Source organism: Salvia splendens, chromosome 12 (genome assembly GCF_004379255.2).
Source record: "Salvia splendens isolate huo1 chromosome 12, SspV2, whole genome shotgun sequence".
Classification (NCBI taxonomy): Eukaryota; Viridiplantae; Streptophyta; class Magnoliopsida; order Lamiales; family Lamiaceae; genus Salvia; species Salvia splendens.
In genome coordinates this window covers 15,230,817-15,374,995 of record NC_056043.1, presented here as the reverse complement: position 1 = coordinate 15,374,995, position 144,179 = coordinate 15,230,817, and the positions used below count along the sequence as shown (strand labels likewise).

The following is a 144,179-nucleotide window of genomic DNA, read 5'->3' as shown; positions in this document are numbered from 1 at the left end:
GGCAAGCAGTGTCAAAGCAAGGCATTTCTATGTTCTATGGTTTCCTCCGGCGGTTCGAGGGAGACATTGAATTGCTAAGGGCATTTGTAGGCGGTGTGGAAGACCTTGGTAATTCTTTACAAGCTGGGAATCCGACAACGTCAGCAACTGAAAAAGGCGAATGATTGAAGAGTTCTATGGCATGGTGCGGCCTGAAGTTGTTGAGGTTCATCCTCCAGATGTTGTCAAGACCAAGGGGCATGCTAGCAGCTCAAAGAGCCGACTGATTTCTAAAAGGGAAAAGGCTCTAAAGGATGCTAGTCGGCCTCTAAGACGGTGTAAGGCTTGCGATGAGATGGGCCACCATGACTCCAGAAATTGTCCTATGCTTAAAGAGATGGAGATGGAGAAAGAGTTGGGGAAGGGCAAGAGTACGTTGTGATGTATTCTATGGATTTATGTAGCCGGATTATTTATTTATATGCGTCTGTTTTCTTATTCTTTTGGTTTGTTACAGTTTTTTGTTTCATCAAAATTAACTAAACTCAGGAATTACAATTTTATTGAAAGACAATGTTGCACATTAGCCGTTTGCAATTTGATCTTAGGCCCATCACAAACATATGTAATTCTGGTTCCAAATAATGTTGTAATATTAAACACATGATGAACCAACATAACATAATAATGCATATGATAAGTACTTATATTCAGTACTGAGTACAGAATACCCGTTATGAAAAAAAAAACATAATGCATTTAAAAGTGCCTCTAATGTAAATATTAAACCAAATAATGCACACAAAATAATGCATGACAAATGGATAATAATGCACATAGTAAAACAAATCATGCACAACCGAATATTTCGTGAAGAATGCAGAATATTATTCATGATGTTTGGTTTTCATTGACGTCCATACATTGCGTATATGTGGAATGCTTGGTTGTTATTTACCAAGTAAATCATCTTATAACTTAGGTATATTATATTCCAATTATTGTTCATTTTAAAAAAAAATTGACGAATGTGAATGCATTAATATGTACTTATTTGATATTATTATGCAGTGATGTCTTGTTATTTTGTACAAGATTTAAAAAACACATAACACTGGCACAAGCCTTTTGGTCTCAAGATTCATACTAATAGATGTTCGAAGAACTGTACTTTATAAAAAAGAGGATAACCATAAAATTCAATAGTTTGCTTAAACGCTGCCATTACTTGTCTCATCACCAATTGTATAATGCATACCACACATCACTCAAGACCGTATAGGCCGACCCAATTCTCAAAGTTGAATTTTTCCGGTTTCTCTTTCCAAAAATGCGTCGCCTTCTTCTGGTTGTCACCACCTCTAGTGTTGTAAACACACGTTAGGAGGGTCCTTGCATATTTGATGCGGAACATCTCCACGCTTTTAGTTCCACTCGCATTGAGTCCACATTCCCAGTCCTTCTCCCTTTCACCAAAATAGGTTTCCATGTGCCGCATGACGTAGATCCCTCCCTCGTCAATGACGTTGTTGTTCCTCCAAGGCATGGTGACCACGTGTGTTCTGCACTTTCGCACCTGGGTTTCCATCTTAGGAACTTTGCACCTCGTGAGTGCTTCAGCAAAGAATTTTTTCTGGACCACCAAACAAAATTGTTACGTTCTTCATTCTACTATGAATTATTTCTACCATAAGGCAGCCTATTGTAGTAAACTTATTACTTACCAGAAGAGATGGTGTCATGCCGTACTTGGCTTCGAAGGAGGCGTGCGGTTCTGCCAAACTGTGGTCTATGATATTCATTTTCCCGTCGGGCAAATCAAAACATATCACATATTTCTGCGCTGCACCTTATATGGGGAAAAAGATCTGCACAACGACGGATTATTTTCATTACAAATGATTCTGAATGTGTCAGTTTGATTCAATCAATAATGAACCAATATTGATACCGTAATGTGTATATTCAGCCAAATAATGCACAGTTTCAGCCGAATAATGCACAAAGCAACACACACTTACCAAATCATATGTCTCCCATTGAATGTTTCTCATTCCTAGCGCTTCTCCAAAGAGTCTGGTCCAGAATGTATCAGTTTGTAGCTTCTCATTCCACTCCGTCGGAGCGTCGACAACGGTTTCCTTCTGGAAATTTTTTGGTAAACCAGTTACTTATTTAAAATTATTTCAATAGGTTGCACATGAGATTAAAACGTAGATCACTCACGCAAGGATTCGTGGAGAAGAATAGCCTAGACACTGTCTCTGGCGCTTTTAGCTGCTCCATGTTGTTCAAATAAGAAGCCCAGGTGTCTACAATTGCAGGGCTGATCCTCTTGAATGGAGCTAATGATTGGAACTCACCATGCAATGTTTCCCTGAAGTTGTCCTTGTAGACAACGTCGTCCCTGAGAGGCAACAAACAATTTAACAACAACTAATTATTTGTTAAACAGCAAGTGAGCAAAATTTCCAAACTTACTTATTTGTGGCTACCGTGCTTAGCACCCAGTAATACAACTCTCTGTCCACAATGTTGGCTTTGGCTGTAAGTCTAACAGCCCTCTCATTGAACGACGACCTTGCAGCCAGAGTTGGCTTTTTTATTCTAGCCACCGCCCCGGTCTCCTCCTATACATGAGAGTATGGATATGTAAAATACAGATGTAACACCCGTTGAGCATACGAGCAGTCACCTACCTCTTTGAATTAGGTATAACATCAGCATCATGATGCATGAAAGCATATTTTTAATGCATCTCAATAGATCAATAATGAACGGGTTATATGAAATGATGAACATACATGTATTACATTCACTCCTGACCAATTGCCTGTCACACTACCATAAATTCACAATACAATTTAAACAATGTACTCATTCGGTCAATTAATGCAGTCATTAATTTTGCAATCACATATTTACATGTTACAAACTATGTTTTCAAAAGGAAATTAACTTTTCCTTACCACATCTCCAGCATGTTGTTGTATCGCCTTTCCCTTTCCTTTATCTTGCGGAACCACAGTTGGCATGACCATTTCCATCAAAATAACACCCGTTCTAGAATCGTCAAGAATCGGTCCCTTACCCTTAGACTGGGGTGAAATCTTTTAATGAACAACGAAGTACAAAAAATGCATGTTAATAAGTTTATAATGTAAAATTAGCTGGATATAATTCCATTTTACACTTACAACTTATGTGCCAACGGCTCTTTCCCCTTCTTTCCCTTTGCTGCACCCCCCTTACTTTTTAGTTGTGTGTTGTTGCCCTTTACATAAAAATAAGAAGTTAGTGAGAACGTTATGCCAATGAAATTAAACACTACAATTTTTTTTTAAGAAGCACAAACCTTGGCACTGTCCATTACAGCTCCACCCTTCTAACCCAATGCTCATATCTTTAGACCCTTTGTTGATGTCTTGCCTTTTTTTTGTTTGGTCGCCAACGCCGGCGTCAACCCCTCCCTCAACTGCCTCGTGGACAGGTTCTCCTACGGAAGCATTCACCTGTGCCTATCAATCACACAATTAAAATGAGTTAATATCGGAAACCATTGACAGTGCTCAACGATATGTATCTGGATGCCTACCTCAGTGGTGCTCCTCAATCCCCCGCCAACCGCTAAGTCTGCTGGCTGGAGTTGTTGTTCGTTAACGCCTGCGCAAGTGTGCATGATATCCGGGATATCGTAAACAAACGGCTCGGGAATGCTGACATCTCCTTCGACATCTTCACCTCTCGGCTGCCCAATGATAGGGGCTTCCGGTGCAATGTCAACAGTTGGAGTCTGTTTGCCGGCAGTATCACTCCCCCCAGCCCCATCTGACGGTTGGGTTGCAAAAGGATCAGGGCAATCGAAGCCATCTAGGACGAAAGACGGCCTTGTTGTGCTCTTGTTCATTGTCTTTTTCTTATCATAAGCAGCCATCATTGTTTCTAATTCAGCGATCCACTCTGGACTGAATTCTTCCTCGTCAAAGCATGCCTGGGTGAGTCTGGTGACAATTTCCTCATCCGCCACCACATTCTGATCTTCCATTCCCAGCAACTTTTTCCCAATTTGGCTTCCAACACGGAAGCACTCATCATCCAGCAAATCCTCCGGGATTCGGTTGAAATCATCTACCCAAGCAGAAATAGCGCGTGCCATCTGTGCGCTTGAGCCAGCAAATTGTTTTCTTAAACTGTAAGCTCTGCGTCGGCCTGGTGCTGCAGGCTCTTCCCTGGTATTCATTTCAAGCTTTCTGACTTCTTCTTCTTCCAGCCACTTTTGCTTATCGATCCGGGCTTCCAGCCTCCCTGTTCCGTACTGGCCGTGCTCTACGTCATCCATCTGCTTCAAATCCTCGGCTGTCCAACCCTTGATCGTTGGCCATGAACGGATCACCCTCCTTCGGCAATGAACAACACGATCCACGTATGCGCCCTGAAAACAACAACAGCAAATTAAGCAGATCAGTAATGCAGATTACGGAGGAAATATAAAAATCAACAAGATTTGTAGAAGATAATAAGTGTAATGCAATACCTACACCTATATAATGTAATTTTAGTCCTGTATAATGTAGGAAAATGGCATCTAATGCATATTTAAAAATACATACCACCAAGAAGTAGATTGGACCGCTAAAATTGACACTCTGGCGATTTGCCCAGCTTGCGTACGTAGCCTCGAGTACAGAAAGGACGTAACCCCACCAGTTCAAGTGTCTAATTTCGTCGACATCATCGATGAAATTCAGAATCTTTGGTTTGCAGTGGCCATCAGCAGGGGTCTCTATTAACGCATTTTCCACCATGAACATAAATAGCTTCTTGAAGACTTCTCCGCCATTCACCTCCTGCATCATCAGGTGGGAGATGTCCTTTGGGGTCATTTTAAAACGACCCTTCCCACAACGAGCAGCAATCATATCATTGAAAGTGAAGTTGCTTTGATGTTCCATTGGCCTTGAAATAGCTCTTCGCCCTCGAGGAAATCCCAACGTCAAATGGGCGTCTTCCTCATCTAAATCAAGGTTTACCCCTCCCGACAAAGCAATCTGGCAGCGCGCAAGATTAAACGAGCTGAGCACCCAATGGGCCAGGTGACCTGGAATCTCCTTCGCCTCAAAGCACAAGACGGCCTCAAACCCAAGTTCGGCCACAGCTGCCTTTTGCTGCGGCGTTAGACTCTTCAAGCATGCCAAGAACTCGGCAGGTGTACGCCGGCAGTATAAATAGTCATCCTTTCTTCCTTTATTCTTTTTGTCGTCAAACTCGGTTTGCGCACTACTTGTTGATGCCTCCGTTAGTCGCTCCCAGAATTTTTGTGCAATTCTAACGGGGAGTAAATCATCTACCGCCTCCTCTATGTTCATTCTCAGTTGCTTAGTCCCTGTCAAGCAGCAGCAACATGCGTCATGAAATAGAAACATAATTCAAGGATATAGGAAAATAATGCATTGACATATCAACATAATGCAGAGATTATATGAATTAATGAACATACAAATATTACATTTGTTATCTGAAAATTTAAAACAGAAATGACCACAATGCATTAATATATTAAAATAATATAGACACATTGGCAAATAATGAAGAGATTTTAACAAGTAATGAACAAACAGATTTTCAATTTACTCTTTCACAATCTATAACCACACCAACAACATTCATAATGTACTCATATAGGTAAATAATGCAGTGATATACAGTTTTAATACAAAGAATGTAACAATACATACCTTTCCGCTTTTACTGTATAAAACAGAATTACACATAATTCAAGGATATAGGAAAATAATGCATTGACATATGAACATAATGCAAAGATTATATGAATAAATGAATATACAAATATTACATTTGTTATCTGAAAATTTAACACAGAAATGACCATAATGCATTAACATATTAAAATAATGTAGTCACATTGGCAAATAATGAAGCGATTATAACAAGTAATTAACAAACAGATTTTCAATTTACTCTTTCACAATCTAACACCACACCAACAACATTCACAGTGTACTCATATAGGTAAATAATGCAGTGATATACAGTTTTAATACAAAGAATGTAACAATAAATACCTTCCCACTTTGACTGTATAAAACAGAAATACACATAATTCAAGGATATAGAAAAATAATGCATTGACATATTAACATAATGCAGAGATTATATGAATTAATGAATATACAAATATTACATTTGTTATCTGGCAATTTAAATAAAAAATGATCATAATGTATTCACATATTGGAATAATGTAGTCACAGTGGCAAATAATGAAGAGCTTTTAACAATAATGAACAAACAAATTTATGATTCATATATTATAACAGGTAATGCACATACACATATTACATCTACTCTTCGACAATTACAAACTCCAGTTTTATGATGCATGATACATTATATATTGATGCATATCGAAATACACATATAATGTGCAGATCCATCACAGTAATGAACACACCAACATTGAAATATTTAATACAAATAAAATAAACCAGCATACGGATAATGGATACATTAGTTAAATTATTTCACACAATTATGAAAATAATGTACAAATTATGTTAAACCATGTGGGATTAAAATCCAAATATAAAAAGCAATTCGAATTGCAAATAAAAACAAAAGCTCACCCTCTTGCTGGGATTGTTGTGAATTTATTGGTCGTCCTCTTTTTGTCATTTTAAGAACTGCGAAGGAATCCAACCAGACAAAAGGGAGTTAGACTGTATTAACAAATACGGTCGGTTGGTGGTCATCGGGTGAATTGTGGTGTGGGTGGTGTGTTACTGGCGAAACTTGGAGAAAGTGTTGTTGAAACTCGAAAATTAAACTAGTACAATAACATTCGAAAAACCCTACCTCTTCTTAGAACTCGGTGGAGTATTGTTCAGAACAGAACGGATGACTGAAAATCGATTGTAACACCGGTTGAATTTCAGCATTATCGGCGAAAACGTTGGTGGTGGCGGCTAGGGTTGTGCTAATTGGCTGGAATTTGAGAAGACGAATATGAAGAGAGAAGCGGGAGAGAGAAGGGGGGGTAAATACGTCTGATGATGAATGAGGCGTTGAGTAGATGGAAAGTAGTGGGTGTATCCCGCTTAAATCTCGGCTCCTCGTTTTCTTCAGATTTGAGAACATATAATTACTAATTCACCCTCATAGTGCACGAAATAAACGAAATAATGAACTACGGAATGCTTATCTAAGATTTAAATCCGGATCGTTCATCCTCAAGATCCAACGATCCAAATCAAAAATGAACTTAAATCTAAGGGGAGAAAAGGAGTTTAACACTACCCTATATATATCCAACATTTGAAAGTTTAGCGGATAGATACAAGGGTAAAATATTTCTGTATTGCATTGGAAATAGACTCACTTGAGGGATTGAGGGAGTGAAGCGATTTGTAACACCCCGACCTTTTGAGATCTTAGCTATTCTCAAAAGGGCGTTGAATGGCTAGAAAAAAAATGTATCGAACAAACTTTAAAAATGATTAAAGAGACATTGAATGTTTACGTTCGATCAAGAAGATTTTCAAATTTCGTTTAGTACAAAAGAATTTAAGTCCAAATAAGCAATCAAGTTTATAATGGTAAAGTACAAGTGTTGGGCTATGTCTAATTTCTCTTGAGCCCAAATTCTTTATGCTCGGCCCAATAACTAGAAGATCAGCCACTTCGAAGCCCAAACTACGGCCCATGTCCGACCAGCCCGTCGAGCCCAAGGCAGCGAGCCCATGTCTCGGACAGCAACGTGGCAGCCAAGTCACCTTCCCCACCTGCAAGATAAATCCAAATTCAGTTAAGGAAAGCAAATAAGGAGTTATTGAAGATGAGTACACCTACAAAAAATGTCAAAAGTAATTAACAAAGAGCCAAGGAAGAGCTGGTTGTCCCTAATCAAAATCTTGACCAAATCCCAATAGGTTGCAGGAGCTGCAACAAGAAAACAATCTCCATTTAAGTCCTTGGAGTACAATCTGCAGCCAAAGTACTACACAACTTATTTCCATCAATTCACCAAGCAAATTCGAAACAGTATATATACTCATCTGTCTATCCCAACGTCCTCATCACACACAGTCTTGGACAATCAAATTCAGAGAGTTAGTAAGAAGAGAGAGAGAGCTAGAGGTGGGCAAGAATTTGGAGTTCGTATTCAATCCTTTCAAGAACATAACTGGAATATAAAGAACTTATCTTTCGGAAGTCGTTCGGTTGTAAACGGGGGCTGTTCGATTTCTGTTAGGGTGAATCGGGGTTGTTCGTGCTTAGTCGGGGATGCCGAGTGGTTGAACAGGGGCTTCCGAACAGCCGTTGACGGAGAACTGAGAGGATTGATGGACTGCTCCTCGAACTGGATAGTGCCGAAGACGGAGGTGAACGATGGTTGATGGAGTACGTATTAAACAAGCCCAACAGCAGTAAAGCCCATCAGCCTAAAACCCAAGAAAGAGTATCAGTTCGGCATGACTAAAGAGTATCAGTCCGGCATGACTAAAGAGTTCAGTTCGGCACAACCAAAGAGTTCGGCCCCAGCCTACAGCTCGGTAAAAGCCAACCAATCAAACTCTGCTCTCAGGTCGGCATCAAGCTCTACTCTCAGATCGGCAAAAGCTGCTCGGCAATAAATCAGCAGTTCGGTCTCAGTATTCGACCGAACTAGGAGATAGTGGACTCATGCAGGATTTCCACCTCCACTACACCCACGATCTATTTAGTGGTGTCAAGCAGTCATTAACTCATGCAGGATAGTGGACCCATGCAAGATCGCCACGATCTCCACGACATCCACTACCTAGTAAATGGCTGCATGCCACGATCTTGGTCCTTTGTATAAATAGAACCTAGATCAGATAGATAGGGTTAGACTCTCTCGCTTTCTAGAGATCAAATACAAAATAGCAAGTCTGTATTGTAAGCTGTAAGAAAACAGATCAAGCAATACAACTCTGCCCTCATTTCTTCCCATGGACGTAGATTTACCTCAGTAAATCGAACCACGTAAAATCTCTGTGTCGTGATCTGCATCTTCCTGCATTCATCACCATCGAAAATTCGCCGATTCATCACTGGCGCCGTCTGTGGGAAACAGAGAACCAAATTTGTGATAAAGCGAGTTTTTGATCCTCTTCTACCAAAAAAATGATTACCAGATCACATAACACCCGTACCTCCGTTCGTGATAACCATGAGGAAGCTAATCCAGCAGCCCATAGGCCTGGAAAGCAGCCTCGTGAAAAATCTACTTCCAGTTCTCACGGAGAAGGAACAAGCCGCTCAAAAGGTCCACACACCGAGTCTTCCCAGCAGCCTGATTTAAATGAAGCTGTCAAGCTGTTCTTGGCCGAGAAGCAGGAGGAGTTCTTAACCTTCCTGCAGAAGAGCCAACAGCCGGAGAAGACAACGGCGGATTCTCCCTCCTCATCCAGACATGAAAGTCACTACCGCAGTAGTGACGTGTCTTCCAGGAGAAAGAATCCTCAACCCCGACATGTTCCTGTTCCTCCTCGGTACCGGAACCACAGGAGAACTCCATCTCCTCCGTACCGAAGAGATGTCGGGTTCGCCATGTACGGAGCATTAAAGACTCCGTTCTCGGACGATATCACCCGAACTCCTTTGCCGCGGAACTACCGGACACCGTCAATGACTTATGACGGGCTAGTGGATCCTCATGACTTCTTGGGACGCTATCAATATAACATGGCGAACCAGGGTCTCAACGAGGTCCACATGTGCAAGCTGTTCCCCGAGCTGCTCATCGGGAACGCCAGAAGGTGGTTCGACAGCCTTCCTCAAGGCAGCATTAGATCCTACCGAGATCTAATGGATGCTTTCCACAGGAGGTTCTTTCAGAAAGCGGAAGCCCGAATTACTTCGGCTCAGCTGCTTTCCATTCGTCAAGGTCGCGACGAAAAAATCAGCGACTTTATGACAAGATTCCACAAGGAATGCCTGCAAGTAGACGATCTCAACGATCTGCTTGTCATCTCGGCATTCCAAAATGGAATCCTGCCCGGAGCTCTCTACAGGAAGCTCGTTGAGTGCGGTCCGCAGACAGCTCAGGAAATGTGGGACATTGTGGACCAGTACTCCCGGGCCGATGAGGCAGACCGTCGCAAACGGTCGTTAGACAGCTCATCGTCCCGAGAAGACAGAAGGAAGCCCGATCATAGCGATCGGGGGCATCCTCGCCGGACTCCATTTGAAAGAATTCAAAGGGCTCCGGTGCAAGACAGATTGGGACCCCGTCTCAATCCCGAGAAGCCGCCCGCTCAGTTCGTACCGCTGAACAAGTCAAGAGCGGAAATTTTCGAACTACATTCCGATATGTTCGAAAGACCAAAGCGGATGACGAAATCAGCCGCGCGGCGACCTCAGGATCAATATTGCTCCTTCCATCAAACCCACGGTCACGATACCGAGGAGTGCCGAGATTTGGCTGCAGGTATTGATGTTCTTGTGAAAACAGGAACGTTAAAAAAATACCAAAGCAAGCAGCCGAAAAAGAACAAAAGGCAGAGAGGTGCGAACTGCAATCCTCAGGATCCGAAAAGGCATGAGGATCCCGAAGACGACGACGAGCCGCAATATGATGGAGTAATCCAGACTATTGATGCTCTCCCTGCCGGGAAGACTAAGTCGTCCCTAAAAGCAGAACGCAGAGGTTCCAATCAAGAGGAGCCAACACATAAAAGGCTGAAGAAAGACGAAGTGATTACATTTTCAGATGCCGATCCCGTCCCAGCCATCTCTCCTCATCAAGACGCTATTGTCATTCAAGCCGGAGTGGCAAACAAACTGATCCACAGAGTATTTGTGGATACAGGAGCGTCAGTCAGCATTCTTTTTAAAGAATGTTTCGATAAAATGGAAGTGGATCCAGCTCGGCTCAGTCCGGCTCCACTTCCTCTGAAAAGTTTCGCCCAGGAGGACACCCGCCCTGAAGGTATTATCAGCCTTCCGATCACGGTGGGAAAAGCGCCTACAAGCTCCAATACGATGATCGAGTTCTTTGTGGTGAAAGCTCGGTCCCCGTACAACATCATCCTGGGGAGAGACTGGCTCAACACAGTTCGGGCCGTTTGCTCTACTTATCACCTCACCATCAAGATCCCCACTAAAGGTGGGATAGCGGTCATCCGAGGTGATCAAAAGAGAGCAAAAGAATGTCTGCAGATTGCGCTTAAAAGTGTCGAACAATCAGTTCGGCACCATCAAGCATAGCAATCACAGCAACCGGAGTCAGAGGCAAGCGAGATGACCGAAGTCACTTCAGAGCCGAACTCAATGACCGTTCAGTTATACGAAGATGATCCATCCAGAACGGTCAAGATCGGCTTCGCAGGAACGCCTCTACTCCGAGAAAAGACCATTCAGCTCCTCAAAGAGTACAAAGATGTCTTTGCATGGTCTCCGTTGGACATGACCGGAGTGCCCCCCGAGGTAATCACTCATCGGTTAAATATTGATCCTTCAATCCGGCCAGTAAAACAGAAGCAAAGACTCTTTGCGGCAGAAAGAAGCCAAGTCATCCATGACGAAGTCCGCCAATTGCTAAAAGCGGATGTACTATTCGAGGTGAAATATCCTTCTTGGGTGGCCAATCCTGTGATGATCAAGAAAAAAGAAGGAGGATGGCGGATGTGCATAGATTTTACCGATCTAAACAAGCACTGTCCTAAAGATTGCTATCCCCTTCCGAATATAGATAAAAAAGTAGAAGCTTTGATCGGCTTCGAAATTTTCTGTTTTCTTGATTTATACAAAGGATATCACCAAGTGTTGATGGATGAGAGTGACGCTCCGAAAACAGCTTTCATTACCGATTTCGGCATTTTCGCTTATAAAAAGATGCCATTCGGTTTAAAGAATGCCGGAGCCACTTATCAAAGGATGGTAGACAAGCTTTTTTGGCACCTAATCGGAAAACAGGTTGAAGTGTATGTCGACGACATAGTTGTCAAAAGCAAAAGCACTTCGGAGTACGAAGACAACCTCAAATCCACTCTCAACGTGCTCCGAAAAGCCAACCTCAAACTCAACCCCCAAAAATGTACCTTTTTGGTAGATTCGGGAAAGTTTCTGGGTTGTTTGGTTTCAAAGGACGGACTCAAGGCAAACCCCTCAAAAGTTCAAGTCGTTCAGAACATGGCGATGCCGAAGTCCATACATGACGTGCAAAGGCTAACCGGATGTCTAGCCGCACTGAATCGATTCCTTTCCCAAGCAGCCGAAAAGCAACTGCCGTTCTTCAAGGTGTTGAAAAAGGCACCAAAGTTCGAGTGGGGAGCCGAGCAGAAAAAGGCCTTTGACGAGCTCAAAAGTTATCTAGCCGAGCTTCCTATTCTCTCTGCTCCAACCGAAGCCGAAGTAATTTTCTTATACTTAGCGGCATCCGATCAAACCATTAGCGCGGTGCTTGTACGAGAAGAAGGCCTAAAGCAGTTTCCCATCTACTTTACAAGCCGAGCATTAAGAGGTCCAGAAACAAGGTATCAACCTCTGGAGAAAATTGCTCTGGCGTTAGTAAATGCAGCAAGGAGACTGCGGCCATACTTCTATGCTCACAAGGTATGCGTCTTAACCGATCTGCCTCTTCGGCAAGTTTTGACCAAGCCAGAAGCATCAGGCAGAATCGCCAAATGGGCCATAGAGCTGGGAGAACACTCAATCGAGTACCTACCTCGAAAAGCCATCAAGGGACAAGCCTTGGCAGATTTTCTTACAGAAGCAAAGTTCGATCAAGCAATTCCTGTTATTGCCGAACAGAAGAATTCTGCCAATGCCGAACTAGCACAGCCCTTGGAATCCGAAGTAGAGCCGCCGGACTGCTGGAGCGGATTCGTAGATGGAGCTTCAAACAAGATGGGAAGTGGAGCTGGTATTTTATTTGTCGCTCCCGACGGACACGAGGTAACCTACTCACTTCGGTTCCTATTCTCCACTACTAATAATGAAGCCGAGTACGAAGCCCTCCTGGCCGGACTCCAGTTAGCGCAAAGTCTGCTCATCAAATCTCTCAAAGTCCATTGTGATTCACAAGTCATAGTGAATCACATGTTGGGTACAAGTGAAGCTCGTGACGAGAGAATGAAGAAGTATTTGGACAAAGCGCAAAGCATCAGCCGAAGTTTCTCCTATTTTCGGATAATCCGCATTCCCAGAGCGGAAAATAGCCGAGCAGATACCTTAAGTAAGTTGGCCTCAGATCCGAGCTCAAAGGCGGAAGAATTAATGCATCGAAGCATTGATGAAGCCGAGGTACATTCAGTATCCAGCTCGCCGAACTGGATGACGCCGATCTTGCAGTATCTGGATCAAGGACAATTGCCCGAGGATAAGAGAGAAGCTCGGAAGATCACGTGCCGAGCACTTCGGTACGAACTTCATGAAGGAGTCCTCTTTAGAAAGTCTTACCTCCAGCCGTTATTGCGGTGCGTAGGACCAGAAGAGACGGACTACATCCTCAGAGAAGTTCATGAAGGATTGTGCGGCAGCCACATCGGAGCTAGAGCTTTAGCTAAAAAAGTTCTAAGATGGGGATATTATTGGCCAACATTGGTACAAGAAGCAGTGCAGCTCGTCAAGACCTGCCCGAAGTGCCAAATCCATGCAAATATCCCAAGGATGCCGCAGACCGATCTATCCACTATGCAGAGCCCTTGGCCTTTCATGCAATGGGGCATAGACATAGTGGGACCACTTCCTCAAGCTCCTCGGCAAATGAAATTCCTAATCGTTGCCGTGGATTACTTTACGAAGTGGGTGGAAGCTGAACCATTAGCTACGATAACGAGCTCGAAGGCATTGGATTTCGTCTGGAAGAACATAGTGTGCCGATTTGGCATACCCCACATCCTCATCTCGGATAACGGAACTCAGTTCACCGACAAGACGTTCAAGAATTGGTGCCAAGAGCTGAATATTCAACAGCGGTTCACTTCGGTCTCTCATCCACAAGCAAACGGACAAACGGAGGTAACAAATCGTATCCTGGTGAAAGGGTTAAAAGCTCGGTTAGAACAAGCCAAAGGACAATGGGTAGAGAATCTCCCTCAAGTCCTATGGTCCTACCGAACTACACCCACAACCTCCAACGGTGAAACTCCGTACAGTCTGGTGTACGGCACTGAAGCCGTAATTCCGGTGGAGATCGGCGTACCCAGTCCCCGAACTCTAAATTTCTCCTCAGAAATGAATAACGACGGACTGAGAGCCGAGCTAGATCTTGCCGAAGAAAGAAGAGAATTGGCATGCATAAAAGCAGCCAAGTACAAGGAGCAAGTAGCCCGGTATTACAACCAAAGGGTGAAGAAGCTGCAATTTCAAGTGGGAGATCTCGTCTTGAGAAACAACGAAGTAAGCCGAGCAGAAAAGCTGGGCAAGCTCGAACCCACATGGGAAGGTCCGTATCGGGTGTCAGAAGTCCTCGGCAAAGGGTCTTACAAATTGGCTCACATGTCAGGAGAACAGGTACCCCGAACATGGCACATTTCCAACCTCAAAAAGTTCCATTTGTAAGAGACAGTCCGGTCAGTCAGTCTTGAGTCCTGTTCGGTCAATGTGCTTTATTTGGTTTACTTGGTCTTTATTTGTCTCTGTGCGTTTTGTCTCTGTGTTTTGTCTGTCTCTGTGCGTGTCGTCTCTTACAAATGTTACTGAGGTATCTTGTTCTTCGAAGGCTGATCCCCTTCTTAGAACATATACAAGCCAACGATTGTGAGTCAAAGCTTCTACAGAAGATACAAGACCACAATTCAGCTTAAACAAGCAGTTCGTCTGAAACGAGCTGCAACAAGCCAACGATTGTGAGTCCAAGCTTCTAAAGAGGATACAAGACCACAATTCGGCTTAAAAATCAAGCACTTCGTCTGAAACGAACTGCAACAAAAGTCCGATTCACGCGATAAAACTTGCCTGAATTAGGACAAGGGAAAGTCCGATCCACGCGATAAAACTCGCCGAATTAGGACAAGGGAAAGTCCGATCCCCAAATTAGGACAACGGAAAGTTCGATCCGAGCGATAAAACTCGCCAAATTAGGACGCAAACCAAGTCCGGTTAAAGAAGAGTTCACTTCATCAGACCGAGGACAAACATCAACTTACCCCGTACCTTTATCCAGAATACCGAAGTGATTCACTTCACTTTTCGGGGGGGGTAGTGATGGAGTACGTATTAAACAAGCCCAACAGCAGTAAAGCCCATCAGCCTAAAACCCAAGAAAGAGTATCAGTTCGGCATGACTAAAGAGTATCAGTCCGGCATGACTAAAGAGTTCAGTTCGGCACAACCAAAGAGTTCGGCCCCAGCCTACAGCTCGGTAAAAGCCAACCAATCAAACTCTGCTCTCAGGTCGGCATCAAGCTCTACTCTCAGATCGGCAAAAGCTGCTCGGCAATAAATCAGCAGTTCGGTCTCAGTATTCGACCGAACTAGGAGATAGTGGACTCATGCAGGATTTCCACCTCCACTACACCCACGATCTATTTAGTGGTGTCAAGCAGTCATTAACTCATGCAGGATAGTGGACCCATGCAAGATCGCCACGATCTCCACGACATCCACTACCTAGTAAATGGCTGCATGCCACGATCTTGGTCCTTTGTATAAATAGAACCTAGATCAGATAGATAGGGTTAGACTCTCTCGCTTTCTAGAGATCAAATACAAAATAGCAAGTCTGTATTGTAAGCTGTAAGAAAACAGATCAAGCAATACAACTCTGCCCTCATTTCTTCCCGTGGACGTAGATTTACCTCAGTAAATCGAACCACGTAAAATCTCTGTGTCGTGATCTGCATCTTCCTGCATTCATCACCATCGAAAATTCGCCGATTCATCAATGGTGATAGTTGGATGTGCCGAGAGAGAAAGAGAGAGATGTAGGGTTTGGAATTGGGGGAATTCTTTTGAGAAGGAGGCCGACGGGGGAAGGGAGTATTTTCTTAAAATTTTGGGCCATGCCCATTTAATTTGGAGTGGGCCTGTTAAATAAAAAGAATTTGGGCCACTAGTGGCTTTTAATAAAATGTGGGCTTAGTATTATTCACCCATGGGCCATCAACAATAAATTCAGCTGGGCCGAAAATTTAAGGACCCCTAGATGAAATATTTGGGCCACCGCCCATAACAGAATTTAATCCATGGAATTTATTCCTTGAGCCACGGAAGAAAAGAAATAATTAAGCAGTATTGAAATAGTACTCAGTAAATGATTAGATGAGAATTTCATTGGTCACAGAAAGTATTTCAAATACTTAAGGAAAATAATCCGAGAATTTATTATACCCGAACAGATCGGCCAGATTCAGAATAAATTAGATTGTCGATTTAATTAAAGATTTAAGACTTCTAAATTTAGAAGGCAAGAAGTAAAATAATAAGAACACGCTTAGGCATGCATACATGCAAGATAAATAATTACTTAAAGCCTAATTTAAGTATATTATTTTGTAAAGGAAAGTCGTCGCTCGACGAGTAATCTCAAGTCAGGAAGTACCCGTTTGAAAGAGTTAAGAAAACGAGGTGGGCTTCTTTTCTTTCAGAATGTGTTTTATGTGAAAAACATGAATATTTTGAATGAGTTGTCATGCCCATTTTTAATTTATGATTGCCTATCTGTTTGGCTATGTGCCAAACCAGTTTAATCGAATTCGGGTCCCAGTAGGGCCGCAAACCCTACTCGGACTAGTGTACACACATGGACCGTGAGCTAGCATCAGCGTTGGCCGGTCTAGTGACCGTTGGAATGTGGCCACATTTCCGGCTCACCAGATTAGATATGGTATACCATGAGAAGTTTAAATGACTGCAGTCTATTTTTAGAAAGAAATAACAGTTTTCAATGACCGGGACTTGTTTTCAGAAAAACCCCGTGTTCACTCAGTTTGGTTGGCATGAGCCCACTGAGTGCACCAAGTACTCAGCCCTGCATATTATTTTCCTTAATGTGCAGGTTGATCGTTGTCGCGGCGGAGGAGGTGTTGGGAAGAAAGTAAACTAAGTTAGGCAAGAAGGAGATAGCTGATGTAGTATGTCTTCATACATATTGCACCGTCTTGGTACTCTTCCGCTGCGAGAATCTAGAATTTGTTTTTGTAAAGACAATGCCCAGAAAATATTCTGATTCAGTATGATTGTACTCTCTTTCACATTCAGACAATGTTTCTCTTGAATCGATTATCCTTTTGTGAAGAGTTGAGACCATTTAGTAAGTTTTAGTCGCGAAATAGCTACACTTTCTTTGACTAGGGAGTTGTGGTCGTGATATGATTCTACTACGTTTGCCTCTCAAATACAGAATACTGGTAGACGGTTCATATTCTTGTCGTTTGAAACTTTTAGTAAGCCCAATAATAAATGTCTCACTTATATCTTATACTAGTTGTTTTTGACCTTTCAGAGTACATTTTTTTGACATTTCAAATCATGGTACATTATAAAAACTTATTTAAATGACATCTTGTTTTCATGGGAAGTGCCCATTTCAGATTGAACTAACCACAAGTACTTGAGCTGCGATTGCTTAGACATTTGTATTGATGAATTTAGATAACAATGTCTCAACTCTGCTGTTACAGAAAATCTAATAAGCCTCGATTATTTGTTTTCTTAATGTATAGTTTATGATGAAAATTGTTGCTCTTAAACAACACTGTTGTCGGAAGTTGCCTTGGAGACATGTGTGTTGGAGGTTTGATTCTGCGGTGATTGGTGGACAAGTTCCGATTGAGGAAGCGTTGATACGCTGTGATCGCGAGTCTTTCCCCATATAACTAGGTAGAGCCCAATCACGATCACCGTGGCTCCTGCTACCCTGCAATTTGAGCACCCTGTGTTAACATCCGTCCCATTGATACAAACAAACACTAGGAAAATTGGAATACGTACTTGCCGACGTTGAGCTGCTCGGCCAGAATGAAAGAACTCATTCCAGCAACAATCACCATGTTTAGAGGATTGAAGGAAGTAACGAAAACCGGGCCTTTGTCCTTCATGATGACTCCTGATACATAGTAGGCCACTCCAGAACATATTAGTCCCTGCATTGTCAAAGTGTTAAATGAAGATATAATTTGAAGATATATATATATAGTCAGTCCATCACTTACACCATAAACAGAAGCTAAAAGTGAGGTGTCCCATCCAATTGACCAGATGTGAGCATTGCCCCTCTCAACCACGAGAGTGAGGACGGTCCCTTGCAATGCTCCGAGCATGCATATGAGGCCGGTGAGGGAAATCGCTGCTGGGTACGACTTCAATGTGATCGCCTATAATAGAAGAAATACTAACGGAGGTTGTTGATATAGTTGTCGGTTATCAATTTAAGAAAGTAGATACCTGTAGAATGTAGAAAAGGGAGCCACAAATACAACCAGCTCCAATCATAATAGCTCCCATGATAAATTGGTGAGGGTGTATGTCTTGAGCGAGAGAGTTGGAGTTGGCGTTTGGTTTGGTCCATGCCAATTCTATAACAGAGCCTTTTACAAGAGTCATTATCATTGCTCCACCTAGAGTTACTACAGTTCCCACAACCTTTGCTTGGCTGTGAAGTTTTCTTAAGTTGACGGTTTCGAGCCTGAAGAGCCAGGCAAATAGAAAGGTGAGGGCAGGAACAGTGTTCCACATCGCGGCCGCAAATGTAGCTGTTGTGCTCTTCAGCCCAATGTAGTACAAGTTTTGATCTATCACAGGCCTGCAATTTCAACAACAAGTTGGCTTGGCTTGGCTTGGCTTGGCTTGTAAAATTTAACACAAAAAGAGTAGTTAGTTCTACTTACTCCAATAGAGCAAGGAGGGATATTTTGATGAAAATGGAGAGCGTCATTCTTGGCCTGGTTTTCCTGTTTACAAACAACAAATTAACTCTCAACTTCACACAAACACAAACTTGGCAACAAATTCCAACCTTTCCAAGGCAAAGGCGAAAGGGGCTACGACGACAGCGGCCACCAGATTTCTGTAGACAGCAAATGTGTAATTGCTCATTCCCTTATTCAGAGCTAACTTTGCTATTATACCTAAGCCTGCATACCCAAACTGCAAAAATATTGCACCCAAATATGCTCTTAGCTCTCTCACTAATTTACTATCCATCTCAACTCTACTTATCTCGTAATACATGTGTGTCTCTACCTCACCTATATATATAATAGGAGTTTGTTTGTGTACATAGCATATGTCTTAGTTTGAATCCACTACAAGCATGTTACGTGAAATCAAAGCTTTAATTGTGTTGATTCTTGAATATATCTATCTCATTTCCACAATCTTATGAGTGCAATACACCTCTGTTATTCTGTTTTACTGCAAGATTAAAGTTATACATGAGAAAGAATAGAATCTCCATTTCAATGCCACATGACTCATTTCATCAAGTGATGGGATGGATATTACTATAGCATACATACTCCATTACTGTTGTTTTAAATTGAGTATTTAAATAGTACATATATAATTAAATTATTATATTAAAATTAAATTAAAAGGGGTGCAAAGTAATTACACATACTTACTCTGGTTTTTTTTTACATTCTTACTCTGGTTTGTGCCAACTTTGTTGAGCAAGTGCATGTGTTGATTAGTTATTACCACTTACTGATAAAAGTAGGTTTTTGGAATAGGTTTTTTCTCATTCACACCAATGAGTACATTCTACACGCCTCTTTATAGGCTAAAGATTACAAACCAGTGTAAGATCATTCTCCCAAATCTAATCTTCTATACAAGGTAAAAATCAATTAATTTAATTCCTAATCTCCTCATTTAATTGTGATTGCAGGGAATCGGGTCCTTGATTCTTGAGGATCTACTCTCCAACACTCCCCCTCAAGTTAAGTAATGGGATCCCCAATACTTAACTTGTCTAGTACACTTCGAAACGAGTGTGAACTCACTGCTTTTGTTAGGATGTCCGCTAGTTGATCCTCTGACTTGACGTATGGTAACTCCACCACTTTTGCATCAATTGTATCCTTTATAAAGTGTCGATCTACCTCAACATGTTTGGTTCGGTCGTGTTGCACTGGATTTTCGGATATGCTAATAGCAGCCTTGTTGTCACACAGTAGGCGACATGGTTGGACGGACTTGAGGTCGAGTTCGGTCATAAGTCTTCTGAGCCACAATACTTCAGTCAATCCACTCTTTATCCCCCGAAATTCTGCCTCGGCACTTGATAATGCCACCACCTTCTGCTTCTTACTCCTCCATGTCACCAAATTACCTCCCACAAAGGTAAAATAACCCGCAGTCGATTTTCTGTCATTTGGATTTCCTGCCCAATCTGCATCCGTGTAGCCATGGATCTCTAAGTGCCCGTGTTTCTTGAACAATACTCCATGTCCCGGTGTTCCTTTCAAGTACCGCACTATTCTTAACACTGCCTCCCAGTGTTCTTCTTGGGGGGCATGCATAAACTGACTTACAATCCCAACGGCGTAAGCAAGATCTGGTCTGGTATGTGATAGATAGATGAGTTTTCCGACCAATCGCTGATATCTCCCCCTGTCCGCCAATTTGGCTCCTTCCCGAATCTGAAGTCCATGATTTTGGACCATTGGAGTGTCTACTGGCTTGCAGTCCATCATCCCCGTCTCTGCTAGGATGTCAAGCACGTACTTCCTCTGATTGATAAAAATTCCTTGTTTTGATCTAAGTACCTCTATTCCTAAGAAGTACTTCAAGTGACCAAGATCCTTCATCTCGAATTCCTTGGACAGATTCTTCTTCAGCTGGCCTATCTCTTCCTCATCATCTCCTGTAATAATCATATCATCAACATAAATGATGAGACATGTAATCTTCCCATTCCTCTTTTTCAGGAACAGGGTGTGATCTGAGTTGCTTTGGTGGTAGTCATATTTCTTCATCACCTCAGTGAACCTCCCGAACCATGCTCTAGGAGATTGTTTGAGTCCATACAACGTTTTCTTGAGCTTGCAGACGTCTCCGCTTTGGAAGTCTCCGCTAAACCCAGGTGGGGGAACCATATAGACAGGTTTGGATAACTCTCCGTGTAGGAAAGCATTGGTGACGTCGAACTGATGCAGGGGCCAATCTCGATTAGCTGCTATCGAGAAAAGTACTCTTACTGTATTAATCTTGGCAACTGGTGAGAAGGTTTCTGCATAGTCGATGCCGTAAGTCTGCGTATATCCTTTTGCCACTAGCCTCGCCTTATATCGGTCAATAGAGCCATCGGGTCTCCTCTTGATTGTAAATACCCACCTACATCCCACAGTTGATGCTCCTTTTGGCAATTCACTGACTTCCCAGGTCTTGTTCTTTAATAGAGCATTCATTTCTACGGTCATTGCGTCTCTCCAATGTTTAACCTGCATTGCTTCTTCGGCTGTATAGGGAATCTCCTCTTCCTCGTAAAGGGCAGCCTCAAATGCCCTAGCCATCTTGGTTAGATTTCCCTTCACAAAGTTTGCCACCGCATACTGGCTTTTCCTCCCGATCTTTTCGGGTGAGAACCGCTTTGGTGGTACTCCACGAGTACTTCGTGGTGGAAGTATATATCGACCCGTGTTTTCATCCAAGGCTGAGTCTATAATCTCTGCATCAGTAGGATCAGTAATAGAGATACTTTCTTGAGGTGTATCAGGAATTACCTCAGGTGCCTCGGATATCGGTTGAGGAGAGACACTTGGAGGCGGTTGTTGATGAGACTCTGTTGTGGTTGAGATTTGCTCGGCGACAGTGCTAACCTTTTCTGTTGGGTCCTCCTTGGAGAGATTTGACTCAGGCACAAACCAACTTAGGTAGTCCACTGTGTTTCGTGACTCACTCTCCCCCTGACTACCAAGGTGGGTGTGGTAATAGAATTCTGTTTCCAAGAAGTTACAATTCATTGTGGTTACTACCCGTTTTGTAGTTGGATCAAAGCATCTATATCCCTTCTGGTTAATCCCATATCCCACAAAGACACACCTAGTCGCACACGGGGATAGTTTTGTTCTTTCATGTTTTGGAATAAGGACATAGACAGTACATCCGAAAACTTTGGGTTGAAGGTTGAGGTGTTCAGGTATTTTGGTGAGTTTGGAAAGGATATCAAGGGGAGTTTTTTTGTTTAGGATTTTAGTGGGAAGTCGGTTCATAAGGTAAATGGCGGTGGCAACAGCTTCGGGCCAGAAGTGGGTAGGTACTTTAGATTCAAGCATCAATGCTCTGGTAATTTCGAGGATGGTTCAGTTTTTTCTTTCTGCCACCTCATTCTGTTCTGGTGTATAAGGGCAAGAGGTTTGATGGATTAGGCCTTTTTGGGTAAAGAAGTTTGTCATTCTTTGGTTGACGAATTCACGCCCATTGTCGGATCGAAGGGTTTTAATTGTGGTTTGAAATTGGGTTTGGATGAGGTTAAAGAAAAGGATAAATTTATCAACTACCTCAGATTTGTGTTTTAGGAAATAGATCCATGTCATCCTAGTACAATCATCTACAAAAATCACAAAATATCGCAAACCATTCCCCCCGGCAATAGGTGCAGGCCCCCACGCATCAGCATGAACAAGGGAAAAAACAGAATTCATACGAGTATTTGTAGATTTAAATGATTGTCTGTGGCTCTTGGCCAAAACGCAAGTCTCACAAGAAAAGTCTGTTGGAATAGAAAGTTTAGGAAACAATAACTTAAAATAACCAGGAGATGGTTGTCCCAGTCGTTGGTGCCAAAGCCAAATTTCTCTGTAGTGGACCCGTGAGCCAGCATCGCACTGCCTTGTTGAGCTATCTCGTCCACATAGTAGAGTCCTTGACTTTCAGTGCCACGCCCAAGTATCCTCCTCGTCCGAATATCCTGCAAAATACAGAAGTCGGGGTGCATCAGTAAGGTGCAATTCAACTCTTTCGTTACATGGCTTATAGACATCAGTCTCTGAGACAAGGTCGGGACATAGAGACAGTTTGATAATTTCAAGGTGGGGGATATTTCAATGGTACCCGCCCCCGCCACAGTAATCAATTCACCACTTGCGGGTCTCGATATAAGATTTAGTAATACTACTAAAGTTAACAAAATCATCTTTATTAGGGGTCATAGTGTCTGTGGCTCCACAATCAAATATCCATCCTCTTTTGTCTCCCAAATTATCCCTTTTAACGGTAAATGCAGCGGAAATACGGTCCAAGGGCTTAAATTGATTTCTAAGTAATATAGGGCTTAATTGCTTAAATGGCCGAAAATCTGGGGTTTTTTCACAATAATTCATAATCTGGGGTTCATTATGTAATTTTCCAGGAGTGGGGTGGCTGGCATGCAATTTCCGGGGTGAGCATTCTAATTTCATAGAGTCCAGGGGGGGGGGGGTTTGTAATTTACTGAAACTTAATTCTATATTTGGGAAATTAGGGTTAGGGATTTCATCCCCTAACCCGTTACCTCCTTCGCCGCCTCCCCAATTTCGATTCTCTGTTCTTCCGGCAAAATTGCCGGCGCCGATCAGTCCACCTCCGTTCCCGCCTCCGCTGGGGGCCTCCGGTTCCTCCCTCTGCTTGCCTCGACCGGTTGCCGCCTCCCGATTTCCGATCGCCATTTTCTCCATCTCTCGGTTGACCGAGATTCCGGTCGCCATCTTGGCTTTCGCCGTTTGCCTTTCCTCCCACCATTCGGGATATCTGTGCAATTGAAAGCACGTTTCCCGTGTATGCTTTTGCATCCCACAGTGAGAGCACCAAAGCTTTGATTTATCCACCGGTTTGTTCCCCGGGCGATGAGCAGTGGTGGTGCTGTTCTGGCGTGGGGTTCCGCTTGGGTAGCCTTGTCGTTGCCCCTTCGCCGCTAACCCATGTCCGATTCCTTCTCCTCCGTGGCCGTGGGTGCTGGTTTTTTGGGATTCCGGTGGCCCTAACCGTCGTCGGGCCGCCTCCTTCTTAACCCACCCGTATGCGGTTTCCAGTGGGGGCGGTGACACCTCCTTGAGGATGTCGCGTCTGACTCCTTCGTGCTCCTCGTTAAGGCCGGCCAGAAAGCGGAGTAATCGCTTGGTGTTGGTGTAGACTCTGAATTGATTCACCCCTTTCTCACAGCAGTCGACCGGTTGCTTCTGGCACCGGTCGATGTTGATCCACATACCGTGGATTTTGCGGTAATACGTCTCGAGATCCATACTCCCCTGTCTAATTGTGTTTGCTTGATCTTCCAGGTCATACACGAGATAGAGGTCGGCCTCGCTCTCGAATGTGGTGGCTAGGCTATCCCATATAGCCTTAGCCGATTGGTGGTGGGCAAAATCTGCTATAATATCGTTCTCGATATTATCCACGATCCAAGAAAAAACGATTAGGTCTGTTTCTTCCCAATCGTCGTAGTCCTTGGTTCCCGGCAGTGGTGGATCCGGCTTTCCGGTTATGTGGGAGTAGCCTCCCCTGCTCCCAATCGCAACCTTCATTAGCCGCGACCATAACGGGTAATTCCCTCCATTGAGTTTGAACGCAACAGTTACGTTCTTACTCGCTCGAATCTTACTGCTTGATGACTCTGATTCTGATTCTGTCGGTTTCTTATCGTCTGACATTTTGATGTTTGTTGGGATACTGATTTGGGTTTGTTTGCTCTCTGATTTTGGTGAATTGGCCGAGTTTGGTATGGAACGGGCAGTGATGAAGCTATATTCTGAGCCCTAGTTCGAACCTGCTCTTGATGCCATGATAAAAGTAGGTTTTTGGAATAGGTTTTTTCTCATTCACACCAATGAGTACATTCTACACGCCTCTTTATAGGCTAAAGATTACAAACCAGTGTAAGATCATTCTCCCAAATCTAATCTTCTATACAAGGTAAAAATCAATTAATTTAATTCCTAATCTCCTCATTTAATTGTGATTGCAGGGAATCGGGTCCTTGATTCTTGAGGATCTTCTCTGATTGCAAGGAATCGGGTCCTTGATTCTTGAGGATCTTCTCTCCAACACTTACCATCAATCGCAACTTTAGTTTGTTATCCCCAATTAAAGATGCATATTTCTCTTTCATTTCATCATCCTATTTTTTCCTTGTCTTTAATTTCAATTTTGACCACCCACCATATGAACGGTTTTCACTAGTATTTCATTTATAATCGTTTCAACTATACATTTCTTGCTGTATTTTATTTTATTTTTATCTTTTTCCAATTAATAGATGATCAATTTCTTGACGCAAAAACGCGGGTGCCGCCGTTCCACACAATAAGTTGATTAGATTTTGAAGTGAGGTTTTATTTATAAGGATTTGTTGATTCTCAATTAAAATTTGTTAATTTTAATTACAATAGATGCAATGTTAATACTTAAGGATAATTACATCATACATACAAAATGTTTCACCAATATTTCAATTTAGTACATAAAGTTCTAAATTAGCATATATCGTACAAAAGTTTGATTAATATTTCAAATTGGTATATTCCATCTAAAATCACTAACATTTTTTTTGTCATCCTCTCCACTCTAAAATAATGTATGAAGGTTACTATAATTCTGGAACTTTTGAGCATTGAGTTTTGTCTTCCAAATTGTGAATAATGTATCGAGCTACGTGCAATAACAATCAGCGCTGACATATTGTTGAATAAATTCATATGTGTGATCGTGGTGATAAAGGTACCAAATGTGAGAGTTGCACCTGCATTTAACATTAGTATAAGGGTAAATATAATGTGTTCCAAAATATTTAATTTTAATCCCATTTTTCAGGTGTCATGTCAATTTTTATCATTTTAGCTCCAACACCTGCAATATAGTCAGTCTCTTTTTAGCCATTGAAGTAATTGAATTTTAATTCAAAATTACATTAATTGAAATTAAAAAAATAACTGAAAAATGCAATAGTATAAATATCAAAAAATTACAAAAATTAAATATAAAAAATACTACTAACAATTAAAACATCAAGTGTATGTGCCCAAATTTCTTTGAGAAATGAAGTCTTATACGTTTGAGTATTCTTGATGGAATTGGGGTATTTAAAATTAAAAAAAAAAATCAAGTGTGGAAACTGCGAGCTCCTCGTGTTTGCTGGGCCACCCTCTCTTTCTCTGCGTCGGGCGCTGGCGCAACTACAATCTGAATACAGTGTCCTAATATTGTCTATTTTGGATTAAATTCTTACAATTTTACTTTTAAGTTATTTCTCGAAAGGCCTTATATTAATGGAATTGGAACATAAGTTATACTCACTCCCGCCTTTGTTACCCGCACTTTTTATTTTAGGTCGTGAATTTGAGATTGTATTATCTGTGTAATTAAATTAGTAATTTATGTGTAATTAACAAGGGAAGAATTAATTAACTCTAATATAGGAGTATTAATTAAAATCCTAAATCTTACTTAAAACAAAAATAGTTTAAATAGTTTGGGACGAACCGAAATAGAAAAGTGCAAATAACATGAGAAAGAGAGAGTATATTATTCGCAAGTAAACTTATTGTTTGATGTATATATGATTTTCATTTTAACACTTGATAAGTCCAAATTTGATTAGCAAGAAGTGATACTCCCCCCATTGTGTAGTAGTAAAAGTATTTCTTTTTGTCACGGAGATTAAGAAAAAAGTGTGTAATTCATGAAATAAAAAAGGTACTCATAAAGTAAGAGAGAGGAAAAAGTAGAAGTAATAAAGTAAGAGAGAGGGAAAAGTAATTGAGGGAAAATGTGTTGTTTTTTACTTAAAAAAAGAAATGACTCTATTATTATTGAACGCCAAAAATAAAAACATGACTCTATTACTATGAAACGGAGGGAGTACTTGTGATCATCTATTCCATATTTTTGCCTATTTTATTATCTATAAATTTAACTGCAAATTTGTTATTTAGTGAATATAAGATGTATATTTGTGATACTTTATAAATATAAATTGTACTAATGGTCTTTGTACTAAGGTTTTAATTTATTAATTAAAGGTATTTTTTGCCTTTTGAACTTTCTTTCTTATTTTACCCTTTCAGTGCCAAAGAAAATTTTGATCATTTCTATTTATTCTTATTTCTCTTTTTTCTCTTCTTAATTTGTCATCCTCTCATTTCTCTTTATCTGGCATTTGTTTTAAAATAAAATTAATTTTAGATCATCTTTCGAAAATTTTTATAGTCTCCAAAATATTCTTTATATAAATTTGATATAATGGTAGATCATATAAATATATTCACTCCGTCTATCAATATTCGTTCCATTTTCATGAAGTACTACAAATATACATATCACATTCATTATATATTATATATCAAATTTGCAGTTCACTCTTATTTACATATTATTTAGTTTTAAATCATTTTTCCACAATTTCAAATTAATAATACGATTTACGAGTAGGATTTAATTTAATTTTATATTTTATTTAAAATTTTAAAATTAATAAATTTTTATTAAGGTTAATTAATTCATAATTGAGGTATATCATTTTAAATTTTCAATAAATATTAATTAAGGCCAACTGTATACTATAATCTTACTACTATTAAATAGTACTCTTATAATTAATGCTAAAACATGATGTGACCGAAATAACTATGAGATATATTGGGAATAAGCTAAGTAACAATTTAAGAACCTCAACAAGTTGTCTTAAAGTCATATGGAATATAACTGACTGTGATTGTGTTAACAGGTGCGAAGCATAATTGCCAAAAATTTTGGCACCTAAATAAAATATGGTAAAGTAACTTAATTTGGCACATATTTAAAAGGTAGTACTAATTCGGAAATGATGTGTTTTTTTGGTTTTCGACGGAACTTTGCTAGAATGGACAACTTTTTGTCGTGCTTTTCTCTTCTTGTTTAGAGACGTGTATAATATTGGAAGCGAAAATATGAGAAGCAAAATAAAATTGTTTGTTGCTCTTCTAAAAAATTTTTGTTGCTTAAATCATTAATTTCGGAACATTGGATGTTGCGTGTGAGTTAGTGCATTCAGCTGTACTATGAACTCGAACTCAATCTTTAAGAGCACTTACATTGGGGCACTTATCGGCCACTGTGCGATCGACGCCTATTGGGGAAGTAGAGCCGAGCGGCGGTCGCCGGAGGAGTGGGCACAGCCGGACTTTGATGTGCGCTCGATCGGCGCCAATCTCAATTTCATTTTTTTTAAATAATAATCATATTTTAATTTTTTTTCTCTTATTTATTTTCTTTTTGTTGTTTTCTCCAACAATTAAAATAAATTATATAGAGATAATGAGATACACTGGTAAGGCTGAAACGAGTGGTGAGATAGACTAATGATGTGACATGAGGAAATTAGAGATGGACTCTGAGGAGGGTTGTTCATATTGTGAATGCTAATTAAGGGTTAATTTTATAAATGATTACTATAGTAAATTAGAGTAATTCTATTAAATTGGTTTTAAAGTTTCATTTATTTCAAAATAGTCAGTAAACTAATTTAACAAATTAAATTAAACCATAACTAGTAACCAAAATTAACCCGATTAAAGTAACTATAAATAGTACTCCATTCGTCCCAAAGTAGTCGAGTTGTATTCCTTTTTTTTGTCCCAAGGTAGTTGAGTCATCTTCTTTTTTAATAAAAACTTTATTCTATCTTTTACTTTACTCTCTATATCTCTCTTACTTTATTCCAACTCTTACTTTCCTCTCTCCACTTTAACCTTTAACAAATTAATTTCTTAAATCTCGTGCCCCAATTATCTTGGGATGGAGGGAGTATAAAGTATGTATAAAGTTTAGTGTTGATTTTGAAACAAATTAAACTTTAGTAAACACTTATACATGCACATATTTTAGTAACCAAAATTAACCCGATTAATTGGATTAACTAGAACTATCAACTAAGTAATACTAATTAAAATTTTAATTACAATGATCCGCAATTATAATTTATTAATTTTTAATTGCGGTCAGCGCACAAGATTAACCTACGACTAAATGACTAATTCCACCCATAGTAACTATTTTCTCCGTCCGCAAATATGAGTATCATCTCTACAGACACGGGTTTTAAGAAATATTAAGAAAAGTTGATGGGAAAAAATTTATGGGATAGAAATCCCACTCGTATATATTAGTTTTAAATGACATGTAAGTGAAATGAGTTAGTGAAATGTGGACATCTTTACCATTTATAGTAATTATGAACCAAAACTCTTATTTATAGACGTACCAAAATGGAAAAATGAGACTCTATTCACGGACGAATGAAGTATTTTCTAAAATCAATATATCTATACTACTCACTTCGTCCCACAAGAATATGCACTTCCTAATTTTGGAACGTCTTTTATCTCCAGTGAGGTGAGACATATTCTCCACTAACAATACTTTAATTACTTTTTCTCTCCGCCTCTCTCTTATTTTACTAATTTATATTTAAACCCGTGCCGAACCCAAAGTGCATATTATTTGGGGACGGAGGGAGTATGTATGTACCCATTTATAATTTATGGAAATAGTGTCGGCAAGTGAAAAGTGTAAGTAATTTGATTTGCTATATGTTTGAGAAAGTTAAGAACATGGTGAGAAGTGAGAATAATGGAAGCAACAATGTCTGAGTCAATCGACATCCCCAGATAAAGATATTTAAGTTTCTAAAGTTTTCTTACTCTTCTCCTTCATGCGGCAAGTCGCGTATATTGTCGTACGATTGTTAAAAAAATTGATACAACTCAAAACAATTACTAATAGTAAACATTACAAAGTAAAAAAATTTGAAATTAAACAATATATAATGTAACTGAAACTACATAACCATTAATAAGCATGTCATCTTAAAAGATGAAAGTGTTAACAAGGAATGCATTTTCTGCAAGACAAGATGAAACGACTTCATTTCATTTGTAGCAACACCGCTAACAGACCAAGCTCCAACAAATTGGATGAAGTGGGGACAAAACTGTAGGGATCAGACTAGATCGGGTTCACTAATTACCAAGACCTCTTTATTCTTGAATAGGGAGCTCAGTCAAACTCCAACCAAGCGACTGATAATACATTCAAGATTACAACCAATCTCAAATACAGATTACAGAAAAGTAAGCTATCTATTACACACGTTCACGATAGCTTCCTATCTCCAGCTCCTTCAACCTGTACACTAAGTAAACGAGTCAGTAACACAAGAAAACAGATCTTCTCAGATCTGTCACAAATAGACAAGAGAACTTAAGTACACATGAAAGAAACAACAATCAACGGCTCAGACACCCGCCGATGATACAGCCTATTCTCCAGAACTCAGATCCAAAGGAGTACCGCCGAATCAACCGGTGAATCACCTCACACTCCCGATTCCAGGCCAACACAACCCCTAAACACCAGATCTAACCGTTCAAGAAACAAAACCTCACAGAACACGCTCCAAAACAAAACCCTAGTTCATCAACTACTCAGCAACCGAAGCAGTTGCCTCCCTAGTTACTGTAGCAAGCTCCTCTACACTTTCAACCGTGAGAGAGCATCAGAAATCCGGCGGAGAACCGTCGGAGAAGAAGAACAGAAGAGAGGGAGCGAGAGAACAGAGAGAGAGCGTCTGAGAGTAGAGAGAGAGTGAGAATATGAGAGTGAACCAGAAAGACCAAGGGTCTCACTCTCATAACAAACACAAACCTGGATCCAACGGCTGGAGACAAGGATCCGAGTGAGAGGGGCACGTGGCGGCATCCAGGAGTGAGAGGTGAGTGAATTGGGTCAGGCCCAATTAAGATACACATGGGCTACAAATAAACCAGGCCCAAATGAAGTCCACCAATATTCAACATACTCCACCTTGGACTTCCATTCTGTGAAACCAGCTAGTACCAACCGGCTAAGGTTAAATTCATCACAGCCTATATGGCAGCCCCCTCAGCCCCAAAGGACAAAGTCCACTGGCTTTTTGGGAACCACCAAACTGCCTCCAGACACCAGAGGGACTAAACCCATTAGTCTAGGAGGGCTTCTTGCCTCAGTCCTCATACCAGCTTTACCAAGGAAGGTAGGATGACTGAGGTCTTTTTATCCCCGGGGCATGCAACTATCCTAAATCAAAATGCAGGAATTTAATGCAGAAAATAAGTTTTTCAGTAGGCAAAGGTTTTGTACCCATATCAGCAGGGTTTTTATCAGTGTGCACCTTATGCAGAAAAACTTCACATTTTTCTACTATGTCCCTAATGTAATGGAACCTTACATCAATATGTTTAGTTCTATCATGAAAGACAGGGTTTTTGCATAACTGTATTGCAGACTGAGAATCAGAAAACACAGAGGGAGATAGCTTCAGAAATTTGAGCTCAGAGAGAACTCCCTTTAACCAAACTGCTTCTTTCATTGCTTCTGTGATAGCAATGTACTCTGACTCTGTAGTGGACAATGCCACTATATGCTGCAATTGAGACTTCCAACTGATACAAGAGCTGCAAACAGTAAACACATAGGAGGTAGTTGACTTCCTCTTATCCCTGTCATTAGCATAGTTAGAATCCACAAAACCAGTTAAAGAAACACCATCTTTACACTTAGAATAACACAATCCATATCTTGCAGTATGTTTGAGATATCTCAGTAGCCATTTCAGAGCTTCCCAATGCACAGATCCAGGATTTGACATATATCTACTAAGGCATGAAACTGCATAGGCAATATCAGGTCTAGTACTTACCATCAAATACATTACAGACCCAATTGCATTAGCATAAGGAATCTTCTTCATAGCATCAGTATCAGACTTGGTTTGAGGACACTGATCTTTACTCAACACAAAATGAGAAGCCAGAGGAACAGAGACAGGCTTTGAATCAAACATGTTAAATTTTTTAAGAATTTTGCACACATAAGGTTCCTGATGCAACACAAGGGTAGAAGCCTTCATATCTCTGAAAATATTTATCCCTAAGATCTTCTGAGCATCACCTAAATCCTTCATGTCAAAATTCTCACTCAAAGCAGACTGAACAGACTTTATAGTTTTCAGACAAGGTCCCATAATAAGCATGTCATCAACATACAGTAACAAGAACACAGGCTCAGGGGAATCAAGATCCTTAACATACAAGCATGCATCAAAAGTGCTTCTTACAAAACCCAATTTATGCATACAACTGTTAAACTTAATATTCCATTGCCTAGGAGATTGTTTCAAACCATACAAAGCCTTTTTTAGTAAACACACATGATTGGGAAACTTGGGATCAACAAAGCCTTCAGGCTGTTTCATGTAGATAGGTTTATCTAAATCACCATGCAAAAAGGCAGTTTTGACATCCATCTGTTTTAATTCCCAATTAAAGTGAGCACACAAAGCAAGCATCAATCTGACCGTAGTGAATTTAACAACAGGAGCAAAAATTTCAGTGTAGTCTACCCCCTCTTGTTGAGTAAACCCTTTTGCAACTAATCTGGCCTTGTACCTCAGACCCTCCACCTCATTTTTCAGTTTGTATAACCACCTGCAATCTACCACAGATGCTCCAGGAGGTAAAGAAACAAGTATCCAGGTAAGGTTAATCTTAAGAGAATGCATCTCTTCTAACATAGCCTTTTGCCATTGATTCCAAAACATAGATTTAGTTGCTTGCTTATAAGATTGGGGTTCATCCCCATCAGACTCATGCACATTAAAAGCCAAATTAATAAGAGCAATCAAGCCAACAAATCTGGTAGGTTTTGAAACATTCTGTCTTCTAGCTCTATCCCTAGCTAACACATAATTGCTCAAGTCAGTATCATCAATGGCATTTTGCACCCCAGAGGGACTTTGCATAATATTCTGGACAGGAGAATTATTCCTTATAGGACTAGCATGCATATCATTATTATCAGCCATGTTATCCACATTTTGAGGCACAATATCATTTAAATTTCCCTCATTGGGTGTCTCATCAGGTGTAAAGACTGGGTAAGTGTTCCAGAATGACTGTTCCACCTCACTTGGAGTATCATTCTGATTCTCCACACCAGTGAGTGGTTCTGTAGACTCCACCTCCATAAGAGGTTCATTGTCCACAGATTGTGGAGTTTGGTCAACTGTCAACCTTAGGCAAGGGAATTCAGCTTCATTGAAGACAACATCCCTGCTAATTATGACCTTAAACCCTGGTTCATCCCTTATCCAGATCCTATAACCCTTAACACCCTCAGGATATCCTAGGAAAATACCTTTCCTAGATCTAGGCTCAAGTTTATCAGTTTTGTTATGCACAAAAGCTGCACAGCCAAACACCCTGAGATGTAAAAGAGATATAGGTTTACCAGTAAACACAAATTCAGGACATTGTCCATTGAGAGGCACAGAGGGAGATCTATTTATCAAGTAAGCAGCAGTCAACAAAGCCTCACCCCAAAATTTCTTAGATAAACCAGATTTACTAAGCATGCATCTTACTTTATCAAGCAAAGTCCTATTCATCCTTTCAGCCACCCCATTTTGTTGAGGTGTATAAGGAACAGTTCTATGTCTTTTAATACCATATGCAGCACATAAGTCATCAATCTGTTTATTGCAGAATTCCAAGCCATTATCAGTTCTGATTGCTTTAATCTTCTTACTAGTTTGAGTTTCAATCAAAATCTTCCAGGTTTTTAGTTTCTCAAAGACATCATACTTATGTTTCATGAGAAAACACCACACCTTCCTAGAGAAATCATCAATAATGGATAGGAAGTACACTGAACCAGAGTGAGAAGACACAGAGGCAGGCCCCCAAACATCCATGTGCAAATATTCCAAAATACAGTTACTCACATTAGTAGGCACAGGAGAAGGGAAAGAGACCATGTGCTGTTTACCCAGCACACAAGTATCACAAAAAGGTAAACTGTCAACCACATCAGAATCAGATAAAATGGCATGCTTTTTCAGAATGTTTAAACCTTTTTGACTCATATGCCCTAGCCTCTCATGCCATAACATTGTTTTATTACTTTTAACCACATTAGCATAGGCATTTTCACATGACAGAGGCACTGCATTGCAGACATATAAACCACATTTCTTGCTGGCCTTAAAGAGACACATAGATCCTCTGCAAATTTTCATGCCACCATCCCCCCACTTTCCCCCCATCCCAGCAGCTTCAAGAGCAGTGCAAGACATCAAATTGTAGCAAAGATCAGGGACATATCTCACATTTTTCAGACAGAGCACAAAACCATTGTCAAACTTTAAACACACAGTGCCAATACCATGAATTTCACATTTCTTATCATCAGCCATAGACACATAAGTATTAGTAACAGGTTTTAGCTCAGAAAAGACCTCCTTGTAAGGACTAACATGATAAGTGCAACCTGAGTCACAGAGCCAGTCATTTGAGGTAAAGGGGCAATCAGGAGAGGCATTAATAAACATCAGATCATGCACCATGAAAACACATTCATTATCAGCATCATACTTAGCCACATTAGCAAGATTTTCAATTTGAGTGTCATTATTGGGGTTTTTCTTCCTTTTAGGCTTAGTGCACTCCTTTTTATAGTGTCCTACTTCCCCACAATTGAAACACTTCCTAAAAGATTTAGGATCCCTGCTATTGGATCTAGATCTATACATTTTTCTAGACTTAGAGTTGGAGCCTGATCCATTATTAGAGTCTTTACCCCCTCTAGTTTGAGATCTACCTCTAACATTTAGAGCCTTATTAAAAGCACTCTTATCTGCAGCTCTTTCCCTTAATTCCAATTCTTTAGATTTTAAGGAGCTTACAATTAAATCAAGGGGGGCAGAATCCCTGCCATACTTAATGGCAGCTTTAACATCACTATAGGAATCAGGTATGGCATTCATAAGAGCTATGCTTGTGTATTCATCTATAGTTTTATCACCAGACCTTTTAATGTCTTGCACAAGCTTCTGAAATTTATCAATATTATCATCAATGTCTTTAGACAAATCAAGCTTAAATTTGAACAATTTTTCCAGCAGATACATTCTAGAAGACATAGAAGTCTCAGTATACAGAGTATCAAGACTTTTCCACATTTCAGAAGCAGATTCAATATGATCAACCTTCCTAATCACAGAATCAGACAGATTTAACACAATAGTGGCTCTAGCCAACTCATTCATCTCATCAATTTTATCCTGATCAGTACCCTCAGGTAAGGAACCATCAACAACTTTAAACACTTTTTGTTGAATCAAAACACATTTCATTTTCTGTTTCCAGATCACAAAATCATTTTTACCATTGAAAGGGATCAAACCAACAGGTTGAGTCATTGTTGCAAAAATTTTCACAAGAGCACAAGAAGCAAGACAAACACAGAGAGCCTTACACACCTTAAAGCACAGAGACATTTAGCAAACACTTAGAACACACTTTCTCACAGACAACCAGCCTCAAAATCCCTGACTGTCACGAGCACACTGGCAAAGGCTATCCCAGTTCGCAATCACTCACTCTTGGAGGGCGCAGGGGGTCACTTTGGCAGTATCAGTGCTTGGTGGCCAAGTAAAAAAAAAAGGTCAGATGCACAGAGCACTACCAAACAACAGCAGAAGCAACAACAGAACACAAGAAAGCAATTAAAACCTAAGTTCTTGCCAAGAACCAACTACCAGCAACAATAACCCAAGCCTAAGGTTGGCAACTACAACAGAGAACAGTAAAACAAGAAGGTTACAGCCAATTTACCAGAGTGAACCCCCTCTCGAAGGAGGATTCCACTTGCCCACCTCCTTATGCGACTTGGCGTGCCGATCTAGTCCCCCCGTGGCTCTGATACCACTGTAGGGATCAGACTAGATCGGGTTCACTAATTACCAAGACCTCTTTATTCTTGAATAGGGAGCTCAGTCAAACTCCAACCAAGCGACTGATAATACATTCAAGATTACAACCAATCTCAAATACAGATTACAGAAAAGTAAGCTATCTATTACACACGTTCACGATAGCTTCCTATCTCCAGCTCCTTCAACCTGTACACTAAGTAAACGAGTCAGTAACACAAGAAAACAGATCTTCTCAGATCTGTCACAAATAGACAAGAGAACTTAAGTACACATGAAAGAAACAACAATCAACGGCTCAGACACCCGCCGATGATACAGCCTATTCTCCAGAACTCAGATCCAAAGGAGTACCGCCGAATCAACCGGTGAATCACCTCACACTCCCGATTCCAGGCCAACACAACCCCTAAACACCAGATCTAACCGTTCAAGAAACAAAACCTCACAGAACACGCTCCAAAACAAAACCCTAGTTCATCAACTACTCAGCAACCGAAGCAGTTGCCTCCCTAGTTACTGTAGCAAGCTCCTCTACACTTTCAACCGTGAGAGAGCATCAGAAATCCGGCGGAGAACCGTCGGAGAAGAAGAACAGAAGAGAGGGAGCGAGAGAACAGAGAGAGAGCGTCTGAGAGTAGAGAGAGAGTGAGAATATGAGAGTGAACCAGAAAGACCAAGGGTCTCACTCTCATAACAAACACAAACCTGGATCCAACGGCTGGAGACAAGGATCCGAGTGAGAGGGGCACGTGGCAGCATCCAGGAGTGAGAGGTGAGTGAATTGGGTCATGCCCAATTAAGATACACATGGGCTACAAATAAACCAGGCCCAAATGAAGTCCACCAATATTCAACAAAAACTTTCAACAATGAAAACATACAAAGCTTTAATTAGAATGTTATCCGATATTTTTATGTGCAGAATGAATGGAAAACTATTATATTTATATGCATAGTCCAGTGCAAGATAAGTACGTAGGAATTAATGTGCTGAATGTTATCATTTATGCAGATTCAAAAGCTGTAAAAGTTATAAGTTTGAATGTTTATTCCATTCATGTAACCTCATCACGACTGGTATAACAACCGGGAAGATGCATGAACTTATGCAGAAAATGGGTCATGTGACTCATGTCTAAATGATTTGTTATTGTGGTTCAAAAAGATTACGCTGGCCGAAACCAAGTCCAACGACCAAGCCTAAAGAACAACCCAAAGAAGCCGGACGACCGACATGAGGCCGGACGACGTCGGCGTGTGGATTTCATAGCCAGTTACTTGTGCACATAACTATTACATGTCTTGATGAATCACTTGTTAACACATTAATTAATCTCATAATTGCAAGTGACAAACTTTGATCCATTATTTTTTACTTATTCGAAATCGATCAAGAGAAAGCAATTGTACAACGATCATTCGTTTGGAATGTAAATGAATTCTATATCATTTCATTGAACAATGTTTAAACCTTTGTCTGATCCTGTAAAATAGTGTTGACCAATCACATCACAATTCCAACGAAAGTATATTTGGTCATTACTAGTGGATGTCAATCGGGTCGGCCCATTGGGTTTTGGGCCAATCCTACTCGGGTTGCGGGTCAATCGGATGCAGGCTAATCGGGATATGATTTCTTTCGTATTATAAAAGTTCAACTCTAACCCTAAAGCTCGGGTTTCGGGCTAGCCCAACGGGTTAATTGGGTTGCTATCCCGATAAAATTAACATGCGATTAATCTAATAAATAATGATGAAAATTAGTTATACTCATAAAATGCAAAACATTTAATTATGATGAATTTGAGATATATGCTTAAACTTAAACATAAGCATGATCAAATACTAATATTTACACGATCAAATACTAATACATATGAGATATTTTGTGAAATTTTAATGCATGTTTTAGAAATTTAAATATTTTCTTAGTGAATTTGAAGTTTAATTTATTTATCAATTATTATATTAATAAAAATTTAATGCTATATAATTTGTATATTTAATATAAAATTGAAAGTTATTTTTTTTGTTATATATATTATAAAACTAATCAATGAAATGTTAGATTAGGAGTAAAAAAATAGAATATTAGAAATTTATCGGCCTTTCGGGTCTGGCCTTAACGGGTTGCGGATTAATCGGGTTTTAATTTTATCGGGCTTGAAATTTCCAACCCTAAACCTATAAATTTGGCGGGCTATTCGGGCCAGCCTACGGGTTGCGGGATACACTGACATCCCTAATTACTAGGGGTCGGTCGGTACGGTATACTGTATCGAGAACGTCATACTGCATACCGTACCAAAACCTGCGGTACAAAAAAAATCATACGGATACCATACCAAATATTCGGTATACACGGTAACCCTAAATTGATACATGTACCGAAAAATGTGGTATACCGAAAAATAGTATATTCAGTATTTTTTCGGTATAGTATATTTTTCCTCACCCCTAGTTATTATGCAAAAATAGCGACTTTGTAACAGTTACTATGGAATTTGAACCTAAATACTTATTTAAAAATAAAATATATATATTTAAAAATATAATTCAAGAATAACAATCTACATGCAATGATGAAAGACCTCCGACGACCTTCAACAAACACAATAAGGCCATCCACAACGCTGTTCCTATACCGTTCCTATATCGTTCCTTAAACCACTATTTGAGGGCCTCACTGTACTTTTTTACTCCATTCCTTAATTAAGGAACGGAATCTGCAACCCTCCGTTCCTTAACCGTTCCTTAAATTACTATTCATTCAATTTCAATTTTTTTTATTTCCAACCCAATTCAATTTAAATAAACACACTTTAAAAAATAAACACACTTTATTAAAAAACACACAACATTAAAAAAAATTACAACTTAAACTTAAAAAAATAAAAAGCACACAATTAAAATCCTAAAAAAATAAAAGTACACAATTTTAATGATTTCATCCGCCAAAATTTGCCCAAATGTGCTCAATTAGATCATGTTGGAGTTGGGTGTGGGCACTAGAGTCGCGTGTCCTTGCACGAATAGATAACCGTTCTTGTATAGACGGATGCGCTCCACTTCAAGGCGGACTACTTGCGGTTGAGCTTCCGGGGGATTCGTCGTCGAACCAATTTCCCGCCTCGGGTCCTTCGTCTTGGACAATCATGTTGTGCAAGATTATGCACGTATACATGATATCGACCATGTTTTCCATGAACCACGTACGAGCCGGGGCTTTGATGATGTTGAAGCGTGCTTGGAGAACCCCGAACGCCCTCTCCACATCCTTGCGAGCAGCCTCCTGCTTCTGCGCAAAAAGAGCCTGCTTCGGGTTCGCAGACCCACTGCACGTCTTCACGAAGGTAGGCCACTTCGGGTAGATACCATCGGCGAGATAGTACCCCATTTTATAAAGCCGGTTGTTGGCGACGAAGTTGATGGCCGGCGCTTTACCATCCAAAACTTCGGTCAAGAGGTCGGACTGGTGGAGCACGTTTACGTCGTTGTTCGACCCGGGGACCCCGAAGTACGCGTGCCAGATCCAAAGGCGGTAGTCGGCAACGGCCTCAAGTATAACGGTTGGGTGGGTGCCTTTGTGGCCGCTCGTGTAGGACCCCTTCCACGCCACCGGGCAATTCTTCCATTGCCAGTGCATGCAATCGACGCTGCCGAGCATCCCGGGGAATCCGTGCACTGTTTCGTGAAGGTCGAGAAGGAACTGACAATCGGTCGTGCTTGGCCTCCGGAGAAATTCGTCAGTGAAGGCTGCCCGGATGCCTTTGCAGAATTTGAGCAAGCACATTCGCCCAGTGCTGTCTCCGATGTGGAGGTATTCGTCGAACATGTCGGCCGTTTGTCCAGTGGCAAGCTGGCGGATTGCTGCAGTACATTTCTGCAGCGTCGTGTGGCTGGGACGGCCGACCGCGTCGTACCCTTCCTGGAAGAACTCTTCCCGGGCTGCCAAAGTATTCGCGATGTGGAGAAATAAAGGTTTCCCCATGCGGAAACGGCGACGGAAGTACGTATCTCCCCAAACCGGGTTATCGCAGAAGTAGTCGCGTACTAACCTTACAGCGGTTTCCTCCCGGTTACGATGGATGTACGTACGGGAGCGTCGTTGGGGCGGCGCGGCTTCTTCGGCCTCCCGTCGTCGATCTTCTTCAAGTGATTGTTGCAATATTTGACGCATTTGTTCAAAAGGATCCATTAGTTTGATTAAATTTGGGAGAAGGAAACGAGAGTTGATTTGAGATGAAAATTGGGGTTGAAATAGAGAGGAATAGATGTGTGTTTGTGATTGAAATGAGTATGAAATAGGAGTATTTATAGAGTAAATAAATAAATAAAAAATAAAAAAATATAAAACGGATATAAAAAAACGGTCACATTACCGTTGCAAAAAAAAAAAAAAAAATTTTTTTTTATTAAATTCGTATTTAAAAAAAAAATTGAATTATTGCGTCACCGGGACGAAGCCCACTCGCGGGGCAGCGAGTGGGCTTCACGCGTCGAATGGGAGGCCGCCACGTCGCCTAGGCGCGTGGCAGAACGTTTCGTTCCGCGTTCCTCCGGAACGGAACGCGGCACGGCATAGGAACGGGGGCGGCACGGAATGGCGACGGAACGCACGCTGCAACGCGTGCCGCCGCGGAACCGTTCCGCCGGAACGGCATAGGAACGGGGGCGGCACAGCGTTGCGGGTGCCCTAAATGTCATGTCGTAAAATTTATCTCTAATCTCACCTATTATAGACAACCCAAAACTTGTCTCTCCCCTAAAATGTGAGTAAATATCACTTTACTCTCTATCATACATATTTATTAAAAAAGAGAAATTATTATAATTAAAGCTCAAACTAAAAATTTCATACATAAAAAATATCATGGATATTTTTTTTCCAATTCCGAAGATCCATTCATAGGCATCGTATTTTTTTAAAAATAAAGTTTGGTTTAAGATAAAATGAAGTGAGTGTAATTTCCTGTTTTAAATATCTAAAATATTTATTGAGTTTGGTTCCAAGACAGCACACAGATTTTGCATAAAACCCGAGTGACGAGAGTCGATGGATCACAGCCGTTGATTTAAGTCCGTCTCTGACCTCACCACCACCACGGCGCTTTCTTTCTCATTAAGCACCTCGCCTTTCCACACGCTTAATAGCGCGTGTTCAACACTATGATATATCAACCGCCTGATTTATCCCAACAAACCAAGATACGTGGCTGTCACGCGCAAAGCACTGTACTTAAATTACTTGGAAGGTACAACAATTTGAAGCGAGTGGTGCGCAGAGAAGAAGCGCAGCTCCAGTTTGGAAGAACCGTTTACTAAATTCGTAATTTCCGTTGATTCGAAGCCCAGAAAAGTAAAGATCTGAATTTTAACCTAAAACTACCTTCAACAAAGAAATCCATAACCAAATTTGCCCATTTCCTCGCTGGAAGAAGAAGATGGAGAGGCCTAAGGATTCTTTCGCGGGTATTCCATTTGCTTCAACTCTTGATCACTGTGATTAAAGTTTGAGTTTGCCATTTTTTATTGCATTTTAATTCGTGCAGATTTTGCTTTATTGCTTGTTTCTGTAGTTCAAATTATCTATTTTTGAACTGAGGTGAGAGTTGTGAAGAAATTATGGAAGGGAGGTTTAGGAAAGTGGAGATAGGGGTTCTAGGAGGAGGGGGTGGGGGTTTATTGAGTGGGAGTGACTGTGGGTCGTTAAATGTGCCGGCGGGTCCTGTGTTTTATCCGACCGAGGAGGAATTTAAGGACACTTTGAAGTATATATATAAGATCAGGCCGGAGGCTGAGCCATATGGAATTTGTAAGATTGTTCCACCTGCAAGTTGGAAACCCCCATTTGCATTGGACATGGACTCGTTCACGTTTGGGACTAAAACACAGTCCATTCACCAATTGCAGGCGCGGTGTGCTCCGTGTGATCCCAAGACTTTTAGGTTAGAGTACAATCAGTTCTTGGGGGAGCATTGTGGGAAGAAGGCAAAGAAACGGATTGTGTTTGAGGGGCAGGATTTGGATTTGTGTAAGTTGTTTAATGCCGCGAAAAGATTTGGAGGATATGACAATGTTGTGAAGATGAAGAAGTGGGGGGATGTTTTCAGGTTCATTCGGCCAGGAGTGAAGATTTCAGCTTGTTCGAAGCATGTCTTGGCTCAATTGTATTTGGAGCATTTGATTGACTATGAAGAGTACTATTGTCAGTTGAATAAAGGAAAAGGCAAGAGTGGAAAGTGCGGTTTGAATGGCTCGAAGAAATGTGAACTGTTGGTCGAGTCTTCAGGTTTCAAGAGAAGACGGAAGAACAATGAAGGCGATAGGGTTGAAATACAGAAAATAGAGGACAAAGAGCATGATCAGATATGTGAACAATGTAAAAGTGGATTTCATGGTGATGTCATGTTGTTGTGTGACAGATGTGATAAGGGTTGGCATACATATTGCTTATCTCCACCACTGAAGACAATTCCATCAGGAAATTGGTATTGTTTAGAGTGTTTAAATTCCGAGAAGGATAGTTTTGGTTTTGTTCCTGGTAAGCAATTTTCAATTGAAGCGTTCAGGCGTGTGGCTGAGCGTGTCAAGAAGAAGTGGTTTGGATCAACAGCTACTTCATGGGTGCAAGTGGAAAAGAAGTTCTGGGAAATTGTGGATGGTTCAGTTGGAGAGGTGGAAGTAATGTATGGTAGCGATTTGGATACTTCTGCATGTGGGAGTGGCTTTCCTCGCCAAATTGATCAAAGGCCTCCATCAGTGGACATTGATGTTTGGAATGAGTACTGTGATAGCCCGTGGAACCTTAATAACCTACCTAGATTACAAGGCTCAATGCTTCGGACTGTCCACCAGAACATTGCTGGGGTTATGGTGCCCTGGCTTTATCTTGGCATGATTTTCTCAGCATTTTGCTTGCACTTCGAGGATCATTGCTTTTACTCGATGAATTATCACCACTGGTATGTAAATAATATTACTATGTAGTTCTAATTTTCTTTTTTCGTCAGTTTCCACTGTTGACAAGAAAAGCTTTAATGCATGATTATAGAGTCATTAATATGCTGCACTGCAGAAGCTTATGCCACTAGCTTTCAAAGTTTTCAACTAAAAAGAAAGTTAATTCGAATGATCAAAAGAAGTTGCTTGATTGCATCACTATTTGCAGTATGAGCACAATCCTATGTCGTATATTGATTGATGATTTGAAGTGAGTTGCCTTATCTATCTATATTATCATCTGGCTCTGCAAAAATAGTATTATCACTGCAGGTCACATGCTTATAAGTGTCTATGGGAAAGAATATTTATGTGTTCTTTCTTAGGGTTAGAGGCAGTGTCTATATGCATGTGCCAAATTTGTTGCAATATCAATGTAAAAAATGGTTTAAATATTTTAAATTGGCGAGACTGTCAAGAATTTATACATTTGCTGTTGAGAATGCTTAGTGATCTGCTGATCATCTTGGTTGGTTTGGTAAATTTTATGTTTGTGCAAATTTTCCCCTACAAAGATGAAGAGACAAAACCCAATATCTTACTATTCTGCTTGGCAGCAATGTTGTCAAAGCAGTATAGTGGTTCATGGCGGTTCGCCCGAAAAATGCCACAGGGATATAGCGTATCGGTATGGCGGGATATAGCGGTCATTAATTACATATATAAAATAATATTTATATATTCATATATAATTCAAAAAATTAGAAAATAATAAAAATATAACATTAAAAACTCTAAAAACATGTAATAAAGCATAAAATAGAAAACAATTATATAAAAGTCTAGAAATTAAAGTCTTTAGCTCAAGTGTTCAACAAAACATAAAACCATGATAAGCTCAATAGACATCAATCATCAAGCTCAACATAGTCTTCTAGCTCATCATCATCACTATCATCGGCATCCATTTCATCTTCATCCTCCATTGCTTCATCCTCTTGATCTCCACTTACACTATCCTCAAATTCTTCCTCTTCCGATTCTTCATCTACAAGCGCAAGCCTTTTCCTTTTCCCTTTCCCTTTTCTAGGTATGATAGGTTCTTTTTTCTTAGAAACTCTAAGACAACTTGAACTAGATGTAGAAGATTCTTTCATCTTCTTTGACCTAGTATATGTCCTAGGCTCTCCAACACCCGAAGCCTTATACACCATGTTCCAATCAAGTGTATCATCGTCATCATGAACCAAATGGCTGGCGGCGGCGGCGCGAGGGCGGCGGCGGCGCGGGGGTGGCGGCGTCAAGTGGCTGGGCGGTGGCTGAGTCACTGAGTGGGGATGATTGTGAATAGGAGGGGCTGTAGGGTGCAGATTGTGAATAGGAGGGGCTGTATGGCTGGGCGGTGGCTGAGTCACTGAGTGGGGCTGGAGGGTGCTGGCAGGTGCTGGCTAGGCTGCAACAGGCGGCGGCGCGACGGTGGGTGGCAGATTGTGGAAGGACTGAAGGAGTAGAGATGAAAAGCGGCAGATTGGGGTTGTGGAATTAGGGTTTAGAATTATTGGGGTTAGAATTATTGGGGTTAGAATTATTGGGGTTAGAATTATTGGGCCTATGCAAAATTAAATTAAAAAATAAAAAGCCCAATAAAAGTCAAAATTAGCACCAAAAAGTCAAAATTGGGCTAAAATACCGCTATTGCGGGATATGGTAGCGCTATGGCGCCACGACCGCCATGGGTATGGCGGCCGCCACAGAAAAATGCTACGTATCGGTGTGGCGATAGCGTTTTCATTAAAAACTGATATGCTATAGCGCAATATCCCCGCTATAGCCGCTATTTGACAACATTGCTTGGCAGTCAACCTTCTCTTGATTGAAGGGTTTTTCACCAGAGGGTTTCTTTACTTAGACAGCAAATCACCCTCCCTCTACCCAAGAAAAGAAAAATAAATAGTGAAGGAAAGAGCTGTAATGGTTTCTGATTAAACTGAAAGTGCCAATAAATTTCCAGTTGGAGTTATTAACATTATCACTTCCAATGGGATTATTATGTGCCATTATCTTTCTATGGGTGCATCACATTGTCTTGATTGTGCTGTCCAATTCTCTAAAGCTAATTAAACATCAGAGAATGCATTATGAGATTCTGCTGGCAGTTTTTTTTTCAATGCTCTATCTGTTTGATAAATGATTGTGTGAGGTTGACTCTTTACTTGTATAGTTGATTAATTGGACTGGGCTGTATGCTGGGTTTGGTGTGCGTGTCTTCCTTGGCTGCTGTCATTTCTCTATGTGGATCTTATACTTTTCTGCTCTCACATTATTCATGCAGTGGGTTCAGTATTCTAGTATGTGTTTTTTTGTACTCTTGACTGACTGACCTATTTGCTCCCTCATTTCAGGGGAGAGCCTAAATGTTGGTACAGTGTCCCTGGTAATGAGGCCGATGCTTTTGAAAAGGTATTGTTGCTTCATTTATTACATACATTTTCCTGTCTTAGGAGGGACTTAGGCATGTGGCTAATTTCGGTGGTGATGTTTGAAACATACAGTATTAAAATTAAACTGTGATGAAGTTTTTTAGGCGTTACACAAAATCTTTCGCATATTTCTGGTCTACATTCTGTTATGGTCTCTTCAGCTGTGGGGCCAGGCCACTATGATATGGAGTTAAAGGCGGAAGTAAAACAAGAACTGGGATTCAATAAATATAAAAGAAGAACAATCCTCCAAAGAGGCCAAGATAATCCTCTGAAGAGGCTTACGGTTGATACCGTCCTAATACACTTTATTTTCCGAGAGATCTAGCTCTTCTAAAGAGGAGCTATTTATAAGGATCAACCTATAGATAAACAAAGAAACAAATCCTCAACATTTAAAGTAACCTTTCAACAATCTCCACAATAATGAAAATAATCTCAAGAGATAATGGAGATCATTAGCTTGATCTCTATCAATTGTAATCTTCAACAATCTCCATAATAATGAAAATAATCTCAAGAGATAATGGAGATCATTAGCTTGATCTCTATCAATTGCCTCGCTGTCAAAACAGCCTTGCCCACAAGGTTGGAGTTGAAACATAAACACATTGCTTTGATCGGTGGAGGCTCGTACTCGTGCTTTCGAAGAGAATCCAGATTGCCAAACAATAGAGAACGACCAACAACATTAATGCATTGCTTGGATATCCTTGTTGTTGGGCTTGCAAGTAGCCATTCATACTCAAGATGTTTGGTTGTCATACGCCTACAACTAGCTTCACTGAATGAACATGTGGAATTGGGAGAGGAAAACATGAGTGAAGAGAGATGGCCTGCCCCAACTGGACGTACAGTGAGGGGTGGAGAGAGTGCAAGCAGTTTTGATTGTGAAAGTGCAAAATTAGGTTGGGTGATGGGCAACTTATGGAGATGCTGATTTGCAGGGATGGATGGTGCATCCAAACGTGGGAGAGTCACGGGTTGCTGAACTGGTTGTATCTCCTGCACAAGGGGGCTGGTTGGGGGCGGATTAGGTGCAAGAGGAAGTAGGGGCGGCGCTGGCTCAGTGTTGAAGTTGTGGGACTTGGTATTGTTGGTGTGAGATAAAGGTTGATCATCTAAAGTGAATGCGATATGTTGCCTGCGCTCCCGAATGAAGCCACGAGACTGCAGATCCTGCAAGAATGGTGCCAAGGCATCATTGATACAGTTAGAGATCCGGGCTTCGAATGTGCTCATTTGCACTTTGATGTTCGCGACCGCCTTCTCCAATCTGTCAAGACGTTCTTCAGTGCTCTGAGTGTTCACCATGATGCGATCCACGTTCACCGCACCAAATTGTTATGGAGTGATAAGGTAGTAAGAACCAATGGATAAACAACTCAAAGATAAAGAATAGAAAATGACTCTCAAGCTTTTGTAAACAAGAACCAACAGAACTTCGAAATAAAATAGATAATAATCCTCTCATCGAGGCCTCGGTTTTCACCGCCTAATAGCTTTGATCTCTCTGGATACATTCTTCAAGCTCCCCTATGGAATATATAGGAGTGCAGTAGACAATAATCCCACCAAATTTGCTCTAATTAATTCAATTATTCAATCAATCCCTAATTTATTCAAATCCCATGAAATCCTAACTTTCTTAATTTAAAACTAAATCAAAGATAATGCAATAGGCCTAGAAATCAGCAATCACTTGGATCCAATCACCATCATTTCCATTCCTAGTAATCGATATCACACTATGTGGTAATTAAGACTCCTCTTTAGCTATCTTATAACCGTCATGGGATTTTGCCAACAATAGTCATGTTTGGAGATGCATCGCTTCTTCAAGGTGTTTTTTGAAACAAGGATGCTACACACTATAATTTCTCTCCGTGTATCCAGAAAGCCATTTTAATTTTATTTCCTCAAGCATCACAATGCGTCTTTCCCAGATGCTTGTCTTCAGTAGTTGTTAGTGTTTGTTACTCTTACGTGTTAAACAGGTGGTAGAACTGCAGAACTGATGAATGAGTAGCCTACTTGATTGCATATTTCCGATTCCTAGGTTGTTTTTGTGTTTGAGAATTGCTGTTGTGTAGGTAATGCGGGATAGTCTGCCCGATCTGTTTGAAGCACAACCAGACTTGTTGTTTCAGCTTGTAACTATGCTGAATCCTTCTGTTCTGATAGAAAAAGGAGTTCCAGTGTACAGTATAATTCAGGTATGTTAAAGTATTTCAAAACTCCGAAACTTGATGTTTATCTCATTGTGAGATTTTTTAAAACTAAATTTATTTTGTCTTTGCAGTAATTTTATCCACCTTAGGTTCTTGGTTTCTTTTAAAAGCTTTAAAGCGTGCAGAATACCTCTGTAATTTCATTTTATTTTTGGCAGGAGCCTGGGAACTTTGTCATCACTTTTCCCCGATCTTATCATGGAGGTTTCAACCTGGGTAAGCATGAAATACTCCCCGTTCTGGCACTTCTTTTTGGCACGGAGTTTAAGAAATGGATGTTTAGTGTGATAAGTTGATAGGTAATAAAGTAGATAATGTAAGAGAGTGAAAAAAGTAGAGAGAATAAAGTATGAGAGAAAATGAAGTAGGAAAGAAAAAGTGAGTTAATCATTACCATATATGGAAATGAATCAACTATAAAGGAACTTCCCGAAATGGAAAAATGATTCAACTATGAAGGAACAGAGGAGTAGTTAAATTGCATTCCCTAGTAAGCTTGAAACATGAAATCTTATCACTTGTATCTCTTTGTCTAATTAGTTCTTATATTTAGTTTAGTTCTAAGACATTGCTTTGGTGGCAGGCTTAAATTGTGCTGAGGCTGTCAATTTTGCCCCTGCTGATTGGTTACCTCATGGTGGTTTTGGAGCTGAGCTTTACCGGCTTTATCATAGAGTACCTGTTTTATCACATGAGGAACTCCTGTGTGTTGTGGCAAAGGTTTGGTATTCTTTTGCTGCTTAATTTTTGTGTTGGTTCCATTTGGCTTGTTTATGGGAGAAGATTGTTTTAGTAGATGCTGTCCTCCAATGTTTTACGAAATGATTTAAAATGGTTAAAAATTCATACTACATTCGTCCTTTAAAAATAACAACTATTTCCATTTTGGTATGACAATACACCTACTTTCAATTTGTTTGATTTTACCACGATGAAGTTTGCCAGCCACCTTTTAAGATTGACGTGTCACTTTAATGAGATGAAATGGTTTTGGCGTGCCAAAATTTGGGCTATGTGGTGTTTTTCAGAGTTTAACAATGACGTTTAGGTTGTTGTTTGTCTTTGTGTCCTGTTCTCATCCTTTTGTGTCTGTCCGTCTATCTCTACTGCCGGATTCTGGCAGCCTCAATCGTTCACATATTGGCCCCTCCTTGCAAACACATCTGGAAAATCTACAATCTGTTCTGGAATCTGATACCGTGCCAATCCGCACCGAGCCAACCTTTCCTGACACACAACCTCATCAACAACAACCTCAACCAAACACCAACACCAACACCAAATTGCCCAACCATCAACATCGTTCAGCCAAATCCATTTCGAAACGGAAAAAACCCCCAAATTTGGGCACTCCAAAGTTCAACAAAATGAAACAAAAAGGGAGGAATAAGGTGAAAGGGAGGATTAAAAGACAAAGACTCGAGATGCGACAAGTTGACAACCATTACCGTACCGCCGAAGATGAACTGATGAAGAAGAATCAGAACTTGAAATGGAGGAGGATGACTGAAACTTTGAATGTGAGATTGGAAGGAGACAAAATTTCTAATGAGGACAAGGAAAACCGACAGCAGAACAACCCAATAAGGGAACTCGGGCAGCGACGTCACGCCGCCACATCAATCGGAGAATGTCGGTCTTCAGCCTTTAGACATAGTCCCGTCGCCCAACTTGGTTTTAAACCCAACCCGAATAACCAGATTCAGTTGAACTACTCTTCCATTCCTCTGTCATCCACACCGCTACACAAGTTAGCATTGCCCTGAATTCTATCTCCTAGATGAAGAATCTGTAACCCTAATCCCTAAAAGAAATGAATCTGTAACTAAATCCTAATACACCATTATTTAAAGTGTGGAACGATGTATGCAATGTCGGACAGTGTGTCCACATAGGCAATTTCTTGACTCCACGCCATCTTAAAATTCGGGATTTTAATTTCGTGGTAAAATCAAAACAAACTGAAAGTTCGTGTATTCTCATACTAATTACCCAATTTATATGCAATTCATGAATTTTGTCGAAGATTTTGTATTTAGAGGCTAATATCCAAAGTTAAACCATGATTATAGAACATTACTTTCTAACTTTGACTATCGTTTTTTTTATTTCCTCTTTCTAGTTGTAATGATCTTCAAGTCATTATAATTTATAAGGTTGCTATATTTTTATCGCAGAGTGAATTCGATAATGGAGTGTCCCCTTACCTCAAAGAGGAGTTGCTTAGGATATACAACAATGAGAGAACTTGGAGGGAGCGGCTTTGGAAAAATGGCATAACTAGATCTTCTCGTATGACACCTCGAGTACAGCCTGATTATGTTGGTACAGAGGAGGTATGCAATGAGTTTTGTACTTCTGTTCAGTGTATGGGTAGGCGGTGATTACATCCCCTCCCCCCCTCTTCCCGCATAGATCTGCTTTTCATCTGATTAGTATCACTGATGTTTTTCAAGGATCCAATGTGCATCATTTGCCAGCAACTATTGTACCTCTCTGCTGTTTCTTGCAACTGTAGACCATCCACATTTGTTTGCCTAGAGGTGAGACAGCCCTAGCTGCTTAAATAATTTACTATTTCAATGTCATCTACTTCATCTTAATTGTTGAATGGCTTTGAAGTTCATCTTGATAAAGGTAGTTCTTGTTTACTTTGTTGTGTTTTATGAGTGGGTGTGAGGGTTGGGTTATGTTCCTGCCTCTTTCACTGATGCAAGTAGTGGTAGGGCTACAAGGTAAAAGATTTATGTGCAATTATGTTGCAGACTGATGTGGAGAAAAAATGGAAATGTAATCAGTACCCACAAAATGTTTGATCAAATGAATAACTTAGTGCACAAAGTGTTTGAATAGATAAGTGAATGAAAATGCATGTATCAAATAAATGACTCCTATTATGTACCTTGATGTGGAATAAAATTCTAAATGATTATTTTCAAATAAAAATGCATGTTAAATATAATACTCCCTCCGTCCTATAGAAATAGGCCATATTTTCTTTTTCGTCCGTCCCATAGTAATAGTCCATTTCCATTTATGACAATTTTTATCTCCTTCTCTTTTACTTTATCATTTATGGCCCCACCATCCATACACACAACTTTTTCTCCTTTTCTCTTACTTTGCCAAATTATGCATTAAAATTTGTGCCAACTGTAAAGGGCCTATTTCTATGGGACGGAGGGAGTAAGTAATTATAAATCCTAATTTGATTATTGAAGCCTAGTTAATAGTTGCAAAATTTAAAAATTAATCACAAATAGATTGAAAAAAATGAAAATATACTTAAAAAATAATAGTGGAATATCAAAATTGAGATTCCTCTTTGGAGGCCGTGGAATGCTTCTGTCCAACAATGATCTCTGAAAGATACCTCCCTCTATCTTCAGAATGATACTTAAACAGTTTACAAAAGACTCCTACACAACTGACTTCGGAAAAAAATAAATTCGCATCTACTTGACAAAAGATAGTAACAAATGAATTATAAAATCCCAAAGATATTGATAGACTCCCCCCATGCCAACATCTTTGATGGATGATAGACGTCCCTTCCACACACCTCTACGACCAATACGCCTCTCCACTTATTCCAGACATGGCATTGCGTGCTTACTGGGTTTCCGATTGTAGTCCATCACATCCGTTCTGCAACGCGTGTAGATGTGCCAAGGATGATTGCTATCACAGACGATGATTGATATATGCAACAAGTCACGGTTAATTTTTCTTATATGACCATATTGAGGGGGTTTTCCTGATAGTTGACCACTCTGTCCATTTATATTTTGCAACATCATCTTTTTATTCGCCTTGTGTGATACGTCTTCCAACTGCCAGTTTTTTGCTGAATGCTTGCCGATCTGGTGACTCTATGCAATTCAGTGTCTTTATGTTGTGCTTTCATTGATATGTATCTCAAGGGCCAAAAGACTGTATTGAAACATCTAGAAATTGAAATGATGTTCTTTTCTTGCAGCACTGGGAGCACCTCTGTGAGTGCAAGCCAATCAAACTTCGTCTTCAATACCGCCATACTCTGGCAGAACTGACTGGTTTGCTGCATGAAGCTGATAAGTTTTATTTGGTGGAAGCAGCTGAGGATTCACATTTGAAAAGAACTGCAAGCTCAGAAAAACAAGCAGTATTAACAAAAAAGGTTGAGATAATATTAATGATACATTGAAAGAGTAATTCTTCTATTCATTTTGTGCAAAGAGTTTCTTGTCTGAATTTCTACTAGTACAGTTACCATTTCTCAAGATGTGATCTGTCAATTTTTCTGCACAATTGCCATTGGTCATTAGTTTAAGATATAATTTGAAGACATTTCTTGCTTTGGTACCCGACCTTTTACATGTGCTCATAGTATCTATCCTTAAATGTTGTGATATGACTGCCTCCCTTCTTGCTATTATTTTAAAAGTTCATACCTTGGAGGTAGCAAGACAGTGTTCGTTGCTGCTAGCTTAATTTTATGAATAGAGCAGGTGGAATTAAATTGTCTGTCTGCAAAAAAATAGTTTCATTTTGCTATTTTGGGATGTCCACAAAAAATAGTCCCATTTCTTAAAATTGAAAGTTTCTCTCTCATACTTTACCCACACTCTCTCTCTCTCCCTCTCTCTCTCTCTCTCTCTCTCTCTCTCCCACTTAACCCACTTTTTGTCATTTTTCTTACTTTACCAATTTCTCATTAAAACCCGTGCCGAGTATCAAGTATCACATTGCACCAGCTTAGTGAAGAACCACTTTTATCTCAGTAAAGCAAACAATTTTTCGGAGATCTTCAGTTTGTGAAATGTAGATCTGAAAATCATAGAACGTCTTTGGGTTATAAGCTTCTAGGTGTTATTCACTGGTCACTGTTCAGCCACATATAGTTTCTACTATTGCATAGAACTCTGTATCCTGCTGGAAGAAACTTGTTTAACCAAGCATAGCACTCACTCCATTTGCATTAATCGAGGATTTTTTTTTTTGCTTTGTCAATGTGAGATGATAATTTACTCCATGACATTCTCCATTTATAGGTCAAGGGTGGCCATGTCACACATTTGCAACTCGCTGAAGAGTGGATTTTGAGATCATGTAAGATACTCGACCATCCGTACTCTAGCCAATCTTATGTCATTGCTATAGAAGAAGCTGAACAATTTCTTTGGGGGGGTTCTGAGATGGATCTTGTAAGCATTATTACTCTCCTCAGTGTCTCTGGCTTCAACTGAATTTTAGTTGTGCGTGCATCTGAAGATCCTCTAATTATCTGTCCACAGGTGCGAGAAATGCATACCAGCTTGGTTCAAGCACGAAAGTGGGCAAAATCTGTGAGAAATTGTGTTTCTAAGTTGAAGACGTGGTCCAAAAAGTCTGACTTAGAGAAGGTTCAGATGAATCATGTCAATGAGTTGCTCAAATTTAATACCCCACCTTGCAATGAACCTAGACATGTTCAGTTAAAGGTTGAACTGTTCATGTATGTTATTAGTTTTCAGTATTCTGTGCATTGGGTGCTGAGCTTAATGGTTAATGTCAATATCTATGCAGGAATACAAAGAAGAAGCTGATATGCTAATTCAGGAAATTAATTCTGCCCTCGCATTATGGTCACAATTTTCTGTAAGATAGCTTCTAGACCCTCCTTTCAGTAGCTGTTGTTCTGCTTAACACAGATACTGCTGGATTTATTGTACAAGAGTTGAGCTTACACCTGTCTTTGTATTTTTACCTTGTGAACTTGTCCAGTTAGATGATTTGGAGATCTTATATATGAAGGCTGTTGACCTACCAATCCACACAATGGAAACTGAGCAACTAAATCTCAAGCTTTCTGCTGTGAAGGTATTTGTGATTTTGGGTATATTTGGTTTCTATGCCAGGGTTTATTTCAGTAAACTAGTCTGATTAAAATTACTTCAATGTACTACTCCCTTCCACCAAGAGTGTGCAACATTGAGGAAGACACAAGTTTTAATAAATTGTTAGGTAGTTATTTGGTTAGTGGAGAAAGTGTCCCATCATGGGAAAATAGTGGGTTAAGATAGTGGTGACCATGGGTATTTTTTAATTTTTTTTGTAAATAATGAGTATTGTCCAGAAAATAGAAGTTGTACATTCTCTGTGGACACCTTAGAGGCAGTTGTTGCACTCTTGGTGAAGGGAGGGAGGGTGTATCATTATTTTCAAGGACTTCCATGTTTTCTCAGTTTGAAAAGGTTCTTTCAGTTCTCTAATTTAGATTGTTGTCTAATATCTCTACTTGCTTAAGATGGTTTGGCGTAGATGCATGGTTTACTAATAATGGTGAATGAAACAGTGAACAATTTTATCATCACTTAATGATAGTGTTAGGAACTTTTTTGTTTTGTTTTTAAATATAATACATGTGTAACAACTTTGTGGTCATTGCATGTGTTAGGTTTGGGTGGACAATGTTAGAAATTGTTTCTGTCAGAAAGTTCATTCCTCAGTTCAGATGGATATGCTCTACAAGCTTCAGGCAGAGGTATACTAAAGTTTTTCCCCTCTTGCTCTCCATCCCCACCTTCCCCTATCCCCTCGTGTCTTTTTTTCCTGCACGGCCGACAATTGTTTTATGTTTTTCTTTCATATAGTTGGCTGTTTATAATTTTCAGATATCAGGGAAACAACTTCAGCTTCCTGAACCAGATAGGCTTAACGATTTGATAAGGCAAGTCGAATCTTGTCGGTCTCGGTGCATTCAGATTTTGAAAGATTTGGATTCGCTAAAGGTTGTGGTTGCAGTTTTTTTATATATTGGCCATTTATGTGGAGCTCTTCGTTAAATCTACTACCTTTTCGACAGGAAATCGAACAGTTTCTTGGTGAATGGGATGATTTTACTGTTAACGTTCCAGAGCTAGAACTTTTGAGAAATTATTACAGTGATACCATATCCTGGATGTCGCGTTTTGATCATGTTCTTATGAATGTTCAAGAACGGGAGGATCAAAGAAATTTAGTTGATGAGTTGACAAGCATCCAGAAGGATGGACTGTTGCTTAAAATCCGAGGTATATCGCACTGTGACTTCCGTGATTGTGTCTGCTGATTAATATTGTTTGTTCTATTCAAATTATGGGTATGTTATATATAAATCTCTTCTTTCTTCTGATATAGTGGATGAGTTGCCTCGTGTTGAACTTGAACTTAACAAAGCACGGTGCCGTGTAAAAGCATTGGAGGTAACTTGATCCCTGTTTTGGTTAAAGATGTGTATTCGCCATCCTGCTCCTGGCCTGTTACTGTTTTAAGTCTTGTTTTTTTTGGTAAATGTGTGCTTCTTCGGTAATATGGAGCACATGTCCACTTTGATTTCTAAATGATGTTGCTAGGTATTAATTGGTAACATCACCAGTTAAGCCACTGTGCTCTCTTTGTCTTGGATTTTGGGTGTGAAGATATTGTGTGTACTCTAAGTCGCTTATATACAATTGATAGATAGCATATCTAAAAGCATCATCAACTTCAATACAGGCACTTCATGGTGAAATGTCCATGGATTTTGTTCAGCAACTGATGTCGGAAGCAACAATGTATGCTACTTTTTGTAATTTGTTTGTTTTAATTTCTTATTAGCTTATATATAATTAATTTATAATTGAAGTCTGAACTGCATATCTTGTCAGACTGCAGATTGAGAAAGAGAAGATCTTTGTTGATATGTCACAAAGACTTGCTGGTGCTGTTTGCTGGGAAGCAAAAGCACAAGAGCTTTTTGCAACCAAGGCACCTATGTCTGAGTTTGAGGATATTTTGAGGTTGTACTATAAATGTTATTTTGAACTCCTAGCTGTTGAACTGATGTGATCATGTTAGTGCCCCTTGTTAATGAAATATTTAAATACAATATTTTCAGGGCTTCTGAGGAGATTGGCATCATCCCACCATCTCTTCCTGAAGTCAAACTTGCATTGTCAACAGCTAAGCAGTGGTTATCGAAGTGCAAACCATTCCTACTTCAGGGCTCATCCAGTTTCCCCGTCTCAGATTCTTGTTTCCAAGTTGGTGTATTGAAGGTTAGTCCCCTTGATGTTGATATTAAGTTTGCAGTTATTGTTCTCTACTGATGAATCTCACTGATGGTTTATAATTATGTAGGAGTTGGTGTTGGAATCAGAAGACTTGAAGGTATACCTTGAAGAATGTTCACTGCTTGAAAAAGTTTTGAAGAAGGTTAGTGAGTGGGAACATGAGGCCAGCTCTTTACTACAAGATGCAGAGAACTTGTGGCTTGTCCACATTGTTGGTGAAGGCACTGCCAGCTCTCTTAAACCAAGACTTGAACATCATGTTCATTCAATTGAGAATGCTGTTGCAGCTGGTGTTTCCCTTGATCTTAAGCTTAACATGGTTCCTAAACTGCAAGATGCTTGTTCTATGCTCAAGTGGTGCATTCGTATCATCTGTTTTTCTTCTGTTGTTTCTACCCACAAGGTTATCCTATTTCTTCGTCATAGTTTTCAAGATCCAAACTACACTTGGATTCTGATTAGATGTCGTTTATTTCTTGCAATCTTTTATTGAGCTTCTATCCAACTTGCCTGCTTCAAAAATGTTAATTTGCTTTCTTTCAATTCAAGACAATAAGCAGCCAGTGTAATTTCAAAGCTGTCTGTCTCTATTGTTCATTACAATTATTAACACCAAATATTTGCATTTAGAACTGGGTTATGATATTCTTCTGTCTTCTAACTGGGGAGATTTCTGTTAATTCTATTTTTATTTCCTATCTCTACATCTTTGCATTAATATTTCTTTTGGTTTCTGAGGTCAAATTTCTTTTGTCATTGTCTTAATTACTATGGTGTTTAACATTTACCCGCTTCGAAGAAATTGTGTCCCTCCTGCGTCTATCATAAGCATCCTTAAGTGGGAAATTTTCTTTTTATCCATGATTCACTTCCTTTCTAATCATGTGTGATGCATCTAGAAGGCATGCTACTTTTATAGTGACATGTCCTATGCCTTGGATTATTTGTTTCATGAAATGTCTGAATACCTTAAGTTGATTTTAAACATTTTTTCTTTGTTTTGTGGTTTGTCATTTTAATCCAACCAAAGTAATGCATGAGGGGAAATAAAGTGCACTCATATTAATTTATTGTTAGTCATACCTATCTTTTAGAAGATTGGAAATATTTTCGTATTGTTGGATATCTATTAATTTTTCTGTTTAATAGCTTTATGGTTTGCAGATCGTCTAATGGTCCAATTCTTTTGTTTTAGGAAGTCGAGATGATGTTGGATGATGCTGACAATCTTCCTGGAACATATAAATCCAGTGCTTTGTGGATTTCATTGTTTGATGGCTTACAATGGCTGAGGAAGTCCATTCACATTCTTGACCCTAACAATCACTGGCAGTTTGAAGTCAGCGACGTTAAAAAACATATTCTTCTATCAGAGGTCTCTATGATTGTATATTCTACCATTCATTCATGGAAAGTAGATAACGCCAGATCTGCTCTTTTATTCATCTAACTTTTTTTAAGTTGCAGGATTTGCACATTTCGTTTCCATTGATTGTTGGTTGTCTACGGGATGCAGTTCAGAATCACAAGTAAGTTATTTCTATTACAGCATTATATAAGGTGTCTTAGTTCCATCTGCTGCAGTTTTTGGCTGTAAAATACTCCCTCCGTCCCTTTGTAGCTGAGTCGTATTCCTTTTTGGGTTGTCCCACTGTAGCTGTCATTTCCTTTTTTGACAAAAAGTACTTTACTCTCTCTTACTTTACACTCTCGTCATCTCTCTACCTTTTTCCTTTCTACTTTATTCTCCTTTTACTTAACTCATTTAAAACAATTTTTCTTAAATCCCGTGCCGAAAAGAAATGCCTCTACTATAGAGGGACGGAAAGTATTATTTTAAGGTCCACTAATATACTGAGCAAATTTATATATTTGAGTCATACTTTTAATGCTATGTAATAGTTTCTATATTTGTATAGTTTGTGGTTGAAGCAAGTTCTCCTCTTTCTTGGACTCAGTCTTGGAGACCGCTCATGGGATTCATTGCTGCAGCTCAAAGTAAGAAAGTCAATTTACATTTTGGTCTAGATTTTTGGCAGTATATTTGAGGATAATTAGCATCTATCATGGAATTTACCTTACAGCCATTTCATGCTGTATGTTGTTTAAGCCATATCTGTGAATTGACCTTGTTGAGTGTCTCTCTCACTTGAAGTGTTGGGCCACATACCAGTTTGACTAGAACGTGTTTCTTGGATTGTGTACTTAACGAGAATGACCTACAAGAAGGTTGTTCTTAGAAATACTATGAAATTACCTTAAAGAAATGGCTACTGAGTCAGATATTTAAAATAATTAAGTAAAATAATGTGAGATTAATCTTAACGGGGCTTCAGTAGAATGAAGGGGAGGATGCTTTAAATTGGTATTTATTTGTCTCCGCATGTTTGTTGCACTTTTAAATTGGTATTTATTTGTCTCCGCATGTTTGTTGCACCATTTATTCTTGACATAATGAACAATAATGTTCGTAAAAATGGTTTGGAAAGTAGATATTGTTAATTTTATTTACGTTAAGCACTCATTCTGATAAATCTTGCACAAAGAGAAGACCCAACACAAGAGATCTTGCCACTATAATGTTAAGTTTGTTGCTCGAGTTAGTCTTTTTACATAAACTTTAATATGTATGCATATCAGTTCGTATCCTTTCCAGTGATGGGTATAATTGTAGCTTTTTTTGTTATAGAAAGGAAGCATAATAAAAAGTTGATGTATTCATGGATCATGAATGGTTGTTGTTAAGCCTTTTCCTTTGTCTAATTCAAATGGTACCTAAAATGTTAAGTATGTTGTTGAAATTAGGCTCTTGATGTGCTTAGAATTCCTTGGAACTGCGTCCATGTCTTAATGGAAGTTGCTAGCCTAGTTTAAAGGGCATGCTTATTATGGTTCTTGTTTGATATCATAGTTCTTGTTTATTGCACTTGTCGCCTGCAATCAAGACATTGAATATCTGTGACTGCATAAATTATTAAGAAAAGTAGATCTGTTGCTTTGCTCTAAAGATTATGTCGTTGGTGTAGGAAGAATAATGCTATATAAGAGTTAGTTCTTTGAATGACTGATTATGGAAACATCGACTCTTTTGTATACAAGTTCCATTCCTTGATGGGTCCTTGCACAGTTACACCTTTCTTTCATTCATTCTCTGTACCTTTGAAACTGTGGTCTTAGTGGTTGTGTTGTTCACTTGTTCTTACCATCTGTACTGCATTACCTAATGACCAAATGGTCAATGTACATTGTTTCATGGAAAGAGAACATAAAATTGTTCTTATTTTGCATTTAGAAGTCAAATTGTGTTTACTGGATTTTATGGTTATTGAAATTGCAATTTTAACATCTAGGAACATGGAACTCTCAACGCATTCAATTGTGTTGAACTACAGAAAGTTCTGCTTGAGTTTGAAAAAGCTCAGAAGTGGAAAGAGCGTTGTGTCGAGCTAGTTAAGCCTTCAATTGGGGAGGAAAATCCACCACTTAATACTCTCACACAGGTTATTGAGACTGGTCCTATTATGAATCCAGTTAAATGATGTGTGGTGGTTATCGTCTAATTCTGAAGCAATTACTATTTTTGTTTCAGTTAAAGAATGTTCTTGAGAGATCTCTTGGAATATTTAACTATCACGAGACCGGAGAATCAATAAATTTATGCTTATGCTGCATCAAAGCTACTGAGGATCTTGACCTTTTGACTTGTTCTATTTGCAAGGACTGGTCAGTTTTCTAGGCACATCATTGTCATGTCCACCTGTGCTAAAATTTTCAAATAGATGCATAGCTTTTTGGCAGGCAGCAATGATCCATTATATTACTCTCTCTCTTCAACTTATATTATACTTCCCATGGAAACTACTCTCTTCAACTTTCTTAATCAGCAATTACTACCTGCTTATTTAATATCTATTTTGCAGTTTCCACGTGCAATGTACAAAGACATTGTTGGAGGATGCTGCTTCATTTGTTTGCCAATACTGCGACTTTGTGAATAGTGCTAAAATTCCTCATGGTGGATGTAGCATGCTGGTAGTGGTTTGTGATTGACTGATAATTTACTTCTCGCTGGAGTTAATGCATGGAAATTTAATGTTATAATTTCATCTCTCCTTGTGTAGAGATCTGGAAAGAAGCATATTGCATTGAATGAGCTTAAAGTTCTTCTATGTGATGCCAACGATCTTTGTCTGCGGTAATCCACCTTATTTCTTGCAATTTTTGGATTTGTTTGCTATTGATATTTGTGCACTTTTGTTGGTCGGCAGATTTTCCATTGCTCAAGATTTATAAGCTTAGAAACTAGAGAAAATAACATGATTGCCTCGAGATGATATTAGCCGTGGGGTGTATACTGTTTATGTGCATATGTTCATATATCTCGAATTGATTGAATCAGTCTCCACTTTGGTTTTTGTACATGCTACATATGCTTCTTCCTGCCATCAGCTATAGGTATCGTTGATGTTGAAAAATGTATCTGTGTATGAGATTGTGTGTCCTCACATGAAGTTAAATCATTTAGTTCAGTGAATACTAGCATTATTATTCCATAATGAATCTGATATGTGTTATTTTGCACAGGACGGAAGAATGGGAGATATTGGACCAAATTGTTGCGAAAGCGTATGATTCCAATGCACGCGCTATGGAAATCGTAAATTCCGCATTATCCTACACCAGCCAAGATCTTGACGTTGTCAAACAAAAGTTGTGTATTGCTTTGAAGGTATGAGGGGATGTAATCTGGTATATTGGCACCGCCATCTTTTGAGTCTTCATTTAGTTTACTAAAAAAGATACGATTTTTTTTCAGGCAACAAATGTTTCAGGCATTTCCGATGATGAGGCAGATCTCAAATTTGAGTTGGCATTGGCTAGAAATTCATGGAAAATCAGAGCAGATAAATTTTTACGAAGCTCAGAAAAGCCCACTCTTCAACAGATCGAGCATCATCTGCATGAAGTACTGTGTTTTTCATCCAGTATAATATTTTGGTTTGAGTTTATTCATATAATGAAATCATTTCGTTCCTATGATTATATTCTGTTGCTGTAATGTTTCAGGGACTGGTTATGAAGATCCCTCCAGAAGATTACTTCACTGAAAAATTAACAGAAATCAGGGACTTGGGCTCGCGATGGGCAGATACAGCCAAGCAGGTCATAACTTCATACATCATACATAGAGACAGTGCTTCTATCCTGCCACATATGATCATCCTTCTAATTCTCTATCCCTTAAGATACAAACAGGTCTCAGCGGATGGTGGGATACTTGGATTGGATCGAGTGTTTGCTCTTATTTACGAGGGTGAGAGTTTGCCGGTATCCTGTGAAAAGGAACTAAAGGTAAATGACCGAGAAATTCTCATGGCCAATTGCCCTTTACAGTACTGTTATCCTGAGCTTGTTGCTGCTGCAGTTGCTGAAGGATCGGAGCATGCTTTACTGCATTTGTCGGAGACCATACGGCCAGAGAGCTATGATCGCTTGTGACAAATGTGACGAGTGGTATCACTTTGACTGCGTAAAAATCTCGTCAGCCCCAAAGTTTTACATATGTCGAGCATGCAATCCTTGTCCGGGTGAAGATACGCCTCCATCAGTGGCAGCTGCACAGGACAACAGGCAAGTAGTTATTGTGCTTTACAATGGATTTTCCTATCGTTTCTAGAAAATATGCGTGGTGAAGGGTGATTTATGAGAACAATGTACACAGTAGGAATTCATAGCATACTAATATGCATCATGCTTTATCAAAATCTATATTAAGTAGTCATTTGATGAACACGAATGTGGATGAGAGTTGAAGCTGAGTTCGAGCTCTCGATCAATTTACTTGATAAATGATGGATGGGATTTCATATTTTGTGGTTGCTATATTTGATTTGCAGGTGTAGTGCTGAAGAGCCTCATACACCGTTGAGGAGGTCCGAAATGAGGAGGAACTCATCGAAGAAGATAGGTGCGGAGATGGAGATGGATTATAGCAAATTTGAGAGATTATTATGGAAACAGAGGAAGCCTTTTAGAAGGGCAGCTCGAAAACGTTCTCAACTTGAGACTTTATCTCCCTTCTTCTACGTACAACATAAGTGATTAATATTGTAGTTGTAGAGACATGTATTATTCATCAATCTATTCAATTGATTCCCCCCCACCCCTACTTTCTGTGTTCTCATATTTAAATCCTATGCTTTTACTTAAGTTCCACTTACCATCCCAGTTCATGAAAAAGGTTTTAAAAAATTGTTTAATTTAAATTTTCGTTTTTTTTAATAATCCATAAAATTGGTGTATAAATACATATCTTTATTTTGGAATATCTCATTTATTCAAACTATTAGTTGATTTTTTATTATAAATTTTAATAATAAAAACAGTCGCTTTATTTTGGACTCAATAACTAAAAGAATGTCACATTACTAATTTTTGGTGTCAACGATATATCAGATAAGAGCATTCCCATCCGTGCTCTTGCCAACGAGCACAGATGTGGGTCCGGATTCACTTTACTCCCTGCTCTTAGGCAAGAGCACAACATTTACATTCGTGCTCTTCTGCAAGGACAAGCTAAAGGGTCTCACCATTCTATTATTCAATTTAAATAAAAACATTTCCACAAAATTAAAATGCATTAAAAATATCCAGAATACTATTACAAATTACAAAAAAATTAAAAATTACATAATTAAAATCCAAAAAATTAAAAAGTACATAATTAAATTCATAAAATTAAAAAAATCCACTACTCGTGGTCGAATTTCGCCCAAATGTGTTTCATTAGGTCTTCTTGTAGCTCAATGTGGGCTCGGGTATCGCCCATTGTGTTCCTTGTTTCGATTCTCTCGCCCACCGCCGTATGCACACCTCGGCGTGGGGGAGACCTCGCGGTTGAGCTTGCGGCTTCATCCTCGTCGTAAAAGCTAGCCGCCATCTATCATTCGTTAGCTATAATCATGTTGTGCAAGATAATATACGTGTATATGATGTCGGCAATATTTTTCACGTACCACAGCAGAGACGGAGCCTTCACAATGTTGAATCGGGCTTGAAGGACCCCAAAAGCTCTTTCGACGTCTTTCTCTTGACACTGCGCAAAAAGAACCCGTCTTGCGCAAAAAGAACCCGTCTCTGGTCTTGCGGGTTGCTGAATATCTTCACGAAAGTCGACCACCTTGGGTAGATACCATCGGCGAGATAGTAACCCATGTGGTATGCATTTCCGTTGACGGTGAAGTCGATCGCCGGTGCTACACCATTCAAAACATCATTGAAGAGTGGTGAAGAATAGAGCACGTTCAAGTCGTTGTTGGATCCGGCAATACCAAAATATGCAGGCCAAATCCATAGGCGGTAGTCGGCGACCGCTTCAAGGATAAGTATTGGGCCACCGCCTTTGTGGCCGCTTAAGTGTTGCCCCCTCCAAGCAGTCGGACAATTCTTCCACCTCTAATGCATGCAGTCAATGCTGTCAAGCATACCGAGAAAACCATGGACTGTTTCATGAAGACAAAGCAACCGTTGGCAATCATCGGTAGTGGGTGCCCGAAGGAATTCCTCACCGAAAGCTGAACGAACGCCGTCGCAAAAAATTTGAAGGCAAAGGATTCCAGTTGACTCACCGACATGTAAATACTCGTCGAAGAGGTCAGCCTTTTGCCCAGTAGCAAGTTGTCGGATGGCACAGGTACACTTCTGCAACGCCGAGAGACTTTGTCGACCGGTTGCGTCTGTACTTGTTTGAAAGTATTCAACACGGACGGATAATGTGTTGACAATACGCATAAACAAGCGTTTTGACATGCGAAAACGGCGCCGAAAGTAATCTTTCGGAAACAACGGCTGGTCGGAAAAATAGTCGGCAACGAGTCTTTCGTTGGCTCCCTCCCGGTCACGATGGATGTAGCGGCGAGTTGATCTAGTTGGTCGAGGAGGAGGGGCAGGGTATTCGCGGTGACATAGGCTTTATAGGCGTAACGATATTGTTCATAGTATTCTTGTTCTTCGCGCTCCGATTCCGCAATGAGATTGGTGAAATCCATTTGAGAGGGTTTGAGTGTGAGAGGAAGATGTAGATAAGTTGTATCAAAAAATATGAATGAGAGATGGTTTGATGTGAAAAATGGATGATAAATGTGTGTATTTATAGATGATTTTGGGAATAAAAAAATTTAAAAAAATCAAAAAAAATTCCAGAAAAACGGTAAAAAAACGGTCATAATTTCGGGAATATGAAAATATATATTTTTTAATTTTTGGTATTATTTTCGATTTAAAATAAAAGAATTTCCAACGGAAATGCCGTTGGCCAATCAAAACGTGCCACGTCAGCTACTCGCTGGCACGGACGTGCTCGATGCATCGAGCAGGGCCGCGCCAACGGCAAGAGCGCAGCGGCGAGCAGGCGGTCCGTGCCGCAAGCACGGACGGACGGACGCGTGCCCACTCACCGCTGCGGATGCTCTTACGTTTCATCTGTATTCTGTTGATAATGTTGCAGTGTTCTTGAATTGCATTCCATGCATGATACCCTGCTTTAGTTATACTAAAAATGCTACTCATATCAACCTCGATTGTACTATATATTTAATGTAAATATAGTTTGTGGGTCGTGTTAAAAATGAATTCGCTCCTTAAATGTTTAATCAAGACTGCATATTATTGTTAAATCTGAATTTTTGATGGCCCAAATTAAAAATACACGGGATCTGTATATTGTTCAAAATGAATTTGAATATGATTGCAGATACATGATAAACGTATATAGATTCATGTTGAATTGCATACGGTTCCTTCGTTATGAATAATACTCTCTCCATCTTTTAAAAATAGACAACATTTGAAACAACACAAGTTTTAATTTACAATTGATAAAAATGAGAGAGATAGAAAGAAAAAGTGATTAAAGTATTATTAGTGAAAAATGAGACTCACCTCATTAGAGAGAAAAAAATTTCATTAAATAGAATTGGTCTATTTTTCAAGTACATCCCAAAATAACAAATGTAGTTTATTTTTAAGGGACGAAGGGCGTATACTGTATTAAATATCCACGAAAATAATTATTGTGATATCTATAAAAAATAGTCTTAGTGGAATTTTCTAATTGTTAGGGGCTGGTAGGAGTTTAAGTTTATTTACTTTAATATGTTAATTTAAAGGGTTAATTGCCAAAATTAGACTATTAAAGGCTATTATTGAGGACTGTAATTTTATGGATATGGCAAAATGAGAATATTTTTTCTGGACGGGTAGAGTATAAATTAAAAGTTAGGTGTATTTTTTTTGCCACATTCAAATTTCGAGGTAAAAAATCTGAAATGACCAAAAGTTGGTGTGTGTTTTCGCTGATAGTCCTAATTTAGAAAAATTTGTGTTCCATTTAATTGTTCGGTGGAATAAAATTATTTTAAATTTTAAATTTCAAAATAAAGTCTACTAAAATTTAATACTCTCCCCGATCAAATGTTCTCCACATTTGACATTTTAATACTTTTACATTCCACTTATAATTATCCAATTTTGTCATTTTTGTCCGTCCACAATTAGATGTTCAATTTGTGTTATTACTACTTTTGTGACAATCTACTAAATTTGTTCATTCACATTTTATTATAAAACCAATATAGTATAAAAATATGACTCATCTTCCACTATCTATTTTAGTTCACCTTCCATTTACATTTCTTAAAATTCATGCCCGGTCAAACTTGACCTTATAATGGTGGACGGAGAGAGCATAATATTAATTAAAATAAATATCACAAAATTATACTCCATCATTTCTACAGTAGTGGAGGAAATTCTTTCTCGCACGAAGATTAAGAAAAAAAGTGTGTAATGTATTAAATAAAAAATATAAAGTAGGAGATACGAAGAAGTAAAGATAATAAAGTAAGAGAAAGAGAAAAGTAAAAGTGAAAAAATGTGTTACTTTCTACTCCATCCGTCTCTACTAAGTTGAGATATAACTTTTGGGCACGAAGATTAAGAAATGGTATTGAAAAATAGGAGAGAGGAATAAAATAGGAAAGATAAAAAAATAGTAAAGTAGGTGATGAAATAAATTAAGAGTGATTAGATGTTTTATTTTTTGTCAAAACTCAAAAGAGAAATGACTAACTTAATTGGGACATTCCAGAAAAGAATGTGACTTAACTTAGTTGGGACGGAGGGAGTACTAAAAAGGAAAATGACTCTACTACTATGAAACGTTGGCACTATATATAATATTGAAACAAAACTACGTCCTTTTAGACAGTACTCCCTCCGTCTCACACAAGTTGTCAACATTTCCTTTATAGTTTGTTCCACTCAAGATCAAGATCCATTTTCTATATTTGAAAATTCCTTTCTCCTCTCTCCTCATTAATAATATCCAATCCAACTATCTTTTACTTTCGACTTACTTCATCTAACAACTCCTCATAAAATTCTCTGTCACTCAAGAATGTTGATATCTTAAGTAGGATAGAGGGAGTACATTTGTAAATTTTAATTAATATTTAAAATATAATGATAAAATTTTATTAAAAATTGAAATTAATTGTATCAAAATTATAGTATTATATCAACAACTTCTGATAAAGTTAGAAAAATTTCCACATTTTTAATTTGTAGTGAAAAAAAAACTATCCCTTCGTTCTGCGTATTAGAGTCATAATGATTTTGTGTGTGTGAGTTGGCTAAAAGCGTAAGATAGGTTAATACTTGAGGCCTAATGTCTTAGGTTCGAGTCATCCGTAAATTTAAATTCATTTATCCATTAAAAAAAATACTCCCTCCGTTCCGACTAAGATGATACGTTATTTAGTCACACAAGATTTAGGAGTTCTTGGTTAATGTGTTTGGGTGTAAGTATTAAATAGAGAGAGAAAGAATTGAATATTTTAATTAGAGAGAGAAGATTACCAAAAATATAAATGTGTCATCTTATTTGGGATAAACTAGAAATGAAAGTGTCATCTTAGTTGTGACTTGAATGGAGTAATTCTTTTAGGTATGTTGCAATATACTCCCTCCGTCCCCGATTAAGAGTCACTCTTTTCCATTTCGGTCCGTCCCCGATTAAGAGTCACTTTTCCTACTTACTATATTTGGACATCAAAAATACTCTAAAAGTCAAAGAGGTCTCACATTCCACTACCTAACTCCATTTATTACACTACACATTCAAACACTTCCTTAAAACCCGTGCCCGGTCAAAGAGTGACTCCTAATTGGGGACGGATGGAGTAATATAATCATTTTTGACAAAAAATTAAATATTACTCCCTTCGTCCCTGTAAAATATGAACATTTTGTTCGGCATAAGTTTTACCCTAAACTCTAATGTATAATTGGTAAAGTAAAAGAGAGATAAATGGTAGTGTTAAGGGAGATTGGCTCACACAGTAGTACTATAGTATTATAATGGTATAACTTGTAAATTAAAAGATGTGTAGTGGTAATGTATTATTTAATTATTCCAAAATTAGAAAGTTCATAATTTTTAGTGACATACTAATATGAAAATAGTTTATATTCCTTCCGTTTCATGTTAATAGAGTCATTTTACTATATTGAGAAGTTGCAAGTTAATTGAGTCATTTATATTATTAGCAAAAATTAATCATCTCTCTTACTTTATTATCTCTTCATCTCTCTTACTTTATTCACTATCCACTTAACACACTATTATTAAACTTCGTGCCAAAAAGAAGCATCTCTATTAACAAGGAACGGAGGAAGTACTTTTTAAGGGTGGAGGGAGGGTATGTCTTTCATATTTTATTTTCTTTTTTATTCTATTTTAGTACTCCCTCCGATCCCAACTAAGTTGAGTTGTATTCTTACTAGTGATAACTCACGTGCGATGCACGATGGAATATTTTTTCCGTTACGTAGTTTTGAATTGTTAATTGATTAATTAAAATTATAAACAATATAACTATACAAGATTTAAAAATAGTAAAATGTACTAATGTAGTAATAACAATTCAATAAAACTATACTCCTCAATTCATTTCACACCTAAAGACATGAAATTAAACATATTTAAAATGGAATAAAGACAAAACACAATTATTTAGGGAGAGAAGAGAGAATATCACACTTTTGAAAAATATGTTTAAAACAATCCTTCATATCTCTTTACTAAAAATAATGAATCACACTTTTAACAAAATAACTATATTCAAGAATTAGGAACTGCATGTTTCGAGTTAAGTATGTTACTACAATTTTTCCTTCTCTAAGAATAGTTAGAAATATTGGAATAAAATTCTCGAACCATAACACGCGGTACTCTAACCATTGTAATCAAAGAAAAAAATCAACGATAAATGAAATGGAGATTATAATGAAAATTATAAAATAAACCGAACTATAAAGTCTTCCAGAGAAAAATCATCTTTCCGCAAGACAAATTACATCATGGTTAATGCTCATGGATTGACGTATTATCCTTAGAGATGAAACAACTTCCTCCTGACGTATATAACATCTCAAACCCGCTAGACACCGATGAACTTGATGGGACTCCAAAAATCACGCAATACAATTTTACTAAAATATACAATAAAATGCTGAGAGCTTGAGAGTGAATGAAGAGTGTTTTTGTTGGTTTGTAATTCATCCACAACTCTATGCATTTGTCTTTTATAGGCACAAAATTGGGACATAAGAGATCATGGAATTAAAAATCATAAATTATAAAATTAAGACAATAGAGGTTACAAATTTTGTTTGATGCCCATTATCCTATTTAAGATTTGTAATCGCTAATTATTGATTGCTTGATAGTTATTTATAAATATTTAAATTTATTCCCAAATCTCTTAAATATTCAAAATAAGGCCAAAACTCATCTTTTATATATTGATAGATATTATTAAAAATGTGTGGTACCGTCCTTTTGATAAGTCTATATATATTTGATCACTTGATGGAGAAAATAAATAAAAAAATTATTATAAACATGGATATACATCTAAACCTTTCGGTTCCAAAAGTTAATTTTTGTAGTTAATGCAAACAATTGATCTCATCATAAATTTATAACGGTTAATCATTCATATTATAATAATTTCACTTATTCTAATTAATGGATAATGGTTTCAATAATTATTGAGAAAAATTAGTTACATTATGAATTGTATAATTGTATCACAAATTCATTCCATAACTTACACATATTTTAAATTAAGGACAAAATTTATAAATATTTTAAAATAAAGCCAAAACTCGCCTTTTATATATGTATAGATAGATTTGGGATGTCCTAACTAAGTTGAGTCATTTTTTTTTGACAAAAAATAAAATATTCAATCACTGTTACTTTATTTTATCACATAGCTATTACACTCTTTTTATATTTCTTACTTTATTTTCTCTTTTACTTTTCAACACAATTTTTCTTAATCTCAGTATCCAAAAATTTTGACTAAAGAGAGTATTATTTTCTTATTATATTTTCTTCATTTAATATAGCAGTATTAAACATATACTGTATTGAAAAAATCTCCGAAAACGAAGAGAGGATATTAAAATTTATACTGTGAGATTTTGAGGCACTGTATATTCAAATCTCCCGATCCATTTGGCTGGCTGACTAATTGACTTTGATTGTGAAGGAAAGGCAAGAAGGAAGAGCAAGAAAATGACGCTGACAGTATTTGTCACAACCATCCCGCGCAATTATCATTTTCTGCAACTAAATTCTCCTTCTACTTTACTCACCTTCTTTAAAAATTCAATCTTGTTCTTTTTTATTTAGTTCTATTGATAAAAGAACTGATAAGTTGATAAACTGTTTGTTGAAGAGTAAATGGCATAGATTTTGATGAGGTTAGAATCGACCTCTCCAAACGCCAGCAGTTAACTCCTCAATTTCAAGGTCAAATCATATCCCCCAACTCAATTTCATCTGCGATAGATTTTTTGCTGACTTTTTTCAATTTTATATTTATGTTTTCTGTTGAAGAAATAAATCCCATGAAAAAAGTCCCTGCTATAGTGGATGGAAGATTCTAGCTTTTTGAGAGGTGATTCTTTCTTTTTTTCATTTATAAGAATGGTCTATCTGTGGGAGGAAATCGGGTTTATAGGCTACTTTGCCTTTAAAATAACGTAAATGTACCCATTTTGTTATCTATTCCATAAATGGGAAAAACGCCACTCTCGTTGGCGTGTTTTAAGTGAAAACGCCACCCGTATTGGCGTTTTACAACGTATGTGTCGTCGTATTGCATGTACATTGAAAGACGCCGACGCGGTTGGCGTTTGTACGAAAAACGCCAATCCCACTGGCGTGTTTCAAAAAACGCCAATTCGGGTGGCGTTTTTCATGCCTTCCGCCGTGAAAAAAAGGCCAAAAATTATCCCAAGTTATACACGCCAATGAGATTGGCGTGTTTCAACCTTTCAAGGCAAACTTCCGTTCAGGCATTTCATCAAACACTTGGAGAGCAGGTATGTGTAAATTAGGTAGTGATCATCTTTCTCTGTGTTTGGTGGCAGTTTTTGCTTTTTGAAAGTGATCTCTGTACTAGATATAGTGTAGAGCAGGTATGCATAGTGATGATGCTCATGTTTCCGAACTGGAGCTCCCCCAAGCTGCCTGATGAGTAGCTGTGCGCTACGTGTGATCTGGTGAACTTGTCGCCACCATCATCGTGGCCACGACGCTGAGTACCTGGAACTGGACTCATCGGATCCTTAGCCCTTCCATCTACTGTAAAACAACAACAAAGTGGAGAGATTATGTGAATCAATCGCATTTAGGTTGCGAAAGTAAAGAGGAAGTTTACCTATGTGGACTGGACTACTCCAGTTTTTGATTTGCCAACACATGACGAGAAACAGACCAAGAAAAACAGCACAGCTAAAGAGAAAGCTAAAACAAACACATGAGTTTGATCATGCGGAGCAAGGAGATGCATTATTTGGTAATGCTTCTTTCCTGATTATGATGCTATATTTTGAGTCTAATGTGCTGTTTATTTTTGGTGTGGGTGATTAATTAGGAAATGTTGGCAGCCTCTGTATTTGAAGGCATTCACATACTAATATTCTGTTTTATGGCATGCTTTTGTGAGGTTCGCTCAATATAACGTGAGTCATACAGTTAACTATAACTAATACCCTTATATCGAAGTAATTATTTCTTCAAATATCAAAGTAATGAGTCTTGATCCATATCCACAATCCAACCATCAAAATACAATTCAAGCATTAACCTCATTACCTAAACATAGTGGTTTGACAACCAGATAAGAATGTAACGCAAACATATCGTCCAACTAGATTAACCTATATCTTCTTTGGTAACAGTTTCTTAACCAAATCAAATAAAACACTATCTTTTCCTTCCCTTCGTAGAGGTTCAATCAGCATCGTAAAAGTGGTAGCGCCAAGTGTGCATCCCCCTCTTGCAGTCATCTCTTTCAAGACAAGAATCACATCGTCCATCTTGCTCCTTTTGAGAAGAGCTTGAACATAAATATTGTAAGTCACACTATCGGGCAAGCACCCCTTTATTTCCACCAAACCTTCATGTAAACCAACCATATATTCAATCTTCGTAACTGGAGCAAGTCTAGAAGGCGAACCTGCTACGGAAGAATCAGCATGTTGCGCTGCATCTGAGCTATTATTTTGAACCAACTGTTTGATGAAATGCCTGAACGAAAGTTTGCCCTCCAAGTGTTTGATGAAATGCCTGAACGAAAGTTTGCCTTGAAAGGTTGAAACACGCCAATCCCATTGGCGTGTATAACTTGGGATAATTTTTGGCCTTTTTTTCACGGCGGAAGGCATGAAAAACGCCACCCGAATTGGCGTTTTTTGAAACACGCCAGTGGGATTGGCGTTTTTGGTTCAAACGCCAACCGCGTCGGCGTCTTTCAACGTACATGCAATACGACGACACATACGTTGTAAAACGCCAATACGGGTGGCGTTTTCACTTAAAACACGCCAACGAGAGTGGCGTTTTTCCCATTTATGGAATAGATAACAAAATGGGTACATTTACGTTATTTTAAAGGCAAAGTAGCCTATAAACCCGATTTCCTCCTATCTGTGGTTTGTGTTTTTGATCTATTTGTTACTGCAACATTTTGCTTTTGTGTGTAAATTTAATGTTTATGCAATTTTGTAAGCATCAAGAACTCATTAACAAACTGCAACTGTGTTAAAAAAAATGTGGGGAGATATCAAGTATTCTGGACTATTCACACACATTTTTTGTTGTGTTTTGCAGTCATGCGATTCTGATATATTTGGCTTGTTCGTTTCCTGGAATCGCTGATCATTGGTACTTCCGATTCCCATGATTTTTACATATTTCTGGTACATGAATAAGATTGTGTCTGGAGATCCTATCTCGGTTATTGTTGAGTTATATATGTTGTCACTTCTTTGTGAAGTTTCATGTTCTGTAACATAACTCTTGGTCATTATAGGTATCCTGCCGACCTGTTCTTAAGAGCTAAAATTCACTCTGTGCTGGATTGGCATCACTCGAATTTGCATAGTGGTGTAGGTGTTTATTCTGATCTCTGTTATCTGTCTATGTTTTACCATTTTTTGTTGCCATCGTTTTATGTAGAAGCATCAAGAAACGATTTCTTGTTGTATCATTCTAATACTTTACCAATCAAGGAACTTGGACTTGCATACTAAGTGGCTAAGTGGTTTTCGGTTGTCATGTCTAGGCTCGTCAAATTGTTAAACCATAACCAAGAAAGAATTTGTATTAGCATCAATCCTGAATAGCCCTTCAATAAGTATTAAAGAGCTCTAAACTAAGTAGTTGACCCAACCGTTGATGCTATGCTGGTTGATTCCTATCAGGGCCGGCTAACTTGTTGAAATGCTTGTGTTTCCACTTTCAGCTGGATATGTACTCAATTCGACACTTGGACCTGCACTCGGGCTGCCTCTGAATCCTGAAGCAGCAGCTAAAAGTGAGAAACTCCTTTCAGCATCTCTTGGAAAGATCGAATCTTTCTGGCTTAAAGGAAGAGGGCGTTTCTTACTTGGAAGCACCCAACCTTCTATTGCAGATCTCAGTTTAGTATGCGAGATCATGCAGCTTGAGGTAATGATATTATGTTTTTCTACGTGTTCAAGTTCTCAGAGAGACTAGAGTATAGATTGCAGTTTTGTGTTCGACATGGTAATATCATGTTGTGTTACTGCTATTTATAATAATACAGCTTGTGGATGAAAAAGATCGAGAACGAATCTTGGGTCCCCACAAAAGAGTCATGAAGTGGGTTACTGATACGAAGAATGCAACGAGTCCTCATTTTGACCAAGTTCATTCAGTCCTCCTCAAAGTTAAAGGGAAGCTGCAATCTAAGAAAGCAGTAGGCGAGACGAACCAAAATGTGCTGCCCTCTAAGTTGTAAAACCACCATGAAGAAGTGGACTCGAAGATGAGGGGTGAGCTGCGTCCGGGAAGCCATGTGACACCACTCAAGTTGAAAAAGAAGAGAAATTACCCATATAAGGAAGAGGATGTTTTGTATTGTAATTGACTCCAAAGTTGTTTTTGTTATATCAGGAATTTCCCAATGTGTGACATGAGATCCTTGCTGTGTTGGTATATATGTGGCTTCCCTTTGTAAAAGAAATACTACTTGTATATAAGTTTTTAGCCAACTGAAGCACAAACATGAACAATAACATAACTTCATGAGCTTTATAACATAACTTTATGAGCTTCCAGCAAAACTCTTTCAAACCTAAAAGAATAAAAACACAAAACTCCATTGCTCATAATTTCAAATCATGATCATTCAGAGGGAGGAGGAGGCTTTGCTTCAACACCAAGAAACATAAAAAGGAGTCCACAATGAACCAAAACTTCAGTTATCTCCAAATAAAAATAATAATATATGAAGCATTTACAAGAACTCAGGCACCTCAATGAGATATGCTGCTGCAACTCGAAAAATACAGTAATTTGTATTTACACTATCAACCAAGACTCACTACGAAGAAAGTGCAAGCTCAGCCCAAGCCAGAGAAGACGCCAGATGTGTCGATGCCACTCTCCAACATCATACACAGCTCCACCATGGACGTCCTCGTGCTCGTGCTGGGACCGATGCATAGGTTCACAACGTCACACACCACTTTCAGATCCTCGTTTCTGAAATGCTTTTCAGCTCAGGATCCACTACTTGCGAAATCACTTCAGGCGAATACAGATACTCCTTAGCCTGCATATACAAGGCAAAGGTGCTTCCTTTAGAAAACTGAGACAACGAATTTCAAGTGAGATGAGCCAAAGAGGAGTGTACCCATTCCACCAAGCATCCTTTATCTTCGCAATATGGAGGCCTCCCACTGACAATTTCAAGTAACAGAATACAAACTATTTGGGAGAATACAAACTGCAGCCTCGTTGCTAATGGTGCCCGAGCTTTTCTCTGATCTGGAAAGGACTGTCTTCCAGCACTCAAAATCAACCAGCTGCAGAAGGAGATGAGACTATCTACTAAGAACTTTGTATCTTTTTATGCGATTGATTGACAATTTATCTAGCCTTACCTTGGGAGAAAATTCATCAGTCAGATAGATGGAACTGGAATTCATATTAGATATTGTAAATGGCAGGTCGAGTTCAGCGTGAAGATACTTTAAACCACGGGCAATCCCGATAAGAATCCTCATGCGCCGAGTCCACGAGAATTGGCAGGCTTCTCCATCTACAATTAATCAGAAAGTATCTGATTTCAGCTGTTATAACTAAACAACGACGAACTTCCAAATCGAGAAAAGACAAAAAGAAAGATTACATACAATGAAGGTGCTCATAAAGTGTTCCATTTGATGCATAATAAAAAACCAGCATCCTTGTAAACGGCTTGCTTTCCATGCAATAGCCAAGCAATTTACCCACATTCTCGTGATTCAATCTTGCCAACCCGGCCACCTGAATCATGTAATATTAGTCTTTAAGCATATTTGCAGAAAGAAAATCTCATAGATTTGACAAAGAGCCCTAAGCAAATTTACTTATGATAAAACAGAACCTCTTTCTGAAAAGAAAGCTCGAGGTCGCCTGACCACTGATCTTCTTTAATGCAAAGGGATATCACAGCAATCTCTGGCCCACCTTTCATGGTGCCTTTATATACTAAGCTATCCGGAGACGAGCCGATGATGTTGCTGAAATCTTCACAGGCTATTTCAAGTTCCTGTCAGTTGTACCTTACTACATCCTTCAGTTCCTCAGAATCTGCATAAGCCTTTCATTGTAGGAGTTTGACAGTTGATAAATAAAATTTCTCCTAACCTAAAACTGACCTATATAGTTCACTTATTGGTCACTGAGGGAATAAAATTTCAACCGCTGCAAGTCAGATTCGCAGAAAACTAACCTATATAAATTGAAATGTTGTCCTTAGCATTCTTCCACGGGATCATGACAGAGTGTCTCTTCTTCCACCTCTGCTGTAGGCAGGTGCTTTGGGTTACCTGAATGGTCTTTTGCAGGTTGCGCACCAGAAAATTTTCCATTATTAGCGTCAGTACTCCTTGCATGATTTAACCAAGTTAAACAACATACGTAACATAAGCTTTTAACAATTGACGAAAATTAAGATAGTACTATGATTTATGTTTTACAACTATGAGACAAGCATGTGCTTAGAAACGGCATAAAGCTGGGTTACCTACCACAGTGTGCAGGAGATCGGTGCTTCACGTCTTTGTCTTGAAGGCAAACTTGTCCTATGATAAATATATTAGATTCTTAAGTACATTGAACAAAAAGTAAATAAATAATACTCCTTCCAATCCTAACGAAGATGACCCACTTTATTTTTTTTGGTTTCTCCCAAGTCCCAACAAAGATGACTCATTTCTAAAAATGAAATCAATATTATCTCTACTTTATTCTTTCTCCATCTAACACAAAAAAAAAACACTGCATAAAATCTATGTAGGGCCGTCCAAGAAAGGGGTCACCATCGTTGAGATAGAGAGAGTAAAATAGATGAAAACTGAAGAGAAAGGCAATAAAGTTGCTAACATACCTAGGAAGATATCCCAAGCATTTAGGTATGATTCCAACCAAAAAATTGAATGAGAAGTCGGCTGGCTACTATTAGTTTGGAGGATCGACAAAATCCAGTGAGCCGGCTGTTTGATGCAGGCCTAATATAGTTATAGGTTAGGTGAATTGTTGTCTGAGTTAGTAGTATTTGTGTGTAACGACACAACAAATTATCTATTGAAAGTAAATAAAGTGAACCAACTAACAAATTGAGACATAAGTTACTGGTCAGGCATCATTCTCCCAACCTCAGAAATGAGTTGCTCGAGTTTAGTTTAAAGACAATTTTGGTGAACCATATGAACATATATAAATGGACTATGTCTATACCTAAGAAGTTGCATTTTCAATTTTCATCTCTCAGAGAAATAATATTGCCATCGTATTAGATAACATATGCATACATGCCCTAATTAGCACGAGCACATCTTAAAAGTAGAGAATCTGCCAATTCATGCGAGCACTTTAACTAGGTATTGCAAGACAGATTAGTAAAGAGAATCACAGGCACATAAAGGGGCTTTATTCTTACATTCCACGTGTATCCAAGATAGAATCTGAACTAGTAGCAGGCAGAATTCCTCCAAGCTTATTCCTATCCAGTCTAAGCTCCTCAACATATTCCAAGTTCCCAAGTTCAGGAGGCAACTTCCCCACCAATCCATTAGATTGAAGATTTCTGTATAAATGGAAGATGGTCAATGCTATGAGAAAATAAAGGCCAGGAAACAGAGGAAGAACACCACAGATACACTGATGTCAGCAGCCATATTTCACTAACATTTTCACGATGCTGCTTATGTTCCCAATCTCAGGCGGAATTGCTCCTGTTAGCTGATTCGAACCCAAGTCAAAAACCTTGAGGTTTTTCAGCATGCCTATTTCCTTAGGAATTGCACCAATCAACAAATTTCCATGCAAAATTCTGCCCATGAGTGAGATACACACAATCAGCCTCATATATTAGCCACAATAGCTAATCTTCTACATTTCGAGAAAACAAGAGCTTACAATTCTTGCAAACCCGAGAGCTGGTACAAGCCAGCTGTAATAAACCCCTTCAAAGACTTTCCCGAAACATTACTACAAACCCGAGTAGCACCATAAATGACAAGTTACGCTGTGCACTACAATTACTTATCAGGTTTCCTATAATTATTTACTCCAACATTATAAACCGATCTTTTGGGCAGAAAATCTTACAGCTTTATCACATGATCTCCACCAACGGAGCAAGCAATGAAAGGCCAACCACAAGGATCAGAGTCGAGAAAGTTCCAATTCGACAACACATGTGAAGGATCCTCCAAAATCTCTCTCTTGAAGGAATTCAAAGCTTCAACTGAACATTCCCACAATTCTAACGTAAGACATAAAATCTTCACTGCAGTATTCAGCTCAGCTGCTACCTGATGCATGAAATAGAAGAATTAAATAAATACTGAGGTGGCTCCATGAAATAAACGTGTGCATGGTTGCATGCACACGCGAGTTGTGTGATGCGAAGCTAAATTTACACATAACATGAGTTAATTAGATCCTTGGGAGTTTGTGAGTTGTTTTGTTAGTTACATTGTTGCTATATAAGCTGTTTTCCAATTCATTTTGTAACCATCCTTATGAATTAATGCAAAACTCCCCTTCTTCCTCTCGATCTTCTCCCTTGCGTAGTTCAATTCGTGTAGGTGTAATTCCGGTCACCGTTCATAGTTCCGGTGGCCACAATTCTGTACCAAGTGGTATCAGCTTTCTCGATCCTGCTCCTGTGATGGTGGAGACTCGCTCCGGCGACATGCGTCGCCTAGAAGAGATGCTCGCAACCGCCATGGCTGATCTCTCTACTCGTGTTGCCGAATCTGATTGGAAACGAGAAGAGCTTGAGAAGCTCAGAGATACATCCGATGGATCTCGTGATTTGGCGATGAAGGAACTCCGCGACGGCCTCCTTGCTCTGCAACTCCAACAGAACGAGATCCTGACTCATTTTGCTCCGCCGACTAATGGCATGCACCCTGGGCAATTCGTTGGTTGTGCTCCACAAAGCCAACAATACTTTGCTACGTGTCAATCGAAAGTCGGTTTTCCGATCTTCTTCGGCGAGGACTTAGCCGGCTGGATCCTACGTTGCGATCATTTCTTCACGGTGGATCTGAAACCTGAAGACTCTAAAGTGCGTTTAGCTGTGATCAATTTCGAAGGCCGTGCTCTTCAGTGGTTTCAAAATTGGTCTAAGTACCAGGATCGTGCTATGTCTACTCCGTGGCCGTTGTTTTTGCAAGCTCTCGAAGCTCGATTTGGAGATCAATTACTGGGGGATCCGATGACCGAGCTCCTTGCGCTCAAACAAACAGGTTCATTTGCTGAATATCATGATCGTTTTGAATTATTGTTAGGCCGTGTATCTCTCTCTGAATCGTATGCGATTAGCCATTTCATTAATGGTTTAAAACCGTTCATTCAAAAGGTTGTGCGTATGTTTATGCCTCAAACTTTGGTTCATGCCTCAAACTTTGGTTCATGCTTATGCTTTGGCTTGATTACAAGACATGTCTGTACCAGTGAAGGATACTACTCCTCACAATAACCGCCGTTTTATCACTAATGATGCTAGACCTGTGCATACCTCTGCTCCACTCCTTCCCACCCCTATCACCCCGGCCTTTAAATCTAGACGTCTATTAACTGAGGAGGAGATGGCTGATAAGAGAGCTAAGGGTATTTGTTATGGCTGTGATGAAAAATTTGAAAGAGGACATCGTTGTGCTAGGAAGCAACTCTACTTATTGGAGATAGATGAAGGTTTAATACCAGTAGATATGGCCTCTGATCAAGTGAGTGAGGAAGGTGCTGAAGAGGACAACCTCTGATATCAATTCATGCTATTAATGGCTCTTCTTCTAGGAGCTTTAGAACGATGAGAGTCACTGGCAGACTTGGGAAGAAGGCTCTCCATATCCTTATTGACTCGGGCAGCACTCATAATTTTTTGGATCTACGAGTTGCTAAGAAATTGGGCCTTTTCCTCACTAGTGTGACTCCAGTTTATGTAGATATGGCTGATGGAAATAGATTGGAGTGTAATTCTATGTGTAAAGGCTTGAAATGGTCTTTAAGAGGCACCTCATTCATCACGGATGTGCTTCTTCTACCTCTTAGAAGTTGTGATATGGTGCTTGGAATTCAATGGCTGGAGACCTTAGGTGATATTCAGTGGAATTTAAGAACTTAACCATGGATTTCACCTTGAAAGGGAAGAGGCATTTGTTGAGAGGGGGCTATAATGACCAGGTTGTCCAGGCTGTGTCAGGAAAAGAGATGAATAAGCTTCTTGCTCTTAATGAGGGAATTCAATTGTGTTGTATTCAAGTGAATGCTGAGGGCCGTTCTGACCTCCTTACTATACAGGACTCTACTGTGACAGAGCAGCCTATTCCTTCTCATATTCAAGTATTTCTGGAGGAGCATAGTTCTGTTTTTGCTAAACCTACAACCCTTCCCCCCATGCGCTCTCATAACCATAAAATTTCTCTTGTTCCTGATGCCACTCCAGTGAACTCGAGGCCTTATAGGCATTCAGCTTTACTGAAGAATATTATTGAGAAACAGGTCTCTGAACTCTTACAGCAAGGGTTTATTCAACCCAGCTCTAGTCTTTTTTCTTCCCCGGTTGTGCTAGTTAAGAAAAAGGATGGAACATGGCGCATTTGTGTTGATTATAGAAGGCTGAATAAGATTACTATCAAGGTAAATATCCAATTCCTCTCATTGATGAACTATTGGAAGAGCTTAGAGGAGCCACGGTTTTTTCTAAGAATGACTTGAGGTCCGGCTATCATCAGATCAGAATGGAGGTGCAAGACATTCCAAAAACTGCTTTTAAAACTCATGATGGCCATTATGAGTTTGCGGTGATGCCCTTTGGCCTCACCAATGCACCGGCTACATTCCAAAGCTTGATGAATGATGTGTTTCGGCCCTACTGAAGGAAATTTGTGCTGGTTTTTTTTATGATATTCTGGTTTATAGCAAGAATATGGAGGTTCATGATCATCTCAACTTGGTTTTCCAGAAACTACAAGAGCACTCCTTATTTGCCAAAGCTAGCAAGTGTGAATTTGCTAGACACCAGATTGAGTATCTTGGCCATATTATCTCTGTCAAGGGTGTCTCCCTATAAAGGTGCAAGCTATGCAAGATTAGCCTACTCCCTCTGATGTTCCCAAGTTAAGAGGATTTCTTGGCCTCACTGGCTATTATAGAAAATTCATCAGGAACTATGGCATCATCTGTAAGCCTCTCACTGATCTTTTGAAGAAGGATGCTTTTCTTTGGACTGCTGAATCTAATAAAGCTTTCTTAGCTCTGAAGCAAGCTATGATTTGTCCCCTGTGCTGGCCCTGCCTGACTTCACTATACCTTTTGTGGTAGAAATGAATGCTTGTAGCTATGGCATTGGAGCTGTTCTAATGCAGCATAATCACCCCATTGCTTTTATAAGCAAGGCTCTTTCTCCAAAAAATAAAGGGCTTTCTGTTTATGACAAGGAGCTGCTGGCCATTGTCTTTGCTGTCACTTATAGGAGCCATTACTTGAGTGCTATGCCTTTTGAAGTTCGCACTGATCACAAAACCCTCAGCCATTTGATGAAGCAGAAGCTAACTACACCGGGGCAACTTAATTGGCTCTCTAAACTGATGGCCTTTGATTTTGTTATCACATATAAACAGGGTTTTGAGAATGTAGTTGCTGATGCAGTGCACTCTTCTGAGGTGTTCTGTATGGCCATTGCCACTGTTGCTACGGATCTTTACCCCTCCATTCAGGCTACATGGGATTCTGATCCCTCTCTTAAGTTACTGATTACTGAACTAAAGCAGCATCCTACTGCAGCCTCCAAATTTCCATGGCTGGGTGATCAGTTGAGAAGGAAAGGGCGGTTGGTTGTTGGGAATGATGAGGCCTTGCGTCTAAAAATCATCCAACTATTCCACAACTCTAGTTCTGGGGGACACTCGAGTGTTTTGGCCACATACAAGAGGTTATCTTCTCTTTTCTACTGGGCGAACATGGAAAAACAGATCAGACAATTCATTCGAGAGTGTGATACTTGTAAACGATTTAAGTATGACAATAGTGCTTCTCCTGGCTTACTTCAACCCTTGCCTATTCCTGAGGCTGCTTGGTCTCAAGTTATTCTTGATTTCATCGAAGGACTTCCCCTGTCCCATGGGAAATCCACCATCCTAGTGGTAGTTGATAGGTTAACAAAGTATGCTCATTTTATGTGTCTCACTCATCCCTACTCAGCTTTATCTGTTGCCCAGTCCTTCCTTGATCATGTCTTTAAGCTTCATGGGCTTCCTACTATCCTCATCAGTGATCGGGACAAAGTTTTCCTCAGCCAATTCTGGTCGGACTTCTTCAAGCTCCAGGGGGTCGAACTACTCATGTCCACTGCCTATCACCCTCAGTCCGATGGCCAAACTGAGGTTGTAAATCGATGTTTGGAGACTTATCTCCGTTGTATGTGTGGAGACCAACTAGCTAACTGGAGTATATGGTTGAGTCTTGCGGAATTTTGGTACAATACTTCCTTCCACACTGCTATTGAGACCACACCCTTCGAGGCTTTATACGGATACCCTCCTCCTATTCATATTCCTTATTTTCGGGGTGATTCTACGGTGCATGACGTTAATGAGAGTCTCTTGGCTCGGGAGGCTATGTTGGACGTGCTTAAGTTCAGCGCCGCATGAAGCAACAACACGACAAGCATCGCTCTGACCGACATTTTTCTATTGGCGAGTGGGTTTACTTGAAGCTGCAACCTTATCGTCAAAATACACTTCGTGATCGCCAATTTCATAAGCTCAGTCCTCGGTACTTTGGGCGGTTCAAAGTGCTCGATAAATATGGGGAAGTCGCGTATAAGCTGGCTCTATTGGCCGATGCAAAAATCCATCCGGTTTTCCATGTGTCACAATTGAAGAAGCTTGGTCCTCTCTCTCAACTCCACGGTACTCTGCCTGTTGTTGGGAACTCCACCTTCTTGGAACCCGTTCAGATTCTGGATAGGAAATTGGTGAAGCGAGGCAATCAACCCGCGACAAAGGTCTTGATCCATTGGGCGAACTCATTTCCAGAGGACGCGACGTGGGAATTTCTCCATGATATTAAGGAAAGGTTCCCTCATTTTCAACCTTGAGGGCAAGGTTACTTGAGGGGGGGACGTTTGATGCATGAAATAGAAGAATTAAATAAATGTTGAGGTGGCTCCATGAAATAAACGTGTGCATGGTTGCATGCACACGCGAGTTGTGTGATGCGAAGCTAAATTTACACATAGCATGAGTTAGTAAGATCCTTGGGAGTTTGTGAGTTGTTTTGTTAGTTACATTGTTGCTATATAAGCTGTTTTCCAATTCATTTTGTAACCATCCTTATGAATTAATGCAAAACTCCCCTTCTTCCTCTCGATCTTCGCCCTTGCGTAGTTCAATTCGTGTAGGTGCAATTCCGGTCACCGTTCATAGTTCCGGTGGCCCCAATTCTGCACCACTACCACACTCTAACAAACTCATTATATTATCTAAGAACAACTACTACAACCCAAGATCTATCAATACAAATCAAATAATAACCCACATTTCTTCAAGAAAATCAAACAATATCCCAATTTTATTTCTTTCCAGAAGTCAAACAGAAATTGAATAAATGGTGTACTATATGATGGGGTACGAACTAAACAACTAAACCCTAATGGCGAGCCCAATAGCAGTGACGGCCCATTAGCCCAAAACCCAAGAAAGAGTATCAGTTCGGCACGACCAAAGAGTTCAGTTCGGTTCGGCACAACCAAAGAGTTCGGTCGCAGCCTACAGCTCGGTAAAAGCCAACCAATCAAGCTCTACTCTCAGATCGGCAAAAGAACCAATCAAGCTCTACTCTCAGATCGGCAAAAGCTGATCGGCAAAGTTCAGCAGTTCGGTCTCAGTATTCGACCGAACAAGGAGATAGTGGACCCATGCAGGACCTCCACGACCTCCACTACACCCACGATCTATTTAGTGGTATGAAGCAGTTGTCAACCTGCAAGCCACGATCTTGGTTCAAATGTATAAATAGAACTTAGATCAGATAGACAAGGGTGAAGCTCTCTAGATATCGAATCTCATATAGCAAGTCAGTATTGTAAGCTGTAATCCAGATCAAGCAATACAAATTTGCCCTCCTTTCTTCCCGTGGACGTAGATTTACCTCAGTAAATCGAACCACGTAACTTTCTGTGTCGTGATCTATATTTATTACCCGCATTTATTACCATCAAAAATTCGCCCAATCATCACTGGCGCCGTTTGTGGGAATCGAACCCACGAGCCAAGAGTTCGTCATGCTTCATCTGGTCCTCTATGGCTTTTTTCTCAGCTTCGTTTAAAGCCGAAGAGTATAGCCGCTTCCAGTGAAGTACCTCCAGCTCCTTAGAGTTAAAGAATACAAAGCAGCTAGGTCAGTTCGGCATTTCAGCTTACCGAGCAGGCAGTAAACCACAACGGGAGTAAAAGAGATCAAGAAAAGCTATACGAAGACACGAGTGTAGAAAGAAAATTTTTTCATTCATAAGAAAAAAATTTTTTTACACAAGGAGGGCTTCAAGGCCATTTTACAAGAAGGAAGAAAGAAACTAAACTAAGAGAAGGGAGATGAAATCATACTCCGCCAGTTTCATCTCCGGCTCCCCTCCGGGTTTCAGCTTCTCCCTCCTTGTCCACCTCGGCTTCAGCCTCAGCCTCCCTACTCCCCCCAGCCTGCTCGGCGCCCCCATAGCCGATCTGCTGCACCTCCTGCTCGGCCTGCCCGTCGCCGGTCTGCCGATCCGGCTGCTCGGTCTCCTTGCCGGCCTCGTTTTCCTGCTCACCCTCTCCTGGGAAAATTGGAGCGGGTGAAACAGGTCCCAAGGAGGCAAAGATGGCCTCCATGTTCTCGTCCCGGTCAGCTCGGCAATTACGGACTCGGTCAGCAGAAAGCAGGACCGAGGAAGACGCGAGCTCGTCAAGGAGCGGCAGACTCTGGAGACGAGCTGCAATTTCTCGGCCATACAGCGGCAGGACGACTTCGGGTCCCTGCTCAGCATTATCGGTCATCAGTTTCAGCAGATCACCGACAAAGGCCGAAAATTGATTGCTCAAAAAGAGTTTCTCCGCGAAAGCACGGAGAGCCTCCCCTTGGGCAACCACGGCAGCAGCCTCCCTTTGTTTCGACTGCTCTCTCTGGATAATGAGCTCGTTTTTTGCCCGCTGTGCCTCATCCTGAGCCGAGATCCTAGCAGCCCTTGCCTTCTCAAAGTCTGCCCTAGCCTGTTCGGCCTGGTGACGAGCAGCAGTCAACTTCCTCTGCATCTCAGCATAGTCGCTGGACGCTTTAGAGAGTTCAACTGCGACGAGCTTGCTGAGCATATCGTTCCTCTGAAAATGGAAAAAGGAAAAAGTCAACCGAGGGGCCACAAAAAATACAGGAAAAAAGCAAGGCCAGAAAATCAAGAAGAGAATTCACCTCGGCGAAGTCCGTGGGCCATAAAAAGGGCTCACAGATATGTTCCGAAGGAGGCGCCAAGACCACGTCTTTCTCTGGCGCTCTTGGGGGCTTCTGAAGCTTCGCCTTCCCCTTTGCCGAAGTCGACTCCAGCTTCTTTGGATCCGAAGAGGTCTTTTGCCTCTTCGGATTCTTCTCGGCATCAGACGCCGAGCTGGTGGTTTTCGGCCTCTCCGGTTCCTTAGATTCGGAGGATTTGCGACCGAGCTTGTTTAGCAAGTTCACTGCCAAAAAGCAAGAAAACAAGGTTAGTTTTCGTCGTCAAGGCAGTAATGCATAAAAAAGAAATCCTCACCCTCAGTCTCGTCGTCCGAAGACGAGGAGTCGAACACGAAGTCGCCCTTGACGAGCTCAGACTCCAAGTACTGCTTCCTAATCATGGGAATCTTATTGAGCTCGGCCTCGAGCTCGTCCAACGGTTCTACCCGAGGATGAGGAATAACGGACTTCGGCCCTCTCCAGGAAAAATCCGAAGCCGAAGTCCTATTATAAAAAAAGAAACGATTTTGCCATTTCGGCCATTTGGTTTTACAAAAGGCTCTAAAGGGCTGTAAGGGGATCAAGTAAAACCAAGATCCCTTCCTCTTAAACTGGAAGAAATTAAGGATTGCCCTCAGAGACAGATCCTTATCTAGCCTACGCAGTTCGGCAGCAAAGGCCGATAAGTGCCTCCAAGAATTCGGAGTCACCTGACCAAAAGGGAGTTGGAAAAAATCAAGAAGCTCTACAAAAGGTGGGGGAAGAGGGAAACGAAGCCCGCATTCTAAGCAGGCTTCGTAAACGGTGGCATAACCCTCCGGCGGCGAGTTAGCCCTATGATCGTCGTCGGGAATCACCACCTTCCCCCCGGGAAGAAGATATTTTCCGTGTAGGGATATCACAGTGTCCTTACTCAAGATGCTGTGAAAGTATTCTACGGTCTTCTCCCCGGACTCTTTCCGGCTAGAAGATCCCTTACCCCCTTTCCTACCGCTACCTGACTCAGAAGAAGAAGAAGAAGAAGACATGATTCTTACTCTTTGAAAGTCTGAAGAAGTTCTGAAGAAATTCTTGAAGGAGCGGAAGGAAATTTTGCGCAAAAGAGAGAGAATGCAGAAGAAACAATAGCAAAAGTGTTCCAATGATGGAAAATGGTAATATTTATCAGATTCACAGAGGCATTTCAAATCCGTAGCGCCGTTTCAAATCCCCCTTTTTCTGGATTCAACGGCCGGATTTGCTATCGCATTTAATGCAGACACGCGCATGGCACGTCCCCTGACGTCAGCCTCCCCCTTACACTCATCCAAAATGCCGAAGTGATTCACTTCGCTTTTCGGGGGGGTAGTGATGGGGTACGAACTAAACAACTAAACCCTAATGGCGAGCCCAATAGCAGTGACGGCCCATTAGCCCAAAACCCAAGAAAGAGTATCAGTTCGGCACGACCAAAGAGTTCAGTTCGGTTCGGCACAACCAAAGAGTTCGGTCGCAGCCTACAGCTCGGTAAAAGCCAACCAATCAAGCTCTACTCTCAGATCGGCAAAAGAACCAATCAAGCTCTACTCTCAGATCGGCAAAAGCTGATCGGCAAAGTTCAGCAGTTCGGTCTCAGTATTCGACCGAACAAGGAGATAGTGGACCCATGCAGGACCTCCACGACCTCCACTACACCCACGATCTATTTAGTGGTATGAAGCAGTTGTCAACCTGCAAGCCACGATCTTGGTTCAAATGTATAAATAGAACTTAGATCAGATAGACAAGGGTGAAGCTCTCTAGATATCGAATCTCATATAGCAAGTCAGTATTGTAAGCTGTAATCCAGATCAAGCAATACAAATTTGCCCTCCTTTCTTCCCGTGGACGTAGATTTACCTCAGTAAATCGAACCACGTAACTTTCTGTGTCGTGATCTATATTTATTACCCGCATTTATTACCATCAAAAATTCGCCCAATCATCACTATACATAGCAGTCAATCAAGAATCAAGATCTGTGGATCAAATTAAACCAAGAATTAACCTTCATTTTGGGGGAATGTGGCGCAGTCAGCGAGAAAGAGTCCAAAACATAAAAAAGAACTCCAACTCCACATGAAGTAGACCATCTCTCATCATTGAAGCTGATTATACACAACACAACACACACTTATGTTCGTGACAAAAACCAGTGTAGAAGAAGTGGGCTGGGCTGTTGAAGAACAGATAAAAGCCAGGCCTAATGTGCACAGAATTTAGAGAAATACTAAAAGAGAAGACAAGAAGAAACCAAGATTCAATCTTTATTCTACGCGGAGAAGAAAAGAAAGGGAGAAATCTGAAATCAAAATCAGCAACAACGGCGAATGAGAAAGTGAGGTTCGTATAGAATTAAAGATCGTGGGTTTAAAACACAGCCGCATTCAGCAAAGTGTTGAAGTTGGACAGTGAAATATGAATTGTCTTTTGCAATATTTTCTTAACCAAAATGCCTGCGGTTTGTTTTATTTGTGATTAAAGAAAAAGTGAAGATGATAATTACCAATTTACTACTCTATTCTCTTTATCCTATTAAATGTAAAACATTTATTTTATAGCATGAGATTTTTATCTATTAATATTATTTTATAAGTTAAGTCGAGTTGGAATAAAGCTAGTTAATGAAAAAAGTGATACTTCCTCTATACCTTAGTATTTGAATAGAATACTTTTTTGAATTGTCCTAAGGTAGTTGAATCATTTCTTTTTTTATTAAAAACTTTATCTTCTTTCATACTTTATCCTCTCTTCACTACTCTTACTTTATTAGTACTATCTTTTACTGTACTATCTCAACTTTAATATTTAAAACATCAAACTTTGAAATCACATGCCATAAAAAAATGTGTCAACTAACTTGAGACAGAGAAAGTATTATTTTCATTTTAGATATATAGTATTAGTAGTATTATTTTTAGTGGGACAAGAGGAGAGATACTATTCTCTCCGTCCCATTATAGCAATCTCATATTTCTATTTTAGTTTGTTCTATATTAGGAGTCTCAGTTGGAATCTTCTATAATTGATAATAAGTTATACATTCCACTTATATTTTATCATAAAACTAATAGAGTATATAAAAATGAGATTCACATTCCATGATCTTATCTTTTACACCAATTTTTCTTTACAATTTTTAAAACTTATGCACAACTAAACTAAGACTGGTAAAGTGGAACGAAGAGAGTAGTATTTAAGTTTTAAATACAAACGATTATAAAATCATCACTTAACAAGTATTTTGTGATTTATTTCGTCTAGAAGAATATAGATAGTGATTAATTATTAATTTTTGTAAACCAACTTTTGTATAGTACATAAATTGATAAAAGTATGCTATATTTAATCTGGAATGATATTAGTAAAGCGCCTTCATTAGTCATAGTGCATTGAATATGAGGATGGTATCTAATACGCTTATTTAATAGTAATATAATAATTCCAAGTGGGTGACATTCACAAAACAGATAACACATTAAATGCATCCTTTGGAAAATCTAGCAAAATACGATAGGAAATAGGAATGGTTATGCAACATAGAATTACCGTGGCACATGTATCATGTTTGTGTCACTATGTAACAACATTAAAATGACACTTTTACCGATCGATATAATTGGAAGTAGTATTAAATTTGTTGTGATTGTCTTAATTGCAATTATTTAAGAAAAAAATGTTTGAAATGGTACATTATTTGGAAATCACTACTATAACTATAGGTATTATTATTATTATTATTATTATTATTATTATTATTATTATTATTATTATTATTATTATTATTATTATTATTATTATTATTATTATTATTGTATTTAACCCGAATTTTTGAGCGATTTATAAAAATAACATAAATGCTAGTATGAACTTATGAGGTTAAAGTCTTAAACAATGACGCATGTATCTGATTCACATGAAATTTACAGTTTGACTTATTTAAGGGGGGCTGTATTTTAATATTGCCTACGCCTATAAAATATCATTATAAAGGAGTGCTATATTTTATTAGGAGTATTATTATTATTGTTGTTGTTTTATTTAATGCCCAGATTTTGGAGCGATTTATAAAAATAACATAAATGCTAGTACGAACTTATGAGATTAAAGTCTTAAACAATGACGCATGTATCTGATTTCACATGGAATTTACAGTTTGACTTATTTAAGGGATGCTGTATTTTAATATTGCCTACGCCTATGAAATATCATTATAAAGGAGTGCTATATTTTAAGTGTACGTATTTGTGAGTGTGTGGAGGGTTGGGGGGGAACTTACCTTTGGAGCATTTTAAGAACATGTTTATTAATTGAATATTCTCTCTGCTTTAAAAAAATTTATTAGATTTTCTTTTGATTTTGATATATTGAGTTTGGTAGTTTTATACAATTATGAATTTAGTATTCTTATAGTTAAAATGACATTATACGAATAAGGAGTAATAACCGCTAATATCATCGACAATTTCTGATTTTTTTTTGAAAGTCAACCACATCACAAATTTTTGGGTTTTATGTAATATTCCTTAGTATACTGAAAAAACATGTTTCGACCAGGAATTGAATCTTGCTTGTATACAAAAACTTTACGATCCACTTTTAACCCGATTCAGTATTATTCGAGCAGTTTCGCAGGAATAGAATCAATATTATTATTAAATTGTGTTTTCTTGTGTATTTATAAAATGTTTTACAAAAGAAGTATATATTTTATATACATATAAAATAACTTATATGAAATATAAAAAATCAAATTAAATGAGAAATAACAAAATTACAATAATTTAAATTAGTTTTAATTATAATACCTTTTTTCATAAATGTATTTTGATATATTTCCTCATTTAACTTAATATTTTTTTTCTCTACATGCTTGTTTTCAGATTTCAATCAATATTAATTTTTAAATTTGATATCATATTTTAATTTTTAGTTTTATTTAATTTTTAAAAATAGAAGGGAACAACGACTGAAATTAAATAAATTGGTTACACCTCTCTTTCTCTCTCTATATATTACTCCCTCCGTCCCGCACTACCTGCACTTATTTCCTTTCTGGGCGTCCCAAGTTATTTGCACTCTTTCCATTTTTAGTAACAATTTATACCTACAACCGTAATTGTTGACTTTGTCTATCACTCATTCCTTAATCTCTGTGCCCAAAAGGAAAGGTGCGAGTAATGCGGGACGGATGGAGTATAAATTACTTCTTCAATATTATTTTTTTATTATTATTATAAATATTTAAAATTATTATTATTATTTTATTAAATTTCAGTACCGGCTAATTTGTATTTCTGGTTCCGTCCCTGCTTCTTCTTCTCCACTGACATTGGTGACGCACGGCGGAGAGATCACACCTGGCGGGGACAGGTCATCTAACAACTCGCCCTTGATATCATGGCTACAAGGTGGAGCTAGTGGAGACTGATGCACTTTTTATTAGCACTAAATAAACCTGCAAGTATACAAAGTATATATAGTATAGCTAATGGTCAGTACCGGATATCAAACATAGAGAAAACGATGACAAACTGTTTATCTTCTACTAGGCTTCTTCTACTATTTGGGAAAACAAAGGTTATTTGGATTTTGAAAGTAAATTTGTAAAAACAACGAAAGCAAGTAAACAGATACAGATAAAAAAGCAGAGATAAATCAGATGAGATAAGGAAATTCTAGGGATGTGCTTTAACAGTTATGGTTTATACAAGTTCCAACTACAACATTTTAGCACAGTTCATACTTTACTAGAACGAGTCACATAATTATTGTCCATGCGACACAAAGTAGATTACATACACTAGGGGCGTTAATCCTAGATTTGTAACTCCTAAAAGCTCCTAAGACTCCTAATGTTCTCGCTCTCAATTAACAGTGCCGTTTTAAGGGAAGCTAATTGTAATGTCAACAAAGCTCTTCTAACTCGCAAACCTCCTCTCACGATTATGTTGCAAGTCAATAGATCATCATAGAATGTGTCACTCAAACATGAAGCAATTATCCAACACTTAGAATATAAGCAAAGTAATGAACAAAACAGATATTAAATAAATAAGAATTGTATAAACCAAAGTAGTTACTAACACATCCCCAAAATTCTATGAGTTTAGTTACACATGATTGAATAGGCTAAAAATATAGTTTGTAAAGAAAGCATAGAAAACATGAAAACTAAAGCAATATAACCCAAATGTTTAATCTTGTAGTCTTGATCTTCTCTTGAATACTGATACGCTCGGATTTTGCACTATTTTAAGGCCATTATTTGGTCTGTTTTGAGTGTCAAAGTTGCATTACATGTCCATAAATTGCATATTTTTATCTATTTTGGTATTTTGACGTGTTTTGTGAGAAATGTGCAAATTAGAGCCTAAAAAGATAGCTAAAAGTCGAAGTTCGAAATCTGGAGCATTCAAGAGGCCCAGCGGTCCGCTGCAACTCAGTCAGCGACCGCTGGCCGCCAACGACTGTTGAACAGATAGCGGTCCGCTTCGGAAAAGTTGAGCTGAAAAAGAAGAACACGCCCAGCGACCGCTCTGGAAGATCCAGTAGCTATGGGATGATTGCCAGCGACTGTTGAAACAAAGTGCAGTGACCGCTGATCAAGAGGCAGAAGCTACGAAACACATTGCAGCGATCGCCGAACAACGTGCAGCGGCCCGCTGGGAAGTGTGGCGCAAAAATTTGACCTACTTGAAGAGGTTGGCGGCGGAAGCGTGCATCAAAATAAATCACATAATAATCAGATCTATTTAGCAGATTATTTATACAAATTCTATTCGCGTAATTATCACATGTATCATGCTCATAACTTGAATTAAACATGCTTTAGGTATAATTGAAACCTAAAATATGTTTTTCTACGGAGTAGGAATAATACCTTGTTGATTCTCCAAAGAATCGACGATGGCTAGGGACTTCTCCACGTGAGGCGTTGAGTACTAGACCACGGATCTCTTGACTGGTTCCCGAACTGTATCTCGATTCAGTGTGGGCTGATCTTATCAAAATACTAGGACTTGAATAAATGGGACAGAAAAATCGATCTCTCGGAGGAGAGCTGGAGAGAAAAAAAATCGTCCCCTACTCTGTGTTAGAGTCGACGAAAATTTTGGAGTAAAATTAAAGTGTATTTTGGATCTATGGAAGGTTTTGGATATGAGCTCTTCCAATTTGCTTTTTACTAATTAAATTGAACCCACAATTTAATACCAGCTTTAATTGGAATATTACGAGCAGCCACTACAGAAGTAATATTGAACTCTCCCCATCCAAATCCTAAAGTACAAGTAATCCGGGTTTCCATTTTAACTTTCATTTCCCGCGCTTAAGATATAAATGTCCATTAATTAATTAATGTCTGCTATGGACTTAATTAATTAAATTCTTATTAATTCCAAGAGTGGACTTAGCATGAAACACTAATTTATTATTCATAGAGTAATCAAACTCCAACTAGCTAGGTTCCGAATTATAAAACCTTGTTTCGCGCTCCTCTTGAGGACATTATCAAACGAGACTCACCTCGCGCACGATTCAACATAATAGCAATCCTAGCATCGCAAGATATTAATCACCACTACCAAATATATCAGGATTATTGAGTTGCGAAAAACCCGCACCATTTGATAAGTCAAAGCAGTGCATAATCAATACCGTATGCTCAGTGCTAACATACATTAATTAAGAAATAAACATTTATCAAGACCTCATCTTTCAGTAGATAGCATAAAGACTCATTTTGCTGTTAGATCCGTTCAATACTTTACCACATCAATGTCATCTTATTTCAGTAAGGCTTAGAAATATGCGGACTAACATTGCAACCTTTCACGATGGGTAGTCTAATTCCATCTAGGTTGTGAAATTCTCCTTTTTCTTTGTTTAGAACTGACCGTGTTACCTTAAAGTGGACGTCGCCCACAACCGGTCTACTAAAACAAAGACTTAGACTTTGTTAAGTTACTTATACATTTAAACATGCAATAAACATCCATTAAATGTAAAACATAACAACATTATGACAAAAATAATCTATTTTATTCCTTGGAAAATAAAATAAGAGTTTTACAGTATTCAATCACTCGAATGGTGATTTCTAGTATACAAACTCTAACAATCTCCCACTTATACTCAAAACACTTTCGAGTATACAAAACAAATTGTGCTAACGTCTAATTCTCCCACTTATACTAAAAGCGGATTGATGTCTTGTATGAGTCGAACTTCCATTTCTTCAACATGGCTCTCAAACGGCTTGACCGCTAAAGCCTTCGTGAAAGGATCTGCCAGGTTGTTCTCTGACGCAATCTTGACCACTTGTATGTCTCCTCTCTGCACTATATCTCTAATGATATGATACTTCCTCTCTATGTGCTTGTTCGCTTTGTGAGCCCGTGGTTCTTTCGAGTTTGCCACAGCACTAGAATTGTCACAATTAATGGTGATGCTCTTGGGCAGATTCGTAACCACACCTAAGTCCAAAAAGAAGTTCTTAAGCCATACAACCTCCTTTGCAGCCTCCGAAGCGGCCACATATTCGGCTTCCATCGTAGAGTCCGCAATGTATTTTTGCTTTACACTCTTCCAAATTACGGCACCACCTCCTAAGGTAAACACATAACTAGAAGTAGATTTTCTCGAGTCCTGATCAGCTTGAAAATCTGAATCAGTATATCCCAAAGGACAGAGCTCGGCTGCATTGTAAACTAGAACATAGTCCTTAGTTCGATTAAGGTAATTGAGTATGTTCTTCACGGCAGTCCATTGTCTTTGGCCCGGATTCGACTGATATCTTGCCACCATGCCAACATCAAAGCAAATATCAGGTCTTGTACAAAGCATAGCATACATGAGACTACCAACTGCCGAAGCATATGGTATCCTTCTCATCTCTTCTATCTCAGATGGTGTCTTTGGACACATCTCTTGAGATAAATAGATGTCATGTTTAAAAGGTAAGAAACCTTTCTTGGCATCTTGCATGCTAAAGCGTCCAAGTACTGTATCGATGTAAGATTCTTGGGATAAGCACAATGTTCTCTTTGGACGGTTCCGAAGAACCTTGATACCGAGAATGTGTCCTGTATCTCCCATATCTTTCATTTCGAACTGGTTTGACAACCAATTTTGTACTGACGACAACATCTTTTTATTGTTTTCATCTACATATAAAACTAAGAACACAACATTTCCCTTTTTAACCTTCTTATACATGCAGCTTTCATTTGGGCACTTTTCGAATACAAACTTATGAACAGTTTGATCAAAACAATGGTTCCATGGTCTAGATGCTTGCTTGAGACCATAAATGGCCTTCTTAAGCTTCCAAACCATGTGTTCCTTGCCCTTTACGACGTATCCTTCGGATTGTTCCATGTAGATGGTCTCCTCAAGACTACCGTTCAAGAACGCAGTCTTAACGTCCATCTGCCATACATCCCAATCCATGTAAGTTGCAATAGACAAAAGTATACGGATCGATTTGAGCATGGCTACTAGGGAGAAAGTCTCATCGTAGTCGACTCCTTCCCTTTGGGTATACCCCTTAGCGACTAGTCTTGCCTTAAAGACTTTAACTCATCCATCGGGTCCACGTTTACGTTTGTATATCCATTTGCTCCAAATTAGCAGTACAAACTTTGGGTAGGAATAGACGTCTTTGTCTATCATTAATTGTAGTTCTGAATTTATTGCTTTCACCCATTCGCAATGATCGACATCCGCCTGCGCCTCTGCAAGATTCCAGGGATAAAGTACATTGCTGTCCGAGGAGTGATCCATAGATTCTACCAAACCAATGTATCGTTCGGGATCATGTGAGACCCTCCCACTGCGACGCGGCACTACAACACTACGAGTAGAAGTTGAAATTTCAGGAATTGTTTGTACACTAGGTACTTGTTCTTGGTTAATGGAACTTGTGACAAAAGTTAGCTCATCAAGAGCCACTTCACTGCTGAGTTTATGATTCATTACAAAGTCTTCCTCTAAGAATGTGTAATGAGTGCTCACAATGACTTTCTTATCTAGGAGACTATAGAATTCATAAGCTTTCGATCCTCTACGGTAACCTATAAACAAACATACCTCCGTCCTAGATTCCAGCTTAGTTGGATCATTTTCCAATACATGAGCCGGACACCCCCATACCTTGAGATGTTCTAGATTAGGCTTGCGCCTAGTCCACAGCTCATATGGGGTAGTAGGAACTGACTTTGAAGGTAAATTGTCTAATATATGACTCGCGGAAAGCAATGCATATCCTCAAAACCAAATTGGTAACCGTGCATAACTCATCATCGATCGGACCATGTTAAAAAAGGTACTATTCCTTCTTTCAGCTACGCCATTCTGCTGGGGCGTGCCCGGCGCAGTCAATTGAGATTAAATTCCCGACACTGATAAGTAGTCCAAAAACTCGGCACTAAGGTATTCGCCTCCGCGATCAGATCGCAGGCTCTTGATACTCTTACCATGATACGTTTCTACATAAGCCTTAAACTCATTGAAATTGTCAAAAGATTCAGACTTCTAGCGCATCAAATAGACGTATCCAATTTTCGAGAAGTCGTCAATAAAGGTGATGAAGTATCGAAAACCACCCCTTGCCTCGGTTGACATCGGTCCACACACATCAGTATGAACTAGCTCGAGTACTTCCTTAGCCCTATTACCTTTTGCCCTAAAAGGTCTCTTAGTCATCTTGCCTTCTAAACATGATTCGCACATTGTAAACGACTGTTTCTCTAGACCTTTAATAAGGTCTTGATCCACTAGAGAATGAATCCTCATTTCGTTGGCATGACCAAGTCTAAGGTGCCATAAATACTTTTCGTTCATTGAGCTTGAAGGTTCTTTTCTTTTCTTTGAAATTTTCAATGTTGTATTGAGTTCTGATTTACGTTTGTTAAACTGTGTAGAAGTGATTGTTTACAGATTGTTTTCCATGATACCAAGACAGATATAAGAACCATCTTTCTTGATAACGCAATTGTCATTAAAAGAAATCGAATATCCATCAAAAACCAATTTAGAAACTGAAATTAAATTTCTTCTAAAAGAAGGTATCAACAAAACATTATTCAAAATCAAAAATCTATCACTACTAAAATGTAAATAAACGTCTCCCACTGCAACTGCCACCACTTTGGTAGCGTCGCCCAGCTGGACCTTGATCTCACGATCATGTAACCGTCTTGTCACCTACATTAAGTCAGGATCAAAACAAATATGATCAGTAGCTCTAGTGTCAATAACCCAAGTATGAGTAGATGTCGAAGCCAAACATGACTCGACCACTAGAGCTTGGTGCATACCTGTAGCCTTGCCATTTTTAGGACAGTCTGGCTTCCAATGACCTTTCTCTCCACAGTTGAAGCACTTTCCAGTAGGCTTCTTCTTCTTCTTCTTCTTCTTCTTCTTCTTCTTCTTCTTCTTCTTCTTCTTCTTCTTCTTCTTCTTCTTCTTCTTCTTCTTCTTCTTCTTCGCTGCAACAGGGTTCGGTGCTTTCTTCTTTCCTACTCCAGGCTTAGAGCCAGAGGAATGAGGCGCCAAACTCAGCATAGCTACCTTAGCTTGAACCATGAGGTCCTCCGCCGACTGAAGTTCAGTCAACAACTCTGCCAAAGTGTAATTTCTTTTGTTCATCTCAAAGTTGAGTTTGAATTGCTAGAAGCTAGGGGGAAGACTCTGAAGGATTATAGTAACCTGGGACTCGGGATCGATCGTCCCTCCCAAAACCTCAATCTAGTTGAGGTGGCTCATCATCTCGAGGACCTGGTCCCGCACAGATGTGCCTTCCTTCATTGTCTTCGCCATGATACTCCGAAAGGCTTGAGACTTAGCCGCTCGATTCTGAGTACCAAAAAGATTTGTGAGATTTTGCATAATCTCAGCGGCAGTCGCCAAGGCAAAATGTTGATGCTTGAGTATTGAAGACATAGATGCCAACATATAGCACTTAGCCATTTCATTCACCTTATTCCACCGTCTATGCGCATCTCGAACGCCCGCTGTAGCATTTGCAGCCGGCATATGAGGCTGTGGAGTAGTGAGCATAAATCTGTACTCTTCAGCAGTGAGAACGATATCCAAATTTTATTTCCATTCTATGTAATTTTGGCCCTCGAGTTTGTTTTCTTTAAGAATTGCAGAAGGGGGATTGAATGACATCTTGACAGTTTTAGTAACACTTCAAAACCAGAATATTTATACCTTTTGTCATAAACTTATGTAAGAATATTGAGTAGATTAACCATAACACTTTTCAAAATCTTACAAGAGTAAAAGTAAAATTTTGTACCCTCCATAAAAGGTCAATACGCATTAAAATTTTAGCAATTTTACTGGTCACAACACCGACGAATAGTCCAGAGACCACATAATGACATGGTCGCCTAATGTTGCCTAAGCACGACCATCAGATTTAGCATAACAGAATTTTATTTCTACAACATACTCCCATAACAATGCTCATGTGCTGATAACAAAATCAAGCTATCTCATAAATTCTGATTGAACATCTGAAACTCGTAGTTCCTTAGGATTATTGTTCCCACATAATGGGTGGCGATAATATTAGGAACCACTTTCTAGTTCATTCTATTTATTATGTGAGAAGTCCACCCTTATAAACTTGCTGTTTCGTAGGATTATTGTCCTCACATAATGGGTAACGATAATATTAGAAACTAGCTTCACAAAATTTGGTAGACCAACCGATGGAGACCATATACAAACTTTGAGTTCATAATTATCGCTTAGATATTTGGGTTATGGTTTTTCATTGATTATCCTTAGCCTTAAGGCAGAATAAGACTTAATTAAATTCTGTTGGTATTTAATTCAATGGATAATTAAATCTTTTATCGTCTTTAATATCTTATTTAAGGAATTATATTAATAAGCTAAAATTAAATTCTCATTCATGTCTTCTATAAGATGTATCTAAAATAAAACAAATTATTTATATCTTGGACGGACATGAAAAATTAAATTTATATTAATTCCTTGTTCAAGATTAGTAAGAGAATAATTATATTATTTAATGTAATCTTACATATCTATCCTAATTAGGATTCTAGATATATAATATTTAGGAAACTATTAAATTATTCTTGTCCATATCATCTATGTTTAAATAGAATATATTTATTTCTATCGATATAGTCAATAATTAAAATATTCCTAAAATCTAGGAAAATCTTCCCAAAATATTTTATTACTATTAAATAATATTAGTTCAATGATATCTATTAAATAAGGAATTAAATAATCATTAAAATATTCCATCATCAATATCTCATCGTACGAGGTTTGCACGAACGATGAACGATGAACGATGAACAATCTGGCGAAATCATCGTCGGAAACCGACGAACCCAGCCGCACGCACGTCTCGGCCAGCAGCTCGCGCACAGGGTGCCGCTGCTCTCGGCCACGCACCGCACCAGCCGCTTGTCTTCACGGCACGTTGGGTGTCGCCTGCTCTCGGCCAGTAGCACTTTGACCTCTAATTTCGGCCTGTCTCGGCCCCAGCTGCTCCCACTACTTCGGCCAGCATCACGCACATGGTGCGTCACTCTCGGGCATCGCCGGGTGCAGCGATCGGGACGCCTCTCGCCTAGGGCTCGGGCCTTGGTGACGTGTCGGCATCTCGGTGACTCTCAGGCGAGCCACCGCACCACGTCTCCGCCCTCCGTCGATCTTGGTATAGGTTCCGACTCGGGTGTGCGGTTTCGGCTGGCGGCGTGCACGAGCCCACGCTCGCCTGCGCGTCACCCCTTGATCGCGAACCCTCGACTCCCACTCATTCCACTACCCTCCTCGAATACACGTGGTGTGATCCTTCTCGGCGCAAGCACCGAAGGATCGCACGTCTAGTGTTATCGAGCAATTCAAGTTCTTTGATTCGATAGTTCTTGAGTTCATTATGCATAAAATATAACAACTAAATACAAGAACATGCTTCGAAATCAAATAACACATGCATACATGAATTTCGCGAAATTTAAATCCAATTAATCATAGCCAAAGACTGGCTCTGATACCAATTGAAGGGGTTGGCAGCGGAAGCGTGCATCAAAATAAATTACATAATAATCAGATCTATTTAGCAGATTATTTAGACAAATTCTATTCGAGTAATTATCACATGTATCATGCTCATAACTTGAATTAAACATGCTTTAAGTATAATTGAAACCTAAAACATGCTTTTCTATGGAGTAGGAATAATACCTTATTGATTCTCCAAAGAATCGATGATGGCTAGCGACTTCTCCACGTGAAGCATTGAGTACTAGACCACGGATCTTCTGACTGGTTCCCGAGCTGTATCTCGAAATCAGTGTGGGCTGATCTTATCAAAATACTAGGACTTGAATAAACGGGACAGAAAAATCGATCTCGCAGAAGAGAGCTGGAGAGAAAAAAAAAAATCATCCCCTACTCTGTGTTGGAGTGGATGAAAATTTTGGAGTAAAATTAAAGTGTATTTTCTGTCTCATTTATTCTCCTATTTATATTAAGTTCATTTTGGGCCCAGACAGGGATCTATGGAAGGTTTTGGATATGGGCTCCTCCAATTTGCTTTTTACTAATTAAATTGAACCCACAATTTAATACATGCTTTAATTGGAATATTACGAGCAGCCACTACAGAAGTAATATTGAACTCTCCTTATCCAAATCCGAAAGTACATGTAATCCGAGTTTCCGTTTTAACTTTCATTTCCCGCGCTTAAGATATAAATGTCCATTAATGAATTAATGTCTGCTATGGACTTAATTAATTAAATTCTTATTAATTCCAAGAGTGGACTTAGCATGAAACACTTATTTATTATTCATAGAGTAATCAAACTCCAACTAGCTAGGTTACGAATAATAAAACATTGTTTCACGCTCCTCTTGAGGACATTATCAAACGAGACTCACCTCGCGCACGATTCAACATAATAGCAATCCTAGCACCGCTAGATATTAATCACCACTACCCAATATGTCAGGATTATTGTGTTGTGAAAACCCGCACCATTTGATAAGTCAAAGCAGTGCATAATCAATATCGTATGCTCAATTATAACATACATTGATTAAGAAATAAACCTTTATCAAGACCTCGTCTTTCAGTAGATAGCATAAAGACTCGTCTTGCTGTTAGATCCGTTCAATGCTTTACCACATCAATGTCATCTTATTTCAGTAAGGCTTAGAAATATGCGGACTGGCATTGCAACCTTTCACGATGGGTAATCTAATTCCATCTAGTTTGTGAAATTCTCGTTTTTATTTGTTTAGAACTGATCATGTTACCTTAAAGTGGACGTCGCCCACAACCGGTCTACTAAAACAAAGACTTAGACTTTGTTAAATTACTTATACATTTAAACATGCAATAAACATCCATTAAATGTAAAACATAACAACATTATGACAAAAATAATCTGTTTTATTCCTTGGAAAATAAAATAAGAGTTTTACAGTATTCAGTCACTCGAAAGGTGATTTCTAGTTTTTACAAGTTTTTATTCTTAAAAATCCAAAATTTCTTGTTTTTTCAAATAGTAGAAGACGCCAAGTAGAAGGTATCCAATTTGTGATAGTTTTCCATGTGTTCGATATCCGGTACTGACCATTTGCTATACTATATATACCCTGTATACTTGCAGGATTATTTAATGCTAATAAAAAGTGCATCAAATCCACACTTCAAACAAGTGGAAGGAACTCTCAAATATTCTACTCTGAAAATTATACAACAAAAAGTTCCTTTGATGAAGCTTGAGGAGGTATTTATAGCCTCCAAGTCGTGTGCCTTGATATGGTAAATCCTTCTTCTAGTATGGTCTTGGAGAGAAAATATGGCAATTTCTGTGCACAGCTTTTTCCCAGCGGGCAACTGCACTTTGTTCAGCGGTCGCTGCAAATAATCTCGTAGCTTCTGAATCTCGATTAGTGGTCGCTGCACTTGTTTCAGCGGCTGCTGGAAATCCCTCCGTTGCTACTTGATCTAAATCAGCAGTTGTTGCGCACTTCCTAGCGGTCACCGGGCGTGTTCTTCTTTTCAGCTCTTATTTTCCGAAGCGGACCGCTACAGAGGCAGCGATCGTTGGCGGTCATCGGTCGCTGGCTCGAATACTCCAGATTTTGCACATTTCTCACAAAACACGTTAAAATACCAAAATAGATAAAATATGCAAATAATGGACTTGTAATGCAACTTTGACACTATGCAAATAGATAAAATATCCAAATAATGGCCTTAAAACAGTGCAAAATCCGAGCGTATCAACTCCCTCAAACTTAACTCTATGTTTGTTCTCAAACAAAACATAAAAGAAACATAAGTAGACACAGGGATTGCATAAGGACTAGACGTCGTAATTGCCTAAAAATATGGAAGAAATAGATTAAACATGAAATAACGCATTCAAATCAAGTAAGACTTATTAATGCACTTTCATTACTAACTCGTACATCACCTTGAAATCATGCACTCACAATTGGGCAAACTTCTAAAGATGGGAAGTGCATATCTCTTACTCTCAAAGTGTATATGACAATGTGTATAAGCACTCAAATCATACATCATGTAAAGTTTACCATAGGCTTGCCCAAAGCCTAATCTCTCCTCTACTAGATGTGATTAAGCATCAAAAGTCCGCAAGGTCTTTATTTTTTTTGTAATGTAGGCTCTTTGGTAGGTGAGAAATATTTGGCTAAAAAGTAACTAAAAAATAAAAATTCTCAAGTAGAGTAAAATAGACTCCACTTTTCTTTCAAATCCAAGACACTTTTGACAATTATTCTAACTTCAACTCACTTTCCCAATCATTTGATTTTTCTTTCTTTTTCTACTCAACCTTTCTTTCTTTTGTTTTTCTTTTCCTTTTTATACTATTGGCATCTTTTCAAGATCAAGCACACTTTGAATTTTTTTATTCTACAACTTGCACTTTTTTTTATATATAAGCACACTACTTTTCCACTTTATTTCCTCCTTATCTCTCTAATTCCTTTATAAAGCAGAATACAAACTATACTAACCCAAGGAATTGTCACATTTAATTTGGTCTCCAAAAAATAGGCTTAAAAGCTCAAAATTGGCTCCAAAGGGTAAAAGAGATTTTTGAAAAGGGTAAAAAATTTGGATATAAAGGTAGGCTATGAAAAGATGCCCTAACATCTTCCCTTATCAACTTAAACACTATGTAAACTTAGGCAGACGAGGAGTAAGTTCTAGAAACATATACATGCATGCTGATAAATAACACAAGAATGAATTAAGACTCAAATCTCACAAGGTATAAGCATAATTCAAGGCGAACAAACAATTCACTAATTATGCACATTTTCACCAAACCGTCAAATCAACACGTCAAGCCATACTTAATCAAAGACGAAAAGAACTTAATATCATTGGCAACTCAGTCTAATATGTCCTTATACATGCGTGTTTCTACGTTCTCCATGTTATGTCCCATGACATATTTTTACCTTCGGGTTCTTTTAAAACAGAAAGAAAACAAAAATCCTAACTCATGGTCCATCACGTCATCCCCCCAAACTTAGTCAAAACTAAGTGTAGAATAAGTTTGTAGAGTCGGCAGGGACGTGAGTAATCTATAAAAGTAGTAAAGATACCTTGAAATTTTGCGCTGAGGATGGACAGGGCAAAAATTCAACAAAAGATGAAAAAATGCGGCTGGATTACGGTGAAAGGTCCAACGGGCCCTTGGGAGTGTTCTAGCGGTCACTGGAAGAGAGTTAGAACCATTCCAGGAGATGCCCAGTGGGCCGCTGAGCAAGTGCTAGCGGTCGCTGGGAGTGGTCTAGAAGCTGCGAAAATTTCAATCAACCCAAAAACAAAATTAAACACAAAAAAACTCAAACACATAAATTAAAATTGTTCAAAAATCAAAATAAACATTGTCTTCAAAAATAATTGCTCATTTAAAGTCATGAGCTTAACTCTTCAATCTTCATTCTTGAGGAGGAAGGAAACGAGTGCTAAGCTCGTCAAAGGCACCAATCAAATAGGCGATGTCGCCACTCATGGTTTGGCGCTCCTCTTGTGCTTCGGCGGTCATCCTTTGGAGCTCGGCTATTTGTTGACGTTGTTGCACATCTTGAAGCCTTTGAGTCTCCCAAAATTCTTGCTCCGCCGTCCGCCAATCCCCTTTTGCCGTTCAACCTTGACGGTTGAAACATTCTCTTGTTGTTGCTCCACCCAACAATTGTAGTATGAGACATATTTTGCATGTAGGAGAGTATTTCTCCTAAGCGGGCGGAGGTGTGGGCTTGGAACTCTTCATTGGAATTGGGCCTCCCGCGACGACGGTTGGCTCTATTGCGGCAGCAATGGCCCTCTACTTCCTCTTCCTCATGATAATTTTCAATAGCATCAAAGGTGGGTGCGTGGGTTTCGATGTGCCTTAAGCGTGCTGAAGAACTCGAGGGTGAGTCTCCTATACGAGGGCCATCGCCCTTTGAACATGTCAATGAGGACGTTTCTCTCTCTAATGTTTCCCAAACTCCAAAAATCCCCCAAGATGCCCAAAGTAGTTAAGGGCAACTTGTGTGGATACCGAGATGGCATTGTGTCCCTAGCAGAGACCCTCTTCCACATTGCCTTGTGGTCCTCAGTGACGACGGTAATGCCATAGCTCCTTACACTTTCCTCACGTTCTCTTGTTGTCATTTTCCTACAAGAAAATTATTTCTCTTAAAATAGGGTATATAGTATAAAACAACAAGGGCTCCCCCAAACTTGTATTCAACTATATAAAGCAAATAAGCACAAGAGTACAAGTTTGCATCAACAATATCCTAAATTGTTCTAACATAACATGTATGATCAACTTCAACAATTTAGGAAAAAAGATAAACCATCCCCCATCATGTATTTATCCCCTGTGTAGAGACGTATCAACATATTCAACAAAAATCAACAATCTCTAAAAACAATCAAAGTATCACAATTCATGGAAGTAATAATAGCCACACAATGTTAAGAACATGATTGTGACATCAAACAATGAAGAACAAAAAGGAGAAATCACCAACAATGAAGCATACTATTCACCAACCATGGAAAGCACATAAAATCATCATCAAACTCATCCTCCATACTAAAGAATGATCATCTGAACAATTCAACAATATAGAGCAAGTTCCATGAAAGAATTCAAACAAAAACTAAGAAATTTAAAAGATGAACATACCTTGAGTTGGAGAGAGTTGGACGTTGAAAGCTTTAAACAACGATGGGAATGGAAGAAAGAGAGTGTGGGTGTGTAAATTTGGAAGAGAAATGGTGATTTTATGGAGTGGGGGTCGTGTGCAAGGGAGGAATTGTGAGTGTGGTGGAGAGAAGGGAGAAAAACTCACCTTTTATAAACTGAATCGCGTCACTAACTCTTCGCTAGCGACCGTTGGACGGTACATTTGAAATGGGCGCACTCCACCGGGCCGCTGTGGCTCGCTCTAGGTCCAAACCTGTTCCTGCACACTGAAAATAAGAGCGACCGCTGTGGGAGTATGCACAGAAAAATATGCATGAAAAATTTTATGAAATAATAATAATAATAATAATAATAATAATAATAATAATAATAATAATAATAATAATAATAATCATAGGAAACAAAGCATAAATAAATAAAAGGGGAAAGAAATCGTTGGGTTGCCTACCAACAAGTGCTTTTGTTTTAAGTCATTAGCTCGGCATTGAGTGACCCTTCTAAGTGGGTGGACTGGCGACCCTCGTCATGTACATCGCAAATGGAATTATTTTGTTGCAAACTTTCTTCCACCACTTGATTTTTCCATTCGCGGTCTTGATGACATAGACCTCGGAGTCAATGAGATGCAAGGGCTTCTTCTTCCTAGTAGTCATTTCCTGCAAGGAAGTATGCAAAAGTTTAGGCTTTTCTTATTAACGACTTGAGGTTCAGGAGTGACTTTAAAAATTCAAGGTTTTGATGTATCTTCCCTTTCTAATGGTCTGAAAGGCTTTGATTTGTCACACATCATGACCATCCTGCATTCTTCTTGTTTCTTTGCCCGACGTGCCTCTTCATACTTGATCATCGCACTCTCGATGCGGTAAGTTGATTTGTTATGGTTGTCACTTATAGTGATCTCGCCTCTACCTAAATCAGTGAGAGCTTTGCAAGTGGCTAGAAACTTTCTTCCTGAGATTAGAGGTACTTGCTCATCTACTTTCATACCGAGAATAATGAAATCAGCTGGGAAAATAAAATCATCAACTTTTACCAATACATCATCAATTACTCCTACAGCCTTTATTGCAGTGTTATCGGACATCCTTATGATCACATTAGTTGTTTTGAGTGGCCCAATATTCAGCTTTTCAAAGTACTTCAAATGCATGATGTTTATGCTAGCTTCCAAGTCGCAGAGAGCTTTATCTACCTTGCCATCTTCGATGGAGCACCTAATGATGAATTGGTTGGGATCCCTCTGCTTCACGGCCATCTCCTTTTGTATGATCTCACTGCAATGAAGAGGTAGCTTAAGGTCGGTCTTTTTGAGCTTCCTTAACAATTACGTACCTAGGAATTTCCTGCAAAGCATCAACGAGAGGGAGGTTAGTATGGACCTTGCAAAACATATATAAGAAGTGTAAAAGTTGCTCTTCAAGCTTGATCTTCTTTTTGGGCTGAAAAGGAAAAACAATCCCATTGTGTTGCACAGGCTGTTTGGATTCGGCTGCTACTGCCTCTTTTCCAGCAGCCCGTTGCGGTGTGTCCAGAGGTCCACTGGGAATCGCACAGTCCCCAGATTTCGTCCCCTAGATGCTGGCTTCATCCTTTGGCTTCTTGGCAACTTACTTCTTGTTGATATCAGTGACCCGTGCTGCTACCTTGGCTCTTTCCTCCTCTGCCTTCTTATGGACTTGATCCATTTGAGTTTTTATTATCGAGACATTATAGGCGATGGTGTTCATCCCCGCGTCAAGGTTGTTCAACCTTGATTCAACGACCCCAATCTTGGGCTCGTTGGCTTTCCTATCTTCCATTAACACATCCAAGATCTTCAAGATCCTTTGCTCGCACTTCTCCTCTTTCTTGAGTGGCTCTACTACTCCTTTGCTCACATTGAATCCTGCAAGAGGTTGGAGAAAGTTGTTGTTAGAGTATGAGAGGTTAGGATGAGGGTTATTACCATTAAAATTATTAAAATTGCCACCCCCTGACTAGGGCGGTAATTGTTATTATATGGCCTGTTGGGACCACCCCCAATTTGGACATAGTTGACGTCCTTAGTAGAAGGAGGAATGTCATTCTAGGGAAGAGCAATGATAGATGTAGGTGGAACTGGCTCTTCCCTCTTTGATGTGTCCATCTTGTCGATCCTAACTCTCAACTCTACCAACTCCTTAGCAAAGGAGATGTCATCGACTTCATCAGTAGCAGCTACTCTCCTAAAGTTGTGTCTCTCCTTCGACCATCCCCTGCTATTTGCACCAAACTGACTCATGCTAATTTTGCAATCAAAATGACACCCGCAAGTGTACGGGGTTTTGTAGCACATGACAAGCTAAATTATCGAACCACAAAGACTAAAAGCCGGTTTGAGTATTATGATGCAACTTGTACACATGGCAAGTAAAGGTTTTTTTGGTTTTTCTTAACTAAGAACTAAGAGCAAGTAAGCAAATAGAGACAAATTAACTAAGTAAAGCAAGTAAAAGATGGTTTTCACACAAATTGGTAAAGGATAGGGAAATGGATCTGTTAGAATGGATCAAGTATGTCATCTAAGGGTCATGCTATGTCATCTAAGGGTCATGCTCATCTATTGGGCCTCAAGTATGGTTAGGAAAGTCGGGATGATTGGTTAGACCCTCTCTCGAGTGAATCTAACTCGTTGGTTGGCCTCTAATGTCGGAGTTTCCTCCCTACAAGTCAAGGCCGACTCCTAAGACCTACGGACTCAAGCCCTCTCTCTAGCACATGCATCTCTCAACCACATGGGTTGCACGGAATTGTTGATTACACATCTATCCTAATCATGCATTTCTCAATGACAACAATTAGGCAAAAAGGATGTATCAGATTGGTAGCTAAGAAATTAGACAGTGAAAGCTCAATAATCAACAAAACCAACAAAATGAGATAGATAAGCATTCAACCATAGAATCAATCCATACAATCCATTCAAACTTCACCAAATCCCTACTAGAAACTTAGCTACTCATGATCAAAGTTAAAATAAAAGGAAATACAAATAAAACAAAGGAAAACATAATGGAAATGAAAACTAGAACTCCCTATAGGTGGAATTGATGTCGGGGAGTCTTCTACTTCAATCTCTTGAAAGTGGAAACTCCTTGCCTTCAGATCCTCTTCAATCTCTAGATTTCTCTCTTGATTTGGTAGTGTAGGAGTTAGGGTTCGAAAATGTGTGAGTCGGAGTGAAAAATGAGCAAAAATGGGCATCCGTGACAAACGCCCGACTGCGCGATTTGTAAGAGGAAAAACGCCCGGTCGGGCATTCCGGAAGAATCGCGATGAACTCTCTGGAATCAACCCGTTTGCTCCGTTTTGCCCGTTTCAACCTGTTTTCACTTCAAAATTCCGACAAACTCATTACTTCAACTAATTGTTGACTAAATGGGTGAAAACCTATAATAAATATCTTAATTCAATAAGAACATGGGTTAAACACCTCTAAAATCATCCTAAACTATAAGTTTGTCACAAACTCTTCAATGACTGTCATGGCGTCTGGTCCACTCTTTCGTAGGAATCCTTCATTCACTCCTGAATCTAACATGGCAACAAAATTTTTCAGTAAATCCATTATATAAAATGCCTACTTGATGTTCCACTGAGAAACCATGGTTGGGGAATTTGCGGAGGAGACAATAACATACACTAGGGGCGTCAATCCAAGATTTGTAACTCCTAAAAGCTCTTCTAACTCGCAAACCTCCTCTCACGATTATGTTACAAGTCAATAGATCATCATTGAATGTATCACTCAAACATGAAGCAATTATCCAACACTTAGAATAGAAGCAAAGTAATGAACACAACATATATTAACTAAATAGGAACCGTATACCAAAGTAGTTACTAACACATCCCCAAAATTCTATGAGTTTAGTTACACATGATTGAATAAGCTAAAAACATAGTATTTTGTAGGAAAAAACATAGAAAACATGAAAACTAAAGCAATAGAACCCAAAGGTTGAATCTTGTAGTCTTGATCCTCTCTTTAATCCACACTTCAAACACCTTGGATCTTGATAAACAGTGGAAGGACAAACAAAAATGTAAGTTTGGGGAAGTTGATACGCTCGGATTTTGCACCGTTTTAAGGCCATTATTTGGTCCGTTTTGAATGTCAAAGTTGCATTACATGTCCATTATTTGTATATTTTATACATTTTGGTATTTTGACATGTTTTGTAAGAAATGTGCATATTTGAGCTTAAAAAGTGAGTCAAAACGCGAAGTAGGAAATTTGGAGTTTCAGGTAGTGTCCAGCGACCGCCGCAACTTTGCCGGCGACCGCTGGCGCTCAGTGGCTGCCACTTCTGTAGCAGTCTGTTTCGGGAAATCTGTGCATGGAATGAAGACACGCCCGGTGACCGCCGGGCAAGGCGTGACGACCGCCACCCCAGAGTCAGAAGCCTCGGATCAATACATAGCGACTGCCGGCCAAGGTGCGGCGGTCCGCCACAAAAGAGTAGCGAGCAGATTTGCCCTAATTTCTCTCCAAGATTTACCATATTTTTCAACCTTTTTCCTTATTTGAGAAGGGGTGATTTCTCCCCTATAAATAGCCCCTCAAGCTTCATCAAAAGGATCCTCTTTTTGCAACATATTTTTTAGAGATTAAAAGTAAGAGTGCTTCATTGTGCAAGGAGTTGAAGAAGGATTCAAGAACATCAAAGCTACAAGGATTCTACCTTTGAGTTTTATTTGTTTTAGTTTTATGTTCCAATTGTTTTCCCTTCAATCTATGTCTTTAGATTATTACATCATGTGTAACTAAATTCGTAGGATTCTAGTGATGTGTTAGTAATGACTTTGGTTATACAATTCTTTTTCTATTTAATACTCCATTTTGTTCTTACTAGGGACTTTGGTAACGACATAGGATTCTAGGGAGTATCCGTTTTATTCTTACTTTGTTTCTTCCTTAAGTTGTTGGATAATGCTTCACATTTGAGTGACACATTCTGTGATGAATTAATATAACTTACTACATAATCGTGAGAGAAGGTTGGCGAGTTAGATCCACTTAATAGACACTACAATTAGCTTTCTTTAAAATGGCACTGTTAATTGAGAGTGAGGACTTTTCAAGGGTCTTAGGAGCTTTTAGGAGTTACGAATTTAAGATTGACAACCCTAATGTTTGTAATCAACGTTTGCATCGTATGAGCATAAATTAGGTGACTTGTTCTATCAAAGTAAGAACTGTGCTAGGGTATTGTAGTTGGAACTTGTATAAACATAACTGGGAACGCACATCCCTGGAATTCCCTTATCTCTATACTTTTATCTCCTTTCAAAAGTTCTTTTGTTTTAAAAAATTCTCAAAATCTTTCGGTTCTCCAAATAGTAATTGAGTTTTAGTAGAGGATGGCCAGTTTGTGTCTGTTTTCCCCGTGATCGATATCTGATACTAACCTTTAGCTATACTATTCCTACTTTGTATACTTGCAGGTATTTATAGTGCTAATAAAAAGTGCATCAGTTGCGCACTTCCCAGCGGTCGCTGAGCGTATTCTTCTTTTCTGCTCTAATTTTCCGAAGCGGACCGCTATGGGGCAGCGGTCGTTGGTGGCTAGCGGTCATTTGATGAAATAACTAATTGCAGAAGAAGACTCCCCCTAGTAAAGTATCCTCATTTTTCTCTGGCACCCAAGAAAAATGTGCAACCTAGAAGACAGTCTATCCATTGGAAATGGTAACTTCTCTCATTTTTAATATTAGTATAGTTTGAGTGTCAATGTATTATTATGGAGTACTCTTTCTATCTTCCTATAAGTAATGAAATTCGGTTGTTTTTAATTTTAGTTTAATTTGGTTTTGTTTTTTTGTTTCTTTCAGGTTGTGTATGCGAACGCGTTTTGGGAAGGACAACTTAGAACTGCTCGATCTTGAACTTGAAAGGACCCGAAGGAAAATAAGAAGTGAGCAAGGATCAATGGCAGACAGAACGAAGCTCGAGAGGCTTCAAGCCATGGTTAAGATGTTGATGGATGAGAGAGACTCGGAAAAGGCTGCCCGCGAGGCAGAGGAAAATAAGGATAAGGAGATAGTGCCCGTGATGCACATGTTCAATCATGAGAATATGATTACTTTTTCCAAAGGTCCTCGTGTTGATGCTAACAATTTTGAGCTACGAATGACCCTTATACAAATGGTCGAGCAGTCTCCTTTTGCAGGTAGGGCCACGGAAGACGCCAACCGCCATCTCTCAAAGTTCGTGGATATTGCCAACACTGTAAAATTAAATGGTGTCGACGACGACGCCATAAGGGTAAGACTTTTTCCCTTTTGTTTGATTGATTCTGCTAAAGAGTGGTTTGAGTGTATGCCCACAGAATGAGTCTCCACATGGAAGGATATAGTGGCTGCTTTCCTCGACAAGTACTATCCATCGGGCACGATTTTAAAGCTTAAGAGTGAAATCATCAAATTCATGCAAGGCCATGACGAGTTGCTCTACGAGCCATTTGCTCGTTTCAAAGCCTTTCTCCGCAAGTGCCCTAACCACGGTTTCACCGTGGACCATCAGGTAGGAATCCTTTACAATGGATTTAATGAAACGATTTGTGCTATGTTGGATTCAAGGGCGAATGGAGGGTTCTTGCGGAAGACAGGACCGGATGCAATGGCGGTCATTGAGGAGTTCGCCACCAACAGCAGGGGGTAGTCGAACGAAAGGCACAACTCGAGGAGAGTAGCAGCCATAGAGGAGGCCGAGGAGAGCTCCTTTACAAAGGAATTGGCCGAACTCAAAGTGTGGGTCAATCAAATGGATACATCGAGAAAAGAGGATCCGTTCCCACCGACCTCCGTCATCGCAGTCGCCAAACCCGACACTCCTACCCCTTCTATGGAAGATGTCAACTACTTGCAACAAGGAGGCGGTCCCAGCAGACCTTATAACAACAATTATCATCCTAACTAGGGGGCGGTAATTTCAATAATTATAATGGGAACCATCCTCATCCTAACCTTTCGTACTCTAATAATAATTTCTTGCAATCCACCCGCAGGATTTAATGTTAGCAAAGGTGGAGTAGTTGAGCCTATCAAGAAGGAGGAAAAGTATGACCAATGCATCATGAAGATTTTGGAGGTGCTAGTGCAAGACAGAAAAGCCAACGATACCAAGATTGGGGTCATGGAAGCAAGGTTGAACAGCCTCGAGGCCGGAATAACCACAATTGTCACTGCCGTCTCAAACATTCAAACTCAAATGTACCAAGTACACAAGAAAATTGAAGATGACAAGGCAAAGGCAGCAGCACGAGTGGCGAACATAAACAAGAAGTGGGTCGCCAAGCAAAAGAAGGAGGAAGACAACGCCTCCAGCGCCAAATCTGGGCGCAGCCCACCGCCGGGCCATAGATTGGAATCTGCCCAACGCCTGGCGGACCGCCGCATACCATGTAGCGGCCCGCCACTGAAGAAGCAGAGGCGCCCGCCAAAAAGAAGCTCGTGTGGCACAACATGATTGTACTCCCCTTGCAGCCGAAGAAGAAGTTCAAACTTGAAGAACAATTCAAGCATTTCCTCAATATGTTTTATAAGGTTTATACTAATATCCCTCTCGTTGAATCGTTGCAGGAAATACCTAGGTACGCAAAGCTACTATAGGAGGCAGTGATGAAAAAGAAAAAGCCAACAAAAGCTGACCTTAAGTTGCCTCACCATTGCAGCGAGATCATCCAAAGGGAGAGGGCAGTGAAGCAAAGGGATCCCAGTCAGTTCATAATTAGGTGTTCGATTGGAGAAGGGAAGGTGGACAATGCCCTTTGCGATCTAGGGGCTAGCATGAATCTCATGCCGCTGAAATACTACAAGAAGCTCAACATCGGGCCTCTCAAGACGTTAGATGTAAGCATAAGGTTGGCCGACAACACGACCATTGACATACTTGGATTTTACATGGTTTTAGATGGTGGTTTTGTATGAATTAGATCATATATCTTCTTGTTGTAGAATTGAGATACAAGTCTTGCCGGGCGAAATTACAATTGAAAATAAAACAAGGAAAATTACACGGAAATAACTAAACAAATTACACGTAAAGGATTGTGGAAAGCGGTAAGCCGAGTCGAGGAGTCCTCTTTCCGCAAGACGAGATACGCCCCTGTAGTGCTCACGGTTTGGCGTGTCGTCCCCAAAGATAAAACGGCTTCGTCTCTGAAGTAGCAGCACCGCTAGCAGCAGAGCTCCGGCGAACAGGAGTGAGGCGGGGGCAGAGCTTCGACGGGAAGTTTATGCAGAGAGGGAGAGAGCGTGTATGCAAAATGCTTGAGTATGTTGTTTCCAGAATGCAATGGAGTCAACAGCCATTATGTGTGTCATGATGGATTGACTGTAACCGCCGGGGGTTATTGACTGGTGCACTAGCCAGTGGGAGCTGGAGAGACACGACGCACTTGGACATGCTACACGACGGGATACACCATGGACCGACGGGGTCCATCGGGGACCTTTTGTCTCCCGTTGTGAGTCGGGGTCCAGCGGGGACCTTTTGTCTCCCGTTGTGCGTCGGGGTCCAGCGGTAACCTTTTGTCTCCCGTTGTGCGTCGGGGTCCAGCGGGAACCTTTTGTCTCCCGTTGTGCGTCGGGTCCTGCGAGACCATGACGTGGACTAGGACCCGTCGGGGATAGCGTTGAGTTTGGGTTGGTCTAAAAAGAACAAGCGGGGCACGAACCACGCTCAACGACTAGCTCCAAAGAACAGCCCAAAGACCACCCAAAGACCAATTGCCAAGAACCAAGAACCAAGGTCCAAGGCACCAGACACCCGGTGCACGGGGCATGGGGCACGGGTCACGGTGCGCGGCTCGCAGGTCGCAGGCGGGCCGCGGCGCGCGCGTGTGGGCTCTGTCACCCGTCGTATTCCACGATAATTATTACACATAATAATTCATCTGATTAAATACTTCATCAAAGAAGTTTATCATCCCCGATGTGGGATAATTAACACTTAGTTAATTAATCCCTTAGTCTTTTCATATAGCTCATTTCTAGCTTTATTGTGACCAACTTTAATATATTATTCCTCACTCACCTGGAATCGAATTTGAGAAAATGAATATACTACGGTCATCTACTCGGAACGTAGATCGATGTTATTGCATTTAATTTCACAAAATTAAATGTCTTGTACCATTTATTATTAGTAAAAATCATTTGACCAAGCACGATTCCAACACTTCTATTATTAGGCATTTTTATATCTATTTCTCTATTATGTTGGTATGATGACCATTTTGTTAAGAATGTGTAGAAAAAGGTGCAAAATAGGTGGATGTGCAGCAGAATTGGTTTGAGATAATTTTAGTGGAGATTTTGAATTCCAATCAACCTTCAATGCATATCATTCTCTTCGTCTTCAAAAGAGCTTCGCGTGGGTATCTTAAACACCTCAATCGGAGCTCAGTAAAAGACGTTATGGCCGTTTTACAAGCACTGCGCTGTCTAGAAAATCTCACGCGACCGGGGGATTTTTACCCTTTATAATTCCAACCGGCCGGGTGTCGCAAATTGAGCGCTGGAAGGTCAGAAACTGGTCGAAATTATCACCCGGCCGGGTGATTTTTACCCTTTATAATTCCACCCGGCCGGGTACGCTATTTTGGCGTATTTTTATGCCAAAAAACGTGATTTTTGATGCGGATTAAAAGGAGAAATAGCCTAGGGTTCAATGCATTATCTCCCAGCCGCAAAAACACACACTCTCTCTAGGAAGCACTATTGGAAGAAGATTGGAGATTCAAGCTTCAATTCCTCCGCCAATTGTAATCCGTTTCATGAATTTCGTTGTTTCCCTTGGTTTTTGTTTGTTTTCTACTTTGAACTTGAGTAACTAAACCTTTCATGTAGAATTCTTGGTGAAGATGCATTGATTCATAGTTTTAATCCAAATTATTTCGTTTTATCTTGCTCTTGCAATTGTTTGAATTATTTTTGTGCTTTTTCCTACTAATTGCTTGATCACCAATTGGGAGTGTAGGGTTTCTTAGAGTAATCGGGAGATGAAATAATTAATCTTGAAAGAGGAATAATTCACACCTTTATTCAATAAAACTCGGGAGAGTTGAGATTCTGAGTGGGATCATTAATCTAATAAAACTGTTAGGAGTTAGGTCTAAGAATTAGAAGGGGACTTCAATTATTACACCTAATCTACGGATTTCTCACCTCGGGAGGGGGTTTAATCTACAAGTGTTATTGATTAAACAATTCTGGGAGACTTTAAATGGTAAATCGGTTTTTAGGCTATGAGTTGTGCATTGGATCCTTGAATTCTGCATATTTCTCCATCATCTTACACAACTTGCTTAATTGCTTTCTTGTTTAAGTGTTCTATTTTAATCTCTGCATTTACATTGTTTTCAGTAGTAGTTAGTTTTAAAACCAAAATTTCTGATCGTCTGGATAATAGTTCAAATTAGTTCGTAGTACTTAGGTTGACACTTAATTTTCTTTATGGGATACGATATACTCTTGCTTGCTATTTGCTACGATAACCCCGTACACTTGCGGGTATTATTTGGGTAAAATAAAGTTGAGTCAAGTTTTTGGCGTTGTTGCTGGGGACAATTTTATGTTATATAGCTTGATATCGTGATAATAATCAAGATTACTACTTCATATTTTACTGCTTTATTTTTCTTTTAATTTTAATTTTATTTTTTTTGAGTTCTCACATTTGTGTTTCTTGTTCAGGTGTATGCACACACGTTCTAAAGGCTTGCCTCTAGAACCTTTCGATCCGGAGATCGAAGCAACAAACCGGAAGAGGAACGCCTATAGGAGACTCACACAGAAAATTCAAGCTTCTTCGCCTAACCGCATAGAAGCATCCTCAGTTCAAAGGGACCTTTCACCCATCCGATCACCAGTTCAGGACCATATTCTGTTTGATCCTGTTTCTCCTAGTCTGATGGAGTACGAAGAGGTTAACAACGGTCCACCACCCCCTCCTCCCAATTATAATGAGCTTCTACGACAGCTGGAGGAGTTGCGTCAACAGGTCAACCGTGGACCACCTGTGCCTGTGCAGAATCAATATGTATACCAAGGCAAGGCAAATCCAACTGTCCATAGCAACATCGCGGCCAATACTTTTGAGCTAAAAAGAGGACTGATCCAGATGGCGGAGAACATTTCTTTTAGGGACAAATCCACAGATGACCCTAACAAGCATATCACTAGGTTCATTCAGATTTGCAACACAACAAAGTTGAATGGAGTGACAGATGAGCAGGTTCGACTAAGGTTGTTTCCTTTCTCTTTAGAGGATTCAGCAAAGGACTGGTTAGAGAGTTTGGAGCCAGGATCAATTAGAACATGGGATGCTATGGTGGAAAAATTCTTGGAGAAATTCTATCCCCCTAGTGAAGCTATAAAGAGGCAACACGAGATCATTGCCTTTCAGATAACTCATGCAGAGAATATCAGAGATGCATGGGGGAGGTTTAAATCTTTGATGAAACGGTGTCCCAACCATGGGTTAACCCCGACAGTTCAAGTCATTACATTTTTCAAGGGATGTGTGCCTGAAGCAAAAAGGGAGTTGAACTTGAGCTCAGACGATAATTTTCTCAAGAAATGAGTGAATGAAGCCATGGAAGTAATAGAGGAGCTTGCATCTAATGACGAAGGATGGAGCAATGTGAGGAGTAAGGTGCATAGGGTGGCTTCCACTACAGATCATGATCCAATAAGCACCTTATCGACAAGTTGGATGCTCTTACAATGAAATTTGACTGCATGGCGATGGGGCAGCCCTCTCAAGGACCCCAAAGAGGTGTAGAAGACGTGAACTACGTGCAACAAGGGGGAAACAACAAGTACTATAATAACCAACGCCCTAACTATCAGGGTGGAGGTTATAATCAGTACGGGAACATGGGGCATCACAACCTCTCTTATGGGAACCCCAATAATGCTCTGCAACCACCCCCGGAGTTCACAGTTACTGATGGAGTGGTTAATGATCCAAAGAAGATGACCACGGAAGACATACTCAAGTCTTTCATGCTACAGTCCAACAAGGTCATGGAGCAGAACAATCACAGGATGGAGAAGGTTGGGACAGATGTGCAAAGTATGGCCACTCATCTGAAGAACATCGACACACAAATCAGCCAGATTTCCCAGACTGTGAGTACTATTACTCAACCGGGAAAATTCCCTTCGAACACCATCATAAATCCCAAGGACTGCAAAGCTATACATCTGAGGAGTGGAAGAAGCTATGAGGGACCTCCAATGCCATCCGAAAATGAGGATAGAGTAGCAGAAAAGAGAGCTGAAGAGAAGGAATTGGTCGAAGAAAATGAGACTGTGCAGATTTCTACTCCACCTAAGGAGAACACGACTATACATTCACCTACACCACCTACAGCTCATAGTCCAGTTGAAGTGAGGATCCCTTATCCTCCACGTGTTCAGAAGAAGCAGATAAATGCTCAGTTTTCAAGGTTCTTAGACATCTTTAGGAAGGTTAACTTGAATATCCCATTGGTGGAGGCACTTCAAGAAATGCCTACATATGCAAAAATCCTAAAAGATATGCTCTCCAAGAAGAAGAGGTGGACTGACTATGAGACAGTGAACATATATGAAAACTGTAGTGCCATAATTCAGAAAAAGCTACCAACCAAGCTTAAAGATCCTGGCAGTTTCAACATCTCATGCGTCATTGGAAATGACCGACAGATAAAGGCACTTTGTGATCTAGGGGCGAGCATAAATTTGATGCCATTATCGTTTTTCAGAAAGATGAAGATCGGCACTCTCAAGCCGACAACAATCACACTGCAGATGGCAGATAGAACCATCACCTATCCTAAAGGAATTGTTTAGGACGTTCTTGTGATGGTACACGACTTCATATTTCCCGTCGATTTTGTAGTGTTGGATATGGAAGAAGACGTGAATGTACCGCTTATCCTGGGGCGTCCATTCCTTGCAACGGGAAAAGCATTGATAGATATAGCAAAGGGAGAGCTCACTCTTCATATGGGTAACAAACGCCACATCTTATCTATCTACAATGCTATGAAGAGTCGTGAGGAAGAGGAACTTGTTATGAAGAAGGAGTGCAAAGTTGTGCATGTTGTAGAGGTCCAAAAGGCATAAGAAATTGAGTCCACATTTGGGGATTTTTCTTTGCCGCAGTGGATGTTTGGTTCATGTGGTGGATCAAGTTCTAAAGAAGAGACTGCATTAAATCCTAAAGTGAAGGAGAAGAAAACAAAAGCTGAAAATTCACCCAAAGTGGAAACCAAAATTTCTGATGGAGCTCTGAAAAATACTTGGTGGAAGAAGAGATTGGCTAGATCATATGCTTCCAAGATTGACAGAAAGTCTAACACCTCCAGTTATGGCGTGACATGATGCAGCTCATGGAGGACGTCGAGTCAACGATGATAACCAAAGGCACTGTAGGGGAGGTAACCCCTAGTAGGTAACTTTTAATTTTATCGTTTCAGTTTGTTTTTGGTGTGTTTTGTGTTGCTTGCATACCATGTAAGTCTCCCTTCTCCACTAACTTTTCAAACTTATTCTTTGCATAGCTTTGAATAAGTTTGGGGGATGATATGGTGGATAGGGACACTAATGAGGTACTTATTTTATGGCTTTATTTTTGCTTTAGATTGATTAGTTGTCTTTTGTTGTTTTTTTAATTTATTTTGTTTTAGGATAGAATTGCTTTGTCTTGAATTGAAAGTTTTCTTGGTAGTAATTGGGGTGAAGACTAGTCCTCTATGATAAAAGAACCATCCATTTTGAGCCATCACTTGACCATTGACTTGAGAGTTTGAGTAATAGGGTGCATAAGAAACGAATTACTTGTTTGCCTTTATTCATGCTATTTACCCAAGTGAGATTTTTGAGCCTTCAATTTTTTCATGTGTGTTCTATCATCAATTGTGCATATGTTTCTAGAGCTTGCTCCTGGTCTTCTTGAGTCTACATAGTGACCTTAAAGATAGGGGAAGATGTTAGGCCATCGTTGTTAGCCTCATTTTTACCTAAACACTAACCTTAATATATAACATCCTTGATAGCCAAGTTTGAGCCTTAAGCCTTTTCTTTTGTCAAGTTAATCAAGTGAGTTGGGAATCCTAGACTCTAAATTTATTGAGATATGAAAAGAAGAGTTGGGAGAGTATAATTGAAAAAAAAGAGTTGGTTGAGTTTGTACTAAAAAAACGTGAACGGAAAAAAAAAGAAAAAAAAAAGAAAGAAAAAAAATTGTATATAGAGAATAATTTGAGGTCTTTGGAAGTTGGGAAGTAATTAGACAAAGTCTAGTTTTTATCGAGAAGTGTTTTGAGGATGGTTGAAGTTAAAAGTTGATTGTTGTGATTTCTTGGGATTTTACGTTTTAGGAATTTCAGTCACTTTAGCCAAATATTTTCTCACCTTACCAAAGAGCCTACATTATAACCTAAATAAAAGACCTTTCGGACTCTTGATTTATTGTCACACGAGGTAGAGGAGAGGTTAGACATTGAGCAAGCTTATGGTAAACCATGCATTTTTGTTTGATTTGAGTGACTACTTGATATCTTATACACTTTTTAGTGAGGTGAATATACACACATATATACATCCCGAGTGAAGCATGAATCCAAGGTGATATACGAGTTAGTAGTAAAAGTGCATTCGACAGCTTAACTTGATGGAATTTGTATTGTGATATGTTTTTTTTATTCCGTATTCTTTGAGACGATGATTGAAGGGAGGGAAGAGCTGAATCGGATCGTGTGTGTTTCGTGTGCTTACAGGGAACACTAATACAAGTGCTCAGTCAAGACACCGTGCTTCTTAAATCCACTGGATCACTAGGTCCAGGAACCCAAGGAACACAGAGTGTTGTTGTCGTTGGACACGCTCGACTCTCCTTCAAAAATTAATCCCTCAACCCAAATTACTATTAAATTAGTATAGGGAAGTGGGGTCGATCCCACGAAGATGGATTCGTGAGTAGTGTTTAGAGACTCTGGAAACAAGCGGCTGCTGCCACGCAAAGGGTTGAGGTTTATAACAACTACCACTAGACCTAGGCACAGAATTTAAATGCTAGACCTAAGAAACAGAATACTTGTAAAATCAGACATCAACACCGAAAGAAACAATAGCTCGCTAGACCGTGTAAATGATTAACTAAATATGACTAGGCAGGAAGAATTAAAAAGTGGGGACCAGGACATTCAAATAAGGTAAGTACGGTAAAAGCTGCAACTAACAAACTCATGCAATTTCCTATCCCACTCAGAAACGTAAATGAAGAAAACAGAGCATACTCCTAGATTCGAACAGAATATAGAAATCGAGACGCCGGAAACTCGCTACGAATCGGAAGTACATCAGATCTACATAAACGGAACGAAATGAAACGAAAACACGTAAGCTAGGCATAAAATTAAACCAACACGACTCAGATTCACGTCGAATGCTTAATCCACTCCGGATCCAAGACATCCGAACTCAACACCCAACACAATCAACTTCATAGCTCCGATACTCACAGATCTACTCAAATCAACTCCAGATCCCAACAATCACAGACAACCCTACGACATCAACAAGTTAAGAACCCGATTCATCCACAAACAAACTCCATTCTCCCAGATCCAACCACAAACCTGCGATAATCTAGAAAACAACCAACTCCAACAATCCAACTCAGAATTCAAGTAAACATAATCGACACACAAAGATCAACACAGTCGGCATAAACTAAAACGAAATTTGCATAAACACAGAGAATATCCAGAAAACAAAGAGGTCCGAGCCTCGAACAGCGAAGCTCGGCAAATTCAGCAGAAACGTAAACGGAAAATAAATTGTTTCTTCGCCCTCAAGTAGGACGGTGTTACCACCAGATCGAAAAGTGCGTAAGCTAGAAGTGAACCTCAAGTATGCCCTGAATTTCCCACGAAAGAACCCAAGTGTGTGAAGAAAAGTGAACTAAGCTACAAGCTGTTGGCGAGGTCTCCAACCGAGAAGATCCCTCCAGCGTGCATGCTTCTCTCTTTTATAGACGCAGACATAACCTTCTAGAGTCTTCCTAGAAATCTCTATTCTACCCTTCAACTCCGAGGCTTCCTCCGTCGAGCAATTTTCCGCATAATGTCCACTCTTTCGCCTTCTTCCTAGGTCCACGCAACTGTCTCCCTTCTTTGTTGGACCTGGCGAAAATCTTCACACACCTGGCTTAAAACGCGTGTTAGACCCAGAAATTTCACGAATTAAAGCCCTAGACCTATGCATGAAATTAGCCTTATCAAACTGCTCACACTTAAACCATGCTTGTCCTCAAGTATGAAAGACAAGAAAATGAAATAAGGCGAATTTCAATGCACGGTTCCCAAGAACGATCCTACAAACAAGAATTAACAAAAACAAAAACCTAGACCTAGAAAACTAACAGACTCAGAAAAGAAAATAACACACAAAGAACATAAAACACAACACATAATCATGCACTAGCTTCAACTTTTAGGCGACTGTCCCCACAAGCTTAAGTCTTCTCCGATCGTGTACAGTCTCCAAATCCTCCTTCTTCCTCCGTCAACCCAAACGGTTCGTCAGTTTGTCCTAGCGGTTAGGTTCGCTCGATCACTCATTCCTCACCAGGGATGTTAGGATCAGAAACGCTCCAAGGTTAAAGTTACACCACTGATGCGTTGGGTTATGAGAGTTTCCCCTTTTTATTATCTCCCCTCTTTTCTGGGTAAGACAAATATTTCCTAGGTCAGGTAATTTTTACTTCCTGCCCTTAGATAATTAAGCTCCTTTTTCTCTTCTTTTATTTTCCCCCTGGACTTCGTCCAGCTTATACCTCCTTCTTTTTTTTTCTTTTTTTTTTCCCTGGACTTCGTCCAGCTTATACCTCCTTTTTCCCTGGACTTCGTCCAGCTTATACCACCAGCTCTGGACTTTGTCCAGCTTATTCCTTCATAACCCATTTTTTTCTCCTTTATACTCTACTCCCTAAGCATCAAGTGGCTGCCCATTTTTTTACAAGTTAGCTCAAAGTGTTTAGGCTTAGAACTCACTTTATAGTAAGGCTGCACAGCTAGGTTATCTAAGGTATCCTCTATCGTCCTCACTTCATCCAAACCGCTTTTAGTTTATTAAGGAAGAGGGCATCAAAGTTGACGTATATCTTATCTTCAATCGCTCTCACTAAGGGAATATTTCTGCCTTATTGTATCCACTAGCTCATGCAACACGTAACCTAAAAAAAAACTATAAGACTTACAGTCACAGACTGCACCTATTCCCTCCCCCTCCCACTTCACTCAAGCTTGTCCCCAAGCCATCCTAGTGAAGGGGGGTAAATAGGGAAGTACAAACATGTAAAACAGAAAATCAAACAAACAAACAACGTGCCAAAACAAACAAACTTCTCACACTTAGACCGTACACCGGGCTAAGTGGGAGAAAGCACAACAACCAAAACCAAACATGCAAAACAGCTCAACCCCTTCTCACACTTAGACCAGAAATTGGGCTAAGTGTGGAAAGTAGCAACACATATGTACAGAGCAAGCATGCTGGCACAGAACATTAAAACAAACAAAAAGCAGAAACAGAAAGCAATAAAAGACGAAAAGTAAAAGTTACTTGGGTTGGGGGAAATTAATTCGGGGTCTGGCCCCCTCGGGAGCCAGACTTGGGCGGCACAGCCTGTTGGGTCACTTTAGCTTTCTTTCTTGCCGGTGATTCCGGCTTCTCTTTCCTCTCGTCAGTCTGTCCGGGTACGGTCTTCTTCAAGGTCATGGGTCTAGTAGAGGACGAAGTGATTAGAGGCTTGGTGACTTGTGGCTGCTTCCGGATAGATAGATCTCCTGGACTTGGCGCCCTGGGTCCGCCACTAGGTCCAGGAAGTAATATTGGTGCGTCCGGGAATTTCTCGCGCAACCACTTCATCATTGCCATCATTAACGTGACACCCTCCGTCATCTTCTCAGTGCATCGGGTCGACATTGCCACCAGATCAGAAACGCGCCCCTTGAGGGCCACCATTTACTCCCTGCCCTTCTGAACCTCCGATCTCATTTCTACCATTCTCGTTCGTACTCCGGCAACTTCCTTCCTTAGTCTCTCAGCTTCACCACTGTCTTTTCCTTTACCCCGCAGGGCCACAATCCTTTCCATCACTTTTTGAATCTCGGATCTCATCCAACTGACTTCCTTTCTCATGCATCCACCTCCACAAAATTGGCTTCTTGGCTTCACCTGCATCAGCAACGCCCTTCACACCCGCCACCTCTTGTTCCTGTTTGATCTGGGCCTCCGATTTACCAACCTCGTAAAAACAGACATCCCTCTTGTGCATGATTAGCAGCCCCTTGTTGAAGAAGTACTCCATATTGAAAACCTCGGGAGGTAGACACATCTTCACCTCCCGGCAAGCCTTGTGGATCTTCATAATCACATTGCGCTGCAGATAAGCTCCCAGAAGGTGGCATGTGTATAGATGCCGGGAGGGATTGGCAGTTACTTGGTGGCAGGCTTGAGCTAACCAGTAGCCTAAATGAACACGTACACCCGTGGCCATGCACCAGGTAAAGTATAGGTCGGCGGTTGTCAAGGCGGTGTTGGCTATGCCCATCAGGTTGTAGCTAATGAAGGTTTGGGCGAACCTCAGAACCCTGTCTTCGATGTGGTGAGCCTTCGAACAACTAGTTTTAAATTGACCACCCTCGGATGAGTCAAGAACTCCCATGCGCTCTGCGCTTTGAAACCTGGCGTGAGTTTTGGTGGACCAACCATTCTCTCATTCCATAAACCTTCGTCATCTTCCGTACGCGTTAGCAGACCCATCCGTAGAGTCCACTCCCTGATGCTCATCACATGCTCTTCATTGAAGAGCCTGAAGTTAATGGAATCGGCATCCAAGTCGGTGGTGGATTTAAACCGGAAGATCGAGAAAAATTCTCGTGTCACGTCTATCGGAACCTTAAGGGTGCTATGCTTTAGCAACCAGTCAAAGCTGATTGCCTCTATATACCCCTGAAACTCGTCATTGCTTGAGATCCCCTTAAGCTCTGCTGAATCGTACTTCTTTCCCGATTTGGTATGTTTCCCCACGGTACTCTTCTCTGCATATACCGCTGTACGTTTTGGGTCATCAAACTTCCCCGTCGCATTCAGCAGTTCCTTAGTTATCCAGATTTCTTTCGGCTCAAAATTGAGCTCCACTCCTTGATCTTCCTCGGAGTCACTGGACTCATTAGGGCTTTCCGACTCGGCATCGGATGATATTTTAGCAGGTGGAGAGGGAGAATAGTCGGCGGACTTCCCTCTCGCTTTCTTGGTCGAGGAAGGAGCGATCTGCTTCCCCTTCCTCTTCCTCTCGACCGCGCGTCTGCGCTCCTCCTCCTCGCTCTCCCCATCGTTAGGTCTGGGAGAATCTGCCTGCTCAGGTGCTGCGGCCCCTCGACCCAGCATGTCCTCCTCCGTCTGCTGGACGGTTTTGTCTATCTCATCAAGCAGACTCCGACGAGCCTGCCTCCTTGCTTCCCTTGCGTTTACCGGTGAATCGGTCCCATCAGGGACATCAGTCAGATCCACCATTAAAGTCATCCAGTCGTCGACGGGTTCCTGTGCCTCGCCAGACGCGAGGTCGTCTTCCTTCCCAATCAATGGGGTTGCCCCCTCGATGTAAACAGGGGTCTCTACCCCACCCGGACTTCACGTAACAAATTGGGCTTCGGTGCCCTCAACCACTTCTGGGGTTTCCCCCGCCGATTGTCTTTCAGAAGTTAGGGCTTCGCCGCCCGTTGGAACATCGCAACCAACAACAGGGGTTTCCCCCTCGACCAACTCCTCCAAAACAGGGGTTCCCCCCTCTGTAAATTCCTTCACAACAAGGGTTTCCCCCTCCTCAGTGACAGAACCTAACCTAGGCTCACTTACGGCCAACAACTCCAACCCCGCGGTCACATCTGCTTCTTCTTCGCGAGATTCTGCGGTGGTTGGTTCTTGAACAGTGACGGCTTCTTCTGGTACAGCGGTGGTGGGTTCTGCGGCAACCACCGGTTTGGGTGTTGAAACCCCTGAAGTTCCCGGTTGTGATACGGCAGATGTAGAAACGACTGGTGCAGATTTTCCCATTACCGCCGCGAACATGGCAAATGCCTCCATCGCCTTTTCTGGTCCCCCAAATTTTTGTAGTATATCCGCCATAAACGCCGCCGCACTTGAATCGGCGGATCCTGAAGTGTTTCCGGTACTCGGCTTGTTATCCATGAAGAATTCTGTAGAAAATCTTGACAAAAACTAGGACAGAAATTTCTTTGATTAGGGTTAAGAGATAGAAACCCTAGAGAGAAGTTTGGGGAATTCTGGAAGTAGAGAGATAGTGAATAAGGGAAAATGGAAAGAGAACACGGTTATTAACCGATAGGTATGGGAGAGGACGGTTTGCATGCGGTTGCAGGCATGACGCTAGCGACTGCACGCCTTCCCATAAAGGTGTCTTTTGAAATTCGAACCGGTGCCAACTCCCTCCAAAACTTTACTTCTCAACTCCTCGCCCTAGCAAATTCCTTCTGCAAAACCGTACTTAGGAAAAAACATTAAACAAAAACTTGAAACGCCAGACTCCTCAGTTTTAGGGTATGACAGTATCAAAAACATTCCCAAAGAGTCTGGTTTTGGAAGATTATTTTTTTGTTTTGTTTAGGTTTTTCTAGCTTTACGAAAAGCGATTAAATATTTACAAAATTTCTTACGAGTGTTCTCAAGATTCCCCGGGTCAGGGTATAAAAACTTTTCAGTAACTCGACCCAGGAAATCTTTAAGAACACTTCATTCCTAGACCCGTTTGCGGATATCAAGAAACGCGTGTAACGGCACTTCGTCCACTACACACATCTCCGAGGCATCCCTAAACACCTTCAGACGATGACCATTGACAAGGAAAGGAGTAGAGTTTGAAGAACTTCCCTGGATTTCTACTGCTCCATTTGCACGCAGACTCACAACAGTGTATGGCCCAATCCATTTGGACTTTAACTTGCCGGGCATTAACTTGAGCCGGGACTGGAACAGGAGAACCTTCTGCCCAACTTGCAGTTCCTTGGTCCGGAGATTTTTATCATGCCACAATTTGGTCTTTTCCTTGTACCACATTGCTGACTCGTAAGATTCAAGTCGCAATTCTTCCAACTCTTGGAGTTGCAGTTTCCTCTCTCCCTCACAAGCTCGAGGACTCATATTAATCTCCTTGACCGCCCAGTACGCCCTGTGCTCAATTTCCACCGGTAGGTGACACATCTTGCCAAATACTAACCTGTAAGGAGACATTCCAATGGGCGTTTTATATGCTGTTCTATATGCTCATAATGCATCATCAATTCTCTTGCTCCAGTCTTTCCTCGACGGATTCACCGTTTTTTCCAGGATCGCTTTGATTTCTCTATTTGATATTTTCGCTTGGCCGTTGGACTGAGGATGATATGGTGTGGAGAGGCGATGGTGAACTCCGTACTTTCTCATTAGAGCTTCAATAGTCCGGTTGCGGAAATGCGTCCCATTGTCAGATATTATAGCTCTGGGTACTCCGTACCTGTTGAAAATGTTAGCTCTAAGGAACTTCGCTACCTCTTTAGCTTCACACGATGTTGTTGCTTTTGCCTCTATCCACTTCGAAACATAATCTACTGCCACAAGTATGTAGGTGTTTCCGTATGAAGACGGAAATGGACCCATGAAGTCCATCCCCCAGACATCGAAGATCTCACATACAATTATTGGAACTTGTGGCATTTCGTCCCTCCTGGAGATTCCCCCGGTCTGTTGACACCTTACACAGTTCTGACAGAATTCAAAAGCATCCTTATTCAACGTGGGCCAGTACAACCCACTGTCCAACACCTTCCTTGCGGTCTTCCTAGGTCCAAAGTGACCTCCACACGCTAGGGCATGGCAATAGTTCAGCACATCCCTCTGTTCCCACTCTGGGATACACCTCCGGATAACTTGGTCGGCTCCCATTCGCCACAAATACGGGTCATCCCAGAAATAGTACTTGGCCTCACTGTTCAATTTCATCTTCTGGGCCCGGGAGATTTCTTGGGAACTGGGTACCTCTCCAGTGACTAAGTAATTTGCCAGGTCAGCGAACCATGGCTCAGTGTTTGTCTAACATTTCCCTTTCTCGGCATCCCCTGGACCTATTAATGCCATGAGCTTTTCCCAATTGATGGGTCTAGGGAGTTCTTCCAGATAATACAAATGCTCCTCGGGGAATGCATCTGGAATTGCTTCCTCGGTCTCTCCTTGAAAGATACGACTTAGGTGGTCAGCCACCTTGTTCTCAGTTCCTTTCTTATCCTTAACTTCCCAATCGAATTCTTGTAAAAGTAATACCCAACGGATTAATCTTGGTTTAGACTCCTTCTTTGCCAGCAAGTACTTAATAGCCGCATGGTCCGTTAAAACGATCACCTTCGACCCCAGCAAATACGGGCGAAACTTCTCAAATGAGTATACCACCGCCAGCATTTCTTTTTCGGTGGTGTCATAATTCTTCTGAGCTTGATTCAGTGTTTTGGGATGCATAAAAGATCACATAGCTTTTTCCATCAATTCTTTGACCTAGCACTGCTCCCACGGCATAGTCGCTTGCGTCACACATAATTTCAAAGGGTAGATTCCAGTTGGGCGCTCTAATAATGGGGGCAGATACTAGTCTATCTTTCAACAACTGAAAAGCCCTTTTGCACTCCTCATCGAACTCAAACTCCACATCGTTATGCAATAAGTGAGTGAGTGGTTGAGCAATCTTTGCGAAATCCTTTATAAACCTCCTATAAAATTCTGCATGCCCTAGGAATCCTCTCACCTCTTTCTGATTCGTCGGGTAAGGCAGTTTCGAGATGACATTGATTTTTGCTTGATCTACCTGTATCCCTCTTTCCGATACCACATGCCCTAGGACAATTCCTGCAGGGACCATAAAGTGGCATTTCTCGAAATTCAAAACCAAATGCTTTTCCTGGCACCTCCTCAGCACTATATCCAAACTTGCCAAACACGAGTCAAATGAATTCCCGTACACAGTGAAGTTGTCCATAAAAATCTCGATGCAATCCTCTAGGAGATCCGAGAAAATGTTCATCATACACCGCTGGAAAGTCCCTGGCGCATTGCAGAGACCAAACGGCATCCCCCTATAAGCGTACGTTCCAAAGGGACACGTGAAAGTTATCTTCTCTTGATCCTCGGGATCCACATAGATTTGAAAATATCCACTATATCCGTCCAGGAAACAGAAATATTGCTTACCTGCCAGCCTCTGCAACATCTGATCAATGAAAGGTAGCGGGAAGTGATCCTTCTTAGTAGCCTCGTTCAGCTTCCGGTAGTCAATACACATCCTCCACCCAGTAACAAGTCGAGTGGGGACCAACTCATTTTTATCGTTCTTAACTACCTATATTCCTGACTTCTTTGGTACCATATGTACGGGACTAACCCATTCACTGTCTGGTATGGAATATAGGATTCCTAGGGATAGCAGCTTCAATACTTCCTTCAGCACTTCTTCCCTCATGTTCGGATTCAACTTGCGTTGCGGGTCCCTACAGGCCTTTGCTCCTTCTTCTAAACGAATGTGATGCATACACATATCTGGACTGATTCCAACCAAGTCAGAGAGCGTCCACCCAATGGCTTTCTTGTTTCTCCTAATTACATTCAGCAGTTCCTCTTCTTGTCCCTCGGTCAAGCTACTGTTAATAATCACCGGGAAGTTTTCGTTCTCCTCCAGATAAGCATACTTGAGCCCCGGTGGAAGTGTTTTCAATTCTTTCTTAGGGATATCTTGTTCCTGGGGCAAGGGATTTTTTCCTGTTGTCATTCCTTTCTTAGACTCAGCAGAACTGTTCATGCTCGCCACATAAGGTGTCTTCCTTGACCTAACTAGCTCCGGACTTGTACAGAATTCCAGAATTGCTTCCGCTAGTTCCTCATCTGATAACTCATTTGTGTTCATTGTTTGACACCAACTGGCTACTTCTCTATCAATGGCATGACCCATCTCAGAATTCTCGATCTGTTCCTGCATTAACTCTGTCTCAAGATATTCCTGGACCAAGGGGTTAATAACATCTATAGCATACAAATTTTCAACGTCAAGAGGTCTTTTCATTGCCTCATCTATGCTGAATGTATATTTCTCCCCATTGTAATCAAGGCAAATAGTACCGTCAAAAACATCAATGATAGTTTTAGCAGTCCGTAGAAAAGGTCTCCCTAGAAGTACTCCGCCAGACTCTGCAGACTCATTATCACTCATCCTTATCACATGGAAATCAGCTGGGTACAAGAAATCATGTACCTTTACTATCACATTCTCAAGCACACCTTCAGGACAAATGCATGACCTGTCTGCCAATTGGATCACAACTTTCGTGTCCACCATGCCTACCCCTACTAACCTCTTGTATACAGATAGCGGTAACACATTTATCGACGCACCTAAATCACACATAGCATGCTCGATTTTCACGTCACCAATAGAGATGGGTAAGGTAAACATACCTGGATCATTGCATTTTGAAGGCATCCTCCGCTTTTGAATCACTGCCGAGACATTCTCGCCTATCAAAATTTTCCCACTGGGTCTAGCCTTTCCAGCTATAAATTCCTTGATGAACTTGCTAAACACCTGCAATTTCAAGGCCTGCAGGAATGGTAGATTAATGTCTAGTTTCCCAAAAATGTCCACGAAATCCACCGGCTCTTCTTTCTTCTTCTTGGCTTCCCCCCGGCTCGGGAAAGGCTTCAATCGTTTCCCTGCTCCTGTAGAACTTTCAGCTGAAAATTCTCCAGTCTCCTCCTTTTCTGCCTTGTTCTCAAATACTGACTCTGGATCGAGGAAGAATGGCTCAGTTGACTTAGGCAAGGGTTTCTCCAAATCTCCTATCTTAAGGTCATCCTTGACCAAAGAACTTTCTCCTTCCAAGTCCCCAGACCTAGGAATAGTATCTTCTTCCTTACCTTCCTTGGGGCTTATCGCTTCCTTCGTTCTCACCACTGGCCCATCATATGCCTTCCCGGATCTCAAGGTAACCTGACTTATATTCGCTCTATCTGGTGGCCTTACTGAGGCGGGAATCTTTCCCTCGTTTCCTCTCATATCACTCAAAGCAGTGGCTATCTGGGACAATTGTTTAGCCAGCATATCCATGGCTGCCTTTTGCTCCTGTTGAGCATCTTGAAGCTTATGCACTACGTCATTGTTCGATTGCAGGTTGCTTTGCATATGTTGCTGAGAACTGACGAGGTCGTGCACCATATCATCGATACTCTTTGGTGACTTTTGTGGTTGAATGGGCCCTGGCCCTATACTCAGCGTCGGTCCACTCGCTTGATTCTGACGAGCGTTCCCTTGACCGCCTGAAGAGTTGTTGTATTGATTTCCTTGGCCCTGGTAATTATTCTGAAAATTCCTTTGGTGCGGTGGCATATAAGAGTTCCCTTGATTATTCTGATTTCTGTTCCCCCAGCTTGAGTGGTCTCCTTGGTTCCGATTGATCCAGCTGCCCTGCCCCTCTTGATTCCTTCCTGACCAGTTACCTTGCCTTTCGGGCTGAGGTGCAAACTGCTGACTTTGTTGTGGTGCTGGCTGATTCTGCTCATTGTCAGTCCACCTGAAATTCGGATGATTCCGCCAAGGTGCATCTCTCTGTCTTCCTGGATTCCAGCTCCCATCGGGATTCCAACTACCCATTGCATTGACCTGGGCCTGATAATCTCCTTCCTGGGTCCCGTAATATTGCTGAATTTGACTATCTCCTGGACCCGGAGATTTCTCCTTCCCTTGTGAAGTCAGTGGATTCGTTTTCTCAATCGCGTTCAAAAGAGCCTTCTCGAGCCTATCAATCCTTGCCTCCACTTTATCATCTTCTTGCTCTCTTACGACATGCACCGACCCTCTTCTCACAGCATTCCTAGGGTTATCGTACGCCTTCTTAGCGTCGATCAATTTTCCAGAATTTCCCTTGCTTCACTTCCCCTCTTTCTTGTGAAATTCCCCCCACTCGAGGAATTCATTAAATCCTTTGACTCAGGAGTCGCTCCTTCGTAAAACAGAGAGTAGGTCTCTGCCTCTATCATTCGGTGGTTTGGGCATGCATCCAACAACCCCTTAAATCTCGACCAATACTGACTCAAGGATTCGTCGTAATCCTGCTTACACTCTAATATTTCTTTCTTCAGTGCATTCGTCTTGTTGGATGGGAAGAAATAATCTAGGAATTCCAATTTGAAATCCCTCCATGTGCGAATAGAATCCGGGGGTAACCTTAATAACCACGTGTTAGCTTCCCCCTTCAAGGTAAACGGAATCGCACGTAGGCGATAATCCTCCTCTGTTGCATCATTCGGCCTCTTCTGAATACCACACAACTTGCTGAATTCATTTAAGAACTCATACGAACACTCATTTCTACGCCCAGAGAACGTCGGCAAGATGCCGAGCACGTTTGTCTTGATCTCAATAGTCCTCTGGCGTGGATTCATCACTATAGCTTGAGCTGGTTCTCCATCTAAATGGGCAGTGAGAGAACCGATCTCTGGATCTGGATCTACTACCTGCGCCATGACTATTTCCTCTGCTTCCCCTGTTTCTGACTCCGTTTCTGATTCGGGTGGGGATTCTGGATCTTCGCGTCCTGACGACGTCCAAGATTCGTCGCTAGTTGATTCACTCGGGAACGGATCTCCTGTGGTGAACCCTGATCTGGTGGTCACAGTAGAGGCTGTATCCTTAACCTGTCGAGTAAACTGGCCGTACTTCCTCCCAGACGAGTTGCTCCAGTAGGTAGATCCTGAGCCTCTGCTCATAAACTCAAACAAAAGAGAAAGAAAACAAATCAAAACTATTTACACCACAGACTCTGAACACTAACACTAAGCACGCAATCCATCCCCGGCAACGGCGCCATTTGAAGGGAGGGAAGAGCTGAATCAGATCGTGTATGTTTCGTGTGCTTATAGGAAACACTAATACAAGTGCTCAGTCAAGACACCGCGCTTCTTAAATCCACTGGATCACTTGGTCCAGGAACCCAAGGAACACAGAGTGTTGTTGTCGTTGGACACGCTCGACTCTCCTTCAAAAATTAATCCCTCAACCCAAATTACTATTAAATTAGTATAGGGAAGTGGGGTCGATCCCACGAAGATGGATTCGTGAGTAGTGTTTAGAGACTCTGGAAACAAGCGGCTGCTGCCACGCAAAGGGTTGAGGTTTATAACAACTACCACTAGACCTAGGCATGGAATTTAAATGCTAGACCTAAGAAACAGAATACTTGTAAAATCAGACATCAACACTGAAAGAAACAATAGCTCGCTAGACCGTGTAAATGATTAACTAAATATGACTAGGCAGGAAGAATTAAAAAGTGGGGACTAGGACATTCAAATAAGGTAAGTACGGTAAAAGCTGCAACTAACAAACTCATGCAATTTCCTATCCCACTCAGAAACTTAAATGAAGAAAACAGAGCATACTCCTAGATTCGAACAGAATATAGAAATCGGGACGCCGGATACTCGCTACGAATCGAAAGTACATCAAATCTACATAAACTGAACGAAATGAAACGAAAACACGTAAGCTAGGCATAAAATTAAACCAACACGACTCAGATTCACGACGAATGCTTAATCCACTCCGGATCCAAGACATCCGAACTCAACACCCAGCACAATCAACTTCATAGCTCCGATTCTCACAGATCTACTCAAATCAACTCCAGATCCCAACAATCACAGACAACCCTACGACATCAACAAGTTAGGAACCCGATTCATCCACAAACAAACTTCATTCTCCCAGATCCAACCACAAACCTGCGATAATCTAGAAAACAACCAACTCCAACAATCCAACTCAGAATTCAAGTAAACATAATCGACACACAAAGATCAACACAGTCGGCATAAACTAAAACGAAATTTGCATAAACACAGAGAATATCCAGAAAACAAAGAGGTCCGAGCCTCGAACAGCGAAGCTCGGCGAATTCAGCAGAAACGTAAATGGAAAATAAATTGTTTCTTCGCCCTCAAGTAGGACGGTGTTACCACCAGATCGAAAAGTGCGTAAGCTAGAAGTGAACCCCAAGTATGCCCTGAATTTCCCATGAAAGAACCCAAGTGTGTGAAGAAAAGTGAACTAAGCTACAAGCTGTTGGCGAGGTCTCCAACCGAGAAGATCCCTCCATTATGTATGCTTCTCTCTTTTATAGACGCGGACATAACCTTCTAGAGTCTTCGTAGAAATCTCTATTCTACCCTTCAACTCCGAGGCTTCCTCCGTCGAGTAATTTTCCGCATAATGTCCACTATTTCGCCTTCTTCCTAGGTCCACGCAACTGTCTCCCTTCTTTGCTGGACCTGGCGAAAATCTTCACACACCTGGCTTAAAACGCGTGTTAGACCCAGAAATTTCACGAATTAAAGCCCTAGACCTATGCATGAAATTAGTCTTATCAATGATGATGTCTAAAACCCCTTTAAATCCAAGTCTTCTTTTAGTTCTTTTTTCTTCATTGCTCGAGGAGTAGCAATTATGTAAGTTTGGGGGAGTTGACATACTTGGATTTTACATGGTTTTAGAGGGTGGTTTTGTATGAATTTGATCATATATCTTCTATTATAAGGCCGTGTTTATATCTACTTCTCTATTATGTTGGTATGTTGACCATTTTGTTAAGAATGTGTAGAAAATGGTGCAAAATAGGTGGATGTGCAGCATCCTTGGTTTGAGACAATTTTACTGGAGATTTTGAATTCCAATCAACCCTCAATGCATATCATTCTCTTCGTCTTCGAAAGAGCTTCGCGTGGGTATCTTAAAGACCTCAATCGGAGCTCTGTAGAAGAAGTTATGGCCATTTTACAACCACTGCGCTATCCAAAAAATCTCACGCGGCCGGGGGATTTTTACCCTTTAAAATTCCACCCGGCCGGGTGTCGCAAATTGAGTGCTGGAAGGTCAGAAACTGGTCGAATCATCACCCGGCCGGGTGATTTTTACCCTTTATAATTCCACCTGGCCGGGTACACTATTTTGGCGTATTTTTATGCCAAAAAACTTGATTTTTGATGCGGATTAAATGGAGAAAAAGCCTAGGGTTCAATGCATTCTCTCCCAGCCGCAAAAACACACTCTCTCTCTCTAGGAAGCACTCTTGGAAGAAGATTGGAGATTTAAGCTTCAATTCCTCCGCCAATTGTAATTCGTTTCATGAATTCCGTTGTTTCCCTTGGTTTTTGTTTGTTTTCTACTTTGAACATGAGTAACTAAACCTTTCATGTAGAATTCTTGGTGAAGATGCATTGATTCATAGTTTTAATCCAATTGATTTCGATTTATCTTGCTCTTGTAATTGTTTGAATTATTCTTGTGCTTTTTCCTACCAATTGCTTGATCACCAATTGGGAGTGTAGGGTTTTTAGAGTAATCGGGAGATGAAATAATTAATCTTGAAAGAGGAATAATTCACACCTTTATTCAATAAAACTCGGGAGAGTTGAGATTCTGAGTGGGATCATTAATCTAATAAAACTGTTGGGAGTTAGGTCTAAGAATTAGAAGGGGACTTCAATTATTACACCTAATCTACGGATTTCTCACCTCGAGAGGGAGTTTAATCTACAAGTGTGATTGATTCAACAATTCTGGAGACTTTAAATGGTAAATCGGTTTTAATTGGGTTAGGCTATGAGTTGTGCATCAGATCCTTGAATTCTGCATATTTCCCCATCATCTTACACAACTTGCTTAATTGCTTTCTTGTTTAAGTGTTCTATTTTAATCTCTGCATTTACATGTTTTCAGTAGTTGTTAGTTTTAAAACCAAAATTTCTGATCGCCTGGATAGTAGTTGAAATTAGTTCCTGGTACTTAGGTTGACACTTAATTGTCTCTGTGGGATACGATATACTCTTGCTTGCTATTTTCTACGATAACCCCCCCCCCCCCCCCCCCCGATACACTTGCGGGTATTATTTGGGTAAAATAAAGTTGACTCAGCCATCAAAACAGTGGGCATGATTGAGGATGTCTTGGTAAAGGTAGACAATTTCATCTTCCCTGCCGATTTCATTATTCTTGACATGAAAGTAGACAAAAATGTACCTTTAATCTTAGGCAGAGATTTTCTAGCCACAGGTAAAGCTCTTATTGATGTAGGTAGGGGCGAGATGACGATTAGCGATAATTTCAGCCACTCCACCTACAAGATAGAGAGTGAAATGCTTAAGTATGAAGATGCGCAACAAGCTAAGATGGAGCGTGAATGCAGGGCTGTCATGATGACCGACACGTCTAAGCCTTTTAGGCCATTAGAAGGGGAGGATTCTTCTAACCCTTCTATCTTTGTTGTCCATACTGTTCTTCAAGTTCCTAAAAAGAACATACCTAAACATGCTAAACCTCCCTTGCAGGAGAAACCTAAGAGGAAGAAGAAAGGCAAGAAGAAGCCTCAAATCCAAACCGATCCCGAAGTCTATGTGATCAATACTCGAACGGGAAGTACAAATGGTGGAAGATGATTTGCAACAAAATGGTCTCGTTCACAGTTTTCAACACTAGGGTCGTTGATCCGCCCACTTAGTTAGGCCACTTCAAGTCGAGCCAACGACTTTAAAACAAAGGCGCTTGTTGGGAGGCAACCCAATGTGTTTTCACTTAAATTCCTTCGGTTTTGCACACACACAAAAAAAATATTAAAAAAATAACGAGTGGCTACCGCCGCACAATCCACGGCGGTCGCTACCAGATGTTCAGTGTGCAGGAACAGGTCGGGCCCTAGGGCGGGCTGGAGAAACTGATGTGCGGGCCGCAGCAGCCCGCTGGAAGAGCGTCATTTTCGCAACACGTGTGGCTGTCGCCACGGAGAGGTCAATGACGGGTTTTGCTCTATTTAAGGTGAGTTTTCTCTCATTCTTTCCACCATCTTCTCCAATTCTCTCTTGCACACGACCCCAACTACAAAATATCACCAAATTCACACACCCACACTCTTATTCTCCCTTTCAATTACGAATCTCAAGCTTTCATCGTCCAATTCTCTCCAACTCAAGGTATGAATCCTACACTTAATTTATGAGTTTTGGTTGAATTTTTCCATGGATTTCGCTCTTTCATTGATGACTTGTTCGGTTGAAAAGCATGTTCTAGTATGGAGGATGAGTTTGATGCTGATTATATTTGCTTTTCATGGTTAGATTTTGCATAGGGTAGTGAATTGTTGTTTTTTTTGTTGGTGAAATTCCCTCTTGTTCTTTAGTGTTTATATGTTGCAATCATGTTCATAGCATTATGAGGCTATTATTACTTCCATGAATTGCAATACTTGTGTAATTATAGAGATTGTTGAATTGTGTTGATTTTGTTGATACGTCTCTGCATGGGGGATGAATTCACGTTGGGGGATGGATTGTTGGTGTTCTACTTTGTTGGTTTTGTTTTACATGATCACATGCTACAATTTAGGATGCTTTGTTGTTACAAACTTGCACATCTTTGTTGATTATTGTGTTGTCGAATTGAGATACAAGTCTTGCCGGACGAAATTACAATTGAAAATAAAAACAAGGAAAATTACACGGAAACAACTGAACAAATTACTCGTAAAGGATTATGGAAAGGGATAAGCCGAGTCGAGGAGTCCTCTTTCCGCAAGACGAGATATGCCCCGGTAGTGCTCACGGTTTGGCGTGTCGTCCCCAAAGATAAAACGGCTTCGTCTCTGAAGTAGCAGCACCGCTAGCAGCAGAGCTCCGGCGAACGGGAGTGAGGCGGGGGCAGAGCTTCGACAGGAAGTTTATGCAGAGAGGGAGATAGCGTGTATGCAAAATGCTTGAGTATGTTGTATCTAAAATGCAATGGATGCATGCCTATTTATAGGTCAAGTCCACCTGCAGGACATTGATTGAGTCAACAGCCATTATGTGTGCCATGATGGCTTGACTGTAACCGCCGGGGGTTATTGACTGGTGCACTAGCCAGTGGGAGCTGAAGAGACACGACGCACTTGGACATGCTACACGACGGGATACACCATGGACCGACGGGGTCCATCGGGGACCTTTTGTCTCCCGTTGTGAGTCGGGGTCCAGCGGGGACCTTTTGTCTCCCGTTGTGCGTCGGGGTCCAGCGGGAACCTTTTGTCTCCCGTTGTGCGTCGGGGTCCAGCGGGAACCTTTTGTCTCCCGTTGTGCGTCGGGTCCAGCGGGACCATGACGTGGACTAGGACCCGTCGGGGATAGCGTTGAGTTTGGGTTGGTCTAAAAAGAACAAGCGGGGCACGAACCACGCTCAACGACTAGCTCCAAAGAACAGCCCAAAGACCACCCAAAGACCAATTGCCAAGAACCAAGAACCAAGGTCCAAGGCACCAGACACCCGGTGCACGGGGCACGGGGCATGGGGCACGGGTCACGGTGCGTGGTGCGCGGCTCGCAGGTCGCGGGCGGACCGCGGCGCGCGCGTGTGGGCTCTGTCACCCGTCGTATTCCACGATAATTATTACACATAATAATTCATCTGATTAAATACTTCATCAAAGAAGTTTATCATCCCCGATGTGGGATAATTAACACTTAGTTAATTAATCCCTTAGTCTTTTCATATAGCTCATTTCTAGCTTTATTGTGACCAACTTTAATATATTATTTCTCACTCACCAGGAATCGGATTTGAGAAAATGAATATACTACAGTCATCTACTCGGAACGTAGATCGACGTTATTGCATTTAATTTCATAAAATTAAATGTCTTGTAACATTTATTATTAGTCAAAAATCATTTGACCAAGCACGATTCCAACATATTGAAGTATGCTTAGTTGAGTGCAAGTTTGGGGGAACCCTTGTTTGTCTATTATTTGGTGCTCTTTTTAGAGTTTTGTTTTTCTTTTGTAGGACAATGACAACAAGAGGAAAGCCCGAGAATGCTAAGAATTATGGGATTAGCCTTGTCACAGAGGATCAATAGGCTATGTGGAAGAAAGTATCGGCGAGGAAGACGGCACCCTCGAGATACCCCATTGATCTTCCCCTACAAACTTTGGGGATTTTGGATGATTTTTGGGCGCTATGAACCGTAGGCGAGAGGAATGGCCTTATCCACATGTTCCAAGGGAGTTGGCCATCATATAGAAGACTCACTCTAGAGTTTCTAAGCTCGCTCAAGGTGAACAAGAACCGCTGCTCCCGTATCCCCAAGAGCATCGACTTCCACCTAGGAAACCGCAACCACTTACTTACCATGGAAGAACTTTGTGCGGTGTTCCATTGCTTCGACCTCAACCTCGATGAAGAGGTCGAATTTGAGAACTCCGATGTTTGGGGTGCGATGACTATGGAAGAAGATCATGAGCCGGGCTACGCCAAGTACTCGTCCATCCGCAACCCCGTCTTGAGGTACCTCCACCGGGCTATGACCCAACTCATGTTTGTTAGGATTGATGGTGGGAGTGTTTCCCAAACCGAGCTCAACGTCATATGGTGTCTTCTCACGAAAAGGGGGTTCAACTTTGGAATGTTCTTCACTCTCTACGTTGACCAGATCTCCAAGAGGGACGGGGGAGTTATTTGTTGTGGGGGGATGATCACGGCGCTCGACGAACATCTTGGCATCTCAACCGCCGGGCTCGCCGAAGACATGGGGGAGAGATTCATCACCTACGTGGTGCTCTTCTCGGTGGGACTTTTGAGACCAATGCTAGCGGTCAAGGATTCTTTTTGCAAGCAGATCGGGATAACTTTCTTGTTCCCATTCCCCATTTGACCAAGTCAACGTTTGGGATAACCAAGTCAATTGGAAGCTCAACACTCCCGCCCACCGGAGAGCCATCGAGGCTAACCCCGTTAGTGGAGAGTTTAGGAGAAGGAACATTCCTTCTCGCATCCCCATCTTCGACCCCGAAGATGACTCCGCCTTTGATGCCATCGAAAATTATGAAGAAGAGGCAGAGCATTCACATGCTCAAGGGAATGGAGTGCCACCACCGCCGCAAAATGAAGAAGAAGAGGAAGAAGAGGAAGTGGAAGCCCACCGCCGCCGCACTAGAGCCAACCGCCAATGAGGAGTTCCAAGCTAATACCTCCGCCCAATTAGGAGATATGTTCTCCTACATGCAAAACATGTCCAACACTTGGGACAATAGATGGACGGAGCAACAACAAGAGAACGCCTACAACCGCCAAGGATGGGCGGCATAAGGCGAATGGCGAACGGCGGAGCAAGATTTTTGGGATCATCAACGGCTAGAAGATGTTCATCAACGTCAACAAATCACCGAGCTCCAAAGGATGGCCGCCTATGCTCGACAAGGGCGCCAAACCATGAGTGGCGACATTGTCTATCTTATTGGTGCATTCGGCGACCTCAACGCCCGTTTCCTTCCTCCTCCTCAAGATTGAAGAAGTCAAGCTCATGACATTAAATGAGCACTTGTATCATTATTTGTTTTTTATTTTAAGACAATTTATTTTCATGTTATGACAATTTTGGCTTAGGTTTTTTAGTACCTTTTGGTTTTTATTTAATTTTCTTGTCTTTGAAAAATTTTCACAAGTTCTGACCTCCGCCAGCGACCGCTGCGGAGGTGGTAGCAGGCCGCCGGCCACACTCTGGAAACAATCTGACTCACCGCGGCGACCGTCGGACAACCCTTAGCGATCGCCACCAAATTTGCAGTTCCAGTGCAATTTTTCGAATTTTTCAAATTTTCGCCCCGTCCAACCTCTACGCTAAATTTTTCAATGTATGTTTTCTTTTTAGTAGTTTACTCACGTCCATACTGACTCTACAAACTTATTTTACACTTTGTTGTAATTAAGTTTTGGGGGATGAAGTGGTTGACCGTAAGTTTAGGTTTTTATTTTAGGTTTTTAGTTAAGTTTTTGTCCATGTCATGAACTTAACATGAAGAACTTAGAAACACGCATGCTTATGGACACATTAGACCGAGTTGCCAATGATATTTAATTCCATCAATGTTTAAGTATGGCTTGACGTTTTGATATGATGGTTTGGTGAAAAGGTGCATAATTAGTTAATTGCTTGTTCGCCTTGAATCATGCTTATACCTTGTGAGATTTGAGCCTAAGTTTACATAGTGTTTAAGTTGATTTAGGAAGATGTTAGGCCATCTTTTCTTAGCTACTTTTACTCCTAAATTTTTGACCCTCTCAAATTTTTCCCTTTGGAGCCAATTTTGAGCCTTTAAGCCTATTTTTTGGAAGTCAAAACAAATGGGGACAATTCCTTGGGTTAGTATAGTTTTATTATCTTTTGTAAAGGAATTGGAGAGATAAGGAGGAAAGTTTTAAAAAAAAAGTAGTGTGCTTAAACATAGAAAAGTGCAAGTTGTGAAATAGTGAAAATTTAAAATGTGTGCTTGATCTAGAAAGGATGCTTATGAAAAAGAAAAGAAAAAGAAAAGAAAAAGAAAAAAAAAAGAAAGAAAGGTTGTGAAGAAAAGAAAGAAAAATGAAAGGATTGAAGAGTGAGTTGAAGGAAAAAAATAAGTGTTAAAAGTGTCTTGGGTTATTAGAAAAGTGGAGTCATTTTTACTCTACTTGGGATATTTTTATTTTTAAGTCACTCTTTAGCCAAATATTCCTCACCTACCAAAGAGCCTACATTACAACAAAAAATAATGACATTTCGGACTTTTGATGTTTAATGACATCTAGTAGAGGAGAGATTAGACTTTGAGCAAGCATATGGTAAATTTTGCATGATGCATGATTTGAGTGCTATACACTTTGCCATATACATTTTGAGAGTGAGAGATAAATACACTTCCCATCTTTGGAAGTTTGCCACATGTGAGTGCATGAATTCAAGATGTTCCACGAGTTAGTAATGAAAGTGCACTAATAAGCCTTGCTTAATTTGATTGCGTTAATTCATGCTTAATTTATTCCTTCATATTTTGAGGCAATTACGACGTCTAGTCCTTATGCATTCCGTGCGTCTATTCTTGTGTCTTTATTGTTTTGTTCGAGGACAAACAAAAATGTAAGTTTGGGGGAGTTGATACGCTCGGATTTTGCACGGTTTTAAGGCCATTATTTGGTCCATTTTGAATGTCAAAGTTGCATTACATGTCCATTATTTGCATATTTTATATATTTTGGTATTTTGACATATTTTGTGAGAAATGTGCATATAAGCTTAAAAAGGGAGTCAAAACGCGAAGTAGGAGCTATGGAGTTTCAGGTAGCATCCAGCGACCGCCGGCGCTCAGCAGCTGCCACTTCTGTAGCGGTCCGTTTCGGGAAATCTTTGCATGGAATGAAGACAAGCCCGGCGACCACCGGGCAAGGCGTGGCGACCGCCACCCAAGAGTCAGAAGCCTCAGATCAATACATAGCGACTGTCGGCCAAGGTGCGGCGGTCCGCCACAAGATAGTGGCTAGCAGATTTGCCCTAATTTCTCTCAAAGATTTACCATATTTTGCAACCCTTTTCCTTATTTGAGAAGGGGTGATTTCTCCCCTTTATATAGCCTCTCAAGCTTCATCAAAAGGATCCTCTTTTTGCAACATATTTTCTAGAGATTAAAAGTTGGAGTGTTTCATTGTGCAAGGAGTTGAAGAATGATCCAAGAACATCAAAGCTACAAGGATTCTACATTTGGGTTTTATTTGTTTCAGTTTTATGTTGAAATTGTTTTCCCTTCAATCTATGTCTTTAGATTATTACATCATATGTAACTAAATTCATAGGATTCTAGGGATGTGTTAGTAACGACTTTGGTTATACAATTCTTTTTCTATTTAATATCCGTTTTGTTCTTACTTTATTTCTTCCTTAAGTGGTTGGATAATGCTTCACGTTTGAGTGACACATTCTGTGATGAATTAATATAACTTGCTACATAATCGTGAGAGGAGGTTGGCGAGTTAGATCCACTTAATAGACACTACAATTAGCTTTCTTTAAAACGGCACTGTTAATTGAGAGTGAGGACTTTTCAAGGGTCTTAGGAGCTTTTAGGAGTTACGTATTTAGGATTGACAACCCTAATGTTTGTAACCAACGTTTGCATCGCATGAGTATAAACTTGGTGAGTCGTTCTATCAAAGTAAGAACTGTGCTAGGGTATTGTAGTTGGAACTTGTATAACCATAACTGTGAACGCACATCCCTGGAATTCCCTTATCTCTATACTTTTATCTCATTTCAAAAGTTCTTTTGTTTTCAAAAATTCTCAAAATCTTTCGGTTCTCCAAATAGTAATTGAGTTTTAGTAGAGGATGGCCAGTTTGTGTCTGTTTTCCCCATGATCGATATCTAATACTAACCTTTAGCTATACTATTCCTACTTTGTATACTTGCAGGTATTTATAGTGCTAATAAAAAGTGCATCAGTTGCGCACTTCCCAGCGGTCGCTGAGCGTATTCTTCTTTTCTGCTCTAATTTTCCGAAGCGGACCGCTATGGGGCAGCGGTCGTTGGTGGCTAGCGGTCATTTGATGAAATAACTAATTGCAGAAGAAGACTCCCCCAAGTAAAGTATCCTCATTTTTCTCTGGCACCCAAGAAAAATGTGCAACCTAGAAGACAGTCTATCCATTGGAAAAGGTAACTTCTCTCTTTTTTAATATTAGTATAGTTTGAGTGTCAATGTATTATTATGGAGTACTCTCTCTATCTTCCTATTAAGTAATGAAATTCTTTTGGGCACAACAGTTAAGAAAATAATAATGGAGATAGAATAAAGTTAGAGATAGAATAAAGTAGAAGTAAAAATAGAATAAAATAGGCGAGTATAATTATGTTATTTTTTGCTAAAAAGGATAATTGATTACTTATAGTGGGACAATAAAAAAATAGGAATTTCTGTCACTTTTAGTGGGACAAAGGGAGTTTTGGGTTTCTCTGCGGTTCTCGGACGAACCGCCACACCGCGCCAGCCGCCGCCTTGTGTCGACCTTGGTCGCGGGTTCTGGCGGCTCGTGCGGTCTCGGCCGGCGGCGCGCACGAGCCCACGCTCGTCTGCGCGTCGCCCCGTGATCGCGAACCCTCGGCGCGCACGAGCCCACGATCCGTCTCGGTGCGAGTGCCAACGGATTGCACATCTCGTACGATTGAGAAATTCAAGTTCTTTGATTCGATAGTTCTTGAGTTCGTCATGCATAAAATATAAACAAAAACACCAAGAACATGCTTCGCAATCAAATAACACATGCATGCATGAATTTCGTGAAATTTAAATCCAAATATCAGAGCCAAAGACTGGCTCTGATACCAATTGAAGGGGTTGGCAGCGGAAGCGTGCGTTCAAACGAATCACATAAAATTCTGATCTATTTAGCAGATTATTTAGACAAATTCTATTCGCGTAATTCTCACATGTATCATGCTCATAACTTGAATTTAAACATGATGTAGCGCAATCAACATCTAAAACATGTTTGCTACAGAGTAAGCTAATTTACCTCGTTGATTCACTGAAGAATCGAAGATAGCTCGCGCCTTCTCCACGTTAAGATCTTGAGTACTAAACCACGGATCTTCTGACTGGTTCCCGGACTGTAATCTGATATCAGTGTGGGCTGATCTCACAAGAATACTATGACTCAAATAAAGAAGACAAAAACTGCTCACGGAGGGAGCTGAAAATCGTCCCTCTGCTTAAAGGAGAGGGAGACAAAAATTCTTAGAGAAAATAATGTGTATTTCCTGTCTCCTTTATTCTCCTATTTATATTAAGTCATATATTGGGCCCAGTTAGGGATCTATGGAAAAATTTGGATATGGCCTCCCCAATTAGATTCTTACTAATTAAATTGAACTCACAATTTAATATAAGCTTATATTGGAATATTACGAGCAGCCACTACAGAAGTAATATTACACTGCCCATCCAAATCTGAAATTACAAGTATTCCGGATTTCCATTTGTTTGTCATTCATTTCCCACACTTAAGATAGAAACGTCCATTAATTAATTAATATCTGCTATGGACTTAATTAATTAACATATTATTAACTCCAAGAGTGGACTTAGCAAGAAACACTTATTTATTATTCATAGAGTAATCAAACTCCAACTAGCTAGGTTCCGAATAATAAAACCTTGTTTCGGGCTCCTCTTGTGGATGTTATCAAAAGAGACTCATATCGCGCACGATTCAATATAATAGCAATCCTAGGACCACTAGATATTAATCACCACTACCCAATATACCAGGATTCTTGGGTTGCGAAAAACCCGTACCTTTTGGTAAGTCAAAGTAGTGCATAATCAATACCGTATGTTCAATGCTAACGTACATTGATTAAGAAATTAATTATCAAGACCTCGTCTTTCATTAGATAGCATAAAGACTCGTCTTGCTGTTAGATCCAATTCAGTGTTATACCACACCAATGTCATCTTATTTCAGTAAGGCTTAGAAATATGCAGACTGACATTGCAACCTTTCACGATAGGTAGTCTAGGCCTATCTAGGTTGTGAAATTCTTATTTTTCTTTGTTCAGAACTGACCGTGTTACCTTAAAGTGGACGACGCCCACAACCGGTCTACTAAAACAAAGACTTAGACTTTGTTACGTTGCTTATACATTTAAATATGCAATAAACATCCATTAAATGTAAAACATAACAACATTATGACAAAAATAATCTGTTTCATTCCTTTGGAAAATAACATATAGAGTTTTACAGTATTCAATCACTCGAAAGGTGATTTCTAGTATACAAACTCTAACAATTTCTACCACAAGAATTGCTTCAAGTGTGCTCATGGAGGGTGCCTCATTACACCCTCATCTTATGTTGCTTTGGATGGAACAGTCTACTGCAAAATCCACTTTGCTCAACTCTTCAAGGAGAAAGGTAGCTATTCTAATATCACCAAGAAGAAGAATGTTGGAGATACCATGCCCAATGACTCTGAAGCTGAGCCCGATGCAGACCCTGAGCCTGAGCCCAAGCCTGAGCCTAAGGCTGATCCTGATGATCAACCTAGTGGATCACCACAAGAAGTTGCAAATTAGGGGACACTAAAATTTATAGCATTTCCTACCTTTTTTGGTTTTGTTGTTGGATCTCATCTGATGTTAATTTTTGTTGTATTTATTTTCTTTGAAATCTCATCAAGTTTTATTTTTGTTGTATTTATTTGTTGATGGCCGCATATATAACTATTATTGCATACACTCTACATTCGATCTTGTAGGGCTGTGATCAAATGATAAATAGCATAATGTGATAACTCTGATAACTCATATACTCAGTGTATAAAAAATGTCAATACAATGACATAAGTATGTCAATTATGTCTTTGTGTTCCAGATGATTCCGAAGGGGCGTACCTTCTTGCATGCGTAATCAGAACAGACGTTGCTTCAGGAGCAACTTATTGGTTAGAGACTTCGTCATGTATATACTCTCCAACTTCGTCCAGAGGGCAGCCGCAGTCTTCTAATCAGAAACTTCGATGATAACATCGTCAGATAAGCACACATGATTGTCGAGTGAGTCTTTTCATCTAGGGCTACCCACTCGTCATCATTCTCGTATGTCTTTTTCGCTTTTCCTTTTGCCGTTAGCGGCGCCCACAACCCTTGATGCTTCAGCAAAGATCGCATCTTGATCTGCCATAAACAGAAACTATTTCTCCCAGTGAATTTGTCGACCTTCACGTTCAGAGCGGACATCTTGATCAATTAACACAGAAAACCCTAACTAATGCGGAATTTAAAACCCTAGTCCGAAAACCAGGCTCTAGATACGGTTTGTTGTGACATAATAGAGCAATTGCGTAATTAAGACAAACAAAAACGTAAAGAGACACAGAATTTACGTGGTTCACCAACGTTG

The 144,179-nt window shown here is 40.2% G+C and overlaps 4 protein-coding genes and 2 pseudogenes across 6 annotated transcripts in view; 4 read left to right on the top strand and 2 right to left on the bottom strand.

Annotated features, from left to right (window-relative positions):
- Positions 1 to 164, top strand: part of LOC121757604 (protein FAR-RED IMPAIRED RESPONSE 1-like) — a 729-nt gene extending 565 nt beyond the window's left edge. The window contains exon 1 of the mRNA XM_042153123.1: positions 1 to 164. This exon is cut by the window's left edge and continues 565 nt beyond it. Within this exon, the coding sequence (XP_042009057.1) occupies positions 1 to 164 (164 nt within the window).
- Positions 165 to 17,404: 17,240 nt separating this feature from the next.
- LOC121757937 (WAT1-related protein At2g39510-like) lies at positions 17,405 to 19,110 on the bottom strand. Its single transcript, XM_042153384.1, has 6 exons — positions 18,923 to 19,110; positions 18,795 to 18,857; positions 18,352 to 18,709; positions 18,120 to 18,281; positions 17,899 to 18,050; positions 17,405 to 17,824 (listed from the first exon to the last, which is right to left on the bottom strand). The coding sequence occupies exons 1-6, from the start codon at positions 19,108 to 19,110 to the stop codon at positions 17,653 to 17,655; spliced, it is 1,095 nt and encodes a 364-aa protein (XP_042009318.1). The 3' UTR covers positions 17,405 to 17,652.
- Positions 19,111 to 40,942: 21,832 nt separating this feature from the next.
- Positions 40,943 to 61,547, top strand: LOC121756933 (lysine-specific demethylase rbr-2-like). 3 transcript variants are annotated; one of them, XM_042152372.1, is made up of 34 exons: positions 40,943 to 41,143; positions 41,251 to 42,636; positions 45,016 to 45,073; positions 47,187 to 47,309; positions 47,483 to 47,540; positions 47,908 to 48,044; positions 49,502 to 49,660; positions 49,781 to 49,867; positions 51,304 to 51,483; positions 52,358 to 52,510; positions 52,601 to 52,786; positions 52,872 to 52,943; positions 53,070 to 53,165; positions 53,743 to 53,829; positions 53,960 to 54,076; positions 54,151 to 54,358; positions 54,465 to 54,529; positions 54,822 to 54,880; positions 54,974 to 55,105; positions 55,204 to 55,363; positions 55,446 to 55,781; positions 56,574 to 56,753; positions 56,846 to 56,907; positions 57,298 to 57,376; positions 58,729 to 58,878; positions 58,968 to 59,101; positions 59,299 to 59,410; positions 59,500 to 59,573; positions 59,963 to 60,107; positions 60,195 to 60,344; positions 60,446 to 60,541; positions 60,635 to 60,730; positions 60,804 to 61,009; positions 61,276 to 61,547. In XM_042152372.1, exons 2-34 carry the CDS (start codon positions 41,297 to 41,299, stop codon positions 61,478 to 61,480), a joined length of 5,502 nt encoding a protein of 1,833 aa, XP_042008306.1. In that variant the 5' UTR covers positions 40,943 to 41,143; positions 41,251 to 41,296; the 3' UTR covers positions 61,481 to 61,547. The 3 variants fall into 3 exon arrangements, with proteins under 3 accessions (XP_042008306.1, XP_042008308.1, XP_042008305.1); XM_042152374.1 differs by having other exon boundaries at positions 41,224 to 42,636; XM_042152371.1 differs by having other exon boundaries at positions 40,943 to 42,636.
- Positions 61,548 to 67,798: 6,251 nt separating this feature from the next.
- Positions 67,799 to 72,979, top strand: LOC121757603 (annotated as a pseudogene).
- A 230-nt stretch (positions 72,980 to 73,209) lies between these two features.
- On the bottom strand, positions 73,210 to 86,104 carry LOC121757602 (annotated as a pseudogene).
- Positions 86,105 to 115,048: 28,944 nt separating this feature from the next.
- On the top strand, positions 115,049 to 116,140 carry LOC121757601. The gene has a single exon (XM_042153122.1). It carries the CDS (start codon positions 115,049 to 115,051, stop codon positions 116,138 to 116,140), a length of 1,092 nt encoding a protein of 363 aa, XP_042009056.1.
- The last annotated feature ends 28,039 nt before the right edge of the window (positions 116,141 to 144,179 follow it).

Bases quoted from the DNA above. Each gene is read 5' to 3' on its own strand.
- LOC121757937 (XM_042153384.1), bottom strand. From the start codon at position 19,110: ATGGATAGTAAATTAGTGAGAGAGCTAAGAGCATATTTGGGTGCAATA. The intron at 18,858-18,922 runs GTTGGAATTTGT...GTTTGTAAACAG, and splicing joins TTCGCCTTTGCCTTGGAAAG to GAAAACCAGGCCAAGAATGA. The intron at 18,051-18,119 runs GTAAGTGATGGA...TTGACAATGCAG, and splicing joins TTTTAGCTTCTGTTTATGGT to GGACTAATATGTTCTGGAGT.
- LOC121756933 (XM_042152372.1), top strand. From the start codon at position 41,297: ATGGAAGGGAGGTTTAGGAAAGTGGAGATAGGGGTTCTAGGAGGAGGG. The intron at 53,166-53,742 runs GTATTTGTGATT...TGCATGTGTTAG, and splicing joins TCAAGCTTTCTGCTGTGAAG to GTTTGGGTGGACAATGTTAG. The intron at 55,106-55,203 runs GTTGTACTATAA...CAATATTTTCAG, and splicing joins GAGTTTGAGGATATTTTGAG to GGCTTCTGAGGAGATTGGCA.
- LOC121757601 (XM_042153122.1), top strand. From the start codon at position 115,049: ATGGGGCAGCCCTCTCAAGGACCCCAAAGAGGTGTAGAAGACGTGAAC.